The following is a 116,068-nucleotide window of genomic DNA, read 5'->3' on the forward strand; positions in this document are numbered from 1 at the left end:
TGACAGCCAGCAAGTTTAGCTTTTCATGATTCTCACTTCTAGATACACCTGTATCTTCCAGGGATTATGTCTAGGGAGGTGATCATGACCTGGTGCAAGTTGGTAATGTTTGCCTTCTATTTTTAGCTTTTCCTGTTGTTTCTCTATATGGCTTCAAATCACAGGTGGTCCACTCTGTATGTCACTTGGATGTGCCTCATCTCTGAAAAACGGGCTCCGCATACTTGTCAGGATAAAAGGATCATTGAAGGGTTGTTTAATCCTTAAATCATAATCATAATGTGTTCTACAAAATAATCTCATTCTGGAGCATTCTGGCCTGAGATACCGACTCTTTCTTTCATACAGCATCAAAGAGGGGACAAGGCATGCAGCAGCAGGATGCCACTTACTGCTTTGGAGGTAAGATACAAACCAAGTATCAAATCTTGATGATAAACAGGAAGCAGCGAGACAGCTCTGAATCAGTACACAGGCAAATTCTTACAGTTCTTTTGAGGGATTTAACTCCCCCATCAAATACAAAGGCTGATCTGATTCTTCTTTTAAACATTGGATGGCAAACTCCTTTGTGGCTAGACCTTCACCCTAGCATTCATGGTCCTGCAACAAGCAAGACCCAAGTACATTGCTTTGACTGGTTTCTTAGCAGAAAAAGGTCTTGTGCAGTAACAGCTCATGCCTGGCAGTCTGAGCACACCTCAGACCTTTGTCAGAGGGCAGAAGTTTAAAGGCAAAGGAAGAAAGCCTTGTATGGACAGACCCAAGGCAATTGCTTCAACTGAAGAAAAGGATGACAAGTCAATGCATTGCTGGACACCAGAAAAGCAGGAGAGAGACTTCCAAAATAGGTTTTATCCAGTACTCTTAGTCAGCCACATAACAACAACTACAAAAAATCTATAACTACCTTTTGTCAGTTCAGTTTTGTCATCATAAAAAATACTTGTTATACATTTCTGGTAGGTTGGACTGTTCTTTCCCTGCAACCTGTCATTAAATGCAAAATTACAAAGGAGTGCTAAATAAACAAAGTTCTTCTTCTGCTTTACATGAATTTGTGTACAATTAAAGGTTAAAACCTCATTTTTTGAAAAATCAAGTTTATCTTAAGATAGAAATAGTCCACAAACTGCAGAATGATGATTTGATGAATCATCTCAACCATGAGCAGTTGCATCCACCAAGTTTTCAGCAGCAAGACTGATCTGTGTTTGATGGTTGATTCCAGCAAGGAATGAACTACTAAATGCTGAGCATCCCTCTAAGGTCCCATTGATCTTTTTTTTACTGCATGCTGTCACACGAGATATATCCCTTGATTTCTGCATTATGCTACACTAATACTGTGGTCATGCCCTAAAATCAGTGCCACTGTCAAAACAGAAGACAGTGAATTTGGTTCATATATTGATGTGGAAAAAATGTGTATGGTGTAATTAGCCAATTCATTTCTATAAACCTGCATGGGTCAAATATTCACTAGTACAGATGCTGTCAATCAGCCAGTAAAATACACATAAAAGAGAAGGCGAGCTTTTAATTTGTCTAAATGTAAAGAGCTTTTTTTCCTGTGAAAATCTTCAATGGATGCCATACTTTCTTAAATAGAATAGGGTGCAAAGAGGAGGGAGACAGGCTCTCTGCAGTGGTATGCAGTGACAGCACCAGAGACAGTGGGCACACACTGCAACACAGGAGGTTCCCTTGTACGTCAGGAAGCGCTGTTTTCATGTGCAAGTGACCAGCACTGACACAGGTTGCTCGGAGAGGCAGTGGAGTCTCCATCCTTGGAGATATTCAGAAGTCCCATGGGCCTGGTCCTGCGCAACCGGCTCTAGGTGGCCCTGCTTGGGCAGGGGGCCAGGTGGACTGCAGAGGTCCCTGCCAACCTCAGCCCTTCTGTGTTCTGTGACACTTGCTTAGTTGTTTAGAATATTGGTCACTAAGAACCCATTGAAGATTAGACACATCGAGGTAGTGACTCCAAGTACCCACCAGATGGCAGGAAACAGCCGAGGCCAGGCCTTCGCAAGCTCTTAATGATAAATTGCAGGACTGCAGCGTTTACAAAGGACGTGGATGCTGTTTGCCAAACAGCTGGGGAATTCTGCCCTCTAAAAGTTACTGTAAAAACACTTAATATTACTTTGATCTTAAAATTATCATCTTGGTAAAAGGTAAAGGTTTGAGTGGGATGAACAAGGAAGAATCAAAAATAACTACTTGTTACCAATTATTAAATTGATCTTTTGGGTTGGTTTTCTTTCTTTTTTTTTTTAAACACTGCTAAGCATATCTCCATTTAAAAAAATACCTGATTGAACTTAAAAGTAATATTTAATAGAGCCATTGAAGGTAAAGGAGTAAGTAATTTCAAATCTGTGTTTGAAAACTAGAAATCTTTTCCATGTGCTAGGGAATTGGGAACTTGCTAAGGCTTCCCAGTGCCATAGTTATTTTCCAGACAAATCATTCTTGTTCTTACTCTTTCCTGAATCCTCAACATATCTGGATCTGCATGAGTTCCTTCAATATTACTGCACTATGTGTTCATCACCCTGTGCCTCACATATCTTTCCAAGAGATTAAGCATTTGTCCATTTGGAATGCTTCCGGGGGTCAATTCAGTCTGCGCCCTTAGTGCACTCTCCTGATGTGCTGTTCAACTGGGCTGCTTCTAAAATGTGGAAGCAGCTGCTTCCAGACAAATGGAGGTAAGGTTCAGTCAATTATACGATATTCTAGCAAGCACAGCAGTTATCAAGTACACAGAAAGCAGATTCAGTTTTCATTCTGGAGGTGATCTGGGCCCAAATGCTGTGAAAATATTGCCCAGAAGTAGCTGCTGCCCTCAGAAGATGCCTATAAACAGGCCCCTGACTTACGATATAATCCCCCTGTTCCTAGATAAAATCATAAATAATGCTCCCCAAGGAATGTTCTGACTACCAGAAAACAAGAACCTGCTCTGTCTTGATGGTTGAAATGATGCTGAAAAATCTTTGTGTGTGCCAAAAGTTTTGTAGAAGAACAGAGAATATTCCCTACTCCACCACCCAAAACTCACTGGTAATTTCCTTGGCGTAACCTTTCTTCCCTAGGTCTTGCTGCATGCTGAGGCCCCTACCCGATCACCACTGACCACCAAAGACTCTAAGTCTCCAAAGCCCTAATTGCACTGCTGCTTCAGCAGAGGCACCATCATATTTCCTCCCTGGGAAGAGAAGGGAATGTGATAGGGAGTTAGGTAACTGGTAAGGCTTCCCAGTGCCACGTTCCTGAGTAAAGCTGTTTTGTTGTTAATCTTCCTTCAAACAAGGCCAAGGTAAAAGGCAAATAAAGGTGTTTATGCACAACTCCTAAACCAGACAGTACGAATAAACAGGCAGCCACACTAAAAACTTGTGTACCCTAAGATAAAAGTGGAAAAGTTTTTTGTTTTTTTCTCCAGCTGATTTGCTATGACCTTTTTATCAACTGTGACCACCAGGATTCTGTTTTCTCTGTATTACGCTTGAAGTTGCATCTATTAGAAAGAAGTTGCCTCAGTCGACTGTGTAAGGTTTTAGAACCAATCTCTCCTTCAAATTCCTTAGATGGATGTGACAGATCAGTTTCAGAGTGAAAGGCTAAATTGATTTAATTTGGGAGACAGTTGTACCATTTTCCACACACTAAATGTGTAATGTTTTACATTGTCGTTATGTAAATGCATACATATGGTTTTTTGCTCAAGTTTCATGTTCTGTATCTGGCTGCTTGCCCCAAGCGGGAAGGTTCTCACTCTTCAGTGACTCTGTAATAGTTTCAGTGATGAAGAATCTCTTTAACCATCATTTGCATTTAATTTCACTCTGTACATGAACATAAATACTTGATACAAATGTCTAAATAACATGAACTGTAGCTGTTGGGCCCAACAATAATTAACCACTTTGGAATTACAAGACCTTGTTGATTAATGGCCAACAACTCTCATCCAAGGACTCTTTAGAAGAGCTCCTATTATTAGAATATTTGAGCATGATGCAGGATATGTGATCTGTTATCCCACAAGCAAAGAACTGAACTTCAACACCTCAGTGATTCCTCGGTTTTAAAAGTGGCTTAAAACCCTTGAAACAAGATGCTAGAAGGCATATCAAAAATGAGCAAAGATACATGTCTGTAGCTCTGTACAGCAGCCACATTTACAGTGCACCAGTGTTCTGTTACTTCCTATTGGCTATGAAGGATTCCCCTCTCAAGAGTGACTGATGAGGTTTTTCAGCATTACCTACACTTAAAGAGCTTAAGGTGGGATTCCAGATTCCCCTTAAACCTTAACTGTTATGATCCCAGCTTTTAGGTGCTTACCTTCTTCTTTTGATGTAGTTCAAAACATTTCCTCTTGCCTAAATCTCATTTCTAGGGAAGAGGATATTTTACTGCCAAGGCATTAAAGGACTTATTTTCATCAGCTGGTACAATGAGCTGCCCAAGAGTCTCTCCCTTTCTGACTCCACCCACCAGAGAAAGCAAAGGAGCAAGAAATTGGTGCTGCAGAAAACTGTAAATACTGCCCTGTGTGACAATCTGACACAGCAATGAAACAAGACCCTTTGTCATCAAAAGCCCAGACTGTGAGTTTGTCACTACTGGCAAGCCCTGTTGTCACAACATCTCTGTCATATGCATCCCAGAACAGAAAAATCTGAATGCTCACAGAATCTGTGGGTCAATTGTGGGTTATTTTTTTAAAACCAGAGGATTGAAAAACTAATAACTGAAAAATTTGGGCCTGAGGAAATGTTACATCATTACATTTTTAGTCCATTGCTCTCTGCTATCAGTGGTTCCGTTTCACCTTGAATATCCATAATAATCTCATAGTGAGTTCTAACTCACTATGGTTACGCCTGGGTAATGCTGCTGCTGGTCAGCCTAAAATTTACATGTGACCAGCAACATTATATGAAGTCTCTGAGATCTTGTAATTGTATCTTAAGATCTGATCTAGCTTTCAAAACCTGTGGCCAGAGAGACCAAAAAAAGAATTATAAAAAAAAAAGGGGGGGCTAGACACTCCTTGGTCCTGAAGGGTTTGTGGTAAAAATCGAATTAAAAAAAAAAATTAAATAGACTGTAACTCATGAAGGAAGAAGTGAAATATTATAGGGAAAGAAGCCTTGTTGTATTACATTTACTGTCAGTTTTCCAAGATAGTTTTTCTATTAGGAGTTAATAGATGGTTTAAAACCATGTTTTCATCTATACACTTGTCTATCTTCCTTTCTTCCTTCCTAATCATGCTGAAACTTGCTGTGTTTCCCTAAGCATTTACCCATATTGATTTCACCAAGGTCTGTGTTACGAAACATGCCAGTGTAATTAAAACCATAGCTACATAGTGAGTGCCAGCACCTTACATAACTGCATAATATTGTATGGGTCATTATTTGATAATCACTTTGGCAATCCACCTCAGCTTGCTTGCATTCTAGACTCACTCCATACAAACTTCTGGGACTTAAAGAGTGGAAATTGCAGTTAGATACATGGGAAAAATTCTTTACTGTGAGAGTGGTGAGGCACTGAACAGGTTGGCCAGAGAAGCTGTGGATGCCCCACCCCTGGAAGTGTTCAAGGCCAGGTTGGGTGGGGTTTAGCGCCACCTGTTCTAGTGGAAGCTGTCCCTGCCCATGGCAGGGCGCTTGGAACTAGATGATCTTTAAGGTCCATTCCAAACCCGGCCATTCTATGATTCTATGATTTTATGAAATTGGTTGAGGTTAAATGGGAAAATAGTTTAACAGGGAGAGGGAGAAACTTCTGGTTTTGTTGAGCTGTGACGTTTGCTGTCTTCAACATGGGAGACACTCTGGGTTCACAGTATGCATTATTTGTTCATTCAGTATGGAGCTGTGTTAACACGTCTGTCAGAACTCTCAGTCTGGTTGAGATGCTTAGTAGAACACAGAATCCTTAAAGATTACAAATCAGTTTGAAGAACTGTGTTTAAACTTGCTGCTGGTTCTTTGTTCAGCATTTGAGGAGAGCAAGTCCTATGGTGAGCAGCTGAGGGAGCTGAGGGTTTAGCGTGGAGGAGGCTCAGTAATGACCTTATCGCTCTCGGTAGCTACCTGAAAGGAGGTTGCAGCCGGGTGGGCCTCTTCTCTGGAGAGTTTCAGGTTGGAAGGATTAGGAAGAATTTCTTCACAGAATGGGCAATTAGACATTGGAATGGGCTGCCCACGGAGGTGGTGGAATCACCGTCCACGGAGGTGTTTAATGAAAGCCTGGACGTGCCACTCAGTGCCCTGGTCTAGTTGACAAGGTGATGTTCAGTCATAGGTTGGATTAAAGAGGTCATTTCCAACCTAAATGATTCTTTTGTTTTGTTTTGTTCGGTTTTTTTTTTTTTCAAGAGGAAGAACACGATATGTGATAGGGGAAAATATGAAAAGGGGGAGATAAAAGGGGAAAACTACCCCACAACATTTAGACAAGAAAATAAAACCGCAGAACTTTCACACCATTCGGAGCTCTAGAACCCGCTGCGTTCGCACGTCAGGGGCAGCCGACTCTGCCTCAGCCCTCGGCGATACCATCTCTTGGCGAGGGCGGGGAGGGAAGCCTGTTTCTCCCCGGGCGCGGCGCTCTCCCCGTCAGGCTTTCCCCCCCGCTCCTCCGCGATAAGTGGGAGAGGCAAAGCGCGTCTCCGGCGCACGCGCGGTGAACGCTCAGTGCCCGCCAGGATGGAGGAGGTGGCGGAGCGCGGCCGGGCCGGCGCTGGGGCGAGGGCGGCGGGTGGGAGCGCCGCCGGAGAGGAGGGAGCCAGTGCCAACGCCGCGTCCTCGCCACCGCCATGCTCCCCTCCAGAGGGCGGCGGGGCGAAGCCACTGAGCGCGGCGGAGTACGCGCGGCGCGTACACCAGTGGCTGTGGGACTCGTACTGCGGGTACCTGGGCTGGCAGGGCTGCCCACCCGCCCTCCTCGCCGCTGCCGCCGCCCGCCGCCGCCGCGCAGCCGCTCCCGCCCGCCGCCGCTGCCTACTACAGCCCCTTCTACCTCTTCGCTCCGCAGCCGGCACACACGGCCTCCGCCGGGACGGGGCCCCGCGCCCCCGCCGCTGCCACCCCAGCCTGGCCGGGAGCGGCGGGCGCGGTGTCCCCCCTGCCCAGGGCGGCCTCCGGCAGCGGCGCCGGCACCAGCGGCAGCGGCGCCTCCAGGGACACGGGGCGGACGGCGGGTGAGTGGGGGCCGGGGCTGGGCCGCTCGGCCTGGGGAGGAAGAGGAGCCTGATGAGAGACGCAGCTTCGGGAACCGGGATCTGGAGAGGGAAGCCGGGGGTGTGCGACGTTGGGAGTCGCTGCGCTTCCGTTGGCTGCGGCCCCGGGCATGTGGCTGTGCCTTGTGACACAGGGTGACAGCCCTAATACCGAGATCGTAAGTCCAGAACTTGGTCCATAAACAAGTTTGAGATACAGGGTGACAGCCCTGATACCGAGGTTGTAAATTCAGAACTCGGTCCATAAGCAGGTCTGGGGGGTTTGACTCGCGTATACAGTTTACAGCTTCAGTGCTCGTAAAGATGTTTTCATGGATACGAAGGAGTTGATTTTTTTTTTTTTTTCCAGTGGAACTTATTCTTGTCATCACAGGCTTGTAATGCATCTAGCTTTGTAAGTAGCCCGTTTGGATGATGACATCTAAACTAACTTTGCCTGGGTTCAGTGGGCTTTTGGTGCTCAAATAAAATCATTTAGTGAAATCGAAGCAGAGAAGTGAAAATATGCTGACATTGAACAAGCTTAGGCAGCAGGATCCGAGATAAACAGACGTCTGTTGCAGCTGTAAATATTGAAGGCAGTGCACAGCAGGCCTTCTGTTTATATTTGTTCAGGAGTAAAGCAAACTCACTCTGATCACATCAGAGGGAAAACTTGGAGCAGCAACAATTCCTCACAAGTTGAGGAACGCCTAGGTCACATTCCTTGAATGTTCGTACCACTGTGAGCAGTGGTAGGAAATTGTGGAGAAGAGCACTGCTGAAGGACTTTGGAAGAAAGCCAGATCTCGTTTCTCTCTGCAGGACAAAGTACGACATTGCTGATCTCTGACATTGTTTATAAGCTTAGTAGCAGTATGTGTGTGGAAGATGTTTTTCGTTCCTTTTTCCTTATTTTCAAGGGAAGGAAATCAAGCTTCTGAGCTTGCTTCTTTCTTATGTTTTTGAGCAGATGTTGCTTAAACGTGGTTAGAACACAAAATAGTATTTTCTGTAATTATGCCCTGATTCTATTATAGTTTGCTTATGAACTGATATTGCCAGTCATTAAAAGGAGGGTTGGACAAAGGCTAGGCTGAAATGATTCTTGGATTTTTATCTGTTTTTTCAGGAGCTAATTCCATATGTTAAAGGTAATTTAGGGCATAAATAGCATTTCATGCTGATGAACGTGGTTATTCTGAATATTGCAACACACCTGGCCTTCTTAAGGGACTAGGTATGTGATCCAGTGATACAATACAGTTATAAACAAAGACTGTTGTGCTGGTGCTTTGGCTTCAGGTTGCAGATGGCTATATCTGGAATAGCTAAAGTGATTATGGCTCCTTCTTCCCTGCTGTAGATTATTGCCCACACAGCAGGCTCGGCAGGGCAGGTCATGTATCTGTCCCTGTGCTAATGCAGTGTACAGCCCCTGTGCTTACGTAAGCTGAAATAAGTGACAGCTTATGTTAATGTTGCAGATTTTAAACTGGGATGTCAAAAAGTGGGATTGTAACTGCCTCTGCCACTTCAGTCTGCCTGCAGGTATGTGCCAGTGCACCAATACTAACAGCACCCTGGGCAGTGGCAGGCTCTGTGAACAGTCACCATGATTTAAGACACTTCCTCTCCTGGTTGCTCCCTGCCTTACTGCAGGAGACTACTGCTCATCCGTTAGGAACAGCAGGGCAAAAGGTGCATCCAAGCCTCATCTGCCCTGTGGCTGAGCAGTGCAAACCCTTGTTAAGCACTATGTGGATGCTAAATCCTGGACGTTGAGCTGGATGGATGTTGCATTTGGCTGTCCTTGCTGAACCAGTGGCAACCCTTGGCAAAAGAGTGGATTTCTGATGTGAGGAACATCTTGAATCACTGCAATGTAAATCTGCCAGAGTCTAAGGGTTGCCAAGATTTCTTAATGTGATGGAGTTGAACATAATTTGAATACTTATTTCCTAGCCCCATGGAGCTTCTTCTTTATGCAGTCATTTAATTTATTTATTCAATGGTGAATAAATCAGTCTCTGCCACCAACTTTAACAAATGTGCTGCTTTTAACAGAGCAAATGAAAGCTTTCACCTGGCACTGTGTATTCAAGCCAGGATTGGGAGACTGGCTATGTTCCCTCCTGCCTTAGTTGAAGAATCTCTAATGAGAATTTAACAGACAGCTTGGACAGGCTTTGACAATGCCAATGGAATCCATTTTAGTATTATACATGTAAGTCATGGTACTTGATACTATCGATGCAGAGCGATCAGTGCAGCAGGTATGAAATGAAGCTGTATAAACCCAGGTATGTTAAATAAGTGCTGGCTCTTACCTGATCCCTGCCTGATTCTCCTTACCTCATTTAAAAGTTCTGTGGGCTTTTGGCTTGGCACACACAGCTCACAGGGCCATGGCTGGCAGCATCAGTCTCAGCAGCTGAACTGGGGAGGCTTATTCTAAATGAAATTTAGATGAAATTATGTTTTTTGAGATTAGAGTGTGGTATGATTTTCCTTCCTCTTCTGTCCTTTCTGTGTGTGGGGATAAGTATTCTCAGAAACAGTAACAAGCCCAGTCACTGTTTCCCACAGGTTCCATCTGGTAGCAGAAGGGCATTTCTCAGTGAAGTTTTGACTTGAGTCGTTGCAGGTTTCATGTGAGAGTCATGTTCGTCCTTTGGGAAGTAGAGTAGCTGGGTCCAGATGAAATTATTTTGCAACTCTGTTTCTTGGAAAGTTTCCAAGAAACTCTTTAATGTTTTCTCTGCTTAAATAACCTGAGAAACAAAAGCTTGTGACTCCTTACTTTGTGCCCATTTGCACTTGACCAGTTAAATAGGAGAAACGTGTTAATGTTTTCTGCCTGGGGGTAGAGCAGTATGCTGTGTTTTATTATAAGTAGTCTGTAAAAATGTTTATGTCAAGTATGACTGATATTTTCATCCATTCCTGTTTGTGTCTGAGTGGAGACAAAATAGGCTGTTTTACTCTGAGAGCTGGTACTTGGTATACATGGAAGCCTTGGTGCTGATGGATAGAAAAATTTTGGTAGATCTAATTTTCATTTTAATCTGACCTCTCAGATTTACATAAATCTGGTCTCTATGAGGTTGTTCTAAACAAAAGAACACAAAAACTGATGCATCTTCAATGTACTTCAGTTCTTTAGTAGGGCATGATTTTGCCTGTGGTCCTAATTATGAGGGGACTCAGTTCCGAAAGAGTTAAAGTTCTTAAAGAAGGTTCTTCTAATTCAACTTAAACAATTCAGATTATATTTTATGCATACATTTTTATAAGTTTTCTTGAAGAACATGTGAGCCGAGATCAAGCTCTTGATTATGTTCTTGCAGAGAGGTTCATGTGGGTTGTTCTTTAGATGTTAGTGTTAACTTTGTGTTAGTGCAGTAAAATCTGGGTAATGTGAACTATTTCTGTTGCAGGTCGGGAGTTCCTTATCCCTTCACTGGCACACAGATTCATAGCAGAGATGGTGGATTTTTTTATTCTGTTCTTTATAAAGGCAACCATCATTTTAAGTATTATGCACCTCAGTGGAATAAAGTAAGTTGAACAATTTAAAGCTTTGTTACATACAGCTTTAAGTGTTTCATGCTTGTTGAGGTGTCAGGTTGTAGTTATGGTGTGTTTATGCATATGGTATCATTAAATAACTGACAGAAGTTGAGGAAAAAGCACCACTAGGCTAACTTCCTTGTAAATACATCCTGATTTTGGATCAGCTGATGGAAACACAGAATTTGTATGGATCCATAGCTCACAAACTCTCTACTGAAGAAAGATTAGACTTGGACATTAAAAAGTCCTTTATAATTTTCAAAGAAAAACACTGACAAATAAACTTGTTAAACAGCTTTTAAAAATGTAATAGTTCTGGCTGGGATGAAGTTAATTTTCTTCATAGTATCTTCTGTGGTGCTGTGTTTTAGATTTCTGACCTAAACAATGCTAACCACCCTCCACCAAAAAAAAATTCTGATCAAGCATATCAGATATGTATGTACTTGGAAAATACAGCCTGGTTGCTAGGAATGCTGCCACACTGCAGGCTTTACTGGGTGTAAATTTGGTTTCTTAAAAAGTGCATTGTGTGCATCAACTGTACACTAGACTGAAAGATTCGTCATTTCACGGTTTTGTATACAGATGTAGTAATTTACCTCAAAGATTTCCTTTTTTAGCTGCTTCTTTAACTGTAGATATCTTACTCCTTAACTCAGTTACTTGCTTTGGGTTGGTGTAATCAAATATTTCAGTCTGATTAAGAGATGAGATCTTGGTGTAGTTGATAATTCCACTACTGTACAAACACATTTCAGAACTCAGGCTTTCTGCTCAAGAACCATCCAAACGTTGCCTGACTGTAAAGCAATACTGTACAGGTAACATCTTCCAGTCACCTTCAGCTGTGGCTTGGAAGGGGTGTGGAAGAGGGTCAAATCCAAAACAATAAATATGCCAGTGTAAATGATCAGTGATCGGTGGGTTTTGTTCAGATAAGCAGCAACTGAAATGCCAAACGTTTGTTTCTGTTTAGTCGCCAAATCTGACCACCCGTAACGTGACAGCTTGTGTTTCTATTTTGGCCTTAGTAGGTGGAGAATGATACAAAATGAAGTACTGGAAAGATAGGGAACAACTATATTGCTGCTGTAGAGTGGTGAAAGAGTAATTTACAGCATTTTCAATATTAATAGTTTTGTGAGACAGTCAGTTGCTTACAGGGAACTTCAGAGAAACATTCTGGGGGCTTTTGCTCGAGACATGGTGTGCTTGTGGTTAGCTGAGTTGTCATGAAAAAACTATGTCCTTACAGGCTCAAGAAAGATACTTCAGGCCAAAGCTGTATTGAAGGGAAATCCAGGTTGTGCTACACCGTTTTCTTAACTCCTGGGTTGTTTTGGATTTTTTTCAGCCCTTAAGTCTGAATAAAGAGGAGGGCAAGTAGTACAAATATTAGATGAACTGTTTTGAATTGGGACTGCACGTTTTCATGTGAGCCTTATTTAGATGCATGAGTGAAAAATTCTTGCCTTAATGTGTTGCAAGTATATCCGTTCCACGTATCAGATAAGAATGTTAAATCTGTGGGGTTCATCTTATGAAAATATGCCATTAACTCCAAATGGATGCTTCACATAGCTCTGTTAGGCTAAAAACCATAAGGTTTCAATTGCTTTATGTTTAAATCTTCCTATTGCATACCAAGGTGCCTCCAGAAGAATATAGTGAGCAGTAAAGAATGAGAATGAGGAACCCTGATGAGAACCCTGATCAGGCAAAGGAGGATATAAAACTCCCTTGATTCCTTAGGGAGACTTGCAACTTCTCCCTTGCATTCATGAAGAATGTGCCCTTTTCTTTTTCCTTGAGTGTTTGTGTAAGAAAGATACTTGGAGACTTGGATGCCTTCCATTTATATCAAGTTAGATGGTTACATGCAGAATCTGTTTACCTCCCAAGGACTGTGAGAATTTTCAGAACAATTCTGCAGTTCACTACCCAGGGACACCATTGTGCAAAAGTGGTAATAAAGAACGATCTTTTCTTAATTAAAAAGACAAAACAAACTAGACAGCAACTCAGAATGAAACTGAGTGTTCTGAATTTTAATGGCTTGCTTAGTATCAGAGAGGGCAAGGAGCTTTTGTTCTTTTGTAATACCAGAACAGAGGGAGTGAATTCTGGTATTAAAGGGGTCATACTGGTATTGGGAGAAGGATGGTTTTAAAGTTCAGTTTTATTTTGTACAGGGACATCTCTAAATTTGCCATGCATTACATCGTAGAAGAAATAGATGAAGATACGTCCATGGAAGATTTGCAGAAAATGATGATAGTAGCTCTCATCTACAGGTTATTAGTCTGCTTTTATGAGGTAACTACTCATAAACATTAACTCTTATAATTAACAGTTGTGAGTTGTTGAAGAAATGGTTTTAAAAAATTATGTTACCATTGGCCAATAAAGTAAATCCTCTTTACAGTATTTTGGATTATGTTGAAGCTTATGACATTCACATAGTTCTGAGGATAACCAAGTTTGCTAGACCTGTCAACAACATGGTGGTGTGTGGAATTGAAATAACCTTTCTTTTACAGATAATCTGTATTTGGGGAGCAGGTGGAGCAACCCCAGGGAAATTCTTGCTTGGCCTGCGAGTTGTGACATGTGAAACATCTGTACTTATTGCACCCAGCCGTGTGTTAGTCATTCCGTCTTCTAATGTCAGTATGACAACGTAAGTGCTCCTGGCTCAGTCACGTTGCATTCAGGTTAACAGTACTGAAAGTGTGGGATTTGGAAGGAAGTTCACCACTGCTTTGTTGTTGACCTTTGCAATAATTAGACTGCAAGAGCTATTGTCAGATTCTGTGATCTAAGAATAAAATGGTAATTATTCAGTCCCATGGAGTATTTTTCAGGGTAGGTGGTTAAATCTCCTCTAGAGCTTGACTTTTGTGCTGTGCAAAACTTGGGTGCTAAACTTGGAAGTTTACGAATATAAGCAGAAAAATGAAAACAATGCACTGAATCTTCTATTCTGATTTCAGGTCCACAGTACGAGCTTTGATCAAGAATTTTTCTATTGCATCATTTTTTCCTGCGTTCATTACACTGCTGTTTTTCCAGCATAACAGAACAGCCTATGATATTGTAGCAGGAACTATTGTGGTCAGAAGAAACGGAGTCAGATGATACCAAAAAAAGAGATTTTCAGACTGGTTCTGAACACCCCCGCCAAACCCCAGTGAATAAAGACCTACCCCAGAACTGAAATTGAGGTGTCTGTTGGAATCTTTTGCCCTAATTAAATGGGAACTGATTCAGAAGCTAAAGAAAATGTATGATGCCAGCAACTACCTTTGAAGTATTGGAGTTTTCATACATGCCACAGAAGTTTGGGAGAGGGAACATGTATTAAATCCAGGAGTATTAGCCTCCGACTGATGAGACAAGACTGTCTGTTTTAACTGCAAGAAGGAGCTGTTCATTTGTCACTCTTTGGAAAGCAGATCCCTAGAAATACTCCACCTTAAAAGAAATACTGCTCCTACAGTTTTGGATGTTGGCAGGTAACTAGAAAATGAAGTTTTCCAGGCAGTTGCCTGTCAAAGGATAAGGGGGAAGAGACCTGCAGTATTAGACAGCAAGGCAAATGATGTTAATTAAATTGCCATGTATGCAGGAAGAGAGATCAGCACTGGTTATCAGTGTCTTTTATTATTGCTTCACAGATCATATTCCCTCACCTTTTAAGTATTTTCTCACAACATTGATGTGTAAAGCTTTTTTGCATGATTGTCTCAAGCATTGTCACTTACTTCACTTGTCCAAGCTAATGAAGAGGTGAAATAATAGCTGCTTTTTCCTCTGGGAAGGGTATGTTACACTGCAGTGTTAGTGATCTGGTGTGTGTAAATAATTCTGGAGCCATGAACAGTACAGACCATGCTAATGAAAGGTAACTTCTTTGCTTCTCTTTGGAGTGAAAACACTTGTCTAGTTCTTGCATATAATGCAGAGCAGAAGAGCTGCATGTGTTTCAGGAGCATGCAGAAAACATAAACTGAAATGTGTTATGGGTGTAAATCTGCAGAAGTACAAATACTGGTTATTTTCACTTTATCATTCTGGCTAATTGTTTGTATATTCAGAATAACTTAAATACTGAATAAAGAAACCTAATATTTTGCATGACTATACAGCTTAGATGATTCATTTATTGTTATTAGCATCCCAGGAAATGAATATAAGCAGTATTAATGTTTTACTGAACTTTGAGTCAGAGTTTGGAATTCTTTGATCCCAGTTTTTGTGTGCTCCTCTCTTAGGCATAATATGGCACGCAGTAGCTGAAGTTCTTGCCCTGCTTTCAGTTTTGGACAATGGCTTGGTTGACAGTAGAAATGTTTGAGAGTTTGGTTATTGCTCTTGTCTCCAGGTGTAGTAACTTACTCAGTAATGTGTTCATATGCTGCAATATTTTTGTTTGACAAGTCATGTTCTTCCATGTATAGCTGTACTGTGTATGCATTTCAGTTTTCATTCGGAATGATGATTCAGGACTAGATCCAATGCTTAATAGTGGAAGAATGACATTTTGCCATCCATTGTGTCTCCAGAATGAGGTCACTAACTGTTTAGATAACTACTTTTTCTTTACTTCAAAAATAAATATTTAAAAAGTTGTTGTGGCTAAACCACTGTTTTTAGAGTCTTTGCTCAATCATGTTTTTTGAATACTGCCAGGGGTGGTGATACTTACATTGGCAGCCTCTTCCAATGCTTGACAGCCCTTTCCATTAAAATTTTTTTTCCTAAGGTCCAGTCTAAACCTCCTGGGACCAACCTGAGGCCATTTCCTTGTCCTGCCACTTGTTACCGGGGGTGAGAGACCAACCCCCACCCAGCTACACCCTCCTTTCAGAAGGTAGTGGTGGAGAATAAGGTCACCCCTGAGCCTCCTTTTTTCCCGGCTAAACACCCCCAATTCCCTCAGCTGCTCCTCACAGGACTTGTGCTCCATTCTTTCAGACTTAAGCACTGATGGGCATGGCAATCAGCCTGATGAAAGCTAAACTTAAAAGTCCTTTCTAGGGTGAATTTTGCTTATTCACAATTGCAGTGTGAATACAACAAGAGCTTCTGTTCTCTTTACTGTAGCAGTGACCTAAAAACTAGGATTCAAAAGGGGATGGGGGAAGAAGAGAAAAGCGAAACTGTTGGCTAATACTTCATTACTACCAATTCAAGTATGAGGGAAGGTATCCTCCTACCCTGCAGAAAAATACCACCCCTTCCACAGGAGGGGAATTAAAAAATTACAAGCCAAGAACACACAGCCTGTCCATGGAAATGTGTATACACTTGTTGTGCTAGCTTTTAGTTTGTCTCTTAGGCAAGCTGCATCCCAGATGTGGCTTGTTTCTGCTTGAAGGACAAGTGCTTGGCAGGTGATTTATGGCTAAGGGGGAGAAAGTGGAAATCTATGGGATTTTTCACATGTAGACATCTGGAAACAGGTAACTGCATATAATCCTTTCATGGCTACAGTGGCATGATCTGCCTGCCTGAACAGCAGTGTGTGTGTGTGGTTTGAAAGTTGAGGTGCTGAGAGTTTTCTATTTCTAGAAACAGTGACTGGAGCTCTTCTACACCTGGAAAGAGCAGCTGGCCTTTGTCCTACTGTCATGTCTAGCTTGTGCTTGAAAGGTATTTCACCTCGTACCAGCAGCACCTGTAGGAGCTGGGATGCATGGCAGAAGTGCCAGCCAAGGCTCCAGCAGAGCCTCTGAAGACAGTTACAGCATTGTCAGCGATGCAGGTCTCTGCCCATCTAGGTGAGGGCAGAAATCGTGTCTGAGTCAGAGGTAAGACTGCTGTGACTTGGTACAAATGCAGCTGTGGGCCCCCAGATGAACAAGCATTTCCTCTGATTTTACTAGAATAATGTCTGTTCTCCAAGAAGCTCCCATAACTGCTACCGAAGTGGACCCCCCTCCCCCCCATTACTCATTTATAATCTTTCCAGTTAGAACAGTGGTGAATGTTTACAATATTAGGTTGGGGTTTTTTAATAGCACTATAAAAAATTAACTGCAGTCAGCTGAGACATTGATAAACTGCTCCAAGCTTCAGCCTACAATAAAACTCTCTTTCCAACAGGAGACCTCTAACTTATTTAAGATCCTCTAAAATCAATGCAAAAACACAGAGGTTGAAGAAAGCATGTGACATTGCTCAGATAGAGGGAACACCTCATACTGTTACAGCTAGGGATGCCTTTATGGAAAGTTAAAAGTGCCAGGTAATCTTTCGCAGTTTTTATTGATGGCATTTATCCCATGGTTTAACATGTTAATTATACTGTAATAAACATGGCTTTAATATTAAACTTTTCCTTATTATCCAAAGTCACCACAGTCCATTTCAGTAAATATAAAAATATATACTTAATACTTTGTACAATACTGGTTTTTGGTCCAAACAAAAATGGATCAGAAAAGCCAATAAATTTACTTTAAGAATTCCCAATTTTTAAGATTTTCTAAATGGATTTAGGCAACTTTGAATAATGGGATTTACATAAAATCTGAGACAATACTAAACAAAAATGGCTGTAACACACAAAATTAAAATTTCAATTTCACAGATTTGTTATGCCAAAAAAGTACATAGAGAAACAAAATTGTATTTACACGTTTCATAATAAAATAACAAGGCGAGACAGGTGATAAAGGGCTGTAAGAATGAAAATATAGAAATAGCATATAATTATTAAATGAAGAACTACAGATCTAACAAGTCCTTAGCATGGATCATCCTTTAATCAGTCTTCCTCTATCAGAAAATTTTAGTGCACAATACACCCAAACTCATTCACTTCACACATACACCAGCACAAACTCAGCATAAAAATCATTCGTTATCAACATTCTCTACTCTATACAGCATCCCTCGCTGATATAATTACAATTTCGAGGCGTCAGTAAACGCGGATGAGCGCACGTAGTGGTGCGGATGAAGAGGTATCGGACAAGCCATTCACTGTGCAGGCTCTACTCAGGGCTACAGCCAGACCATGCCAAGTCAGTGAAAGAAGTAACTTGAGACTTTTGCTTGAGAACAGCCTTGTTGCCAACTTTACTTGCTACCAAAAAAAAATGTAACAGGGAGAGGGAAGGGAAGGACAGGAAAGCTAAGTTTTATATTCCTTTAGGCAGATCTGACTTCCGACAAGCCAGTGTGAGGTACAATCCCAGTAACTGAACAATTCAGGGTAGTAGCTGAACATTTCAGGATAGTAGCTGAACAATTCAGACAGGGTAGAAGCTGAACAATTCAGGATAGTAGCTGCTTCCAATGTTTTTGATGCTTTACCAATCAGGCGTTTACTTTCTACGTCTAACTGCAGTCTTTATCCTCCGACCAGGAACTGAAGATCCAGAGGCAGAGAAAACATTTTTCCCATTAGTCCTATTAAAAGAAATTAGTAGTTCAGAGTTTAGGACAGTGTAGCTGAAAATTCAGTAGCAGCACTGAGTAGATAATCCAGAACAACTGTTTCATAGTCTTGTCTCACTAGTTACCAGCTGGCAACAAGCAGCAAATGACGAACAGGAGGAAGAGAGTTCCAGAAACCAATTAAATCTCTCTTATTCAGAAGGTAAGCAGCAGCATAATGGCTGGATACGGGTTCTACCTTTCAAGAACAAGACAATCTCACATGTGTTGATGTGTGACATTCCTGACAGCTAGGCTCCTTTACAGATACCGGTGCTTAGTTAGCCAGTCAGGCTAATACAAGGAAGGATGCCAAATTTAGTTTCAAACTCCAAGGTTCATCTGAACACCTCATGATTTAACAGCAGTAGAGGCTGAACACTGTCCACTGATATTACCCAAAGCTCAAGGGAAATTCTGATACGGTCTCTTACCCCACTGTAAATGCTGCAGGCTGGTTGAACGAAAATCCTGGAGTGCCAGAAGGCGGTGCAGGAGCTGCTGGTGCAGGAGGATTTGCACCAAAAGTGAATACTCCTGGGTTATTTGGAAAGTTGAAATTAGTAGTAGTACTTCCAAAATGGAATACAGAACCTGGGAAGATGGGGTGGAAGCAGAAGGAAGTAAGAAAGCTGAAATTTGAGTTCATCCTTTCCAGCAAAATCCTCATGTTCTTCCCCACTGTCTTTAAAGATTAAGTTTTTTACAGGTTGCTCAAGATGACAAAGTTGGGGGGGTGCACCAGAAGTGTCAGATTACTACAGGAACAGTTTATTGAATGAATCCATTCAGACAGATTGAGGAATTTTTAAAGTAATACTGCTGGCATACTGATAATTTGTTGTTTGCTAACTTCTGTGGCACCATTAAATTTATACCTGTGCATACTGAAGTTTATTAATCAAGTCTTAAACTGTAAATTTATATCCAGGTAAACTTTCCTGTGTTCATGCAGTTGATCTGGGGACTTCCTTTCCTTCAATATACTAATAGCACCTCATCTTAAAAAAACCCAATCATTCCAACCATCAGAGCAACTGATAAGTAACACAGACAATTCAGGGAGAACTTTACCTTTAAGCTGCTACCTGATTAATGGAAGATCGACTGAGTGATGTGTTGTGCACTAATCTGCTTGTACTAATCTACTGATTAGTACAAAAACGTCAGTTACTTTTAATGGAGGCTATTTTGTACAACTTCTGAGAGGAAAAAAGGAGGCTTTCCCCCTTCAGTATTTGATATGATATCAAATAGACATTCTGGCACTGTTTTTGTTTTTTAATTATTACTAGTACGGAAAAGGTCTTTCTTAAATTATAAGGTTCATTCTCTGCCCCTTTTCCATGGCATTTTATACTGCATTGGTAAAAAAATCTTCAAATACAGTCTTAATCCATAAATGCTTAAAAAGCCCCCCAAATAATTCTGACTGTAGTTTATACAATGAAGCCTGTTAGAAGATAACTAAGAATTTCTCAAATCAAAAAATAACAATTTTGCAGTGCATCTGCTATTTTGTTTTGCACAATCTTACCAGTGATTACTCCATGGTTTTCAACAATTCCTTTTAATCATTAGGTTTCTAAAGAAAATAAAGCTCAAAATTTAGTGGTAGAGTTGCAACCTCTATGTCTGCTAAGTCTTGTGGAGAAGGCTTACTGTGAAGCTGGATACCCCTGACACGTTGTGTCTCCACAGTCAGGACTAGGACATAAATCACAACCCTATACCTTTATTTTTATGGAGGGCAATTCCTATATTTAAATACATGTGCAATGCCAAAGTCATCTTTCTCCATGTAATTTATGGTGCACTTCATGAAAAAGAAAATAAACTACATAACCTTTGAGACCAAAAGGGAAGAGGATGGTCAGCACTCACCAGCACTGGGGGTACCAGAGCCAAAAGCTGGCTGTTGGGTTGCCTGCTGTCCGAACACAGAGGGCTGAGTGCTGCTCGTCACCGAGCCAAAGGCAGAAGGAGCAGGGTGAGAGCCAGCAGAAAACAACGTTGTCGACAGCGATCCAAAACTTGGAGCACTTGGCTGGCTGGAGCCTGGGCTTGGGCCAAATGCTGGTGGCTGACCGGCGCCAAAGGCTGGGCCAGCAGCCGGCGCTGGAGGCCCAGAGCCAAACAGAAACGAAGACGATGACCCTTGGGGGACAGAGAGGGATGTCAGTAGGGGCCCTTTCCCTCCCGCCCTCAAGAATGAATCCAGAAACAAAAGGTTCTCAAGCCTCAGGTCTGGTAGCTGAATACTCATCTTAATTTCAAACTACTTGTGTGAGTATATAAAACAGATACTATCTCAGCCACAACAGGAATTGCACCTTTTCTTTTAAGTAACATGAGAAACACCATGTTTTTGAGAGACAGACAAAATTAAATCTCAAACGCATTGGTTGCCTCTTCATGTTGTACAGATAGATTCCTACAAACAATATGTTTTAATCTGTATTTACTAAAAGCTGTTTCTACTACACACGTGGAATATTCATTCAAATTAGATTTTTGAGACATGCAAAATACAGCTCCTGATTTATTACAACTAGGAGAACATGTATCTTTTCTTGTCAGCAACTGCACCCCTCCCCTGTTCAAGTGTTTACCATTATCAACTTCAGGAGACCAAATCAACCTTGTAGTAATCTCAAAAACTTGGTTTAGCAGAGTAATTCTATACCTATCATCAACAGGCAACCAGCCCAATTGTTTAGCTGCATGGCTAGCAGAAACAATGAAACACAACTGAACAGTGACTCTGAACATACATGGCAGATCTGCTATGCAAAAGGGACATTTTAAACAGCATTATTGATGCTCATGCAACAAGAAATACCCTCTAATTGCACCATCACTTGGAATGGCTGACTTTCTTTCCAAGGTGAGATACATGGTAAAACTTAGGTTTCTGAATTTGTGAAGGTGTTTGAAATATGGTGTCACCTACTAACAAAATTACACCAGAAGTTACTGATTTGTAAGCGGGTTAAATTGATCGGTTTGGTTGTTGTAATTTAGGAATGTTTTCTCTGTTTCTGGTACACAAAAAAAGTGTGCAAATTAAACTTTTGTGACTGACAAAGTTAAGCCATCAGGATCAAACTAGATTGAGTCTTTCCCTTACAGGTTCAATCTTATTTCCAACATACTGCATGGCTCATAGGAATACAGATAATTTGGTGGATTTAGTCTTGTGTCATGCATTTGTTCATGCAATTCATGCAGCGGAGTAACAAACATAAAACGTGAAGAAACTCTGTATTTCTTATTGCTGTTTTCTCTAAATTCCTAGAAAATTAACATGCAGTGGCCATGATCCTTTAGTAGAAACCAGCCCTTAAGCAGCACTGACTGCATGTCAAGGTACTCTATTTATATATACTTGTGAGGGAAGGACTTGGCAAATCTTGACATTATTTCCGACAGTTCAGAGTTTTAGGTATAGGAGCAAAAAAGCAGGAAAGTTGTAATTCATTGACTTCTAGCTCTAAACACTGGACTGACAGTGATTGAAGAAAGAAATTATCATTCTCACAGTGAAAAGCTCCCATGCAAATTTGAATCCAGTAAAGGTTTGTCCTTTGCATAAAACAACTCTGGTGCCAGTTCATTCCTAAACTCTATTTCCCACACTGAAGAAAAATGAGCCCAAATTAACATTGCTGAATACAAAGACTCAGTATTTTTCTCTACTTCCATGCATTTAGCCTGCACATTTTCCAAAGTAAATTATTCATGAAACAGTACATCTCCTTAATCCACTACATAATGGCAAAAATGAGAAAATGAGAAGAGCATCTATTTAAAATGTACCTGTTGAACTTGAAGTAGTTGTTGCTCCAAAAGTAAATCCTGAATTTGCTGCATTGGTACTGCTCTCTCCTGAACCAAAGAGAAATGGAGTAAGAGTCGAGCCAGTGCTGGAAGATGTGGCTGCTGGTTTGTTTTCTTGAGAGAACCCAAATGACTGAGATGTTGCAGATTCTGCAGGATTGCCAAAAACAGAGCTGGTCACAGTGTTGCTGGGTTGTCCAAACACAAAGGGAGCGGGAACTGGCTGAGGGTTTGAGGAGGAGAGGGTGCTGCCAAACATGCTGCTGCTGTTGGCTGAAGTAGTGGGTGCAGCTGTGCTGGAGGAACTGGAGTTCAAGAAGCTGAAGGATGCTCCTTGATCTGAAAGGAAGGAAACAGTTACTACTAAGTCACACAAATGGAATTTAACAACCAAAAACTTTCCACGCAGCAACCATCCTCCTTTAATCCTACACTGCAAACTTTCAACAAATTAAAGGAATACAAAACTGTGCAGTATCTATGAAGTGATTTTTGTACATTTGTAGCAGTAGAAAAACTGCAGCAGATCTGCAAGTAGGTGGAAATAGGATGTTCCCTCTCTCCTTCCCTTTCACTATAAAAAACACTAGTATGAGGCCTCTATACTGCACCATATTATAGCTTTTATCACTGCTACTACTGAGACAGTACAATTCCTGTGCTTATACAAGCAGTGATACAGGTTCCTTAAGGTGTGGCAATTCTTTTTGTCTAAATGTAGCATTAAAACTCACTGAAATCTACAAAGAAATTGCCACATATTGTCTACACAACAACTAGAACTAAAGACAGGCTGCCAGTAGTATATAAATCCCATAGATTTTGTCCAGTACAGCCTCAGAGGTATTATTTGATAGAGATGAGCAGAGAAGTGAAGGCAAAAGATGTTCTGTTTACCGCAAGTACTGGTTTGTGCCCCAAATGCAAAAGGTGCCTTTGCCTGCTCACTTTCCTTTTCCGATGGTTTACCAAAACTAAAATTGAATACAGGTTTTGCTGTGCTCTCCTCTTTGGTATGCTCAGCTGTCCCAGATGAAAAGATAGGCTGTGCCTTTAACTCTTCATTGTCAGCTTTCTTTCCAAATGCTAACGGACCAGCAGAAGTGACAGAGTCCTGTTTCTCTTCTGCCCTTCCCAAAACAAACTGTGAAGCAGGTGCAGACTCCACACTGCCGAAAGAGAAGCTTCCCTTCATTGAAACAGTTTCATCCTTCTTCTCATCTGACTTCTTAAATGGCAAAGCAGGTGATGCTACGTCCTTTTCTGCCATAGTTCCAAAAGTGAAGCCACTGACTCCAGTTTTATTCTCATTAGTAGCTATGGAAGAAGTAGAAGTTGCAGCGAAACCAAAACCTCCCAAAACTGGTGGTTCCTCTTTCTTTTCCTGCTGCCCCAGACTCGTTGTTCCGAACTGAAATGTTGAAGGAGCCTGACTGCTTGTAGATGGAAGTCCAAAGGTAAAAATGTTACTTTTACTTTCTTTCTTACTGTCTTCTGATTTAGAGTCTGAGGAAGAAACTCCAAACTTGAAGTCCCCTGAACCAGTAGGAAACTTAAATCCTCCAGTCACAGTGTTGGACGATGCAGATTCGGATGCAATGCCGAATTTAAAGCTACTTTGTTCTCCAAATTTAAAACTTCCTGTGCTACCTAATGTTTGAGAAGATTCAGAGGACGATGATGGGAGACCGAATGTAAATGATGGCATTGCAGCATTTGTAGACACAGCAGCAGTACCAAAACCTGCAGAAATAAGCAGTAATGTCAAGTTTGCAATATATAACGTAATCCATGTGGGATTTACCTAAATGGCTGGGATTCTAGTCCTGTGCTCTTCCCAGAGTCAAAACCGTTCAAAAAAACTCCGCCCCCCCCCCCCCCCCCCCAAGTAAGGAAACTCCACACTTCCTCTCTACACGTATCTTTTAGTAACGGTGCTCTTCTGTGCGGCACCTGGCTTGGAAAAGCATGCTGCTGAGCTCCTCGAAAGACCATGGTTTTAGTCTAAACTCCAAATGAACAACACATAAGGCTTGAAACAACCAACTATGTCACTAACACAAGCTTTCCTCTAAAAAATTAATCTTTTTCCGGAGAATGGGTATGGAAACATATGCATGTGGTCTCATTTAAGCAATATTCCTAAACAACAAACAGACAATTTTGCCATACTCAAAGGAAAAAACATTGTATTTTAAGAAAGGAAAAAAATTGCAGAATGCACATCCTTGTTCTTCTCAGTAACTATTACCTTTGAGCTCTGCTTTGGTGCCTGGCTTCACATTTTCACAGGCTACACATTTTGTGGCTTCTGCTTCATTTTGGACCAAGCAGACCTCACATTCCCAACTTCCTTCAGGCTTCTTGAATTTGTCTAAATCCAGAAAACCTCCAGAAGAAGCAGAAAATGCAGAAACACTGCTACTGGTCACAGGCACTGAACTCCCTGAGAAAGAAGCAAGATAGTTAATCATCCTGCTTAAATCATACAGTGAACACCAACTTTTTAAGAAATGCTCACTAAATTGCAAAGCACACAAATGTACCAGTAAAAAACCATTAAGGTACAAGTTGATTTCAGTCAAACACAATATGAGAACGTAAACAACAGAAACACCTGGGTTCTTCTTTATAATCTATACATGACTTCAAGCACAAATTGAACCAGTGACATTTAAACAGCAACGGCAGTTCGTAAAATACAGCAACACAGCTGATTTCACATGTAAATTACAAGTACTGTATTGAATTAAAACTACTGAAAGAATTTTTGGTGACACCAGTTACCAGTAGTCAAAGTTAGCATCATTCAAGTTAACGATCACTGTCAAGTGATGCAAGGCTGACAGTTTACTAGAATGATTCATCAGCAAGCCTCAAGGACGGGACACATTCAAAACTATGTAGTAATGACAAAAGGAAAAAAAAGAGAGGGACTCAAAGCTTCCAAACCCACATCTCTGTGTTCACCACACAAGCTACACTGCCTTCAACAGCAGCAGAAACCTGCTGCTGAGGCCCGAAATAGAACACTTGCCCTCTGACTTTTCTCCCCTGTAAAGGAAGAGATGTCACTTGATGCTGCACCCCAAGAGCAAAATTCAGCTCTGCAAGTGTCAGGAGTGAATATCCCAAAGGCACAAAAGCATCACATAATTGCCACCCCACTGAGGGTGGCATTCAAGAGAGAGACACAAGATAATTTCTCAAATTCAAAGCAGTAACATTTCCTAAACAGGAATGGGTCTTCTTTTCCACAGCACATCCAGAGAATTTATATCCTCCCATTTTACTTGCTTCACTCATCCCCTCGACAAACATCATGTAACTTTGCAATTCTCTGCACCGTGGTGGTCATGGCAACCCCTCACCTCCAAAATTCTTCCTTGCAATGGCCAAAGTCTTGGACAAAAGTGCCAGCTGACCACTCTGAGGCTGGAAGTCCCCGAGAATAAGCTTCCTCTAAAATGCATTAATCTTATCTGAAGAAATTCCACTCTTACTGTACACAATGATGATAATAGCAGATTCTAGTCCATCTTACATCTATTTTCTTCCCCCCAAGATGTCAGGTGTTTTTGACATTAAATTGTATTTTTGACACTAAATTTTGTTAATAGTCAATAAAAGTTAACACTAAACTAATTATTTGTGCTTTAAAAAAATAAACTCTCTCAAAATCAGTTACAATGACATATAATGGGAAACAACCCATTAACAGAAATGAACCGAAGAAGACGCCCACCTCCCCAACATCTGTAAGAACTCTGACCTTCCCAAACAAGGTTATCCATGTTCTGAAAAGCTACCATAGGCATAGCTGAACATGTTTCTGTTTTAGCACAAGACAACTAGCTAAAGACTATACTGACTTGGAATCCGGCTTCATACCTCTGTGCAATTCCACACAAATGCTGACTGGAGACATTGTAAGCCATGTTGTGCAAATACTGCTTCTACTCATGCTTTGAAAGAGGAAAACAAAACCCTAGAAAATCCAGTAGTTTTTAGCTCCTTGCATGGAGTTCACATTTTGCCCCACTGAAAATGAGTCAATTGGTTTTAAGTTAATTAAGGCATCTATTTTAGTCATCTTTCCTCACTAGCTGTAAAGCAGGGTGTATTTGCTTCAGTTCCGCTCTGCAGTAACACATTTCACAATCAGTTCAACTCGTGTGACAGGCTGGAATCCGGGCTGAGGCCTCCAAAGTGCCTGCAACCAATCCTGCAGAGAGCCACTAATCCATCCTGTCTGGCATACAGCCATGCTGCTCAAAGTATCTTTTATATGCAACATATTTTATTCCCTAAAAAATGCACATAGACTAAGATTGAAACAACGGAGGAGAAAAGAACAAACCTGGTTTCTCAGACTCACAAGCTACACATTTGCTGTATTCTGCCGCGTTTTGTTCAAGGCACACTGAACAGTTCCAAGAGCCTTTCGGCTGTTTAAATTTGTCTCCAAACCCCAGAGTGACTGTTGTGGCAGTGCTGCTGGAGGTGGATGTCACTGTCACTGCGTTGTCCGTGACCACTGGCATTGTCAGAGCAGGCATCACTCCTGTTCCAGGCTTTGGTGTCTCACATGCTACACATTTTGTAGCTTCAGGTTTGTTCTGGACCAGACAGGTATCACAATCCCACGTGTTGGGTGCCGGTTTAAATTTGTCTTCAAAGCCCAGTGTCGCTGCTGTAGGGACTGTTGTCTTGGAGGAGACACACGGACTCACACTTATCGTCTGCTTTGTACTCTCAACAGTGGAAACTTTAGCAGCTTCACATGTTACACATTTGCCATCGGTGGTTTTGTTCTGCAGGCATGGGTCGTGTGTGTCAGACTGCCAAAACGAGGATGCTTGTTTAGAGGTGTCTTTACCTGCAGAAAAACTACTTATTGCAGGCCTCGTATAGACCACTGTGCTTGTAACAGGCTGTGCAGATGAACAGGAGGGCAATTTCCCAGACATAAAGCCTAGTTTAAGAAAAAGAAAAAGGAGAGGTCTTACTTACAGGGCTGTACCCTGGCTGCATGGAAGTTACTTAGAGCAGACAGCACAAATTTAAACCAAGTGTCAATGGTGGCAACTACAGATTCCAACATACTGCAAGAGGAAGTCCATGGAAATCTTACCTAAAGGGATGAAATTTCATATGCTGAGCTGGGACACAACAGAACACTTATTTAAAACCTGATTTAACTCTTCACTTTCAAGGAAGTTTTAAATACAAATCTCATTTGTACCTGCCACTACACTGGTAGATGCAAGTGTAAACAAACAGTACTGAAAGCAGATGATCTGTCACAGACTGGAAGTAATCCAATTTCATTTAAAGACACCATGCTCAATCGAATCAAATTTCTAAAGCTATTTCTGCCATAGTAGATGACTCACATTTACTTTAGTAGCTGTATAGCACTTGGTACTTGGAGCAGCCATCCACACAGTATTCCCCCACAAATACTGAGTAATAATTAAGCAATAAAAATTAAAACAACCAAACAATTTTTACCTATAATCTTTGTTCAAAATGCATCGGGCACCTTAAAGGCGCAAACTTTTCAGAAAACAAGAACCACCAATATGGAAACACTAACAAAAATGCTACAGCAACACGTATTAGATAGCAGCATAATTTAAGCGTAAAGATAAATAGTTAAAATAAAATAAAATAAATAAAATAAAAAATAAAGATTTCTTTTTTTTTACTGTTATGTTGTTGTTGCTTTGGGTTTGTATTTTTTTAATATTAGAAGTGGAATCTTCAAACAGAGTGGATTTAGAACCTGATTCTGTTAAACTGATAAAGAAAACTAATGCCACTTCACTCACAGGTCTTTCCTTGAACAAAACACACAGTGTATTTTCTCTCACTTAGCTCTTTCCAATATAAATAGGCACTGCCCTCTTAACAGATCTGTCATTTCATAATAAAAAGTCCTGCTGCAACTCAAGGCTTATGGGAAAGGTCAAGTTCAATAAAGTCCTTTTTCCTGAAACAAAAAACGTCATCTACACACACACTCGTTACTGAACAGTTGAAAACAACTGCAATGACTTAAAAACCAATTTTTTTTTAAAAGTGAGACAGCCCACTGCTACTTAAAACTTACTGAATCCATAGTAACTGTTATCATTTAAGGCCAAAAGATACGCAGCTTCTGACACACCTTTAGGAATGAAGTTGTCTTTACCATTCTTAATTTCTGGAGATGGTGAAGGTGGGAGAGGACCGTTTGTAAAACATTTTACAAACATTTCCTTTCCAATTACATACATCTTATTTATTTAAAACAAAACACTGATTCTTTGACTAATCCTTTTTATACTTAAGTTTGAATTACAACCTAACATGTAAAGGATAAGCAATGCATCTGGTTTGAAGATGCAGTTTTCCCTTCAGCAATGAAAGCCCCTTATAACAGAAGATGGCGTCAAGCCTAACAGATGTACCCTTAATGTAATGTTCTCCTATGTCTGTATTTATTGTTGACACTGCCTTAACTGTGACAAGTTATCTGTTTGGGTTTTTTTGTTGCTGTTGTGGTGGGTTTTTTAAAAATCGATGCAGCTATATGAAAGTGTAGTCTCTGCAAAATATTTTTTAAAAGAGTACATTATCTCACCAGGGCTTTTTAGAATGTCTAACACACTTCCTTGCTTTAAGAACTTAGCAGGTTTGCAGAACCCATCATATTCTTCTTCCTCTTCCTTCTTATTGCTGGTGCTGTTTACAGTGGCACTACCTTGAAAAATAAAACAAAAGCCACCTTTTACAAAGAAATGCACTTAGAATATATTCACGTTTGCTAGAAATAAGAATTTCCATGTTTCATTCTTATATAAGAATCTTCAAAATTCACCCTTATTTACAACAGTTTATAGTTACAATTTGATTAGAAGCAGACCTGTCACTGAAAACAGACTTTTCCTGGAATTTGTAACAAGCTTAGAAATGACAGATTAACTATTTAACAAACAAAAAAAAGAGAATTAGCACTTTATGTTTGAAATGCTAAAATTTCTGTTACCTGGACTAAGAATGGATGTCACTGGTGTATCAGTGGATCCAGAAAGCTCTGATGACTTTACGACAGGAACACTGAATGTAAACTTAATCTGCTATGAAAAGAGAGATTTTGTTTAGATTCCAAGAAATTTTAATCAAGTTTCGTATTCAAATAATAATCTGAAATCCAGTCTTCAAAATTTTGGTGGCTTCTGGGTGAAAAATTGCAAGTCAGAAATCTATGTATTTGTTTTCCCCCTTACCAGGGCCAATTCTGCTTTATTGTTCCACAGTATTCTACTAAAGCCTTGAGAAAACGTTAGGATTTATTTTACTTACAGACAATGGAGGTAGCACTTCCACCTCAGTAGATTTCACAATTGGAGATGAAAATACAAACGTAGGACTCCCAACATTACTTGCTGGCTGTACCTATATTTTCAAAAGAATTAAGGTTTGTATCTAAAAGAAAAGCATCCAGGTGAAACAATAGCAGCTACCTGAATTCACTAACAGACATTCTGCAGTGCAGTTGGGAAATCTGATGTTTGATATTTCTGATCCACAGCTAAGAGTTGTAAGAAAAAGCTTGCAAGTCAGCATGTAAGATGGACAGAAGCCGTATCAAAATATGTGTCCCCCCCACCTCCCAATCTGAACACAACCCTGTTTTATTCAACAGGTTATAAACTCAGGTTGGTTAGTTTCATGAGCACCACAGAAAAAAATCAACATTCAGCAAGGAGGATGCAAACTCATCCTGAAAAAGTATTCACAATACACAGCAAAGATTTACCTTGTTCACCACTGCTTTTGAAACAGTGCTGGGTGATGAGGAGACAGCACTAGTGGCAGGGAAACTGAAGTTGAACGTTGGCAGCGATGCACTACTGATGGGCAGCGGTACTTCAGGTAGTTCTTGCTCCATCTCCTAGGTGCAAATTTTAATTGTTAATTTAATTTTTTCTTTAAAGAAGTTGCAAATTCAAATTTTTCACTTTCTTTAGAAAAGCTGTAGATTTTAATTTTTCTCTTTCTTTAAGAAGTTGTAAATGTTAGTTTTTATCTTTCACAAGACCTACTACCTTCCTACCCTGTCCCACCCTTAGTTTCTTAACAAAATTAAATGCAACAGAGAGATCTATAGACAAAGCAAGTTTTCAAAAGGAATCCAAACCTCCCACGTAAGTCTGCCACATCATTTTTATTTACGGCAGGCCTGTTTCCATGCAATACTATATCCATCACCAGTCCAGTAAGAATACTGAAAGTAAGCTCAAAATTGTTACCTGAGCAGAAGAGAAAGGAGCTCAGATAAGATTTATTTCTGGGTTTTACCTCTTACTTAAAAGATCTAGAAAGACATTACCATTCCAGGATTCTATGATTCCCTATCTCTTTAATTAAGAGCACAACTTCATGGCATGTAAGAAAGTGTTCCCCTTGCAAAATTAGGTAAGACAGCTGACAAAGTTTCTCAAGACACTTGAACTTGGAAAAAAAAATATTTTAAGAAGGATGTGAGTTCCTTTGAGTCCTAAAACCCCCAAACCAAACCAAAGCACAGAAAGTGCTTTTTCAAAAATGAAAGCCTAATGAGTGACACAGAGGATCATACTCTGGTAAATCTAGTCAATATCATGTATCAGGATGCAAATTTAAAATTCAGAAATCAGTGTACCTTAAAAATTTCTGCTCTTACCCGTGTCTTCTAAACTCTTTGATTACTAAGATTAGATTTGGGATAGGATTTAAATGGGAATAGCCAATCTATTCACAATTTGGACAGCAGTACCAATATCTATTCAGGAGTGACTAAGCAGATATGCACATTGCTATTACAGACATTTAATGTACCCTACAGCTTCCATATTTCAGAGATCTGAAGAGCCTATCACACCTTGATACTGAGACCATTTCTATTACAGAAACATTCTCCAGCATTTACTACTTCTTTATTTTGCATCAGCCAGAAGACTGAGTTAACTTCTTTAGATTTAAGATCCAGTAGTAGGCAGCTTACATAACACTCAGTCAGGAAGACAATCCTTGGGATAGTAATGACTACCATTATATTAAATGGAGTTTTCCCATTAAAAACCCCTCTCACAATGAGTTTGAGTAAGTGCCAGTAATTCTGAATGATCATTAGCAAACATGCAAAACACCCACAAAACTGAAATGGCATTATTGTAAATTACTATGAGGCAATGAAGCTATTTATTTCAGTAATCACAGTAAGATCAATTAACCTGAAAGACCCTTACCAGTTGTTGTTTTTGTCCAGGTCTTGATGCACAGTATCGCTCTCTTTCCCTTCTCATCTTGCCACAGGCACTATCCATTCTTCCTCCTGAAGACAAACCGTTGGATGCAGGAATATCGGGTTTGGGGTAGCTCAAATTGCTGGCACGGAATAAAAATACGTAAGTTGAGGCAAGGGGTTTAAAAAAAGCAAAAAAAAGGAGAGAAAAAAATCCAACTTATCAACTAATTGTTTGAAGCTATTATAGCCACTATTAATCCTAGAACTGTCACCTGCTAATTGGAATCAGAAAAAAACATCCCACAAGTTCCTAAATACTGCTAAATAGCTTGTGTTCTAAACAGCCAAAGCTGAATAAGAGCAGCAGTGAGAATAACATACATAAAAACCAGTCACAACATCCATAAAGGAATGATGACTAAGCCAGAAGACCTGAAATAGAAGAACTGATTTAGATTGTTATTTTCTAATGTTTGCTTTTAATAGTCCAGACAGTGGAAATTTTGACTGCTAGTTCTCTGACTCTGTGATGAGCATGTATCTCTGAAGGGATATAAAAGAATAACTAAAAATATAGGGGCAGGGGGCGGGGATGTGTGTGTGCATGTGCGCACAGGAAATGCTGCCAACAGCTCTTACGGAACTGAGAGGCTTAAACTTGTGTGTCAAGAAAATATGACAGAAGCTTCATAAACAGCTCTGGCTTTCCTGAGGCCATTAGCAGAAGCAGCAGAGGTGTTTGGGTGTGCCAACATTCCAGAAGTCTTTTCAGACATGAATACAGATCCCTTTTGTAAGGCATACAAAGGCATTTCTCTGTTCATCACAAAAGCCCAGATCCAAACCAGAAAGACTCCCCAATCCAAGTGGGAAGGGGAAAGAAAAAGAAAAAACAAAAGAAAAACCTCAAAACAAGTAAACACACACACCCTCCCACACACACAGACAACCCCCACCCACCCCCCCCAACAACAAACCAAACCCAACCCATGCCACATCCCAAAATATAAGTGAACTAAGGAATAATAACAATAAAAAACAGTATGGCATTACGATGAAGTATCCCTGAAAAAAATTACTGTATCAAGCTAATCTTGCAGCCAAGCAGTCAGTCATTACAGAAGTACACTGGAAGACACCAGGTCAAGTTTCTAGAGGACTGAGGAAGAGATTTGGTCTAAACCTCTCAGATAGTTGCAAACATCTGCTTAGCACTGTAACCACTGAGAGGAAGCCAGATCCTTAAAGCCATATGCTCAAACTGTTCCCTAATCCAAAGTGACAATCAATTTGAATTCTGAAATAAAATCTCATGTCAAAACTAATCTTTATTCAGACAATTATATTATGTCTATGATAGCCCATATTCCTCTTTTCTGTTAACACCTGTCAGCTTCTAAGGGCAAAGACAGAACTGTCTTTAAGCAAGTCAGCCCAATCTACAATTCTGACACCGGTTTAAAAACTAAACAGCTTTTGTTAGGCTGAACAGAGATGTACCAAAGTACTGCAGGTTAGCTGCATGAAGAGACCTGGCCCTTTACAGTTTTGTATTCCTACTCCATAATATGACAATACACAGACACTGGCTTTACAAAAGAGTTAAAATACAAGGACCGTCTACTCTAATGTCCAAAGTAGAAGCACAGCTATAAAACTTGTGAAACACATGAAAAGCAGTATCAGTTTCCTGGATCTCCCTTTACATGGGAGAAAGAATTTGTACCAAAGAAAACTTAGAACAGTTTGAAAACCCACAATTAAAACCTAACATCTCTTTGCACCTCTGCCAAAACCAAAGAGGGTTCCTGTAAAGTCAAACTATTATATGGTAAAATAAAGGGTTGGCTTTGGGGTTTTTTGCAAGCCAAAGAATGCCCAGGGCAATATAAGAATTGTTTGGAAGATGAACACAGAGCCAACACATTAGCAGATTCCCTACTACTGTTCTTTGAAAGGTTCGAATCCTCAAAAAAAAAAGATATTTTCTGAGCATAGTGTCTTAATTCGAGCATTACCCAAAAGATTAATCCCCCAGAAGGGAGAGCCATCAATATTATCTGAAGTCATTCTATGCCAAGCAAGCAGCATAATGCAACACAATCTCCTCAAGAAGAAATACAATTATTAACTCTCCTGGAATTTTTTTGTTTCAGAGACAAGTTGGCATTTGTCTTCAGATGACTATGAAGGGTTTCTGTTTTTCATGCAAACTCACAGAGCAGACAAGTGCCTTTGTCATGTAAGGAGCATTAGAAAACAATCTTCCTCCAGCTTTTTGCTTAAATAAAAAAAAAACCAACTACAAATTGAATATACTTCTGAACTGTAAGACATTTCACATTATAAAGAATTTTTCAGAAAGGAATTCCTGTACAACAAAGCCTTCAGACCCCAAGCAATTATTTAATTACCTGAAACTAATAGCTACTCCCCTAATGAAGGCTAAGATGGACAAACAGTTAAACTCTCCCTTAATACAATTTTTTCACTTTTTCTATTCCCTTTTACTGAGAACTGTTACTCCCTTCCAAAAGAAGGCAAGCATGCAGACTGTACTGAGAAAGAAGAGGGCTTTCTTCTTTCAAGTGTTTTAAATTAATAGACTTGTCATACCTTTCAGATGATTTTACAGGCTGTTCTGCAGGAAAACTCTCCTCTATCATGTCCTGCAAAATGAATTTTATTTATTTCAAGATTTATCTGAACATATTTATAAACAAAAGACAAAGAGAAGCCAACCAAACACACACTTTGTGCTGTTTTCATTTTTTTTTATTTATACCACTAAATACACCTCATCTGCTTAAGCTTGTTCCCTAACTACTCTGACTATCCACTTAATCTCCAGCCCATTTATTTAATACCTAGTCATTTTTACATTCAGAATAATACTGGAACCATGGGTGATTTTTTTCTGAAAGAGATACCAGTGTTGTTTCAAGGGAAGTTTATCAGGGACTCCATCTACACTGAAGTGATCAGAATAGGTAATTAAAAAAGTGATCTGAATTGGTAATTGTTAGAAATCTCACTTGGAGCCAGCAGTTGACTTGAAACATTATATACACAACACCAGCATGTTCCATCAGCTTTCTGTACAGCAGCATATGCAAAGGAAATTTGTGTTTCTGTATTTTAATATTCATTCACTGCAAAAACCCTGGCCCAAAAGCACACCACCACATTCTGAAAATAAGCACCAGCCACTTAGTGTGCCAAAGATACAACTATATCCATAAAACCTCTAAGTATCTCTTTCACAATGGTTCCCACTCTCTAAATGCTTACCCCAAGTATACTACTGGCGCTCTTGCAAGAAACAATACCTTCGTAGATTGGTTAGACACATTCCAAGCTTGCAAAAAGCAGGCAAATTAGGACATGAAAGTTTACTTACTTGATGGTCTGTATCTGCCCTTTGGTGAATTTTTCTGGAACTAGTAGCTGATTTCAGAGATGGTTTAAAATATGTGATTTGACTCCCTGTCAGGGAGATTGGCTTTGGTGTCACAAGTTTCTGGACAGGTGGATGTTGAGAATCCATCTTTGAAAGGGAAGCAGCAATCAATTTATCCTCGCACCCACCCAAATTACCACAGCATTTACCAATGATAAAAGTTACAGAACTATAAACCTCCCACCAGTCTCAGCACCAGTGAAAACGATGTGGAAGTGTTGAAAACATTTAGCTTGCAGAAGGAAATCACCAGAAAAATCAGTTATAAAATCCAAAAAGCTACAGGAACAGTCAAAGCCTGACTGAATCCTGTGTCACAATTTGGCAGTTACCTCACAGACAAAATAAACTATATTGCTATAAGCAAAATAACTCATGTTACAATAATATGCTCCCATCCTTTTCTCTCCTCTGCCCTCATTGTGATTTTTTTTTTTTTACTGGCTTAATCCATTAATTTAATATTGAAAATGTTAAGCAGTGTTAAACCAGGTTCTGGGTTTCTTGTTTTTCTACATTTTCTTCCTTTGAAGTTACACTTAAATAAATTGTAAAATAATTTTAAATTATTCTCATTAATAGATGTTCCAATGTTTTAGATTTGCATTTGATGCTCTTAAAAGTACTGGTCTGACTTTTCTTGTCAAAGCTTTTTTACAGACAAGGGCTAGTTTTTAAGCAGAGAGCACCGTACATTCTACAAAACTGGCTTAACTGAATAGAGAAGGAAGACCCCAAAAGGCCCCATGATACATGAGATCATCTGTTGTGGTGGCCAGTGAACCTGTGTCACAAGACAGAGTTTTCAGTAAGTCCCTAGTACCACAAGAACCACTTTATATTAGGGGTGACCAAAAAGGCTTCTCCCAGGAAGCATTGCTCTGTTATGTTAATCTATCCCAGTTTGAATTCCCCGGTTGGCTGTCAGCCTCTACCCCTCATCACTCCCCCAGAGCTTCCCCATTGGTCCCCATTCCCTAGTCCTGCCTTTTCCCCACCCCCGGATAAAATCCCGGTTTGCCATTGTTCTCCCGCCTTTCCCTTTGTAACCTTCAACAGTGTAGAAGCAATAAATGCTCCTGTTGGAATACACGCAAAGACCCTTTCCATCTCTTTGTCACCGATTTTATACTGAAGCCAGCCGTGCGTTTGTGCATGCACACATGTGAGCCACAGAGCCGGGTGGAGACAGCAATAATCTGTAGCCTTGATGGTAAGAAGAATGAGACTTAGGATGTATCTATTATTTAAATTGGTATCAACAGACGGTTGTGCCCCAACACAGGTGCAGAACTGCATGACGTTCACATGGGCCCCCTTCTTCTAGAGCTTGTCCTGCTCCTTCTGGATGGCATCCCTCAGATGTGTTTAACTGCTCCACTCATTCTGGTGTCGCCTGCAAACTTGCTGACGGTGCACTCAGTCCCACTGTCTCAATGATGAAGATCTGGCATTTGGATTTGTTAAAATTCATCCCATTGATGACTACCCAATGCTTCAATCTATCTAGATCCCTCTGCAAGAACTCTTGTCCCTCAAGAGAGTCAACAGCACCTCCCTGTTCCATATCATCAGCAAACCTGCTAATGGGGCATTCAATTCGTGGCCCCAGATCACTGAACAGCGCTGGCCCTGGAACTGATCCTGAGGAACACCGCTGGTGACCGGTCACCAGCCAGATGTAGCCTCATTCACCGTAACCCTTTGCATCCGGCTGTTCAGCCAGTTCTTCAGTGTGTACCCACTCATCCCAGAGATGGACAACTTGTCCAGAAGGATACTGTGAGGGACAGTATCAAAAGCCTCACAAAAATCCAGAAAACTACATCTACCACCTTATTTTCACGTGCCAGGCAGATGACATTATTGTAAAAGGATATCAAACTAGTGAAACAGGTATGTACAACAAGGAAAAAAATAACCCAGTAACATGTTCAGTACACTAACTGTACACTAATACAATCCTCAAAATAAGAAAAATACCACAAAAAAAAAAGACCTGTAAAAGTTTTGCCTGAGTATTCAAGTGTCCTATCAATCATTTGTCTGCTTTAACAGGAAAACACACAACCCTCTTCTGGCCACATACAATTCCCTCCTCCCTTTTCATCAAGGGCTACCCTTTCTCCCAGCCAAATTTTATGAATTCTAGCATTATGAGTAGACAATTTCTCTATTTTTACCCAGTGACAGCTGTGTGCAACACTCACTTTCTGACTGATGTCAGGGTCTATGCTGCAAATCTGGTAGATCTTTTTTAATGCTTCATCACAGGTGTGGTTCTGCATTTTAACTGAGAATCCGTATCAGCTTTGTTTTCAATTACTGGGATAATGCTTAAGAGGTGGTAAAGAACTTATATGCTCTACTTTTCAACAGTCTTGTAATTTATCATATGGCCGAAGGCAGTACAGGAAATCTGAGATGCTTATAAACTCCCACGTAACTGCAGAATTAATTATGCTCCAAGTGATTAGCATAGAAACTTCTTGAGACATTCTGTCCACTTCCTCATTACAACAGCAGTTTGCATGGAAAAAAACCCACTTCTGTTCCTTTGGTTGCCTGAGCTAAATGTGACCTCTTGTGGTTTCACAATTTAATAAATGTAATATTCCAACATTGTTTAAACAAAAACAAGGAAATAATAATTTACCACAGCAACAATTCAGTGCTACCTCCAAACAGGAATTTAGGAGCACAAATTTACAGAAGTAACAAAATTTAATCGTTTTCCAATTTTCTCCTTGCTTTGAGTAGTAAAAAAAATGTAAGTATTTACTTTTTGCTTAAAATAAACATGGAAATCTGCACAAGATCTGAACAATCACTGAATCAATATTTTTCTATTTCTGGTTATTTCTGCAAGAAAAAGCTTTCTGAAACAAGAATGTTATCATGCAACTTAACCCCAGGTTGCAGGACAAGATAAAACCACTCTGTGTGTTCTAGAGAAGTTGTTCTTGACATATCAACACACCACCACAAAAAGATAATATAATTCTCCACCTGAGTAATCTTCACAGTCCTTCATCTAGTGTGGATAAAAAAGACATTTTTAGCGATTTCCACGCAGCCAAGGCAGCTATAACTCACATAAGGCTAATATTGACTTGAATTCATGTGCATGCTGTCATTGAGGTTTGTGACATTTCTTTTAAGAGCTGTAAAGCAGAGAAAGTTACCTATCACAGCTTAACATGTTACTGGTTCTTACCTGGTTTTGTCTGGATTGGAAGCTAGTCACATTCAGCACACTCCTGTCCACAGGCTAACAGGGGGAAAAGGCCGAAATATTAGAGGATGGTTTTTCTCCTATGAGAGGGTTCCATCCAACAAAAACACAGGGGGTTTGTGATCAACTTACAGAAGACAGTGGACTAGAAACAGAAGATGGAATCCTTTTAGCATCCTGTTGAAAAAACAGGTGCAATAAATTAAACCGGACATGACATTAAGTAACATCTTCATCCTATACTGGCACATTTACTGTGTTTTTCAAACACATGGAATAAAACGTTAAAAGGAGCGCCATTTACCGCCAAAGGGCTTGACATCTTCTCCAATGTCTGCAAGATGCGCCGCGCTGTGGAACTTGTCACACCATAGGATTGCACATTTGCTTGTTTAGCTTTCATCTGTCTTTTTATCGGTGGCTGAAAAATTAGCATTGCCAAAGTTATGATGCTGGATTATGAGTTTTACACGTGTATATTTTATGCCCTAGGGCTACACTGATGATACAGCCAATACTCTCGTAATGACAGAGAAAAACGCACTCACTGAACATTCAAGCCATGAAGAAGAAAGATATACTCCACTGACTTCACAGAAGTTTAAGTGGGGCCCTGCATATCTTGAACATGGGATAAAGTAACAAAAGAAATCCTTAAATGTAGAAGGTCAAAAAATGGATGATGTTAGGTTTGTAGGGTCTCTGAAGCAGTGATTAGGAAAACAGAACTGAAGCAAAGACTTGTGTAAAGTACTTTCAGTAGCAAAACAGATCTTGGAGTTTCATGATGGTGTAAGCGTGACATCTTAAAACCAGAGTATACAATCATCATCAGGAATTTCTAGTTCTACTTCTATTATTTCCTCCCTTCCCCCAAGATTACAGCTGACTGTAGGTCTTCTTACTCTGTTTAGAAAGATACAGATCTGATTTGAACTGCACCAGATCTAAACATAATACACTGGAAAAGTAAATGTTGTACCACGACTTAACATAATTAAAAAAAACTTCAGCATGACCTTTTTTTATAAAAAACTATGTTAAACCTCCCATGTAACCACACCGTGCTTCCCACATGGCTAAGTGAAGACAGGAAGCAGATCACACAACACATAGAACATGCAAGTGAGACTCGCTGTACACATTAACAAACAAGCTTGTCTCTCCTTTAAAAGTCTAGTATTTGCTTTCTCTTTTCAACATAATCCACAATTTTTGTAAAAAAATAAAAATAGCTGACCAAAGAGGACTTCTAGCTTACAGAAGTTTTAAATATTCTGAAGTTTGACTCAAACACCAAGTCAGGAAAACCCACAAGTTTCAAGGTTTCCCTGAATCAGGAAATTGTAAATTCCCTTGTTCCAGAGCAGAAACAGACTGCCAAAATAGGTCCAGCAAACTTATTTTCAGTTCCTTAAAGTTCCTTTTGACTTTTTTTAATAAAGGGCATTTTAATTTAAATAAATTAGAACCAAATCAGATTTTACTGACTTGCTTTTAGATTCAACTCTAGCTACTGAGAGTAATCAGGATTTTTAATTTGCTGGTTCATTTAAACCACAAAGAACACTTGGGAACAAGCACCTCTTCTCAAGAGCTATGTGAATGACAGTAAAATAGAGGGCACCTTATTGTTTATCTTGATATAGCATATAGGACCGCCTGCCTCCCACTCAGTAACAGAAGTGCAAAGGAGAAGCAAAGTTGCCTTCTGTATACTACTGTATTAAAAAATGCACAATATATTCATAGTTTGAGTGGAGGCACGCTCGTGTAAGATCTACAAGCAAGTATCAGGCAAGTAACTTTTGCTGCTATTAACACAGTTTTCAAAGTTATGCCGTCATTGGAATTATTTACATGTTATTTTACCATAATACAGTCAGAGGCAGACCACGGCAGAAAATGGAAATTTTTGGAAGACATAACACAGGAAACCCCTACTACAAGAAACTAAGATGCTACTGTCATTCTCGTGCTTTATGATAAGCATTTCTACATGAAGGGTTACACAAGAACTTAAACAAAAATTGTAAGCTGAGTGGGCAAGATAGGAACTGTTGCCACATTTTTCAAGTTAAGCTCCCTGCTCACAGCTTTTTTGGCCAAGCTCCCCCTTCTGTATTTCCATTATGTTCTCCCCGACGCTGCACTACTATTCTCATACCTGGTAAGCAGAAATCTGCACTTTTGTCTGCCTTGCTGCTGCAGCTGCACCACCATAAGAAGTCTTTCCAGGGTAAAACGGAGAATCCCCAAGCTGTCTTGTCTTAAAGACAGAAGTGTTTCCAAGTGACTACAGAAACGTATTATGGTAAGTGGTTAGTAAAATGGCTACACATTCAACTTGACTAAAATTAATACTGTGCAGTACTTACAGGAGAGGGAGATCCAAAAGCAGATAAATTGAATGCAGGTTTTTTAGAGCTAGATGCAGGATGCTGTGAGACGGAATGAGATCTTTCAGCCTCTGGGGTCCAGAGCAGTGGTGCTGAAGTATTTTTTGAAACTGTGATATCTGCCAAAAGGACAAATGCTGTATGTAAATGCCTTGTGCACATAGAGAAATATAGTGTTAAACATCACACAGACTTCCAGAGTTCTCTACCAAAACATCTTACAGAATGGAAAAGTCCCTTAACACTCATTTCTCTGACAGTCTAACCTTCAGAGCTCTTCAAACAGATTAATTTCACATACGGTATGAAACCCAAGTACCAACTCTGAACCTAAAATCTGTTCACAGAACTGCGAATACATGACCTTTCAGTCATCTTTCAGAAGTATTCACAAGCTAATAGCACATTTCCAATACAACACAATTTCTTTTTTTCTTCTTTCATGGTAAAATAAAGGAACTGCATAAACACTGGTGCATCTCTAATGATACAAAGTTTTTCCTATGACGGTAGAGGGTTGGAAACCAGCATAGGACAAAACTGACCAGGTCATAAACTTGAAAAATTACCCAAAAGCTGAATTTACAGAGTTAACCACCTATTTTCCATATGTTTTATGGAGACACACCAGAAAGTTCTAGCAAACTCAGGTTATATTGACACACCCTGGCAACACCTACGCTGAACTGTCAGCCTGTGGTCTCCAGAGAACTGGCTGAACATGCCTCCATCACCATTCATATGGGGGGCCTAGAAAAATCTGCAAACTTGCTGTTTGCTCTTTCTTGGTGAGACAAAAAACAAAGTAAGTATTGACCTCTACCAAGAACAGCAAAAAAGAAGCAGCCCAAACTTGTTCAATCAAAATAGTTGCTTCATTGACTCCTGGTAAAAAAAAAATATGAGAATATCTTGTGGTTTGATTTGTCAACCGTATTTATCCACATTTAACCAGCTGTGAGCGAGATATTCTGAGTCACTCCTCCTTCTAGGCAATCAACCTAGCTATCAAGCTACAGCAAGTCATCTTCATCTCCTATTATCCCCATTCAAGATTTACAGATAATCGAGCTAAAATTGTATTTATCAGCACTGACTCTTTAGAATATCAGGGACTCAAAAATGCATTCCAAGCATGGTTATATTTAAAAGGTGACAGGATTACATACTTCTAAAATACTAAAAATTAAATTGAATTCTAACATCCAGAGCTCACATTCTCCTACTAAGAATTCTCCTGCCTATTTACTTACTAAAGCAATGTGGAATATTGAAGAATACAAAGTACTTCATGTTATCAAGCAAATCAATTAGAGAACAAGTTACCTTTATCAGATGCTCTAGAGGAGAAGCCACTGGTTGTTGAGATGTTATCGTCATCATGCTGAGAGGTAGAATCTTTTATTTCCTTTACGAGGGACAGCCCAGGACTGCCGATGCCAAGTGAAGATGATGTGGAGGGCTGACAGTGTGGGACTGTGGAATCCAACACAGTGCAGTTCAAATGGCTCCGGTGAAGAGAGGGCCTTGTTAACACATCTGAGAAGTTCAGTGCAGACCTGCTTGTGGATGGTTCTAAACAAATACAGCGAAACAATCAGCTTCCCTGTAGACAAGCTCACAGAAGCCAAAACCTGTTTTCTATCAACAGCCACGCTTATTGCCAAGTTCTAAGCACAAAAATAGAGAAGCTGAATTTAACTTCCTCACCCAGATAGGGTTTCATCTGTCTGATTACAACAGCAACACTGCTTGCAATACTAAGCATTGATGTCACATTAAGAAGTACTTGATGGGATTTTACAATACCAAATTCTGACCCTGTGCTCAAGCGCTTAAACTGTGTCTTTCACTAAATCAAACATCTATAAATTCCTTCTCCTCCAGATAATGCTTGCAATAAGCTTTCCAAAATTTGAGGTTACCTGACAAGTTACAGACAACTCTGCAGTTTTTATCATCTTGTAAAAAAGACGATGTTAGTATGATTATGTAGCATGAAAACGTGTATTTGCAGAGATTCTGGGGGGGTTTATTTGTTCTGGTGTCATCATCCTCCCTTCCAAATTCTATCATATCAGGTCATGCTACAGGCAAATTACCTCCTATCTATTAGTTTTTGAGATTTTGGCACAAAGGACAAGTAAGCAACATGGCCTCAGTTGTAAGATGGGCATTTTTTCCTCATGAAAAGGGTCTGTAAACATTGCCAGTGTCCTGCAAATGGTGGCCTCACAGCTCCAACTCGCCACATGAACGGAACAGCTATTAATGGCCATCTTGCCTGATATCCGTATGTCTACAGTCCCTCCCGGGATTTCTGGGTGTGAACTTAACTTTGAGACACTACCATCCTGACATTTGCACTGAAGCTTAAACTAGCCACTTCAATCTTCATAAGCACAGCAGTACTAGCAATTAATTCTCCAAAGCACTGGTAGATTTTAGGACTGTCTTGTTCGAGATGAAAGAAAGCATTATGAGACCAAAGGCTGGCCAAGCAAAGAATACAGGCTCTAGCAAATTGGTGCCTCAGAGCCAAAGAAACAGGCTTTCTAAAATAAAAATACCAGTAATAATAAAAAATATTATTATTAACTACAGCTAGAAAGATTAGACTACAATATCCACGAACTGCAACACAAGCTACTGACGTTCTAGGGTGTCCCATCTGCTCCTGATTTCTTGGAGCTAGAAAGTTTGCCGTGCAGCTGTTCTCACTGAAAGGTCCTTTCACACAATTCTTTAGGAAAGCCAACACAGATTACTCATTCATGAAAACCTTCTCTATTCCTTTATACAAACTTATTCTCAAGCTACAGCTACACAGAGAGCAGTAAAGCTCTTTATTTACAATTAGATGACATTGGTGACAAAGGTATTTCCTCATTATTTTTCATTCTGCCAACAACAGAAGCAACTGACTGTCCACACAGATGGTTATGTACGTGTTCAGACAAAATTTCTCACCTAATTAAAAACTGAGGTCCCAAAACTGCTAATTTAAGAGAAACTCAAATGAGAGCATATACAAATTCACAAAGTACTACAGAAACAGTGAGAAGCATAGATATAAACCACAGATTAATTTTAATATGGTAAAAGGGTTATAAATTTCTTTGCCAAGGATCCAAATGGTTTTCAAAGACCCCAAGCAATGCCACACCTTAATGTTACAAAATATTTCAAAAAGAATAACATCATAAATAAAGTTCCCCAGATCTCCACTAAACTAACAAGGAAATGTAATAAATTGATTGAAGAAGCCCAAAGGAAAAGAAAAGAAAAATAATCAGGACACATGAGGGAATTTTCCTCTGGCATTCTAGCATCTGGTCTTTTGAGGACAACAAAACAAATTAATGTTTCTACTACCTCAGGCAATTAGATAAACTTTCATTCCAGATCCTTTAAAAAGAAAACATAACCCAACACACTCACAAATGAATGTTAGCAGTATTTTGCACTTGGCTAGTTGACTACCTGAAGTTAACTCATGACTTCCAGGGCCTGTAAGTCAACTTCCAGTATATTTTGAAATTATGTTTAAACTTTGAAGCTGAGCCAGTTCTAAAAACTGAGTTGCTGAGGTTTTTTACTTTGATTTTGCTTTGTGTGGGGCTGTTTTTGGTTGGGGTTTTTGATTGGTTGGTCGTTTTGGTTTGGGTGTTGTGGGGTTTTTTGTTGTTTGCTTTCTTTCTGTCCAAATGCTCCTTCTAGCCTCCCCTGGAAATGAAGATTCAAAACTAGAAATCTGTGAATAAATACAGATGGTCAGAATACTAAATGATATTTCACATACCTTCTAAATTAATTCTTGCTGATTCAGGCGTGATTCTCCCATCAATTACCAAGGCATCTTCATTTGCATAATCATGGTGATAATTTACTGGATTCTCTTCCTCGTTTGCCGATTCATTCGTATCTACACATTTATCTTCCCTTTTATTGAAATACTTCTGCAACCATCCCGGCACGATGTTTTTCACTGATTCGGTCACTCTGCTAATGAGCCCCAGCTTGAAAGAAAAATACAGGAACACAGTCAGCAGCATATTCTGGGATGCAACTTTGCACAGACCTCGAAGACAGACATTAGACAGCAATATTCAGATGAGTAAGATTAAAAGGTGGTGGATCCTTGACAAAGAATACCCATACTTCTGGAACATGAATGACAAAAGTGCGCACCTAACATTGATTTACTACTAACCCATCAGTTTCTGCACTTCCCAGTGACCTTGGCAAAACTTCCAGATTCTGAAACTACAGCTGAAGTTCACCAAAGGCTTGTCAAGTCACAAGCTGATCAAGAAATTCAATTTCTAAATAACTCCTGATGTACATACTGTTTTTTCAGGACTTTTCCTTTTAACACCTTCACTTGAAAAACCATCAAACCCAGAAACTCAGCAATTATCTACAGCAATAGTGATGAGCAGTAATAGCTACTAAAATCAGTGAACTTAAATATTTCTTTTCCTAATGCTGAACTGAAGGAACAATGTGTATCAAAAACCCCACTACTATGCTCTGAACAGCGAGGGTATCCTGAAAGGATCTCGGAAGAAACAGCTGGAGTTGAACAACAGACTCCTCACTAAAGGACTGTTAAATATATTCAATTTGATCAAATTTCATTTCGTGGTATGTTAAAGTTTTGTATTTCCAAACCTTAATATTCAGCAGTTACTGAATATATACCAGGCATTTCCATTTTGACATTTACCAATTATTTGTAATGCTTACATTCTGGTAAGAAATATTTATTTAACATTTTGTTTCAGGCAGTCACTTGCCCCCCATCACATCCTCAAAATTTCAACACGCCTTCCTGTCAATCTCAACCCTGCACAGCAGACTGCTTGCAACATGGAGCTGCCCCTCTTACACTGGCTGCAGCCACAGAACCAGCTGCTAACCCCTGCAAGCTGGAAGCAAGCGGCAAAGCTACCTCCACAATTTCAATGCTTTGGAAACTGAAAAGCAACAAGAGTTTAAAAAGATTTTTTTGAACTTCATTGCCAGTTCCTAACACATGCATCAAGGTACTTCGGTATTTTTCTGGGTTTAGGCAACAAAATTTTATAAAAATTATTATTCATGTGTAGAAAATTGAGAATATTCTTTGAACATGTAGTAGTTAGTCTAGTAAACAACTCTGAAACAAGAACCCTGTTGTATTCAACTGTCTTAAAAAAATCAGCACATATGAAAGAAAAAGCCCGTATCTGTCATTCACATCTTTCATACACAGTAACACAAACACCAACTTACAGGACACCCTTGAATCTGGAGTTAGAAGGGGGCCTGGCAAAGAGGAGAAAGGGAAGGTAGAAAACAAAAGTCTTTTCACAGAAAGAAAGTCATCTTAATTTACAATTTGACATTTTTCATAATGAACTGTAATTTAATCTTTTACTTGCACAAAGAATAACTAGCTAGGGACAGCTTAAACCAGACAGAATACAGCATAAAAACCACATCTATCACAATCACCACACTAAGATGCACACTAATATGCCATGCTTAGTGTTGCTGCTATTCTACATAAATACTAAGCCTCAGCATTCCAACAACAAAAACTGTGCAACACCAGAGCTCACAAGCAGTTCAGTGCCCGGCACCAGCAAAGGGCAGTCTGTTCCCAGCCCCTCATTTTCACCTTTACTTATGACACACTGTCCCCCTTTAGGGGAGTGAATATTTTGCTGCTATGACTAAAAGCATATCAGGAACTCAGAGGAGTCAAAAATTTGCCAAAATAAGCAAATGGTCAGGACACAAACTGCATTCAAGGCAATGCTCTTTCCAAAAAGCTAGGCATTACTACATTCACTATTGCTAGAGTCTCTCCATTAGAGAATAAGACATTACTGGCCATAAAACAGGTGCCAGTATGATTCTCTTGCTGAGGAAATCCTCCCAGGACTGAAAGCTGCCTGAGACTCAATATGAAAGAAGTCATAGGCATCCAGAAGACTAAACACCCAATCATTAGTAAACCAAATGAGTAACTGGAGAATGTAGCTAGACTAGTCATTAACCAAGATGACATTTTACCATCCATATCTGACACCAGACTGGTTTGACCCTTTCCTGCAAATGGCAGCCTTTCCATTCTCCACATAATCAGCATTCCAAGCTGGGTAGCACAGGGTAACTTCCCAAACCAATGCATGAGCTAGAACTCAGCACAGCCATACTGTACCAAGTACTAATGGCCTGTTCCATCTGGCTTAGGCACAGTGGTAGATAAGGAGCACAGTTTTATACTCCAGAATAATGCTGGCTTAGTGACAAAGAAAGAGAAAGCAAAATACATGTAAAGGCACCTACATTTTCCATCTGCAAAATATTAAAGGCACTGTAAAAGAACTATGCAAGCATTATGAATGAGCCATCATCACACAAGGATCCCGCTAGAAAAACAAACACCTTCCCCCTAAAAATACACCACACACCCCAGGTATGCCTATTCAAATACACACAGACAACAACAACAAAATAAAATTTCCTTCCATCATCTCTTACCTGCCCATCAGAGCTGAAAGCCAATCAGTAAAGCTCTATGGTTGGATTCCTGATCACGTCGAGTAGTTAAGGTACCACTGACCAACCACACATTTGAACATGCACATGCCTTGTTCTTGCCACAACATTTCAGCGAAATGTCACACCTTCCGCTGTCTTTGAAGCTGACATTTCAATCTTACCATAACTTGTAGTTTTCTTATTCTTCAACTTCAGCATATGCATTTGAACACCCTTTCCCTCTCTCTGCACATGCAAACAAGCCAACTCTGTCAGCAGCAGAGCACTCTCCCTCTACTACTTCTGTGTCACCAGCTCTGCATTTTGCTCATCCCATCTCCCCACACAGGAATCATTAATCCTTCTAGAAGGCTTACAAGGATACTGCACATCTCATCGATGCCAACAGATCTTCAGATTAAATACAAAAGACACAGCAGACAACTCTAGTAGGCTTATTCTCCAGAAAACTGCTCAGATCCCGATCTCCTCATGCCACAATTATGAACCAGTCCCTTCCAGAAGAGCTTCATTCACTACAGCTACTCTGAACACGCTACTGCACAAAAACTGTTCTAGTTCCCAGTCTCAGGTTGGGAGCAGAGGAAGTGGCACTGGCATGCAGTTTAATGTTCATAACTTCTCATTTCTACAGGCCACACAAGCACCAAACTTAATATCATGAAAGGGCAGAAGACGTAGTGGGGCAATCCCAACTGTGTGACTGCAGTGTTTTATTCAGTGAACATGTTTTACTCCTTAACTGACTGATTTCAGAGGTTTCAGCTGCTGTCAGTACCAACTGCTATCTTTGCACCTCAGATGCACTCATCCCAAAAAATACCAGCAGGAAAGCTGAGAAAAATGAAAACCCACTGGAAAGACCCAGTAGCTTATGAATAGGTATTTAAAACAGTTTTTCAAAATCTGTGCATCATCTCAAGTGTCTGCAGCCCTGCTAGGTCTATCTAAGTCTATGTATACAAACATCATAGCAACAGTAACTACAGTAACAGCTACTCCAAGGCACACTGGCTTAACATCATGGAATCACTGAACTATTAAGGCTGGAAAAGACCTCTTAGATCACTGTGTCCAACTGCTACCCAGGAGTCCAAACCCTCCTTGTTTGGGCACAAACACTCATTTCTAAGTTTCAAGCCCTGCTCCTTAGGTCTCAAGACTCACCTGAAGGGCCCAGAACACTATTTTGAAGGCCCAAAGTCTGATTTGGAAGGTCCAAAGCTTCACCTGTAGAATTCAAAGTCTTCTTTATAGAGTACAAAGGCACATCTTCAGGCCCAAACCCTGTTTCCAAAGCCTCCATCTCAGGAATCAAAGCCTCCTATTTAGGATTCAGCCTTCAATCTAATGGGCTCAAAGCCTTCCTCTATGACTCCCAAGACCCATTTATAGGGGGGGAAAGCCTTCATTTGTGGTATTGAAGCATCCTTGTAGGGCCCAAAACCCATGAAAACCCAACCTCAGAGTTCAAACTCTCTTTCTCACATCCAAAAGCCCATTTCCAGGGCCCAAAGTCCTGTCTTGAAGACTTAAATCCTTCCTTGGAGGGTCCGAAGCCTTTTCTCATGAGGTCATAGAATCATTAAGGTTGGAAAACACCTTTAAGATCATCAAGTCCAACTGCTAACCCAGCACTATCATCATGTTCACCATTAAACCATGTCCTCAAGTGCCAGCTCTGTTGCCCTTCTCTGGACACAGTCCAGTACCTGAGTGTCTTCCTTGTAGTTAGTGGCCCAAATCTGAACACAGAATTCCAGTCATGGCCTCACCAGTACAGGGGGACAATCACTACCCTGGTCCTGCTGGCCACACTATTGCTGATCCAGGCCAGTATGCCACTGGCCTTCTTGGCCACCTGGGCACAGATGGGCTCCTGTTCAGCCACTGTTGACCAGCACCACCAGGTCCTTTTCCACTGAGCAGCTTTCCAGCCACCCTTACACCCCAGCCAGCAGCTCTGCAGGGGATTGTTGCAACCCAAGTTCAGGGCTCTGCACTTCATCTTACTGAACCTCATGCAACTGGCCTCAGCCCATCTATCCAGCCTTTCTAGACCCTCTCTAGAGCTCTCCTGTCCTCCAGAAGATCAATGCTCCTGCCCAACTTGGTGTCATCTGCAAACTGGCTTAGGGTGCAATTGATACCCTTGTCCAGGTCATTGATGAAGACGTTAAATAGGACTGGCCCCAACACTGAGCACTGGCAAACACTATTTGACTGGTCACCGGCTGGATGCAACCCCATTCACCACCACTCTCTGGGCCTGGCCGTCCATCCAGTTTTTACGCAGCAAAGATCACACCCATTCACACCATGGGAAGCCAGTTTCCCCAGGAGAATGCCACGGGAAATGGTGCCAAAGGCTTTACTAAATTCTAGGCAGATGACATCCAACATCCAGAGCTCTTCCCTCATCCACCAGGTGGTGGGTAACTCTATCACAGAAGGAGATCAGATTGGTCAAGAAGGACCTGCCTTTCATAAACCCATACTGGCTGCAACACTAAGCAAAAGATATGTAGAGAGAAATATCAGTTAACAAACAGGTGTCGTAATTTACTACTTTAAAATACCATTTCTTCAAAGGATTTATATAAAGAAAGAAAAAACAGTAGTTTATGGTCACAGTTTGAATTCCAAACTTAAAAGCAGACTATTTCTTGGCCAAAAATATTTACAGAATAGGACAGTTGTTCCAGCTTGTAAGGGTCTTTCACACAGCACAGGGTGGGGACAGTGCTGGCAGGAATACTCAGCAGTGACACATTACTCGAAAGCACCCATTTTGTAATTGAGTTTGTTTCAGTCCAGAAGGTTTAAGTATGAAAAAAATCATATAAAAATTATTTAACCGTCATACACCTACAGAAATTTGTCAGAGATGCAAAATACGTAACTGGATAAAAGAGCTAATTTCTACTTCACTGTACACATACATCTGAAAAGCATCAAATTCTTGCCTCTCAGAGACTTTGCTTCCAATTTCAAAGTTAAAGTTATTAGAACATATGAATCAGTAAGTCCTCAAAAAGAAAACCTGCCCTTAATAGTGATGTTCAATGAGATAGAGCAGATCAATGTAACCACTTCCAAACACCAAAAAAGAATTTTCTTGCCCTCCATCCCCCACAGTCAGCTTATGCCAGCTCTGGCACATAGCAGGCTACTCTCCATACTAGCTGAATTCATTAATCTGGCAAAAAGTACGTGTTTCTCTGCTGGGCTAATGAGTTGAACTGGCTCAGTGCACCAGAACTGGCCTGAGAGAAAGCACGATCAGGCAGCCAGGACCAGAGGAACACGAAAGAAAATTCTCCCTTCTTTCAACCATCCTGTGTCCATACTGTCTTTAAAGACACTGTCCCTTTCTCCTCTTCAACTCACCCTTCCCTCGTGCTTCCACTAGCACATATAAGCAACCAAATGACAAACTGTATCAAGGCTCTATTAAATAGATCCAACCAAAAATCTGTCTATAGACTGATAGTGAGGACTACCCCTCAGGGGCATCAGGTTGCTGGTGCACCTTACCATATGCCTGCATTAATGCTCATGCAAAAGCAGGAATAGAAATGGAAACATTGCATGATTGCCTCTTGCAGCAGCAGACTTAGACTGGCTTAGACTAACTCTGCTTTTGCTATTTAGGGAGTGGCTTCAATTTGGATGTAGGACAGCAGAGTTTGATATTTCATATAGAAAAAAGACAATAACACTTATGACTTAATACGAACAATATGTTTCAGGAATGCTATTAATTATGTAACATTTGAAAAACAACACTTTTATTTAAGGCAAATGGACTAGTTCAGATTTATTTCTGAAAGTCATGAAGAAGGGACTGTATTACCTGATGCCAGTGTATTTCTTTCTTATTGCTTGAAGTGAGCCTTATTTTCCTTAGTCTAGTTAGCTTTAGAATAAAAGTTCCAGGGAAATTCAGGTATTTTCTGGCACTATTTGCACATCTGTACACATCACTATCACTTACAACTGAGAGCAAAACACCAGTATATGCTCTGAGAGATAAATCAGTGCCTAACCCACTAGGTTAAATCCTTGTGACACTGCATGGTTTTATCTCAAGTTTTGTCCACACCTTCAGTTGACACAGTGACAACATTACAAAAGGCACCATGAAGTACAAGGTAATTTTCTTTCTTTCTTTCAGGAAGCACTACATTAAGCACTAGTTAACCATCAGCAGCGATCAGCAATGTGTGCTGTAAATTACATTCAGTTTTACACTTTGAGATAGAAATCTATCAGCATCAAAACCAAAAAGTTTAAGATTCATGAGACTATTTTCCCTTAGAACTTTACAAGCATTTTTAAAGTTCTTTCTTTCCCAATTTAAGAAGGAACTCCAAGTAGTTAATATTTTTTAATTGAAAGACTGCCGCAACTTAGCTACCACAGTGTGTCTCCAGCTAAGTTTCATAAGCAGTATCTAGAATTATATTAATTGAAATGCTGCTCAGAATATCTTCCCTATAAGGAAACCCTATAGTCTAAACTTATTATTTTTACTTTTATTTCCAACATAACTACATGGACAAGAATTTCAAAACTACAATGATCGAGAAGTACATTTCTCATGGCACCAAATGGTCTTTACAAGTCCATTAGCACACGTTATCAGATTTAGTAATGTATAACACACATTTTATATTTAGGATTTAAATACACTACTTAGGCATAAAATTGTTTATCTTATTTACAGGTATTCTATATACAGTAAGACCCAATTCATTACAGTATTTCGACATCACCAAACATAACTGATAATGGGAAAGTCTTCCTCTTCCTGCATTTACAGCCAAAAAGTTTATGCATACAAGGGCTATCAATACATCATACCCCAAACTACAGATTTTCTACCTGCTACAGTGTACTAAGCTCCCAGCAAACAGTTAAACATTTTCAATGCCATTTTGCCTAAATGCACTCACAAAGCATGGTATCACAGGCTAATCTATGGCACATAGTGGTGAGGATAAGCTACATATTTAAAACACAAAAACGGGCAGCACAAATTCTGCAACAACTCCTGAAACAACAGTTAAATGCCATCTGAGGTCAACTCACAGCTTGCTGACGTCTATCCCCGTGTCCAGTGCCTCCTAGTGAGGACAAGGCTTGAAGGTTTGAAGCATATTCACAAAATTAAGTACTTATGCAACAAAATCTCACTCCTGACACTTTGGAAAACAGTCTTCAAACCAGAATACTGGAATTAAATTTTAAAATATAATGCAGTATTAGCAAAAACCAGTAAAATATTCACATGGTCCCTTTGAAATATCTTTTCTGTCCATGTTGATCTACAAACTAAGCTGACAATACCACATGCTAGTCATTTTGCAAAATGTACAGCCAATCCTGTTGCACATTCAGTATGTTATCTAACTCACAAATTTGAACCAGTAAATTAAAATCAAGTAACCAAATAATCACATTTAGTTACTCTGTGATAATTTGGTACTTCAGCAAAACTCAAAGCCTTCCTACTTCCTACAGACATTGTGCAGCATATAAAAGTTAAGCCTCACAATTCATCTAAACCAGCATAACCTGCAATTACTTCAAATTTGGACACATCTAACCCTGGTGCATACACTTCCTGACTAGATTTTAAAATGTAAGAATTGACGCCTAAGAGAAACCAAAATAATGACCCTTGGATACAGTTGCTTTAGCTGCAGCAGCAAGGGGTATTGTTACATAATTTGACATTTTAAGGTAATATTCTAAAACTATAAAGCTCAGGCAGCCTCAGCTCTGCTGCAGGGCAGTAATCTTCAGTTGTGAGGGGCAGCAGTGTCTTTCTGCCCATATTTTTTCATCACACTGCAACTGACAGAACCAAGAGCATCTCACAAACATATAACCAGTATCTTCAAACACTGTTCTCTCACCAGCAACATGAAAAATTGCCATTGCACATAGAGATTATTTTTTTAGTGACTGAAGGTAATGGCATCTACAAATCTGTATATATTCTACAACTCTGTAAAGTAAGTTTAATAAAGGCTGGCATTAGAACGCTGTTATAAATAAATTTAATATGTATCTGGTTGCATCACAGCAATTCCCAAACACAGCTACATTTAAATCACTTTAAACCTTGTTTTCATCTGTTTAGCTTAGGATGATTTTAATTACAAATACACCTGTATTACAGTCTCATCAATTTTGTATCTCGTTACTGTAAATATTTCAGTGCCTCTCTGTAATCCAGCCTCAAAGAAAATGACAACTAAACAGTTCAGCTCTTTGCTTCGTTTACTTCAGTCTAGGAGGTTGCCAGGCCTTGAGCTCTAATAAGGGAAGGAGTCTTGAGACATACCTACTTCAAAAACATTTGATTCAAAATACAGTCATAACTAAAAGCAAAGTCAGCCAGCTCCCCAAGACACTCTCACACAACTTTTTCCAAGAGCAGAACCACTGAGAAAATATTAAGCAGCCTTAGCAAGGAGAAAGAAAACTTTCTACTGGCACAGGGATTCGCAAACTATGTGTGCTATTCACAGCTGTAGGACTCAATACATGTTGGTGCACCTGTGTTAGCACACACATTTCATCCCAGCAAATGGGAATATAAAGATGAACTTATGTTTAATTGAAAAAACCACAGTAGTCTCAACTAAGCCACACTCACCCAAAGATCCTATACTTAAGTGCAACATGCATAGATTCATAGAATGTTTTGGGTTGGAAGGGACCTTTAGAGGTCATCTCGTCCAAACTTCCCTGCAATGAGCAGGGACACCATCAACTAGATCAGGTCGATCAGAACCCCATCCAACCTGACCTTGAATGTTTTCAGGAACAGAACTTCAACCACCTCTTCAGGCAACCTGTCCCAAAGTATCACCATCCTCTTTTTAAAAAATTCTTCCTTACATCCAACGTGAATCAACCCTCCTTCAGCTAAAGGAGTCTAAGTCCCCTTTATGTACTCAAAGGTGACCATAACATCTTCCTAGAACCTTCTCTTCTCCAGGATAAACAGCCCTAACTCTCTCACAGCCTGTCCTCACGGGACAGGTGCTCCTGCCCCCTGACAATTCTTGAGGCCCATCTCTGGCCTCAGTCCAACAGAGCTGGATGCAATACTCCAGGTGGGGCCTCACCAGAGAGGAGTGGAGAGGCAGAATCCCCTCCCTCGACCTGCTGGCCACACTGCTTTGGATGCAGCCCAGAATAGGTCTGGATTTCTGGAAGTGTGCATCGCCAACTCATATCCAGCCTCTCGTCCATCAGCAACCCCAAGTCCCTGGCAGAGCTGCTCTCAGTCTACTCATGCCCCAGCTTGCACTGATACTCGGGGTTGCACCAAGCCAAGTGCAGCACAATAAATACTAAATTGATTACACAAAACATTAAAAAGCAAAAAACCCAAGATTTTTTACAACTTAATAGCAGAAAAATCATGACCTACCACTAAGAAAGACAGAGGACATTTTAAAAAACTGGTCTGCAAAACAGCAACCATAGAAAAAAAGCCTCTTAGCTACTCTCTTTTTGAGGGCAAGCTCGCAATTTTCTCTGAAAAAACTGCAACACAGTGAGATGGAGGCATTATTTCCTCCCTCAAGAGACAGCACAACCCTGAAGACAGAATTAGAGGATGGACCAACAAAAGGATAACCAACCTAGAGTAACAGTGACATTTATGCTGAAACCATGCCTGTGTGTGCTCTGTGGTCCAGTTGCAGCAGCTCTGACAGAACCATACACACACAGAGGCTGCAGGGCAGCCCAGAGGTCACCTACTACGATCTCCTGCTCAGAGAATGGCCGAAATCAGCAAGTCATACACAGCTGAGTCCACCTGGGTTTTGAGACCTCTCTGGGCAGTTCCTCCAACACGCTGACTAGCCTCACAGTTAAAAGATTTTTCCTAATATGAAATCAGAATTTCCATTTTTACATCTTGAGTCCATTGTCTCTTTGTGTTGCTATTAATCTCCTGGAAGAGCCTTGCTATACCTTCTCTATAGTCTTATTAGGTATTTGCTGCTCTTAATCTGAACGCACCCATTTCTCTCAGCCATGGGCCTCTGCTCCCATCATCATTTTGGTTACTCTCAACCAGACTCACTCCAATATGTTTTTGTCTTTTTTTTTTTTTTTTAACTGGACAGGCCAAAACTGGACACAACACTCCAGATGTAGTGCTAGAAGTGCTGCATGTAGGGGAAAAAACAACTCCCTTAACACCCTTCCCACATACTTACTAACCTCTCAGTATGCAGCTGGCCTTCTTTACCTCAAGAGCGTGCTGCTGACTCACATTAGTTTGCTGTCCAGCAGGTAGGTGGGGTTGTTTTGTCCCAGATGAAGGACTTCACATTTGCCTTTATTAAAAGTCATGAGGTTCCTGACAGCCCATTTCTGTCAAGTTTCTTCCATGGCAGCCCTATTCTTCATTATACAACAGGGCTGAAGTTCCCCAAGCTTTGGTATTATCTGGGAAATTGGTGAGGATTCATGCCATTCCTTCATCCCAGGTAGTTGATAAAGACATGTAACAGCATCAGCCTCAATATCAACCTCTGAGAGCTCTTGTTAGCAATTGGCTGCCACTGGATCTCTGTACTGCTGGTCACAAACCTTTAAGGTCAATCGTCCTGCTAATTTTCCAGTCACTTTATGGTCCACCTTACAAGTCCATATTTCGCCAAGTGGACAACAGGGATCACATGGGAGACCATGCTGCAGGCACTGCTAAAGTCCAGGTAAACAACATCCACCGTTTGCCCCATGAACACTGAGCCAGTCATCCCAGTGTGTTACAATTTCATCACATGATGCTATGGCAGCCCACCACCTGCACCAATCTGGAATACCTTTGCTCAAACATTTTTGCGTGTGCAAAAGAGATTCTGAACTCTGTCCTGCCGCAGTTGTTAGAATCAGCAGCAGCTCAGTTTGTCCATGGCAGGGGAGCAAGAACTGGTTCTAATTACTGACTGGAGGAATAAATAACTCAGAGGAAGTGATGTACTGCCAGCAACCGAAGACAATTTGCAATGCCCCAGCTAACACAGTCAATTATTTCATCTGCTTTTTTCTTCTCCTAAGATACCACTCACTAATATTGTTTTTCTCCAACACTCCACAGCCTCCAAGACTGTCGACAACACTGTGAAACAAACCCCAGAATATTAATGAAATGCTATAGCAGTCATCATCTACAATTTGTACCAGTGTACAGTACTGTTAGCCTAAATGAGAGGAAACTGTCAATATCTCAGTTTTACAAGTTCTTCCCAATTAGGATACATTTTTGTTTACAGCAGCAGTAGAAAGCCAAGTACCAAATTTAAACATCTGTTTTGCTAATACAGTATCATATTGCTGGGACACAGACAAAACTTCTGATGTTGACTGTTAGTCCATTGTCCTGGGTTGCCTTTTAAAAAAAATCTTTAAATACACATTAAACATTTCTTCAAATCTATTTGTTTTAGCTCAATGTACTAGCTTACTACTAAACCAAATCAAGCAGAGTTGCATACAAGTACAACGACCTAAGTGTGCTTCAAGGTGCAAATCTGTTGACAGGAATCAAAACAGTAAAACTGTATTTGTGTAAGTCCATATGGACACTCTTAATAAAGATTTTTTACTTAGTATTTTCCTGCTTAAGGTTTATGAAACATTACCTAGGTTACACTACTCAATATGCTACTCTAGAAACTCTTTAGTACCAAAGTATAAAAATCTCCTCACAAAATAAACCTGGTGGTTTGTAAGATCCCTTCTGCCCACTGCCTGCAGACACCACCAAGCAAGGCCTACCTTCAAGACACCAGCAGGTAACAGTGTAATACTTTAGATACTGCTGCATACAGTTTTAAGTTCCCGATCCTGTAGCTAGGCCCTCTGGGAAAAACCTTATAAGATATCTCAAGGGACTTGATGCAACTCACAAATCCAGAGAGACTTTCAGGAACAGGATCAATGAAAGTGGCTTTCAGTGGCCTTGTGGTCCCCTTTGCCAGGTAACGTCCTAACTACATCAGCACAAGATCAACTACAACACATGCAGAAACTTAAACTAGTTTCATCAAGGAAAACATCTTTGGATTTGGACATCTACATTATAATCAAAGTGCTCTGACTCTTTCCTTTGAATGGTTAATTATCAAGTTAAAAAATTACCAAGAAAAGTTATTTTGTTCTCTTCTCCCTCAAGTCACACTTAAAATCTCTGAAATCTGTTACGCGGATGAGAATGGCACTGCTCCAAACTAAACCAGCATGTGCACACACATGCACATGAAAGCGCAAAATTAAACACAAAATTAACAATAGGAACATACAGATGCTCTTCAAGAAGCAGTTTAATAAGCCAACAATGTAAACATCCCTCCCATTTATACATCTGCACCAGTAATTCCCGTCATGTATCCAAAGCCAGCATTTAGAAACACTGGGGCCACATCTGGAAGACAAAACCCAGATGCTGGACACAACAGCTCCCTCACCTGGTATGTGCTTAGCTCTCAAAGAAACCGTAATTTTAACCCAAGTGCCTAAGCTTCTCAAAAAGTGCATGAGGAGGCTGGATATTTTAGCATGGGATGACCAAGTAAACAGGTAGCATGCTGAGCACGGTGTAACCTAAGTCAATGCATTCAGTGTGGAGCAGTTAACATTCTGCCCCGACAAAAGCACAGTCAATGGGAAGAACTCCACAATTCTACTCTAAGAACACCCAACACAGAGATACAAAAATGCTCTTTTTGTTCTGCAATGTGACTCCCACACCTCAAATCTTCATGGTGGGTGAGTTGGGTGAGTCAACACCATCCTTACTCCATGGTGCTGCTACTTTTTGTTTCTTGGTTTTAATAATACAGCTGCTGACAGTGCACTTCTTATAAGGCAGGGTGGTAGCCCAGAAAGGAAAATACTGTGGTTTAGTTCCTTCCCTAGTGGGGGAAATCTACCCATATCTTCACCTTCCAAGAGAAAATACAAGCTACAAGTCACATCCTCCAAGCAGCATCTGTTCACCTTTCCTATTTGAGACTGATTTTAAAAAAGGCTCCACACTTAAAAAAAACACACACGCAAACATAATGAAATATGGCTCTATCAGGCACTTGGGGAGAAAAGGGCAGGAAATTCTGCGCTTTGCATGTTTATTCCAAGAATATATATGACAAATAACTTCTGAAATCATGGATCAGAGGCTGTATGTCTCCACTCTCGGAAGGTAACATCTTCTTACACATCCTCTTCCTGGCTCAGTGAATCACACATTCTTTTTCTGGATAATAACACAGTTTCAGTCAGAACAACTGAAGACAACACACAACTTGGCAACTGGGATATTTGCCCAGAAAGTGGAAGATGTAGGTTGATGCCTCTAGGCAAAAAAGAAATCTGAAGCAGGGTCTACCACATTCTGAACAAACACTTTAGCTAATCATCTTTGAAAAGCAGCACCATCTCCTCTTCCAATTGTCTTATAAAGCCGTCACTGAACATAATAGAAGACTGACTCTGCAGGACGTTGGGCACAATCGGAGAATTCCCACCTGACCAAGCTCCCTGTGAGACTATGGCAAAATAACAACATCAAGAAAGCATAACAACATCAGAAAAACACAACAGACTTACTATTGTAAGCCTGGCATCATGCTACTCATCTCTCATACAAGGGGAAAAGAATCAGATATCCTAATAACTTTAAAGGTATTGGCTATATGGCATTCAGTGCTTAGGCACCTTCAGAGCTTGATGGTAAGAGACTGAGTTTTCAGGACTGCAGTCTTGACCCCAAGCACATAGAACAGTTCCAATACAGTATTTCTGAGCTTACTCATTGATAATAGTTTGGGGAGCAGGAGACCAGAATCAGTGATATAACCTCATGTCCAGACTGCACTGAGCACTTCCATGTCTTCCCAAATTCATTACTGAGAGACAATTAACTCCAAACAACAGAATACTTCTGTAGAGTGGGTGTTATATTGACACTTGTCAATTAATTCCAGTTCAAGTTAGCTGTCTACCCAGAGCTCATCTTTTTATGTAATGCAGGTTAGTGAGCTGCATAGGGTTAAAAAGCTATCCCTTATTAACAAATGCACGTATATGACACCTACTGGTTTGCCCATCTACCATTTCTTCCCCCATATATTACTTCTTAATTTAATCTACGTAGTTGATTTGCAGCATCCATGCTCTGGGCTGAATCCCACAGATATCCCCCCAAGCACGTTTGCTTTGGCACACTGTTAAATAAACGCACTAGAAAACACACAGAGATAACAGACAATAAAACAATCAGAAAACCATCTAACCTAATTATTTTAAATTCATCTGTAAGTTTTATCAGCTATCTGCAGAGTATCACCACATGCGGGATATTGCAATTCCAACATTACTCTGTTGTTCATGTAAGAGCTTTCAACATTTGCTCTGCAAGTGCAGAGATTCTTTGGATGAAGCGTCACCCTGCCAGCTTTACAAGGACAACACTGCTGATCAGTGTGCTATACAAAGGACGAAGTATAGTACTTCCCAAATAATAAAAACTAATTGAGCAACAATTTGTGTGTAACACACCCTCAATTTTGCATATAATATTTAATCCCCTGACTTATATTACCGATTTAATAACGTAAACGCTTTGGTTTTACAGTCAATTTCAGGTTCATAAATACACGTGAAAGGCACTTCCAGAGCACTGTCTCCAGACATCTTGAAATTCCTTGACAAACAGCAGTTGGGAAGAATCTTCACTTCTACTCCCTGCAGCCACTCTAAATGGCATGGGATCTTTGTATTGCAATTTAAAAACTGATTTTTTCTGTTATCCATCTATTCTGTCCTACAATACAAAGGAAAACAAATGCCTTATGAATTACGTTCCACTTGCACTGCATCAGCACGTTTAGGTACAGGCAAGACACTGAAGAAATCGCCAAATGAAGACCTAAGGGTTCTGCAGGCAGCATTCTACAAAAAAAAAAAAAAAAACAACCCACCAACAATGGAAGATGCCTAACTACCCAGCACCCTCACAGACTCATTTGCAACCTGGAATTTGCAAAGAAAGGCAAATATCGGAAGCGATGCACTTAAATCTGACGAGTAACTCCAACTCGGTAACCCAGTTAAGATCAATGTAACCACGATTAAAGCGGGCAGCCCAGAGACAAAACGAGCATCTCGCGGAGTGGGAGCCAGCCCGCCACAGCCGCGAGGGGAGGGAATGCGCACCTACCCATTCCCAGCCGCCGCCTTCTCCTCCTCCTCCCGCCTTTGCTCCTGCCTAGCGGGGGACAGGCGGGAGACAAAGGGGAGGCGAGGATCCCCCCGCAGCCCGGCGGTGCCGGAGCGGGGTGAGCGCCCGGAAATCCCACAATCCCCGCGGCCCCGGCGGGAAACCCTTCCCTCCTCCCTCCTCGCGCGCCGCTCCACCGGGAAATCCCGGCCCGAAGCCGCGCACGTGGGACTGCGTGGAGAGCGGGGGGGGTGGAGGGTGGCGGAGGGAAGAGGCGGCTCCGCCGGGTCGGGCCTCCGGGGCGCCTCCTCCCGCCGCTGAGGGTAGAGCCGGGGGAGAGGAAGGGGTTCACGCGGTTGACCCGCGACCTCACCTGCTGCTTGCCCCTCGCGTAGGGCGGCTTCGCGGCTCCCAGGTGGTGCCGTCGGGTCCGGATCTTACCGCGCCGCCGCCGCCGCTGCCACCCGAGGCCATGATGTGATCCGGCCCGCCGCCGCCGGCGGCCTCCTCCCCCTCCTCCTGGTGCGGCCGCTGTGCTCCGCCGCGGCCCGGCAAGCGCTGTCACTGTCACCGTCCCCGCGGGGACGCGCCCGGCCCGGCCCGGCCCGGCCTCTCTCCCCCCGCGCCGCTTCCCGCCCGCCACGCGCCGCGCGCGGCCTCTTGGTGCGCGCCGCGGGGGGCTCCCCCGCGCCTCCGCCCCGCCCCTGCCGCGCGCGCGCGCGCTCGGCGCGTCTCTCCCCGTCACAGCGTCTCTCCCTTCCCCGCGTTCCTCCGCGATCCCTCCGCCCCGCGCTCCTCGCTCGCGCTCTCCCGCCCGGCGGCGGGGCCCCGCGCACTGTCCGCCCCGCGGCCGAGCCGCCCGCCGCCGCCGCACCCCCCCGCCCCGCCGACCAACCACACGCCGGCCGCCCCGGGCCGCACGCGCGTCACAGCCCGCGCGGGCGCGTCACACAAGCGGCGCCGGGCGAATGGCCCCGGCAGCCCCTGCGCGCGCACCGCCCCGCTCCAAGGGAAGCGGGAGGGGCTGGGCCGGGCCGGGCGGGCTGCGCGGGAAAAGCGCTCGCTGGGATCTGCCCGCGACCCGCCAAAGGGACGTGGAGGGGAAACATCCGGCCACCCCGCACGCAGCTCGAGGGACGCCTTGAGGGCTAAGAGGCAGAGGCTTATGTGGCCGGGCTTCCGTCGCGGGTGACTGCACCGCCTTCTCTCCTCTTTCCGCGGCGTTTCACGGCCTGGGTCAGGTTGAAAGGGACCACAGTGTCATCTGGTCCAACCTTCCCGCTGAAGCAGTGTCGCCCCAGAGTACATGGCATGTGCTTGTGGATTGTATCCACAGTTCCTGTATTTCTCAAGTGAGGGAGACTCCACAACCTCTCTGGGCAGCCTGTTCCACTCGCACAGTAAAGATTTATTTTCCCTCGTATTTAGGAGCAATTTCCTGTGCATCAGTTTCTGCCCGTTGCCTCTTGACCTGCTGCTTGGCACCACCGAGCAGAGCCTGGCTCCGTCCTTCTGACACTCTGCCCCAGGGACACAACTTGCCTACGCTGAACCTCCCCTAGGGGACAGCGCGGGTGGGGGGGGCCGGCAATGTTCCCGTGTCCCTGATGAGGAGCAGCGTGGAGAACGCGGCAGGAAAAACGGCACCGGGAAGTCGGTGGTGTTTCCCCAGGATGCCACTAGCAACTGGGTTTGTGTAAGCCAAGAGAAACAGCAAGGTGCAGGTTTTTCATCGCTCAGTGTTGGCATATGGAAAAGAGGTAGGGGGGAATAGCTTCAACACAGCTTTTGCCTCCTCAAATCATGAGGAAGAGTTAAACAAAGTTAAAATGCATAAAAATATGGTTTTTTATTCTACTGAAAGTAAAGTTGAGGAAAATCTATGGTTTCACATTTTATTTTTAGCATCAACTTGCTCCGGGAACGACAGAGCAGAGCAGTGCAGAAAATCACAAGCACCTTCCCTATGTACAAGTCAATAAAAATGTTACTCCGAACAGAGCCTTGATGCACCATGCATCCCTTCCACCAAAAATAAAAGCATTCATCCCAGCACACACCTGAATTAAGAGTGTGTGGAACTGGGAGAGGTGCGGGGGGCAAATTACAGGGGAGTCAAAAAACAAGGGTGATTCTTAAAGTATGCAGAAATGTGAACAGGCAGCAGCTGCAGAGGAGGAACAGCTTTTAGAAGAAATGCTACTGGGGAATTTTGTGCTGCTCTATCTCTGCTTCATACTGGCTTTTTTTGAACCTCATTGGTGTCTTCCTAGCTCTCCTACGTAACTCCTCAATTCCTTTGTCCCATTTTCATTATCTACATTAGATAACCATTACCCAATTCCCAGCAGAGTGGAATTACTTTCCAGGTATTTCTCCTCATAAACTACACTCTTACTCTCCTGCCCCACAATTGTAAATACAATTTTACATGCAGTGGGATGATTTGCAGTGATAGATGATCCCTATCCTGGAACATGTATGTTTGAATTCACCTGCAAGAACCACCTCATCTTGTGTAAATGGCTGGTAGGCTACAGCTGCTGACTAGTTTTAGGATGATGGTCTGCTTCTACACTGTGCACATCAAGATCTACGTCAATGTAATTATCAAAACACAAAACCCAGTATTTCAGCCTGGATTTGTAACTCATTTTGTCCAGGAATCAATTAGCATGCTAGCTTTCAACTTAGGGGAGGGAAAAGGAGGGTAGCATAATGTGTTTCCATTATTGGAAGAGCTAGATTTACACAGGGATGTAAACTGTGCCCGTTGGTAACAGACACTCATTAGTAAAAATGCTGGCTTCTAAAATGGTACCTGTGTGGGGAACTGACTAAAATCACTCCTGTGCTGGTCATGTAGGAGCTGGACAATTTTAAAAAAGCTTCCCTCTTTATGCATGCTAAGAATATTAAGGTAAGCTGTAAACGAAATTTTTTCTTCCACGTACGTGTCAAATGCAGCTACACTACACTTGCTCTGTAAATTCAAGTGCTGCTTTATTTACTTATTTTACTTATTTAGAACAATTTCCATATGGTGGACATGCCTTTAATGAAACTCATGACTCAGAAATACTTGTTGATGTAGTCAAACAACATCTATTGACATGAGTCACTGAAGTTAAATAAATGTCATTAAAAATGAGACGAAACAAAAGGCAAATATATATATATCTCCAGCAGAATGATAGTGATCATCACCATTTGATCAATCTTCCCTGTGAGTTATATCTGCAAGTTACTTTGAGGTAGCGCTAGAAAGAAGCTGTTGGTCCAAGAGCATCCCTGCAAAAAGAAACATTCATGGCTTAAGTACCATTCAACCTTTTTGAACCCTTTTCAGTCTTCACCATTTTTTAGCCTGTTTCTTTCTCCCTGTTCACTGACCGCAGGATCATTAGCCCCTCAAACCATGGTACTAAAGCTTTTCTGTTCAGAGAAGTGGAAAACAAAAACATTACTCTTCTTCAAGAAATTAGTGGGTTTTAGGTAAAGGCACTATCTATCACAGCTAGGTACAATGAAGAGTTTCTAAAACCAACACTAGATAGTCTTCAAAAAAACCCCTTCATCAGACTTTAAAAAACCCCACAACATTTCAGCTGGGTAAAACAGACAAAACACAACCAGACAAAGAGAAATAGCATGGTGTTGAAAACATTGCTCCCAATACTTTTTTTTCATGTTTCTACTGCAATCAGCTCTCTGTAGAACTGAGAGCAGGCATCTGTATGACGTACATGTTCAGGTCTTTGTGTAAGCTCGCTAATGCAGGTGGTAGTTGGACCAGCGCTGGAAGTTTCCTCAGTTAAAAGTCTCAGCAATGAATGCCAGCAGTTCTGATGCACTCACTTTTTCCCAAATTTGTGCTTACATCAAAGTTTTTTCAGTGTGTCTTTACAGTAAAGAATGTGCACTGCACACAGTATCTTGATCCCATATATGCACTCCTAACTGGAAAGCAGGATGGACTAGAAAGGCTCAGGAGACAGAAAACAAAGTCAGAGCGCTATTTAAAACCGTATCACATGGGCTGCAATCAGCAGACTCCCTTCTTCACCTCACTTTTTTTCTATGCTGACTGGAAGAAAATATATTCCCCAACATTTCTCAGGTTTGCAGAACTAATGGCCCAACCAACCTCTTTAACTGCATTACATAAACAGTATTTTCACTATACAGGTACTTTACAGGCCAGAACAGAAGGTGCATGCATGTCTGAAAACAGTGTCTAATGCAGAGTGTGGAGACCTTGCTAACACGTAAAATCTGCATAAATATGACAACTACAGACTCTGAGGTTTATGTGCTGGGTAATACAGTGCTGATCTAAGTGAAATCACACAGCTACATGGGCTCCTCATTACATAGTTCACACATGGATCAACCTCCCAAAAAGCAAAAATCAGCAGATACTCCATAGTATTTTTATCAAGCCAATAACACACCCTTAGCATCTAATAACACAGTAAAAGGTTTCCACAAATTACTTGCTGCAGCTTAAGTATGGTGTTAGGTAATGCTATGCAAAGCAGGATATGCACTTCAAAGCAGGAAGCTTCCAGGTCTGTGCCTGGGTTATAATCTTGCATCTTGTGATGATGGTGCTTGCTAGATACAAAATCCTTTGCCTAGCAACTGATTTGTACTACCAAGCTCAGGCATCACAGCTGTGCACCACAACTGAAGTGAAATCAAATCCAGCATGGTTTTGAAAGTTTAGCACCCCCACATCCAAACTCAAGCATCCTGCATCTACTATCTTGAGTTTCCTCCCTTCTGCAATCCCCTGAAACAATTCTATACAGGCACACAACGAATTCCCTTTCCCATCCAGATTCTCTTTGCTTCATTTAGTCCATTTTCTGTCACATTCCCATTAATAATCTCCCTTCTATCACCTTCTGAAGACTGACCAGTTCCCACCAAGGAAACATTCACCTACAAAATCTCAGTTTTCAGCCACTTTGCAACTAGTTCTCTCCAAAGCAGAGAAACAGTTGCTAAGACTATGATAGAAATTCCGTGCCTAAATGAGGGGGTTTTGTTTTCTCTCCTTCTACATATGCAGTGCACAAAATCCAGGAAAATGAAGTTCCTATAGCACACCAAAAGACCTTTCTAGTTCAGAGCATCTGTATTTCATGGACAGGACTCCACAAAAAAAAAAAAATCCTAGCTGAAATTAAACTGTGAAAAGAGGAGATTCTGGTGAGCAGGCAGAAGGGACCTGCTCTGCCAAGTCATCACTCTGCAATGCAGGTATTAGTTTCACATTTAAGAACAGCATATAGGTTATGACCACCACTTTAATGTAATTAAGTCATTAAAGGAAAAAAAAAAGAACTTACTCCTATCTGCCAGCCTAGCAATTATGGTTTAGACTGCCCCCAAAACACACATGGCAGTACCAAAGTGCCTCAAGTAGCTTTAGTAGCTTTCACATGTATTAGCTATATGATAATTTCTACCTTTTTCTCTTCAAAAAGTATTCTTTTGTTTCCAGCCTGAATTTATTTTATTGTGTACAGTAAATAGTAACAGGAGCTTAAGCTGTCTCTATGACTGGAAAATATTTTATACACTTTCAGATAAGAACAGTTTAGAGGAAAGCCACTCAGAAGTTGCTATCAAAGCGTAGCTTTCTTCATTGCCATCTCCCCTAACCACTTTTGACTTGAATACTGGAAACTGTCATCCTACTAAAATGTTATAAACCTCATCACTATGAAACATCTGAGCATGGAGACTGAACAAATAACAGATGTTTAGGATAGGGTGCAAGTTAGTTGAAGAGTATACCAGGACACTTTAATTCCAGATAGGTTTTTCTTCCTCCTTTATATCACAGGGTTTTGTCCAAGGATTTTTATGTATAAGAACATGTATTATATTACAACACTTTCTTTGCTGTAAAGCATCAGTTGAGAAGACTAATAAGAAGGGCAAAAATAAAACTATCAGTAGGTATCATCCTTAGTCTTTGGAATGTTTGCAGCTATGGCAGCTCAAAGTTTGCCCTTCTGTATGTTAAAACTGTACAGATAAAGCATGTTAGGAGCTTGTAAAAGATTGCCTAGGTATCTTGGAAGTGTGTGAGAGCTAGTTCTTGCTAGTGCTGATGCCCATACCAAAGACAGGTGAAATACCCCTACTGCCTCCTGCTAAATTCCACAAGCCAGAAGAGAAGGTGTTTCGCATCTGTAAGTAAAATCCCTTGCTGGCCAGTTTGCAGAAACAAAATTTTATTTACACAGGCAAGTCTATCTTTAGACCCCACTGAACTCTTTACATTTCTAGAATATTTACATGATTTCAAGATGCTCCAAGTGATGAATAAAACAAAACAAAGAAAGATTACAGAAACTGCCAAAAGCATAGCAAAAAAACCCCAACCTATCATTGTGCTTTAAAACTTATGATCTAGAGTAATGTAGAAGAAATGTAATTTTAGCACCTTGGTCTTAACGGTCATGCTATATAAGACACTTAAATAGCAGAGGGGATGTCAGAAGTGACCGTATCCAGAGGTTGCCAGTGACAATTCATGAGGGCATCATAGAGTTCTTCACTTGTCTCCATAAATTGTCTGTTCATTTCATCAACATCCAAGTACAGCTGCGGATCTGAAAATAAAAGCCTGGTAAGTACAAGTGTCAGAACTCAGGAGGTTTGCACATAAAAACCTGAAGTAAATGCCTAACAAAGTGTACTTCAGGTAAATGTAATGACTTAACAGACTTAATAATACATCTAGTAAGATGTTTATTTGCCAATTTTAACAAAGCTAACAAGTCCAGTTTCTTTTGGAATTAGTGTATTCAAATGCTAGGACTATACTGGTATTTCCACATGAAGCAGAGACTTAGGGATAATTAAAATTTCTGAACACTATTACAAGATACCTCTACTAATGAGTTTAACATGTAACAATCTTAGCAGAATCAATACAAAGATACAGTAAATTCTCCAGTAGATCATTTTGGAAGAATGAAGGCAAAGGAAAGAAGCCTACTGCAAAGTGTTGTTGATAATGTGCCATTCTACTTGACATGGTGTATACTATTAGCTTTAAAATCCTACCTCATCTTAGCTATAACCCATTCTTTATCCAGTAGTCACTGGCTTGTACTGTTAAAGGGCAGAAGCACAGCTAAATTCAAGCTGCAGTGATAGAATTATCATTACCTTCAGTTATTAGGTCATCATTGATTTCAGTCATAGCTGAAGCTTCCTAAAAAAAAAAAAAAAAAAAGCGTTTAATCACAGTCAGTTTCAGAAAGCATCACAAATCCAAAGTAATTTTATGCTCCCAAAACATCCCCTCCTCCCACAACTATAAAATAAGCAGGAGCAGGTGATGTTTTGTTGGGGAAGTGTTTTTTGTGGGATGTTTGTTGCTTTTTAATGGTTTCGTTTTAGGGGTTTTCTTTTTGTTTGGTTTGTTAGTTTGTTTAGGTAGGGTTTTTTTGTTGTTTGGGGTTTTTTGGGGTGTGGCTTTTTTTTTGTTTTGGTGGGTTTTTTTGTTGTTTGGTTGGGGTTTTTTTAAGAAAACCATAGTATAGTTCTGCTTGGAAGGCACTTCTGGAAGTTGTAATTGATCAACTTGCTGACCTAGATATGATCATCTTACAACAATTCTTTATTTTGCTTAAAGCAAAGCACATCAGAAGAACAGGATGAGAGAAAGACTAAAAAATTTTGCTGTCAGAACTGTTATTTGATATACATGAACAAATATTACTGTATACATATCTAATTCTACAGATGCACTAAAGCACTTAAATCCAAAATGCTGAATATAACCTTCACACTTATCCGACTGCATGATTTCACCTTTAGGACTTCTCTGCTCTGATTTACACAACCCACACAACTTGCTATTTGGTTTTTTTTTTTTACATTAACTGTTTTATTTTTACCTCAAAAACAGCTGGAGCCATAACAGCATCTCCTAAAGAGCAGTCTCCGACAGCTTGCATGCTATCATAGGGAGTATAGGAGCTGTAGTTGTAGTCAGCATAAGGATCATAATTCCACTGTGAATAGTAGTTCTGATAATCTTGATAATAATCATTATAGTTGTATGACTGGTACCGCTGGAATTCTGCTTTCAGTCTGAAACATGAGAAGTTATACACAGTTAAGAGTTTGAGAACAAAAAACTGTAAACCCCATGTTGAAGTTAAACAATTTTACACTTCCAAATATACAAGGAAGCTTTTCTCAATAGTTGCCTAAGTTTTAAATCACAGCACAATACCATGTTTATACAGAAGCAAATGCTCTCACCTTCACCAATGCCAGGAGTAATTATTTCTGTGAACGAACTCAAGAGAAATGTATCTATATTCAGTTTGAGTACTTTTGGTATCTGTATAAGCAAGCTGCTGATAAAAATGATTTATCAAGATCAGAGACCTTTACCAAGCACAGGTGTTTTAAAAGATGCTTTAAACATTTAATTAGCCCTTCCATCTTTTTTAATGTTTTGTTAATATTAAATCTTGTTATTTTCAGAAACAAGGGGTAAAGGCTGATTATCTGTTTCAGAGGAGCATCTGACACTGCCTGTCAATTTACCATGTCTACCTTCACTTTCTCAATTTTTGGTCCATGAACAGTTGCCAAAGCATAGCTGTCAGGTGAAGTCACTATCCAGAACAAAGCCAAAGCAGCAGAAAAATTACAAAACTCATTAGTTCTTAAGACCAAAGGGCCAGGTGATTAGTTTTCACTGCTTTCCCTCTCCTGAGCAGATTTCTCCCAGGGACAACTTCAAGGTGGCTAATGACAAGTATCACTGAACAAGAATAACCTATACTAAAACAGAGATATACTACATGAAAAAGATTGGGATAAATCAGCTGCACATTCCAAGAAATCTCCTATGCTTAGGAATTTCCTCACTGATTACATACATACAAGCAGACCTCCTGTGTTTGTAGTGTCCAAGGTCTCTATCTCTGCTTTGCTACAGAAAATTCAGATTGGGGCTTTTTGCCAAGAACACAAACTGAAAGAGCTCAGAAATTGTTTCCAGTGTAAGTGACTTAATGACAAACTACTCTGATGGCTGGATATTTGGATCCTGTGAGAGCACAGTACTCAGCCATTCAGAAACAGGTACAGATTAGTGGTGTGTATTTCAATGCCCACATTATATTTTTGCTTCATTATTGTGAAGCTACACATACATTCTAATAAATAAGTATTTTATTGTCTTACTACTGTAGTAAACAAATTATTTCATAATGTCTCAGTCTTCTGCTTCCAACTTCTCTCCTATATCCATCTCTGTAGAAAGAAAAATCTAAAAATACTGCTGACATTCTTCTGGATGGCAGAAGTGAGGAAAACTTTCTTTGAAACCTCATTTTCAAAGCAAGTTAGTCAAAGCAAAGCTGGACAGTGCTCTCTTGGGTAAGAGCATTCCTGTTCCAAAGCAGTGTGGCAACATTGGCAAAATTATCCAGGAAAGAGAGGCAGGAGCTGTTATTTTTAGCCTTTTAACAGAACACACAAGCTAACCTCATGAATATATACTGAAATTGTTTTATAAAAAGTTCTATTTTTGTCTGTATTCTGGATCAAAGTTTATCAAATTTGGTATCAAGTCTCTAACTAGATTGTCTTCAATAACTGACTGAGAGAACTGAGCTGGCAGAAAAAAACCCCTCTCAAACCCAATCAATTTTAAATTTCCTGCTGCCTCAATCACTTGAGAAGCAAAGAGTAGTATTCTAAACAAACCGTTCAAGCAACATCTCCTTTGGATTCTTCCCCTCCAGACTCTTGTGTTTTTCCACTAAAGATACCCTTCTTCTGCCAGCCTACTTTAAAACCAACACTGTGCTACCTTGTCTAAGCCAAGGGGAAAGGCCTAGAAGAAAAGCTTTCTAGCATAAAAACAAACACTTGTTGTCCCTTCTACCTTCTTCAGGCTCAAACATGAAATACTTAAAAATGCATTCAGCTTCACTACTGTGAGCATTAAGGCTGGTCACAACAGCAGCTAAGCCTAACTTATACAGTCTGGCTAGACTTAAGAGTTGTATTTCCTCAGCAATCTTTAAAGAGGTTGATGAATCCAGGCAGTCAAAACATATGCTTCCTTGATTTTGGTTTTGCATAGTGTACAGCCATTACAGCAAGGGCCACAGTCTTTACAAAGGCAGAGCTAAAAGAACCCAATTATTTAGAATTACCAATGTGATAATTTAGAATGTATCAATGCACAACTCATTTGTTACCTTTTAGAAATTCCTATGCTCAGCCGGATTCGTTTTCCCCCCAGACCTGGTGCATTCTGGCAGTCTTGCAGTGCCCTCATCTGATCACCTTGCTCACCAAATCTGACAAAGGCATACCCTCTACAATTTTCAAAAGGGAGAAAACAAATTCTAGTATTCATAACAGTTATAAAGCTAATGAATTCAACTTCTGTCTTCACAAAAACAGAAAATAGTAGCTACTATAGCTTCTACTACCTAAGCAACCCCTCTGGCATGTGCACATGCACAGAAGATGCTTTCACAAAATTAAAGACTTGGGCCAGAAGCAAAGAGCTTTGTTCATAGCATTAAAACACAACTTGCTGAAAGCCAGCAAAACAATACATGTTAACTGCTATCTGTGTAAGTAACCAGATTCCATATTTCTGCACTTACAGCAGTTAATGTATCAGTATTAACCCATTCCTACTGCTCTACAGCTCTAGCATTCTTTTTAAATTTGCTGTCTCAGATTTCCTTTTTTTTTTTTTTTTTAAAGTTTCTGGAATTAATCCATTACAGACAGTGTTTTCTGAACAGCAAACTCACTCATCCCTGCTTCACTCACTGCCTGGCCAGTGCAACTTCTACTAAGCTTTATTTACTAATATTAGAAGTTCCATCTCCCAACCCCATAAGATTTGCTAGGCCTTACACTTTTCTTCCACATGTAAAAAGGGAATTATTTTGTCCTCAGTACTGCAGATGACTAAGAGGATACACTGCTGTAGGTAAGCACAGCAGCACAGATGTCCACACAGAGTTCTCCCTTCTCCCACCATCTAACTGCTTTCATGCAGATATGCATTCAGCTAAATTGAAGCTTAACACATTAACTTAAATCACATTAACTGCTAGAACTAACCATAAAGTTCTAGAACCACAAGGATCTATGCTGTTAAAAAATGCCAGAGACTAATCTCTCTTCCTGCCTCTGAAGAGAATTCAAAACTAGTTCAAATGCTAGTTCCTATGTATTACTCAGAGCAACAAACATACTGTCAGCATAAACACATTTTCACAGGCATTACCTGGAATATCCCAGCAGGTCTGTTGCTATTTTGCAGTCAATACATGAGGGGTACCTCTTTAGGAAATAGTCATAGAGCTGAAAATCATCTACTTCTGGAGTCAGCTCCCCAACAAATATCGAATAATCCGGTCTATAAAAAGGTAAGAGAACCATCGTTAAGTTCAAGAATAACACAGTTCATTTCAGTATTAAAGTACCTAACACACAAGCAAATAGTTATTACTGGACAAACAAGGAGACTAAATATGAAGAGAGCATTAACTGCAAAACTCTGCTGAGCAGCGTACAGAACCACAGTGCCACCACTCCAGCAAGTTCTCAATTTCTGAGTCCATTCTACCACTTTTGCAAGCATTTGAACAAAGACCCAAATTTATTAAAGAATCTTTTTAAAAGTTGGTTTTAAAAGGTCTCATTTGTTGTCTGAAGGGCAGGGCACTCAAAAATACCAAGAAAAAATATTAAGTTACAGCCATAATTCAAAAGAGCTAAGACTATTTTGACACCACATCTCAAGCAATTATGAGACAGAAACTAGGAAAAAATCTTCATTGTTCAAATGGCAATAAAATTCCATAAGTAATACTTAGTGTATAGGCACCAGTTGTGCCATTCCAGGATTTTTAAAATAATTGATGGCACTCACTAGTCATTAGCAATTTGAACAGGTAAGGGGTCAGAGCTTCTCCTTTCTAAAGGTCTTTACCTGGTTGTATTAGTACTACTAGGGACAAACTCTATTCTTCCTGGTTTTATTTTGTTCTTTTTCTTCCGTTTCTTCTGTGGTGTTCTCCACCAGCTGTAGGCCTGGAGACATTCTCTTTTTTTTGCCATCAAGTCCTGTAGGGAGAAAAAAAAAAATCGCCTTTATAGTATTTAGCCTCATTTACATTCCTCCCTCCCACTCCCCATCACCACAGGTGATTTCCCCATATTCACCTTGCCCTTGAAAGAAGCCTGGGGTCCCATTTCTCCCTCCGCCTCCCATGAGGGAAAGCAGCCTCTGGGGAAAACGCCTGGCAAAAATAACAGAGCCAAAGGATTGTATGAACAGCCATATTCCCCTGACTTGTCAAGCTGGCTAAAGGATTGACAGCTTCCTCTGGGAATTAGGGAAAAACCAGATAGCCCTTTGATGCTGGCCAATCCTAAATGTTAATTAGCTTCAGGACTGGACTGTGTTCCACTTGAGCTCCAGGATGCAAAAAGCCCTGCCGCAGCACAATCTGAGTGATGAAGAGGCAGGAAAACTGTCACTCTTGCCTAGAGGGGATGTCCACTGTCCCTATCTCCCCTCTCCTAGGAATTCTTCTTCTGTGAGATACCTCTCCTCAATACCCAGCAGTGAGTCACTCTCCCAGGCCAGGAACAATGACAAGAGGCCGATTAATGGAACGTAAGGAGAAAGCAGACCAGAAACAGGCACTAGCTTGGCTGAGGGAAAACTCGAACCCAGACGCAAGGCCAGGAAGAAAGAGGCATAAAAAGTGCCTCTTGGGAGCAAAAAAAAAAAAAAAAAAAAAAAAAAAAAAAAAAAAAAAAGAAAAAAACCTAAAAACCCCCTAAAACCCCAAAAACCACAGTTCAAAAAGGAAGTGAGTGGGGCAACTACACAAAAGAGATGGGGAAACAGCCATATTAACACAGGTTGCCTCCTTCACTTAAGATTCTGAAGAACAAGGTCTTCCAAAAATAAGAATGATGTTCCACAGCATTTACTTACGCAGGCTTTAATGTTCTTCCTCTATAAGATCTCCACATGTACCTTATACAGAATGTTATGCGCAAGGTCCTTCAGAAGAACTCACGCTCAAATAATGCAAACTGCAAAGCTTAATGTAATAACCCCCAACCTGCTTGAGTTGACACAATTAAGTGTCCTGAGGACAGCCAGCAATTGCATTGCCGGAACAATCATAGGACTAAAAGAACACCGAACTCAGAGCAAGCTAGCTATTTCAGCTTCACATTTATTAGGAATTCGGAGTATGGTTCTGGAATCCATTTAGGCACTGCAAGCCTGTATTTCTGACTAAATCATCTTACCTGGCTTGCCATGGTTCAAACTGTCTTCTCTCTTTCTCAAACAGTATGACTGCACAGGTTCAGTTTATTGCACTCCTTCAGCTGAAAAAAATGTGGGGGAGAAAAAGAAGATGAAGGATTTTATCCTCAAGATTAATCACTTCCAAATATGTTCACCCCACCATATGCTCTAATGTTATTAATTCAGAGCTTTAGAAATTAAGTTCTGACTTGTCACTGCTAAAACAATGGAAATAAAAAGGATATATGGCCAATGGGATTATGATTAGATGTCATCTTCACTGTCCTAAACTGTAACAGAGAACGAAGTCTTCCCACCATTCAAAGCACTAGAAAATTTTAGAGATCTTTTAAGTCTCCTATACTTTACCCTTAATTCTGAAATACCTACATATAATAATCCAGTAATTCAGAAGATTCTAAAATAGTTAAAAACAAGGCAAAAGATACATGCTTCAGTATGTTTTGTACAATCCCCCTGGCTTCTTCCCCTTTTAGCCAAATTTAAATTTACTTGTACCACAAACTATGCAGCTGAAAACAAGCAGTGGTACTTCCTATGTGCTAAAAAATAGGAGAAATAAAAGCAGAATGAAGGCACAATACAAGCAAACATGATCTTTCTCTGCACCTTTTCTCCTCCCTCTCTTGCCTTTTCCACATATATGTTTCACTCATTACCATCAAGTTAGCAACAGCAAATAACCTTTTACTGCCATCACTAAACCAGTGGACACACTTTCCTAAAGAGGTACATATCTTTGTTGATTCTGATATCCTTTCTTTAGGCTTTTTCCCCTAGTCATCCAACAAATATAAATCAGTGCAAAAACCAGTTTGATATGCAAAATATTCTGCATTTACTTTCACACACAAGTGTTCCTTCACCACTACTGATTTTTTTATATCTGGTGTTACTCCTTCTATGCAGATACTTGATTGCTGAAGTTCTAATTCCCATTTCTATGCAAGAATTTATGTAATGTTTTACATCTTGGCTGATCAAATCCACAGCCACATAATGCAATAAACACAGAGCATCTACACCACCTTAAAGGCTTGGCTGCAGAACAGAGCAGTTCAGAGCACTACTTCTGAAATGGATTACACTAACTTGACACAGGATAGCCATAAACCATAATTACAGCATCCATGCATGGTGCTATTCAGAGTAACTATGGACTTCATCCCCACAGCCATTCTGAAGCCAAGAAAAGAGCCAAGTACAAACAAGCCCTTAAAATACAGGCATATACTTGTAAGGTTAGCATATGCTAAACTGAGAATGAGCTTACTGAAAAAAATTGTATTCATTATAAAAATTATCAGCAGCAACTTTTTCCTGTTAAAAGTTGTCAATAATAACGCAAACATCCATGTAACAACATTCCTCTAACATTCGTTTTTAACAAAAGGAACCATAAACTCTTCCATGCTTTCAACACTGCAATACTGATTTTTGAATTCACAGTAACTTCTTTCAAACTTACCACTTCTCCCTCGTGCAGACCCAAGGGAAGATGGCACTCTCGTTGCAATAGGCTGTCAGGAGGCAAGTGATGCAACTGCTTCTCGGTCAGTTATCACCGACTTTTATGCAAAACTGGTTTCGTATGCCTCCCTGTCCGATCTTGACCTTTTCACTACAAAATAAAAACATTTTAAAAACAATTAAAACAGCATGTATTAAGATAATACATTTTTTTACATTTGCGTTAACTGTATCTACAGTCACAGCTAGCTTTCATTTAAAGCAATGAGGCAGCTTCAACCTCCAGAATTCAAACACATCCTTAATTGGATTACACACACATCATAGCACCTTTTAATTTTATTCCACGTTTTTTGCATTATTTCGTTTACACGGGCAAAAAGGTGGGCAAAGCTGTTCACGGCCTGAATCGGCCGTGCAAACACCGCTCACCCAGGCAGCGAGCAATCCCCCTTCCCCTTCAGCACTAATTTCGCTCACACGAGGCGCTGGGTCAGGGCACCGGGATGAGGGAGTCGCCCAGAGCTCTTGGGGCCGGCGCGGTGACCCTGGCCGAGCCCAGGCCCGAGCCGTGACGCATTTCTTTAACCGAGCCACTCGGCACGACGGACGAGCCCGACCACAAGTGCGCCCCGCCCGGCCGCGGCCCTCCGCAAGCAGCCACACTGGCGCCGGGGCCGCGCTTCCCGCTTATTGTACTACGCGAGAAAAAAATTAAGTAATAAAAAAATATAAAAGGACCCAACGAAATAGCAATAAAAGTCGGCGGGGCCCGGGGCTGGTTCCCTGGGGCCTCGGCCCAAGCGCCGCCGGGGCCTCCCCGCCCCGCGTGCCCTGAGGGAGGCGGGGGCCCCGCGGGAAGGGAACGGCCCGAACACCCCAGCCTATCCCACCCCACCCCGCTCCCAATATATCGGTTCGCGCCCCTTTCCCCCGCTGGCAGGCCCCGATCCCGGCCACCGCTTCCCCCCCTCCCTCGCGATCCCGGCACTAACGCCTCTCGTCCGCCCCGCCGCCATCGCCGCCATCACCGCCAGCGCCGCTTCCGCCCCACGAGGCCCCCCCTGCGCGGGCTGCCCCGCGCGCAGCCTGAGCCCTCGCCGCTCCCTCCGGCGCTTCCCGCTCCGCGGCGGCTCCCACAGGATTCTCCTCACCCGCAGGGAACGGGCGCTGCCGGGCGCCACACGCGGGGCCAGCGCGGAGCGGCGCAGGCAGCGCGGCGGACGGGCGGAAGAGCCGGCAGGAGCCCCGGGGCGGCGCCGTGCGGTGGTAGATGGAGCTGGTGGCGGGGTGCTACGAACAGGTGCTGCTGGGGTTCGCCACGCGGCCCGGCCAGGTAACGGGAATGGGGGGAGTAGGGAGGAGGGAGCGGAGAAGCATAGAATCACAGAACGGTTTGGGTTGGAAGGGAGCTTAGAGGCCATATAGTTCCAACCCCCTTCCATGGGCAGGGACACCTTCCACGAGACCAGCGTGTTCAGAGCCCCATCCAGCCCGGCCTTGAACACCTCCATGGAAGCGTGTGAGGGAAATGCCCAGCGCGCCCCGGCACTCACCGTCTCGCCCGCCCGTAGCCGCGGTTCCGGGCGCCGCCGGGGCTCTTAAAGCGCGTTGCGGGGGCGGGGCGGCCTCTCCCGCAGCTTCTGCCGCCTGGCTCGGCCCCCTCGCTGTCCCGAAGGGCTCCCGGGAGCTGCGGAGCCTCTGGGCAGCCACGAGGGCGTGTGGGGCTGCGGTGCGAGGTCGCTCCTCCCGACGCGGCGCTGAGGATGGAGAGCTGCGCGGGGGATGGATAGAACGTGGTCGGGGGGCTGGGGCCAGGTGGAAGGCGTGTCTCCTGCCGTGATGGAGAACGAGAGAATCCTCCTCTCTTGCCCTTGGGATTTATCTCTCTGCAGACACTTTTTCACAGACAGCTTCGTCTAAGCACAGCACTGATTACAAGGGGAGGTTTGCACGCTTAAATCCTTTTGACTAATCTCCTAACAACACATTAACTTAATAAGATCCCATTATGCTTATATCTAGATATAATTCCTCCGCCTGTACTCAGCACTGAGGAGGCCACACCTCGAGTGCTGTGTTCAGTTCTGGGCCCCTCAATTCAAAAAAGACATTGAGATGCTGGAGCAGGTCCAGAGAAAGGCAATGCAACTGCTGAAGGGTCTGGAACGGAAGTCCTGTGAGGAGTGACTGAGGGAGCTGGGGGTGTTTAGTCTGGAGAAAAGGAGGCTTAGGGTGGACCTTACCACTCTCTACAGCTGCCTGAAAAGAGGGTGAAGCCAGGTGAGGGTTGGCCTCTTCTCCCAGTCAGCAAGCAACAGGGCAAGATGACATGGTCTCACGCTGTGCCAGGGGAGGTTTAGGTTGGACATTAGGAAGAATTTCTTCACAGAAAGGATGATTACACATTGAAATGGGCTGCCCAGGGAGGTGGTGAAGTCACTGTGCCTGGAGGTGTTTAAGGAAAGACTTGATGTGGCACTCAGTGCCATGGTCTGGTTGACAAGGTGGTGTTCAGTTGTAGGTTGGACATGATGATCTCAGAGGTCTTTTCCAACCTAATTGATTCTGTGATTCTGATTTTTACACATACTTTTTCAGGTTTTGCTTTTAAAAAATAAAATTACAGGACAATGAAGTGGAAGCTTACTATGGTAAGCTTGAGAAAGACCTGTTTGTTTTGCGTTTCATTTACAGTCCTGGACAGTCGTCCCTGATTTTACACATCATGCCCACTCTGCCTCACTGTCAGCAGTAGCAGTGAATAACAGATATGTGGTCACTGGGAGCAGAGATGAGACAATCCAAATCTATGACATGAAAAAGAAGATAGAACATGGGGCGCTGCTACAGCACAATGGTAAGGGAGCTTTTCTTTGTAAAAAACATTAATGACAAAAAATTGTAGCTGAAAAACCGGTCCTTGCCGGAAGAAGAAAACTGATTTTTTTTTTTTTTCTAATAAGACTGTAATAGTGGTGCTGTTGCAGCCAGGATGGTGTGATGATACAAACAAGGTACGCTTTTGAGCATAAAAGTAAAAGAAATTATTTTGGTATTAGCCAAAAAATATTGCTGCTGATTTCAATTATTTATAGTTTTATCTGGTTAAGAAGTTATGACCCACAAATGGCTTTTGTGCCATTTTTCTTCTATCAGGACAGTTTATCAAGACCATGCCTACTCCCAGCTACTTTCTTTCCCATTGTCCTTGTCCTGTCACAAGTGTACATGAGCCACACAAAAGAGAGAGTTTGCATGTGAGAGCAGGCTGCTGCTGCCAGATGAGTTAACCTGGTACATTTCCCCCTGTATGTGCTGCCTGAATTACAACTGCAAAGTACATGTTAAAGTCACAAAATAGTTTGGGTTGGAAAGCACCTTTTAAAGGTCATCTTGTCCAACCCCACTGAGTGAGCAGGGACATCTTCAATCAGATCAGGTTACACAAAGCCCCATCCAATCTGGCCCTGAATGTTTCCAAGGACAGAGTATCAACCACCTTTCTGGGCAACTGTTTCAGTGTATCACTGCTGTCCTTGTAAAAACACTTCTTCCTTACATCTAATCTTAACTGACCCTCTTTAATCTAATGTGGATGATAAAAAGCAGGAGCAGAGGAATTTTCCAGCTGTCTTTGCATTTTGGGAAGGTTTTCTTTCTCATACTGCTAGCTGAGAAACAGCTGGTGATGGTTTTGTAAACTAACTCTCTATTATTACCGCAGTCCTAGGGTATATCACTGTGTCCCGCAGCCGTAGGGAGGAGGAGGAGAGAAGATCCAGCAGGCAGGAATCATGCAGCAAGATTGATTTATTTAATTATTTTACAAACTCTTTTATAGACTTTTTTCTTCATAGTCTAATTGGACAAAGGATCAGCCACCCCTTGGGGGTGATTGGCTAAAATCCTAAAACATCCATTGTCAAAATATTTTTCTACTATACTATAGGCAAGACTTCTCAAGGCTGCAGGTGTTTCGTTGTTTACATAACTCTGCTACCTCTTCTGTGAGAGAGAAAAGTCTCTCACGGACTTAGAAAATAGCAAGAAAATCCTTGCTAGCAGCATTTTTGTATCTACACTCTATCTTGCCCCTGCATGATTTTGTTACGGTTCACTAGAGAAAATATTTTGAATGGGTGTTAGAGAACCTCAGCCAATCCCCCTAGTGGGTGGCTGGTCAAGCGACCAATCATATCATGCTCTCTTACGTACAAAGATATATAACCTAGCTTGTATTTAATAAAATAATTCTATTTTCTCCTTGGACTTATATCATGATTCTGGCAGTTTCTTGGTGCAACAGCGACAATCTAAAACCGTTACCCCTTGTCCTATCACAACAGACCCTGCTAAAAAGCTTGTCCCTATCTTTCTTACAATCGCCCTTCAAGTACTGGAAGGCCACACTAAGGTCTTCCTGTGGCCTTCTCCCAGCTGAACAATCCCAATTCTTTCAGCCTTTCCTCATAGGAGAGGTGTTCCATCTCTCTGCTCATCTTTATGGCCCTTCTTTGTTCATGCTTCAACAGGTCCACGTCATTCTTATGTTGGGGACCTGTTGGAGCTGGATGCAGTGTTCCAGGTGGGCTCTCACCAGAGCAGAGTAGAGGGGCAGATTCCCCTCCCTTGCCCTGCTGCCCACGCTGCCTTTGATGCAGCCCAGGACACATTTGGCTTTCTAGGCTGGAAGTGCACATTGCTGGGTCATGTCCAGCCTCTCATCCATCAGCAAGCCTAAGTCCCTCTTGGCAGAGCTGCCCTCAATCTGTCCATCCCCCAGCCTGTGCTGATACCAGTTTGCACTGTGCTTTGTGGAACTTCAAGGTTCCCATGGCCCACTACTTGAACTTGTCCAAGTCCCTTTGGATGGCATCCCGTCCCTCACCACTTACAGAGGTTGGCGTCATCTGCAAACTTGCTAAGGGTGCACCCTTTTTCTATATCATTGGTACAGTCATCAGTTAATGGCTGTCCAAATAAATCTGTTTGTAGCTTAGCATTGATTAACCAAAAAGATCCAGGAGTTAGACTGAGCATGGTAGCTGCATTTAACTGACATATGATAAATCTGGTGATTATGGGAAAGTAGCATGTGCAGTAAATTCAGCTGTGTGTCAGGAGCAGGGCTTTGATGTGGGAGCTTTCCTATCACTGATAAGAGCTCTCTGTCTTCTCTGCCACAGTGTTTGAGTACTGCTGTGTCAGAAAACAGACCAGATGGAGTTCAGACGTGTGGGTAAAGGGTGGCTGATAGAGCACATCAGACTATTGAATACAGCAAGAAAGTTTGAGGGTTTTTTTAAGAAATACTTAGGAAATAGTTTAGATTTTCCCAAGGTTAGGGTAGTAGCTGGCATGCCATGATGGAAGAAGTTTTTCTGTTAAGTTGTACATTCTCTGTTAATTTGTGCGATAACTGTTCGGTGTGTACAACATTGTTAATTGTATTTCTAGGCACAATAACTTGTTTGGAGTTCTATGGTACTGCACATCTACTGAGTGGGGCGGAAGATGGACTCATTTGTATCTGGAACACAAAGAGATGGGAATGCCTGAAATCCATTAAGGCACATAAGTGAGTTGCTTAAATCTTGATATTCATGTACGTTTTCATGTCTGTTTTCCTTGTAAATAATAGATGTGACTAATGTTTTGTTTTTATCAGAGGACATGTGGCATCTCTTTCTATTCATCCTTCTGGGAAATTAGCTTTGTCAGTCGGAACAGATAAAACATTAAGGTGAGTGAACAGATAAAACATTAAGGTGAGTCAAAACTGATGAAGGAATGCTGAGAATCATAATTCAGTAACTGTTAATTAGTGTTATAAGCAACAATTCTGTGTTGGGACTAGGCCATGCAACACTGATAAAATATATTTGTTATCAAATGGTTCAAAGATCCATTGGTTGTCTTTTGAAGTTCTAAGTGCCAGCAATATTTTAAAGTCTCTTAAGAGCAGTTTCTGCTGTTCATACCTTCTTCTTGTGAACTCTGACTCTTCACAAATTGCTTGTAAATGTATAAATATGTTTGCATTTTGGAACACAATTTGCTTAAACTTTTGAAAAATGCCAGGTTTTGTTTAGTGTGATTTTTCACTTGGAGGGTTTCCATGTTGCTGTAGATACATGTTTTAGACATATGAAATTCTTTTTCAACAGCACAAATTGCTATTTGGCTCCTTTGGGCTCAGTATTGCAAATGGTGGTTTAGAAAATAAATAACACAAGTTCAACATTATAGCGTGCAAGCAATATATATGAACTCATCATTTTCTCTTACATTAAGAAAGCAGAATAATGCATAGAGAGGCTTAAAAGCTTCCTTTGGGTGCCTCATGTCAGCAGATTGTACTTCAGTTTTGCTGTGCTGTTTTTAACCAGAATGCACATTACCTGTTGTTGTCTTTCAGAACTTGGAATCTTGTTGAAGGACGATCAGCCTTTATCAAAAACCTGAAGCAAAGTGAGTTTATCAATTTAAATCCACTAATTAAGTGGAATTTGATAGTTTTATTTTTCGTGTAAAGAAAAGTTGACTTAATTAATCGAGTCTGTTAATTGCAAACTTATATAATGTCTTTTTTACACATGCAGGCAAGCATCTGTAAGCTTATGTCCTTAATAATAATCACTTAGCAAAAGGAAAACATAGAACCACTAAAGTAAATACTTTTCCCCCTTGAAATTTGAGATCAGGACATTTAAATAAATGTGTTTTAGTTTGTTTTTCTTGACACGATTCTGATAATCAGAAATAAACATTTAAGAGTATAGCTGTTTATTCTAGTTTATTTGATTTTTCACTGAATATTTTCTTAAATCTAGGTAGAAAACAGTGTCTAGCAGCTTCTAAAGATTCTTACTTTTAGATTCTCTGTATCAATGTATATAGATGCACACATAATTAAATGGTCCCCTGATGGAGAGAAGTATGTGACTGTGATAACAAACAAAGTGGATATCTACAGACTTGACACAGCTTCAATCACTGGCACCATTACAACAGAGAAGAGGATTTCTTCACTTAGATTTATTACAGTAAGTACAAAAATGAGAGGTATTGGGAAATTAACTGGTTTGAAACACATGAAATTAATCACATTTGCATTTCTTTTTTCCCATTCCAAGGATTCTATCCTTGCCATAGCTGGAGATGATGAAATGATTAGGTTCTACAGCTGTGACTCTCAAAAATGCCTGTGTGAATTCAAAGCTCATGAAAACAGGTATTCTATATTTGTTTACTATTTAAATATTTATGGCAATGCTGAGTCCTCTCTGAAGTTCAATGGCTTGTAATGTTCAGCATATTTTGCTTTTGTTTTAGTATAGGAAGTGAATTTATTTATGTGCTAAATTCCAAACAGACTTGTTTGCTTTTAGTATGAGCACAAGTACTGTGCTGTCCATGCATGTTACAAAAACAACAGGGTACAGAATTAAGACTATTACTGTTCTAAATCTGTGTGTGTGTGTTTGTGTGTGTGTGTGTCTAACCAGTCTTTATTGACTCTGACTCTTTAGAATGCTTCAAAAAAACCAGTTTTCCGTTCAAACAATAGGAGTGTAATCACGTATTCTCTGTTTTTGAATACCAAATATTTGTCCGAATGTTGCTTTGAATTCATCAAAACACAAAAGCATTAGCAGTAATGTCATTGATGTGTCTAATAGTATATGCTTTAAAGTATTGAAGAGTTCTGAGCAAATGTTTCAGTGTATTACTGCTGTCCTTGTAAAGAACAAATGTTTCCAATATAAAACATTGTAGCAAATATTTCTAATATAAGTGACAGCACTCAAAGCTGATTACTGTTCCAAGGTCCTGCCTGTCACATCGGGGTTTTCTGTTCAAACTCATTTTTTAGACTGTTGCCTATTCATCTTTAATTTCTCTCAGCTTACTGTTCTGAAGTGTAATATAAAAATGAATTACTTTTTACAGAATAAAAGATATTTATAGTTTTGAAAGAGAAGGACAGCATGTTATTGTTACTGCATCCAGTGACGGTTACATTAAAATGTGGAATCTGGATCTTGATAAGGTTGGTGTATTAAACTGCTTTCCTGCATTTAAGAAAAGTATCAGAGAACCAAAATTTGCAGACAGTTCTGTTGTAAGAGTTAATTATAAATGACTGAGGAAATTTTACTTGAAATGTGGATGTCTTGATCTTCTTCCATGTTACATTCAGTAGAGATGTATGTATAAGCACATATATTTATGCACTTGCATATTTTTTTATCTTTGTACTTTTCTTTTTTTAAACAAACTATAAAGTATGATGATATTATGAGATCTCATCTCCACTTTATGTGAAGTCATGCTTCCCATCAGACCTAGCCAGGCTTATGACTATCTAATCAGTTATGTATGTTATGACTATCTAATTAGTTCAGGACTGCTGTGAGTTTTTGTAATGTTGATGACTGTTGCTACTCTTAAAAACACAAAGTCTGTGGTTTGGGTGGGGGAAGATGGTTGTTCATGTAAGGGGAAGAACTTATCCTTTGGAAAAATTCAAATACATTAATGTACTGGGTACTTGTATTTCCTGTATTTTCAAACAGTTCTGAGTAACACAGTTCAACAAGGAATCATGTCTTATCTTTAAAGTTTCTTTTGTTTAATGTTTCCTCTTAAAATCAGAAATAGATTTTTATAATTTATTGCCTAGTTACAAAGGATCTACTATATTTTATGGTAAGCATCTTGGATAGTTCAAATAATTATTTCTCAACTTATATACTCTTCATATCTGAATTTGCATGTTTTTAATGTCATCCACTCTGATTATTTTTATACTTGTAAGTGCAGGAGTGATCTCCCTCTTTTCCCTACACCTTACATTTCTGTTCTCCTTGTACAGAATTGACAGAGTGATCGGGGAACTCTTTACCTTTCTGTGTAACATTGTATTTATTTTGACAAATATGTGATTTCCTTTCCTTGCAGGCAAAGTTTTGTATCACTGTGTGGGCTGCTCTGTGCAGCTCTGAGGGGTGGAATATTCTAATACAGTGGTTTCCAGTGGGTTGATGCTGTTAACATTGCACATGTGTTTGTGACACTTTTTCCCATGATATCTGTAATAGAATATTTGTATTCCAAGAGCTGAGTGATACAGTTGCCTATCAATGAAGTGAAGGTGGGCAGTAAGATGCTTTCTGACTTCAAATACAGTAAATTTAAACAGAAATAAAATAAGGTTTAAATAATACTCTTTTATGTTTTCTTCAGATTAAAGATGGGCCATCTTTACTGTGTGAAGTCAATACCAAAGCTAGGCTGACATGTCTTGCAGTATGGCTTGACCGAGCTTCAGAAATGAAAGAAAATTCTGATAAAACTGCAACATCATCTCAAGGTAACAAAAGTGTTCATGTTTTGTATTGTTAACGTGACTGTGAAGTGGAATACACCAAGTGGGAGGTTTCTACTATATCCATTGGAAAACGTTCTGGTATTTTGAAGAAATGGGGATATGACACTGGCAAGTGATACAGGTACACTTACCGATCTGATAGTGTCTCAAGCCCGTGTGTTTGTGGGACAGAAGAGAACATAAGCCTCTTTTCACTTTTATTAAAGTTTTCTTTCTGTTTACTGGAGTAACATACTGAGGAAGCCACTGCAAAGCTTTTGAGACAGATAAGAAAATAAACAGTTGATAGAACTGCATGTCTTGTCTTCCTATAAACGAAATTAGGTCTGAGGCTATTGTAGCTGAGCAAACTTACAAAGTCTAGCTCAGATCTGTTTGGGTTTTCTGCTGTTGTTTTTCCTGCATTGTAATCTGTTTACATACTTGATCTTTATAGATCTTAATTTCACAGGCAAAACTAGCATAAATGGCACTTTCCACTGTAAAATAAAAAGCTATTTATAACCTTATTTTAAATGAGCTACAAATAAGTCTCTGTGTCATTTAGACTACAAAGACCAGACATAAAGTTCAATGTGAATAATTCCTTGCTTTTTTTCAGAAACAGAAGATGAAAAATCATCAACAGCCAGGAGAAACAAAGATTTTTGGACTAGTGGACGGGTTAAAGCAGCAAAAAGAAAGAGAAAAATTATTCCAGGGAAACAAAAGTTGGAAGCTCCAGTGCAAAAGAAGAAAAAGAAACAGAATAGCTCAGCATGAAGGCAGCTACTTTCTCTCCTGTATAAAAAGTAAATGCTGGTGTTGCCCTAGTTTTTATAAGAATGTAAACCCTAACAGGACATATACCTCTGACCTGATGTGTTGTTTAAAAGCAACTAGTGTTTTTACCCTAATAAATTGACTGATCATTCTGGGAACTTTCTGTAAGTGAACAAAGCAAAAATAAATTCATAATAGGTAATGTTTATATTTTTATACTTACAATACCATACACTTTTTAACTGGCTCTGAAAAAGACAGCTAAAATAATAAAAACAGCTGCATCTCAGTTACATTTTTGTCTCACTTAAATGCATATTAAAAACGTACATTTTCTCAGTGTTGAAAATGTCACTGTTCATTTGACTCAAGGTATGATCTGTCTTTGTTCTGCATTTCTTTTCCTACTGTAAGAAAGAACATGTTAAAATTACTTAAAATGATCACATTCCATTCATACACTCAGGGAAAACTGTAATTTCTAGTTCTTGATGTGGACTTATAGATGGACTTTAAAAGCACAGTGTTTGGCTTTTTTACTGTGTTCATACTCAAATATATTTAAGTTTTTTAAAAGTCTTTGCACCACTGTTCACATGACTGAAACATTTTGTTCGGAATATGATACATAATTTTAGGTGAAAGAGTTTATATCGATAAGGTTTTACCTTTTCTTCCCCCTTTCCATTGTATTTTTTCCAAGTCCTTGATCTGAGCCATGTTGTTAAAAAAGAATTATATAACATTTGAAATGTTTGCCACGCTGATAAATGTCACCTATCTGTTTGTTTGCACTTAAACAAAAAGTGAATTCCTGACCTTCTCAGTCAGTGGGAACAGGAGTTTATCCTAAGCCTTATTACAAATATGCAGTGGGAAAAACAAAGTTGAGCTGGTGAGAACAAGGTCAAAGAGCTGTACTAAATGTTTCCTTTCTTTATTTTAAGGTGTAAGGCATGTTAATGTTGTTTTCTGCACTACTGGAGTAGTCATTACTATTTCTGTTTTCAAAGAGTAGTTGGAATTCTGTTTTATTCTGATTCACTTCATCTGTTCCTCCTTATTTGTGTAGCAAGAGAAAAAGTAGAGAAAACCAGAAAAAAGATTGAGCCAAATCTGAAGACAGGCATGCAGGCTGGTTTAGAGATATAAAATAGGACATAACTCCAGCTGTATGCTCTGACATGGAAACAAAGTGAGCATCCTCAGTGCTTATACAGAATGGTTCATGTGGCAGTAGCAGTATTCTCTTGGATGTCCATATTTACCTTATGTAACTGTTTTCCTACTTTAGATAAATGATCAGAGCCCCTTGTTTGGATATTCCATATAGTTGATTTATGCAAGCTCAGTTTAATTCAACATTAAAGGGATTAAGTTTGAGCTTACACAGCTTCTAATTTTAATGATACCCTAAATGCTTGTGTTGACAAATACATGCAAATAATATACAACTTCAAATGGTTTGTTGACTTGACAGAAAGGTGCCAAAACAGATTTTTAATTCATAAGGCTTCTACAGTAAATATAAGACTTTAAAAGTATAAGCCTAAATAAGGGAATTGTGTACAGTGTTTTCATTTGTAAAGTGTTATGTCTATTTGATAGTGCTTATGTCCTTGACAAAATGTCTGCCACTACTAAACCAGTTTTTATCATTTGAATTTTTAAATACATGAGCTCATGGACACAGTCATCACAACTGCAGAAGCAGGCTTGCAGAAGCACCAGGAAAAATCCACTCAGCACATAATTTTAAGAATTAAAAAGCAAAAGTTCCACATAAATTGGGTTCTAAAGTTTGGACTTAGAAGTAAATATTAGACATTTGTAAAAATCCAAACTCCCTGTGTAGTAACAAAGAATTATGCATCTCATGAGACTCAGAACGATTTATGACCTGGAGACAGAGAAGAACAGTCCTTAGGGGAAAACCCATATTTTTTATACCTTGAGTGAATATTCTACTACTAATGAGTACTTGGCAGTTTGTTTTTTTCGTTGTATCTTTGTGTACATCTTCCTTTTCAGCACATTTTCCATTCTGGTTTTCAGGGAACTGTTTAGAATGGTAGAGGGAAGGCAGCAGTGCAGAGAGAGGAGATGTCAGCAGTGAGAAAGCTGTCCCTGTCAGAAGGGATGGGTGTACATGACACTGGGAGAGTAGATGGAGCCATAGCTGCAAGAAACAACAGCTCAGTGAGCAGCATCTCAGCTGAGCCCCAGGTGAGTTCAATAGCTCCAGTAGCTGTGGATTTCTTGCAGTTTTCCTGTTTCCCCTCTTGGGGAATTCCTGTGCTGGATCACAAAGCAGAGCCCAGGGAAGCTTGAACTTCACAGCTATTACACAGCTCGAATGGAAAAGGAAACCCCATCCAGTATAGCTTAGATATGTGTTGGTTGTGGCACTTTGCACGGAGGGAGGAGATTCCTATTTAAAGCACTTAGGCCAACAAAGGAATTAAACTGCTCCCCACTTTCTGACCATTAGGCTAATTCATAAAGATGGGAAACTTTGAAATGCAGCTACGGGAAATTGTGTTTTGCAGAAAGTACAGGCCTCTCATGTTTTATGCCTTCTATTATGAAGAGGAATTTAAGCCCCTCAGTTCAGGGATCTGGCTACAGGAGTACTTTTCCTTTTTATATGGTGAAACATCCATGGGAGATAAGTGCATGGACAACTGGAGTAAAATCATGGAGGATCATTTACATTAACGAAGTCCATTTCGGAGCTCGGAAAAGAGAAAGTTTAGCTTTTTAGGTAGTTAGAAACATCTCTACATTTTTCCAGATTAAAAAAAAAAAAACGGCAAACATTTTCTTTACAAGATGCTTTCCCATCTCCCACTGTTGCATAACTTCTACAGCAGAAGACTCCTTTTTCTGTTGCATTAGCCTGTAATTCGGAGGTCCTGGAAATCCTCTACATCTTCCATACAAGAGCTATACTGAAATTACTGATCAAAGCTAGAAGCAGCCTGCAGGCTGCCCAGAGTTGTAGCTCATGCTACACCAAAACCCAACCCCAAATTCTCAGCTGTACCACGTAACCTCACTTTTGGATCAGGACTAGGATGGATTGGGTGCACACTACTGCAGTTCTGCGGGAGCTTTGCCCCTCACTGAACATGAGCACAAAACTTGGTCTGTACTGAGTCATTTGTAGGCACCAGGGCTCGCTCGAGCATCCTCGACCCCCGCCTCCCGCCGTGCCGGGGGATTCCCGGGAGCTCTGCAAGTAGGTGGGAAGGCACCAGCACCTCCTCCTCCTCCGCAATCCCGGGCTGCGGGGCGCACCCTGCCCTGCCTCTTGGGTGGGTTTTCGGTTGGGTTTTGTGCTTGGCTTTCTGCTCCCTTTTCTCAGAACAGCCGGAAAAGGGAAGCGTTGGGCGGTGCGTGTCTCTCTCGCCTCCCCTTCCGCCGCCTGCTCCGCCCCGGGTGCTGCGGAGCGGGGCCGCCGCGCAGGTGAGACCCCGCAGTGTCCCTGTGCCCCCGGGGCTGCCTTCCTAACAAAGCCGGTTTCATCTCCTGGGCTCGCTTCAGAGCTTAGCCTTTAGGCAGGCCTTGCTCGTGGAAAAGCTCGCCACGGCAAAATGCTTTGCTTTGTTTTTTTCCTCCCCTGAAAAAGGTTAAGAGGTGCTGATCCTCACCCCAATTTTCTCTTCCAGTTTTCGGCATGGCAGTGGACTGGCTCGGCTTTGGCTACGCCGCCCTGGTGGCATCAGGAGGGATCATTGGCTACGCAAAAGCAGGTAGGGCGCCGAAAGGTGCTTCTATCCCTCCCCCTTTCCTCCCACCTGCTTCTCCCTCTCCCCAGTAATTTGGTGGGAGCTGGGCAGCTTTTTACGAAAGCCTCCTATCTCGAAGTTGACCCAGATGTAAATGTTATCGGTTTGTGCCATGTGCTGGTAACTTGCTGCTGTTGGGGTGTGGTGGATTTTGAGTTGAGCTGGTGCTTTGGGCTGATAAGGCTATAATCTGCTTTCTGGTGGATGCTGATATCTGCACTGTGCTCTTTAGATGAACTGTCATAAGTTTGCTTCAGAAAGGCTTTTTCCCTGCTGTTAAAAATACAAGCATTCTGTAAGTGTTCTGTATCTACAAATGACATAAATCACCCTTTTTCCCCCTTAAGAGATTTATTCCCATTTTAATCTTCGATGATAACAGTATACTGCAAGCTGCAGAGGGCTTGCAGAACTATCTTTTCTCCAAGTAGAGCTAAACAGTGCAAATCAGTCCTTAAACTTGTTCCTCTTCTGGGCTCTGCATCATAAGCTTACCCTCTGACCTACTGCTTTCATTTCCTGGCCTTTTTCTGAGTTAGCCCTCCTCCAGACAGAACTGTGGATTCATTCCTGCTGCAACACTCTCTCTTCCAGCTTTGAAAATCCCTAAGCCGTCTTAGTTTTTATGATAGGAAGAGGCACTGCTGAAGTCAGTAAGATTCTTACCAGTGCATTTGACTACATAGATGCTAGTGCCTATTCCAGTTTGTTTTCCATTGGCTTGATTTATCCTTTGGGTTGTGAGTGGAGTTTAGGACAGAAGGGACAATACTGAGGACTTAAGTAACTAATTGCATCTGTATTTTTCCGAGGCCATTATGAAAGGATAGGTGTCTTTCAAGCCTCTGGAACCTGATTGGGTGGATGTGGTTATGCTCAGGCGAGGGAATCCAGGTCACAGGATTTTTGAATGGGGAACCATTTGAATGAGAAACTCATATGGTGACTGCTAGAGAGAAAAAAAAAACATACAAAGGAGCTATTGTATCCTTACTAATTACTTGGAGAAACCAAAAGAAAATGGAACTTTCATGCCTAGAGCTAAGTTGGTGATCTGTTCTTTTACAACCAGGTCTATTTACCCACACAGACAGGGGGCAGTAGTAGGTGCATTTGGAAGAATATGAGAACATGGCAATCAAAGAGTGAGTGAGTGAATGATTTATTGATTGATTGATAAATTTTTCTGTCTTCATTTAGCAAGTTCTCTGGGTCCCTGTGTTTTGAGACATAGGAATTTCTTGAGCTGGAGGTAATGTGTTCTAGGAAGTGTATGTGTCATAGCTCCTTAAACAGTGCCTTGAGGTAAAATTCAAGGGATATATGATAGATGTTTCTTGCTTCACAGGCTTGTGGAAAGCATTGTAGCTCCCGCAAATTTGGTAACCCATACTCTGTGTAAAGCAGCCGCCTACTAGAGAGTGCATCTTTTCCTTGCACATGTACAAGTATATCAGGTGCTTTCTATCATTTTTGTCCCTTCTTTTTATACCAGAAGCAGGATATAAAGCAATACTACAGCAACCTTGTTGATGACTAAAGAATGATTACTTTCTGGAAGCAATATGCAGTCCTCCTGTAACATTGAGAGGAGATCTTTATCAGATTAGCTTTTCAATCTCAAGTCTTTGAAAGGTGACCTCAGAATGGAATATGTAAAGAACCAGCTTCAGTACCATTAGCCTTATAGAAGGCTTTCACCACTCACAGTGATCATGCCACTTCATTACTTGGTATATTCTATAAATCACCAATTTAGAGGTGGTATTCTTTATTTTCTGGTAGTTTGAGATTATCATTTATACTGAGGACTTGATTCAAAGTTTAGATGGGTCCAGGGAACCTTCTTCCAAAGTCTGTAGTTACCTTTGGATCAAATCTCAGCTGTACTTAGGAGATATGACCTCTTGTTCAACTCTGCCCTGTTCCTTGGCAACTCTTTGAATGCCTTCCTGCCCAATTCCACCCACATGTCCTTTTTTTCTGATCTTAAATCCTTACAATTTAATCCATCTACTTTACTGCCCCTCAAGAAATTTTCATAAGACTGTTTTGAAACAGCATGCTTCAGTTTGTGCAAGGAAAACACCAATTATTTTGTATTTCTCACTATTCTTTCAATCATAAGTGTATTAATGTCTTTGCTGTTAGAGAACTAAATACTAATGCAGTATGTATCTTATGCAAGAGTAATTGAATTGTTTCTTGGTGCTGATCAGCATGGCCTCAATATCTTACAAAAACCCTTCTCTAATCTTCTTTATAACAATGAATGATGAATGCCCATCTTTTTTTTTTTATTATTGTTGGTGTTTTACGAAACGAAGCTGCTCACCAAGTCAATTTTAAAGTTTCTAATAAATGCATTATCTTCTACTTATTCAGGTAGTGTTCCATCACTAGCTGCTGGTCTTTTCTTTGGGAGTTTGGCTGGACTGGGTGCTTATCAGGTCTCACAGAATCCAAATAACGTTTGGGTTTCTCTGAGTAAGTAATTTAAAATTTTTTTTAGAAAAGATTATATTTAGCCTATATATTTTGAATGAGTACCTAAAAGTCTTTGCAGAAGAGTTAAACAGGGATAGTGTTACAAATCTAATTTCAGTTCTGTCTAAACTTTGCTGAACTGGTGGCTGCCAGCACGCATCTGTCTCATACTGATGTGTATGAAGGATCATAGTGCAAGGGAAGTGCTAATAAGTGGATTTCTGACCCCTGTGTGCCCTCTTTTTGGCTGGATCCTCCTACCTTGAGCATCCTGCAGGAGGCTGGAAAATTTTGGGAAGTGAGATTCCCCTTCAGACTGACCATACCCCTAGCAGACTATTTTATTATCAAAGAAAATGGCAGAGACTGTGACTGGCTTATTTTTATATATGACAAATATGTGGAATTACAAAGGTGTTGATGCCTGGGGAGGTTTGAGAGAGAAGCAAGCTTCAGTAATGCTGTTTCTTCCTTCTCAGAATTGGAGCTTCCCTTCCCCCTGATTTGAGAAGGTAACTGTGGAGAGTTACTGCTTGGTCAGTATTTAAAGAGCCACCACTGACTATAGCATTTTTTACTGAAGCAGTGACATAGCATCTTTGACATGTGAAAATCAGAAGTGAAAGGGGAAGGCCCAGCATTTCCTCCACTTCAGCTTTGTTTACAGGCAGTCCACTTCCACACCTACTGGACAGGCCAAAAGCTGTGTGTGGTCAAGCCTTAATAACTGGAATACTCTGCAAATACAGCAAGCCTAAGAAGTGTGAGGTCAAATGTTTTCCCAAATAGGAGAGACAGATACATTTCTGTAACTCAGTCGCGTATGGAGTCTTTTCGTCCTTCTCATGCTTTAAAGTTTTTGGAAAAGATGTGTTCTAGTGCTGTTTGAAACAAAATTCCATTGCGTCTTAGACTACAGTCCCAGTCTCCTACATATCTCCTTACGTGGGATTAGAAGACATCAATTACAATATTTAGGCTGGTGTTAAGGAGGAAGGATGCCATGGTTAGGACTGAAGATGAACTGGATCCTGCAGGACCAGTCATCACATAGAAGCAACAGTAGAGGATAAAAGAGTTGTTGGAACAACATGTTGTGTGTAGCTGTTACCACTGGGTAGCAGATGCATATTAAGGCTAAGGATTTCATCAGTGTATGTTTTCCTTACTTTTTTTTTGGCATTCAGTCTTTATTTGAGATACCATGTTCCAGGGACTGTCCTTTCTATTTTACTGAGTGAAACTACCTGGCTCCTATCTGTATGTCAAGTGGTCAGGGACAGTAGCTTTAACTCTGATGGTTGGCACACTTCGTTTTGAAGTCTTTTGAAAACATAAATTAGCTCATTCTTAGAACATTGTTACAAGTTAGACATGAAAATGCTCCCTCCCTTTTTTGAGAAGTGGGGGAATTATGTGGACAACTTTCATGATTTCCCTGTGTGGGGAAGGACTGAGTTCCAGAGCAGTGTATCATAAATTATTTCCAGTCTCAAAAAGAGCACATTTGGAAAAAAAAATTTGAGGAGTATGTGCAGAAGCATGTGGAGTACACTGTCTGCTAGAGCTTGATGTAGAATACTTACTCTTTACAAACTAAGGCATTTTAAAATGTACACAATTTTATTGACTCTCTTAGTCTGTCAAGTGAAGTAACCCTGTTTCTCTTTTTACTTGATGCTGTTGCTTCTCTCTGTTCTGTTACTTTTGAATTCTGTTGTGTTTCTCCCATACACACATCTCTGCTGACTGAACTGTGCAATCTCTCCTTTAAGTTACCTCTGGAGCACTGACTGCCGTCATGGGAACAAGATTTTACAACTCCAGAAAATTCATGCCTGCAGGGCTAATTGCTGGTGTCAGGTACAATACAGTATACTTTTTTTTAAATTCATGTGTGTGATTTCTTACTTGCTTAATTAAGCTGAGACAGAGTGAACCATATTTTGTGTATCATTTTTCTTCCAGTGCACCCCTTACGTGAAATATTTGAAAATGAATTGACAAATTGTTGTTATTATTGTTTAATTATATTATTTTTCCCCTTATACAGTTTGCTAATGGTTGGAAGATTAGCACTGAAGATGCTGGAAAAGCCCCAGGATAAGTAACTGTTAATTTTACATCTTAATATTTGGAAAACGAAACCTGATAATGAAGTTGCATGAATGAAGAAGTGAGAAGATGGAAAAATTTTCTGTATCAAGACTTTTTTTTTCTCATTTTTATGTAAGGGGAACAGACAGTTTATATACAAGGTGCCATTTGTTCCAATGATCAGATAGAGCTGTATGTGTATAGAGAGAAATGGGTCCTGGCTCTGATTTTTCCAGACATGTTTCAATGTATTTTAACGCTTCCATGTTTGTATATTCCAAAATATACTGCTGACATGTATGAAGCAGAGAGAACCTGTAATTAAGAAAATATCTACAAAGAGGCACCAGGAGTAAGTGGCTAAATACAATAGTGTATCTCAGACCTTTTATACTGAGTATTACAGCGTGCTTTACCCGTTGCATTCTGAATTGATATACCATGTCTTTATAATGTCAAACAGATCTTGCCTTTTTATTGTTAAATGATGCTAAAATGATGCTTTTCTATAAGTAAAATCTGTTACAAACCTTTATTCGGCATGGGTTTTTTGTATAATTTCTGTGTTTGGAGACAGGGGTACTTTTTTTCACCTTGTTTTCTCAGTGGAGGTCTTTGGAGTGGACTGTTAGTATCCAAGGGCTGTCTTTCAATGATATTTAAAAATCACTTTATACATGGAGGGACAGAAGATTAAATTAGGGGCCTTCATTAACACTGCATTAAAAAAGTTGGTTGAAAGGGACTTACCCCGTGGATTAATTAAGCGATTAATTAAGCTAATTGAACAGTTGAATGTGATCTAGACTGTATAACTGGAATAAAATACCCTAACACTATGTAATTCTGATCTTACAGGCTTATTTGACAATAGAATGTATCAGCATCTTATTTTTATCTCTTAGGAGAGTGGCTGTGCCTCTTCAAATCTGTCATTATTAGGAAACCCTGGAGTCAGGAGGGTTCCTTGTTCTGCTGGGATGCCTGAGGACTGAAGTGTGGAAGAGGCATCAGTGCCATCTGGTGCTTTTGTTGTCACTCCAACCTTGACTGCTTCTCCTGCACTGGCTCTTGCAGCTCTATTGGTGCAGGCACAGCTAACGTGGGCTTAGCACTGTGATGGAAGGGAGAGGCAAGAAATGTGTGAAAGAAAATCCTTTATCAGCTTATTCTTTAGTGATACATTATTATTGATAAATTAGGATTCTTACAGTGTGTACCTTTATTTTAAAGTGATATTTTATGTATTGACTATTTAAGATTTTACTTTGGGACCTTTATAGCACTGATGATATCAGAACCTTGTCAACTGCTTAACATGATCATGGCAAAGCAGGTTTAAATTAACTTCCATCTTACACACTTTCCATTTTGTAGTGTTTACAGGAATTTGTAAAAATTGCCTCAAACTGCATAAAGCAAATACCAAACTACATAATTGCTCCATTTTGTTGGTCACTTCAATACCTGTATTTCCTTTTCTGAAAATGGCATTTAGTAGTATTGAGTCAAAGTGACTTTTCTACTGTTGTGGATCAATGGCCACCCATATGGTAGTAGACTGGAGGCTGCTGTAGTAGAAAGTAGTAATTACAAGCAGATCTATAGATGTTGGGCCAGTCATGCTGTCTGTTACCAATTCTTTTAGCAAAAGTTATCAAATTAATTCCAGGTTTTTGAATATATTGCATATTGTAACCTATCTTGTTTCCAGGGACTTAATCTGTAAATAGCCTCATCTGTACAGGATGAATGTGCAGGGAGCAACACTAAAAACATGTTAAAGCACATCTGAAATTCTAGTCTCAGTTAAATCATAGTCTCTTTTGGCCATACTTGAAGCAAAATCTAACAGAAGTTTTGTAATTACCTTTTTATATTTTTAAATCACCCTGTGTCATTGAATAGAAAATCCCATCACTGATACAGAATTTTCTAGAGCCGTTCAAGAATTAAAGACATGAACATCCTTCCTCCAGATTGTTCCTGCTTTTAGTTTGATTGTTAGCTAATTCTAAAAGATTTCTTTCTGGGGGTTTTTTCCACTGTGAGTGGTCTCTATGTAAACTGAGATAATTACTTTTGCATTAAATCCACTGTGGCTATGCCATGACTTGAGTGGAACTTCATGTTATGAGTCAGCTTGTACATGGATTTTGGAAAGAGTGATTTATTTATTTTTGGGAAATGAACTGCTAAAATAACTCGTAAAGTAAGGCTGTTCTGTTCAAAGCACACTCTGAAAATAAAAATATTAGTTTAATATTTCTTACAGTTTCAGCTGTCAGCACAAGCTGAAATGAATACTGATTTTTTTAAAAAGGTCCAGGAACAGGAAACTAGTTTTACTATACACATATTGAGTCACCAGGATTCAACAACTCAGAGTTTAATCATGCATCCAGAACATTACAGAATTGAGAGAAGAAAAGAATTGGAGTTGTCAAATCCTCGTTTCATAGAGTGAAGGCCCAGGTCCTCCATTCCACATCTACTTGCCTGAAAGAAGCTGGGTGGCAAGAGGAGATGTCAGGTATTTTACCTCTCTGTTGAGTGGCTTGCTCAGGACCAGAGGAGGGAATTTCCTATTCACTTTGGTAGGTAGATGATCTCTTGAAAGTAGGAGTTTGCCCTAAATTTTTTAAGGGGGGCGTTTAAGCCTATTTTTGTAATAGCAGTTGCTGACCTTAAGTCCTGGAAAGTGAGAGATGTTGGGCTCCCTTCAGTTCCTGCTATGGATGGGTTCAAGTTCCCTGAGGCTCCTTGCCTCAGGCCGTGGGATATCCTGCAGGGAGAATTTTGCCAGGGGAAGACACACCACAGCTGAGAAGAGATTGCAAAGTTCCTGGGATCTGTGGGAAAAGGATCAACTATTTTTAAAGTCTTCTTTAAAAGCTAAATAGTAACTGGCAAAAATGCAGAAACATTCTGAAGCTGTGCAATGGAACCCAGATTCCTCTCTGCCCAGCGTGGAAAATCCATGGGACCACCTAGATCTTACCTATGTGTTTACTTCAGGCTAACTCTAGGATCTCCAATTATGGATCTTACCTGTGGTGCCTCAATTGCTGATACTAAGGCAGCATCACGTACATACAGGTTTGGAATGTTATAGAACACCTAATTAGTGAAAATGTGAGCAAATATTTTGGGGGAGAGTAAAAATATTGGACAGTTGAGTGCATCCATGATGGCTTAGTCTTTACAGGTACAACACTCAGACCTCTAGTACAGCAATAATATACTTAGGCTCAATTGCACCATTGTGTTGAGGTTACTCACACATTGATAGATGTCAAACTCTAAGCTGTTCTTCCAATTAATGTGACATTTGCAGGTAGCAAAAATCTCTTTGATTTACTGCAAATGTGTGGTATAGAATAAGAATTCTGGTAATGTTACACTAGCAGTACAGGCAACTGTCTTTCACAAACCAGCAAAGGAGAATGAGAGGAGGATGAAAGATGTTCCAAGTGGAATGGTTTAAAAGGGAAGTAGTCATGTGCTGTCCTACTTTATCCCTTGTTCTAAGAATATGGTACAAGGCTGTTTTAATGCAAAGCGAGTCCCCTAACTCTTGTTCTGCTGCAGGCTTTGAAAGTGCAATTTGCCATGTCCCAGTTCTGTCAGTCATTGTGCTGGGAGCTGTTGGCACTCTTGTCATCACCAGCTGAGGGTCAGTCTGTGCTGAAACTAATATGGCCTGAAGTATTACACAATTATCCTTTTGTGGTGTTAAAATTGCTGGCTTCTTGGCATTACAGTCATGCTTTCTGACTGCACAGCTTAATCACCTGGAAAAATGGGAGGGGAAAAAAATGCCAGGAGAACCTCCAGGCAGTTATGACAGGAGGAGGAAAGTCTTTGTTTCTCCAGAATCCCTACAAGTAAAAATGGAAAAATGTTGTGTCAGTAATAACACAGAGGCATCTGCCCTCATCTTCCCTCCTGCTTCCTTGAAATTCCATGATGGAACAGATCAAAGTGCTGATGCTTTTATGCAATATTCCCAGCTCAGTCCAGTGCACAAGTGACTTTGGGTGTTCCCTTTAGTCTTTTTGTGCTTCTCTTCTGAACTGTGAAATGGAGATAATGTTTTCTGTATCCCTTCCCTGTCTGTCTTTTACATTGCTATCTTACACAGTGTATGGCTTAAAATGTTCCCTGCCCCAGGAGCAAGAATTGGTAGCTGGAATTGATACTGTTTTATTGCTGGTAGTTCATACATTGTTTTGAAACTCCTTGAGAAAAACCCTAATGAGAAAAAAATATGGTACAACAAAAGTCTATTCCCCTTATTTCATGAGATGTTAGCATTTGCTAATATATTGCTAATGTATTTTGAGATCCTGTCCTGCAAGCACAGTAACTAAGTGGGATTGAGCTTTAGTACTAATACGTAGAATCCCAGAATATTCTCAACTGGGGGGGACCCATAGGATCATTGGGTACAACTCCTGACGCCACGCAGAACAACCTAGAAATGGAACTATGTATCTAAGATCACTGTACAAGTGCTTATTGAACAGCAACAAGTTTGGGACCATCACTGCTTCCCTCAGATCTTGTTCCACTGCTTGGCCACCCCCTCCGTGAAGAACAATCCCTCACTCCTCCCCTCTTCTCCCCTCCCCTGCCCTCCCCTTCCCTCCCTTCCCTCCTTTTTTCATCTATTTTTTTAATCTCTTATCTTTTTATCTCCTTTCCTTTTCATTTTTTCTTTTTTCCTTATTTCTCTTTTTTTTTGTTCTCTTTTAGCTTTTCCCTTTTTTTCTTTCCCCCCTTGTTTCCTTTCTTTTCCTTTTTATTTTTTTCCTTCTTCTTTTTTTACCCTTTTTTCCCTTCTTCTTTTTTTTACCCTTTTTTTCCCCCTTTCTGTAATTTTTCCCTTTTCTCCTTGGTGTTTGTTTCGGTTTTTCTTTTTCCTGGTTTTCTCTTTCCATTTTTTCCCCTTGTTTGTTTGTTAGTCGGTGGCTGCCTGTGCTGGGAATGCAGGGGCTTTGGAAGGCTTTCCAGCGCGCCGAGCCGGGAGAGGGCGGCAGCGCGGCTCCGATGCGGCCGCTGTCAGCCGGGGGAGAAGGACACCCCACCCCACCCCGAGACTTGGAGACAAGGATAAACAACAATCAACTTGTTTCCAGGTTAGGGTTTGCCCACTTGTCGCTATCTGACCTGGAACTCCAAATGCTGGAACACAAATGCTTGGCTCTCTCAGCTGAATAGGTCTTTAGCTTCTTTATTACCTTTGCGCTGGCCTGAGGAATGAAAGGAAATGATCCTGGGGCAAAAGGCTTTTCTCACCAAGCATGCTATGCAATCCAATGGTCGTGCTGCTAAGGAGCTAATAATAATCGCGCGAAAAATGAAAATAACCCTTTTGCCACTCTTCTTACACCCCCTGAAGGAAAGCTTTTCTGTATTGGAAGATCATCCCAGTCTTTCTCACCTATTTACAGCAAAAAAGAAAATCTGCAAGTTCTCAGCCTGACTCACAAGCAGAGGGGATTTAGCAGGACAGGCCTCCTCTAAACGCTTTTAGAAAAAACATAAACATTATCGTTTTGTAAGATGTTGGAATAATTATATATATAATGAGGGAGAGGGCATTGGCTAAGTTTCTTTGGATACATGCTCTTTCAGCAATGTTATAACCATAGAAAATGATTGGGATCACATTATGTGCTGTTACCTGAAGGCATCCCACCAGTAGGAGAATTAATGGATGCGCTGAAATTCCTTCTGACCTCTCTGTTCCTCAATAAACCTGCACGCAACTTCTCTGGGGATGGGCCAAGTATTGCCCCATTAGTATGCAGCACCACAGTCAGCAGGGCGGAAAAATACACACCAGGAGGAGAGAAAATAGATGAAAAGCAGTAGGAACAAAGTAAACGCTTTTAAATTCTGGACAGAAATTTCCCTTCACTGAGATTCCTGCAGGTCTGTGGTGTCACGACAAGACATAAAATATTCTGAGGTGAGAGGAGGGTTGGTCCTCTTACTCAGATTCTGCTTCTGTTAAAAAATGAAGCCTGGACTGGGAGGCAGGGAAAATTTATTATGATGGGGGTAGTAGCCCAAAAATCATGACAATGGACACAGAATGGCAATCCTAAAATCTTCTGAAAGTATTCTAATCCGTAAAGCTGTTGTGAAAATGATCATTCTGGTTCTCTGTGTGGTTACATATCCCTGGTGTTTAGCAGTGTGCTAGATGCTTCACTCTGCATTGTTTGTCCTATATCCAGCAATATCTTCAGTTCCCAGACGCTACCTCACCTGGCAACCCTGCAGCATTTACATCAGTTTAGGGCCTGTCGCCAGATTTTCTCCTTCATGTGCCACTACTGTCTCATCCCTGCCAAAAAATAAGGACACTGTGTTTAACCTACGCCTATAAATATCATCTATATGAATTTATTTTTATATAAATCCATTTATTTACGTAAAGGACAGTAGGTTGTTTAGCAGTCAGTTTCTCAGGCAGCACAGAGAGTCCCTGATCAACACAGACCCAACTTCAGCTACATCCTCCTCATGGCCAGGTGTGCAATTAACACACACATTCATGCTTCTGCACAGCAACAGACAGTACCATGATTGCACAGGAGTTTTATTTCCACCTTTTTAAAGCATTTTGTTTGTTTATCTATGGTTTTGGTATTTATCAGTGGTAAGTACCACATAACAGTGATAAAAACCAAAAGACAAATAACATTTTCTTCTGTATATCCTCTTCCCATGCTGTCAAGCAAGCAAATATTTCCAATATTAAAAGGCATTGTGACTTTCTGAGACAGAGGTGGCAGCAGCCTGCAATTATTCCTGTTCCTCTTAGCTGTCAACCATTACACTACGCTTCTTTAGGGAATGTTGTGTTGCATGGAGGGAGAAAAGATCCACAGATTTTGTTACGACATATTTGATTTATAGAATATATCCCACGGGGTGCCCTCCAGGATCAGGACTTTCCTCTAGAGTATTCCCTTTCACCAAGGGTATCAACTGTATGGTGTCACCTACAGACACTCTGCTTGCTTTAGTCAGGGCTCTCCGTAACAATGCACCAAAAGACGTGCTAAAAGATGATGGTAAATGCATTCAAATGCTCCCTGATCAACTACAAACAGGGTGTGGCGCATATGCTAAAAACGCAGCAGCAGGAAAGAGTTAACTGTTAAAAAAAACCATGTTAAGTGAGACCTAATTACTGCTAATCTCAATTTTTTTCTCTTTTTTTTTTTTTTTTTTTTTTTTTTTTTTTTTTTGCGCCGGGAGCAGTAAGTGTACACAGGAGAAGAGGAGGTTTGGGGAAGGAAGGGTAAGAGGGGTCAGCCTACTGTTAATTGCATCTTGTTTAGCTGGGTCACTGCAGTTGATCTCATTCAAATCTGTGTTGGGCTGACCCTGGCTGGATGTCAGATGCCCACTGAAGCCACTCTTATCGCTCCCTTCTCAGCTGCACAGGGGAGAGAAAATGAGACGAAAGGGTTTAAGGATAGATCACTCACCAATTACCGTCATGAGCAGAACAGATTCAACACAGGGAAAATTAATTTGATTTATTACCAATCAAATCAGAGTAGAACAGTGAGAAGTGAAATTAAATCCTAAAAACACCTTTCAACTTCACTCCTGATTTTCTCCACCTCCTCCCCGCAGTGGCCCTGGCTGATGTGGAATGGGGTTTGAGGTCAGTTCATCACACATTGCCTCTGCTGCTCCCTCCTCCTCAGGAAGAGGACTCCTCACACTCATTCCCTGCTCCAGCCTGGGGTCTCTCCCACAGGAGATGGACCTCTATGAACTTCTGCAAGGTGAGTCCTTCCCAGGGACTGCAGTTCTTCATGAACCCTAATTTCTTCCCCCGTTCCTGCTACCCCTCCCTTAACTTATTGTTGTCCTTGTTTATGTAGATGGGCCTCTTTCCCAAAGAAGCAGCAACCTGATAGCTTGCAGAAAACTCTCATGCTCTCCAAACAGTTATGTTTTCCTTATGTAGTTTCTTACATCGGTAGTTTGGTGACTTTGGCTGCCCAGTCACATAACTAGGACTGCACATTTGTGTAAGGTTGTGCCCATCTGGAGTCCTGCCAAGTAAAAAAGCCAGGTGAAGGACCCCCCCTCTCATGGAAATGTGGGAGGGGCCATGTCAGCTTGCAGTCAAAAGCCTCGGTGTGAAGAAGGGCACCAAGTGATGGAGAGGAGGAGCTGCAGAGGCAAAGCTCAGTCCCCAAATGCAAGTCTCATGGGCCACCCATTGATTCCTGCACACTGGGACTGAAAACCCTCAATTGTGGGCAATTGCTACTCCAGAGAAAACGTCAGCCCTAAAACCTTCCCAGGGCAGCAGTAGATGGGGGCTGGCTGGATGGGTACCCCTGGCCACCTTTATCATGCAGCTTCCTGGGGTGTACCACCAGCCCTGCTGTCACCCCAGCCACCTCAGCCACCCCTGCTCAAGACAATGGATTTTTTCGGTCCCTGCTCAGAGCAAACGCTGTGGGTTTAGCCCCCCACAGGGAGGTGGTAGAGCTGACAGCAGCCTGTTCTTTCCAGGGTAATTGACTAAAATTAAATAAATGAATACAGATCAATTAGCATTACCATCTTCCTGAAGCCGGCTGTTGTGTGACCTGTCCATGGCTGGGATGTTCTCCACTTCCCTTGGGAAAATAGTGCCTGGGAATGCATTTCCCCTGCCAGTGACCTGAACTGATGTGCTTATTAGGTGAGAGGAAGGGGATTACTTCGAGGAGGCCAGTGCTTAGGTGAAATCACTCTGGTAGGCTACCTAAAGAACTCTAAAACATCCATTCCTGGTGCACAGTGAACTTCCTGCAGTGCTTCTGGCAGCTAACAGGTTGTTAAATGCTCCTGGGTGTTACCCCTCATTACTTTTGCTATCAGTGTGAATGTGCATCACTTGTGCAGTTCAAAGAGTTGTCCATCACTTGTGCAGTTCAAGGCAGCCACCCCGGTGAGGCAGGGCAGAGCTGTGCACAGGTAGGAAGGGGCTGCTGGCTCGCCCCAGGCTGGGGCTGGCTGTGTCACACTCTCCAGGCTGGTGAATGTGGCTGCTATGGGACACTTGCCCCGCGAGGGAACAGCAAGTGGACCTCAGTGACCGCAAGCGTGTGGCACCTGTTTGTGGTGCAGATGGGCTTCCTGCCCTGACTGTGGGCCGGACACTGCCAGCTCCACTTGTTGGTTTGAATTGTTTTGCCCGTCTTCCCCTCAGGGAGCAAAAATTCAATTTCATAAAAATGGAAGGAAGGGGGAGATAAGGGAGCAAGGGATAAAACCCACCCTGGCTGGTCAGTTCTCTGTAGAGACCTGCCCTGAAAAAGGAACCAGCAAAACCCAGCCAACCAAAATTGTGAAATTCTAAGTCCACACTGAGTTGCTTTTTCAGTGTTTGCTGGGGTGCTTGGGGGAAGGGGAACAAAGAGAGATCCTGGAGCTGCCACTGTCTGGCTCTAGAGGAAAATACTCATCTAAGCATATTCAATGTAGTTTGTTTGTATTTTCCCTAGTGTCACTGTATTATATATACAAGGATATACACTCTATTTTAAGGAAACATATCTCTGAGGAGGATTAAAAAAGCATTTACCTAACAAATCATGTTTGTTTCTTAAGTAAGTCTCTGATCTAAGGCAAGGAACCATACATATTTAAACTTGGAAGCTGTTTATCTATGTATGATTAACACTGATTTCTAATGTATACGGTGTCACTTCTCCAGCTTGCTGCAATCTGCTTCATAACTTATAGGGGAAATTTCAATGCTGTCTACTGAGCTGTGACAGAGACATAGGAAATTTCAGAGGACAAATGAAGGATGCTCTTGAAAACCAAGGCTGTTAATTGGTACTCTGCTCTGTACTGATCTCGCTCTTCTGCTTCTGAATTTGACTGAGATTCTGTAACCCCAGCTCAGGCAGGTTGCCATTAAAGAGTTTTTTCTGCATTAAACCAGCAGTATTAAACCCTCAGAGGTTCTCATACCCACCTTCTGAAATACCAGATGCCCATCCAACAGACTTGCTTTCATTCCATTCCCTGCCATAAAAACTCATGAATTTGCCCATCCAGCTGATCTATTAAAAGTTAGCCAGCATTCCCTGAAAAAACCCCACCCATATGGCTTGCAAAGCATCACTTAGTCTTTTTGCACTGTTATGCTTCATTCTGCAGAATTGCTGATGGTGTTGTAGCTTCAAGTTTCTCCACATTAATTGCAATGATATTTTTCAGTCTTTTCCTGCCAACCAAGCTGCTGGCTTTTTATCACATGTGTTCCAGAAAGAAGCAGTGGATTCCTGTCAGCTGGCTCCCGTCTGTTTTGCCATGGAGGGAAGGGTGAGGTGCACAACACGGGACTTCTGCAGCTGAGGAGAGAAAAGGTATGAGATACAAGTGTTACATAAAAGAAAGTGGTAATTAGGAGCTTAAAACACCAACCAAACCCAGGGGCCTCTTTTTATATCGTATTGGACTTGAATGGAATAGAAATTGTTTCTATCCCTGGATTCACTGCTGAGCTGAGACTGACTCTAGACTTCCACCTTCCTGTGCCTCAGTGTCCCCATACAGGAACCAGAGATAAAAATGCCAGGCTCCTTTATAAAGTGCTTTGGAACCTGCTGATGAAAAGCATCATTTGTCGTCATGTGCCCTATGGGCACATAAAAATAATTTCTGTGGGATGAAAAGGCACTAATATATATGTAACAAGTAGGTGAAAAGGCAGTAAGTAAAGAACCACAGAGCTCCCACTATCTTGGCTGAAAAGAGGCATCACATGCAGCCTGTTGGAGCACAGCCTGCACACAAGATGGGTTATGGATACAGGGATGTGCAGAGGGGTCTTTCAACAGGGACAGAGAAGCCTGCTGAAATCTGCAGATAAAAGAAGATCCATGTTGAGGGCTGTCAAGTTTTTCCCTAGGAGATTCTGGGTACAAAGATGCCCACATGTGTGACAAAATGCCTCCTCAGCAGCCCCCCAGTTTCTGGAAGGCCGTGGGCATGTGCTGTATAGATAGTTTTGCGTGCTGGGCACCAACAAATTTCAAACCTGTGGTGATGCTGTGCCCACACATGCGAGAGGCAGTGCTTACTGAGCATCCAGTGGATGCCTGGTCAGCTCTTTCCCTTCAGGGAAGCCCAAAATTTCCAGATATAGTTCCCATGCAGAAACACCATCTGGTCTGCCAGACAACCAAGAAGATGATCCTGGATGAAAGTAAAGACCTAAAAATCAAATGCTGGCTTGGCATAGTGTCTGTGCAAAGGCAACAGGGAGATATCCAGGCACCTTATCTGTGGCTCCACTTCTCCTGCACTTACTTGGTTGTTGGTACCTTCTGGGCTTACTTCTCCCCAAGGAAGGTTTTGTTATGTGTGTATGAGTTGCCCACTTGAAAAAAACATGCTGTTTTGGGCTTCACAGTCAAGGGAAGAGCTGCATGGCTAAACCTCTGCTGGAGTTTGGGAGACTTCTATTCTTCACGAGCTTTTCCTCAGATGGGCAGGCAGAAAGCGTTATAGGCAGGGCCATGGCTGTGTGGGCTCACAGTTGCCCCTAGGCAGGTGACCCAGATCTCACACAGCCCTTTGGCACCACTGCCAGGCCATTGCCACCAGCACCCAACCCGCTCATGGAAGGCATGAACCCTGGTCCGCTCTTTGCCTCTCAGGAGCCCCTGTCATGGCAAAGAGTTGGGTTTTGATTTCAGGGGGAGGGAAGGAAGGAGAGCAATTACCAAGTGTGAGGTTATCTCCAGTTCCTTGGCATGTAAGTGCTGCAGGGAGCTCCTTGCAGATCAAAAGAAGAGGGATACATCAGGGAGGGGAGCTTACCAAGTACTCTGCAGTCCAACTCACTGACAGCAAACATTATACTCACCTCTTTCCTGGGGGAGTTGCAGGGAGTCCAGCTTTGTTTGGAAGGGAGGTTTGACAGGACTCATGTGATGGATACTGTGAAAAGTTTCCAGGGAGCAATTAAAAAGGGGTAAGGGCAGGCAGATTCTTTTAGCATTTTTCCATTACTATTTGGGTAACTGGAAGAGCTACTTGTGAAATTCTGAAGCAACAGTAAATTCCTGGAGAGAGACAAGATGCTCCAAACATTTTGTTCCTGACCAAACTGTTCTAAGTTTTGCTCCCTACAAACAAAAAGTGAGAAAATGCCAAACCAGTCATCCAAGTAAATGTACAGTTCAGTGCTTGTTTTATGCCACCTCTTTAGGGCACCTCTTCTAAACAGAGGGTTTTTTCAAGTCCTTTTCTTTCCCTGTGTAACTTGACATTTCTTTAGAACATCTTCATATTCCTTTTGTAAGGCAACAAATTCTGCTTCTCTGTTCTATTTTGTCTCTCCCCTTCCCTTGCGTCTTCTGTGAAAAGTACAGAAATTTCTTCCACATAATAAACAGACATTCCCGCACCAGTAATTTTTGTTTTGTCTCAGGCAATCCATCAATCTTGTGTGATTAAAAGGTAATGCCTGTATGTGGCTTGTATCTCTTTCTACTAAGAAGATTTTTTTATACCAATATATTGGGCAGGGCAAAGTTCTTCCAGTCATGAACACGAAATGAATGTAAAAACAATTATCCATTTGAACCAGACTTTCAGAAGTCAGTTGAAGGAACACTAAACAGTTATAGGCAAGAAACTGGCAAGATCACTGTTTTGCCATGCAAGCTGAAATTCGATTAATTTGGCAGCTGTTTGACTAGAAATTAGAAGAGAGTTTTGAGAGTCATGAGAGAAAATCAGGAAATTTTTTGCTTTTAAAACTCTTTAAAACTCAGCAGTACTTCTCCTCCCCTGGAGGTTTATGAGCATGCAGCAACTTCTGTATTTAATAAAGCAAGCAAGCTAGCACAGCAGAAAGACTGAAAATCTTCCAGGGGAGGTGGGGCTCAATCTTCATGTGATAACAGACCAGAAAATGTGGTTTCTGGAAATATAGTCCTCAGCATCTTGGTTTGTATAGTCCAAATCTGCAATCATGTATCTTGCTTTATCCAGAGCTGAGGTCTAATTTAGAAGCACTCCACAGTGTCAAGCACTGAACATGGCCTGACTGACATCTCTGGAAATCTCCTTGCCCTCCCTTGAGAGGGATCTCTCTGGAGGTCAGGCTGCCTGGCCAGAATGAATCTTAGTTCCCTCCAGCAGTAGGAAGGTAGCCAATGCATATGAACGATGTGGAAGAGAAGGTCCCATGGTATGAATCATCTGCTTTCCCTGGTGGAAACAGGATGGTTCTAATCAACGTGTTACAAAAAAAACAGAGAAACCTCTTTCCTGAAAATGATCAACATATGCCATTTGTGTGACAAGTCTAACTCAAGAGCAGTAAATTGGGAGTCAGTCAGTATTGTTAAGGATGCCTTGGAAGTTTCTTGGCGTTAATGAAGGTTTCACTGGAAATTAAAGACTTTAAAACTGCTTTTTTATCAGATGTGGGAATGCAAAATTAATGCAGGTGCAGTAACCATGACCCAGTGGAGAGGCTGTAGGCTGAAACTCAGAAGATCTGGTTTCTGTTTTGGGATGTGCTGATTGTGACATGGAAAAATACTTTTTGCTAGATTTAGGAAAGTTTAACACTTTTGGCAGTCACAAATCCAGTTTTATCCTTCTGTGCTCCCAACCTTTCTGTGCAGTTAGTTTTCCAATTGTTGAGTCTCCAGGGTCAAAGCTTTTTACCCTCCAGTCTGGAAGCTACTAACAGTCTGCAAGAGATCACCAGGTGATTTGTGGGAAGTGCCATAATTTAAAAACAAAATTAATTATTGCCAAAGGCATCATGAACAGTCGGAATGGGGAAAACACAAATACTGAACATGCCTAATTGTACTTGGCTGCAAAGAAAAGCTGCTGTGATAAGTCTGTTCTGTGCAGACACTTTGATTTGTTTCCTAAAAGATGTAAGTTACTCTGGATAGGACCATTGCTTTCAATGCATGGCTCTGTCACCATGGTGCCCAAACTGGTGTTTCTCAGCCTGTTCTGCATTTGGAGTCAAAGTTCATCTCACCTCCCCCAACAGCAAATCTGAAAGTGACAGTATATTCCGTTTTATGCATGAACTCTGTAGTTAAGGCATTAGTTCAAGATGTAGAAGAATCAAATTCAAACTCACCACCTTCCCTGAGGGAATGTGAAAACCCATCTCTGACCTTTAGGAAGGTTGTTCTTGCATTCAGGCTCCCAGCAGTTCTCAGCCTCTCCCTCCCACTTCCTATGGAGTATTTCCATCCTTCCTAAGACAGCTGTGACCTTGCAGCTCACAAGAGAAGGCCCTTGCTTGTGAAGAGGTGGGGACAGCTCAGGTTCAGTGTTTGCTCAAATTAAAAGCTCAGCATTTTAGTAACATGTTTGCTAACAAGGCTCTAAAGAAAAACAGAGCACTGAAATGGGGAGCCAAGGCATGAAGTGAGCTGGGACAAACACTTATTGAAGTCATAAACAAGCATTTTTCACTTGGAGCCTCTATTGCAAGTGAAGAAAGTATATTTCCTGCATTTCAGTTTCTTCATTTTAGCTTGGTCAACCACTTGTTCATTAGAACTGAGAAATTAATGACAGCTTAAAAGATCTGTAAATTTCCTTCTCCTACCCACCAGTCTATGAATCAACTGAGACATCAGGATTAGGATCTACTCATTCCAGGCTGTTCAAGCACTAGTTAGCAGTTATTTAATGAGCGTCGGTTTTCTTTGTATAATAATACAGTCAATTTTAAATACAAAACGTGTTTTGACATCTTCTTCTTTCACATCCAAATCATTTCATATGACTTTATTTGATAATGGAAAGCAATGCTGCCTTTTGGTATGTTATTATAGCCCAATTTCTACCCAAAGGCAATTCAGCATAGCTACTAAGAAAAAAACCTGAATTACCTAGTAAGTACAAAATATAATTTGCCCTTTTCTAATATAATAAAAGGTAAATATTAAACACTTAAAAGGTAAAAGCATAAGCATTTGAATAAAAATGTCTGTTGTTTCAGTATTTGAACATATATATATCACATTCTGAGTTAGCAAAACAAGAAAGTATGAAATACGGCAAAAGTCTTCAGTCGCTATGGAAGAAATCTCAGTGGTTACCAACTACTAAGCATCAACTGCTCTTTGGAAAAATGATTAAATACAAATTCAAAACAGGAATAAAATCTGATAACATTAGCCAAGGTCACTTGCTTTCTCCTTTAAGTGACAGTTAAAATAGATTGTTTAAATCCCACACATATGAATCACTCCACCCAAGCTCATTTTTCACAACAGGAGGTAGCGAGTTTTTGTGCCTCTGCGGTTGAAAGGGAGGAGGAAGGAGGCAGGCTGCTAACCCTGTCACTGCTGGCTGCTGTTTCGCTTCACCTCCGCTCACTCCCGGCCCTCCCTTGCAAACAGCTTCCAGCAAATGCACTTCTCTCACCTTGCTCTCTATTGCCTTTCCCAGGAGCAAGGCACCTGTGTTTTCTGCCTGGCCTTTCACCTTCCAAACATACATCTCTCTGCCCTTGTCCCACTTATGTTCCCCACAGACGTCTGGTGATGGAGAGGTACCTCTGAAACGATCAGATAGATCTGCCCAGAAATGCTTGAAGGAGCCTGAGATTTCCATGGAGTGGCAAGTCGCAACAGGTCAGACTTCTAGGACATGCAGGAAACTCAGACCTACCTTTTCTCCTCTGAAGGGAGAAAAGCAGAGAGATGGGCATCCTGGGAAGTCAGAAGATGAAAAGCAAAGCAGCCTTGATGCATTGGTTCTCCCCAGGAAAAGAGAGGCTGTTTACTATGCTGCTTCTTACCTGGGACTTATCCACTTCTTCCCTCCTTTCTGCCTGACTCAGAGTCACTCCATCATTGCACATCCTGCCCACATTTTGTACTAAACCAGCCCAGCCCAAATGCAGCATAACTCCCCTGGATACCTGTTGGGAGAGTTTCAAAATCCCACCAAACCTCTCACTGCAATTATACCTCCTTCCAGGAATAGGACGTGGGCTCTGGGGCATTTCCAAGAGCAGCCACGTCCTTCTGCCGGTATGTTGCTGTGCATGCAGGTTACCAAATTCCCTGATGCCAGCTGTTGCCTCTGAATTATTCCAAGATTGTTTGCCATTGCTTTTTTGTTCTGCTGTTTTGGTTTGGTTTTGTGTTGGCTTTGGTTTTTTTTCAAAATAAGCATGCTGAGTGTAGCATGCTGGCAGCCATCAATATTCAGATCAAAGATCACTGTGTGATGCACTGCCCAGGGGATAAAGAGAAACAGGAGATGACATTGGGTGCTGTTAAAACTTATCTACTGCTTAGCTCCATTGCAAGTCTGAAGGCAGAGAACTGGCTCAAGGCAGGTTTGTCTGCCTTGACTGAAAGGCGTAACTGCCTGATTGTAAAGCCTTGTGACTGTGCATATTTTGGGAGTTTAATGCAGAGAAGAGCAGGATTTGCACCCACGTGAAACTGCTTTGAATCCAGGCTTAGGGCATTTTCTGTGAGAAAAGAGTTGATATTTCCTCTTCCTTAATTGTCATGAAAATGAGTCACAACTTAATGCTGGACCATTTTCTATGCCAGATGAGAACAGCACAGTGATTCTTTGTTCAGATACCTGAAATGATAAAAACAATGCAAGGACGAGAACATCAAATTTCAGTGCTCAAATCAGAGATTCTCCTTCCCTCAGTTGGTATCTGAAATGTCTGCATTTTTTCAAGTGTGAAATTAATGAAAGAAAACGTGAACATCTCTCCTTTTGAGATGCGCATGATTTCATGGCAAGTGCTTCATGCATATTTTTGACTTGCCTTTGAGCCTTGCCCAATCACAAAGTTCACTACACTGGAAACTATTTCTCTGTGCAATCAAATCTGGTTAAGCCTGAAGTCTGAGGGTAAATGTTCTATCTGGATTTGTAAAATGATTTGCAAATGTGATTAAAACCAGCCTAGCTTTTCATGGTGAATTATGAAAATGATGCATCTGACAGAGATATTAACCTGAGCACTGCCAGTGATTGCATTGCTGTATTCAGCACCCTCCTTTCTCTTTTGTTAGAACAACAGGAGCACAGTCATACATTTGACAGTGTCCCACATAGGGCATATGTGGGACACAGCCCAATGTGTACTGCATTAGATTCGTGATTCCATACTGTCCTTAATAAAGCTGCCCTACTTTCCTTGTTGCTATGCTTTTCTAATATTAGAAGTGCTGAGTGCTATCACGTAGCCTTATTAATATTAAAAAAAATATTCTCCTATTACTGGGTGATCCTCATTCATCCACTTTTGGTCATTTGTCCTACACTGAAAGGTGGTGCGTCCTTAAGCACTAGAAAGGCGTGTACACAGCTGGAACACTATCCTTTGCATTATAGGTGAGGCATGGGTCAACTGGAAGTTCCCTGCCATAGCCTTCTCTTGGATGAGAAATTATGAAGTCCTTTCATGAGGGTTTATTTAATAAACCACAGTTGCTGCACCAGTTTCTAAAATGCTAAGTATCCATTTTATTCCTAATGATTAATGCCTGAAGCCTGATGATGATATATATAGTTATCTGAGGTATTAAAATACTTTTGAAGAAACATTCTTCTCTTAAATAAAGTTCCTTTGAAGGATGTCTTTTAATTTCAAGAAGAAGATTAAGCCTTGCTTAAATATTAACAGGGAATTCTGGTGTGGAAATTTTATCTGTTTATTTTGAGTTGGGAGTCAGTCTCTAGCAGTTATGATTTCAAAGACCACCTCAAAAGTATAACCTCATTAAAATTGGTGCCTGGTTGCCTGCCTCAGTTTGCAGATTTCATGAGAGTCACTCTTTCCTATTCATTTTGATGGTGATGATTCAGGCCTGGGTATCAGAAATCATTTTACTGTGTTTGTTTGGGCATACCAGGGCAGGACCTGTTCTGAATAATTGCTGACACAGGGCAAGGCAGAAAGAGGAAGGGGAAGCAATTAAGCCTGATTTCAAGAAGGAAGTCTCCAGCTTCGAAAAAGCCAAGAAATACCTTTGGCTCTTAGGAGGGAGAGAATTTTAAAAAAATCTGATGGTTTCTTTGTTATCAGGAAACCGGTGCTCCAAGTTTCTGATCCCCTGAAACACTTAACAGCATACTCTCCTCACCCCGTTGTGGATGGGGACCTGAGGGACCCTAGGAATGGACAGGCTTTCCTCCTCTGACCAGCAGACATTGCTGCATTCCTGAGGATAGCAACACTCAACTTCTTCACTGCAGACATTGCAAAGGTTCAGTATTTGCCTGGATTGAAGAAAGAACCTCCAGAAACAACCAAAAATAATGGATTTACTATTGCAGATAAAGGCGAAATCGTAAGGAGCCAGAAGCCTAGAAACTGGACTGGACTGAATTTACCCTCTGTGTAATTAAACAAGACATGATTGACTATTATTGATTTAATGAAACAAGGTCACAGAGCAGGTAATGCAGGCCAGACTTCAACACAATCACATCAGTACAGCTGGCAAATCTAAGGCCTGAGATTTAACAGGGTTACAGTCTTAAAGAGCATGATTTTAAGGGAGCAATAGCTGTAATGTCTGAAAGCAAACTGCACTAACCTTGCTTGTGCTACAGTGCTAGCATGAACCTAGCTAATGGTTTTTCTCTATTTTTTTTCCCCAACGCATAAAAAAGAAAGACTCATTAACTTGCATCTATTTTTTTCAGATTAAAAATAATCACAGTACCAATCCACAGCTCCAATTGTTTGTGCCATAAATTCAAAATTGAAATGGAAGCAAAGGAGGAAGGCTGACTATGGTCATAGGATCATACTTTAGGCTGGCAGGGAGCTCAGTAGATAATGCAGTAAATACCACTGCCTCAGAACATTTCCCTTCCTAGCAGGGAAAGAGAAGGCTGGCATTTTATTGTGTCCAGGAAGCTAACAAATCCAGACCTTTGGACAGGTTATAGGAAAAGTGCAAGTTTCTGTACTGAATATCATTAAAATACATATATGTAAAGACCAGCAGCAGGACACAAGCCTGCATGAGATGAGAGCACCCTCCAGAGACAATTAGCTGGGTTCATCTATTTCCAAGAAAGAGATGCACCTGGGATTCAGTATCTTTCTAGTGTGCACAGGATATGGGCTTGTTGCAACAGGTAGACAGACATTCCTTCCTTCTCTGCCTGAATCACTGAGCCTTTGTTAAACAGCAGCAGCTTTTCCACTGTGAAATGGAACTGATTTGCAGTATCGCGGAAGGCTGTCAAAGTCTGCAGTATTTAGCATATCCGACAATTTAAAATTATTTATGCAATAGACATATTTTTCTTTAAAACCTGTTCCATACCTATCTCCATTAAGGTTTCTTGCAAGTCACATTGAAATCCCCACTGCTTTTTGAGAGAGGACATTTGAGGAGGGAGGTGACTGATTCCAGCATGGAACAGTCTTGAGTTACACTCCTTGACCACTTTTCTTAGAGTGCAAGAGCTCTTTATCCTGGTGTGTAGGAAATTGAGCAAGGCAGGCTGTAAAATGGCATGGCTGAGCACAGATCTGCTCCTCAAACAGGAGTACAAAAGAAATGCACAGGCAGTGGAAGCAGTGACAGGTGACCTGGCAGAAGAGTACAGGGATATGGTTTGAATGAGTAGGGATGGAGTCAGGAAAACCAAGGCAAAGCTAGAACAGGAGTTGGCAAGGGATGTGAAGAATAACAAGACGCAATTCTATAAGTACTTAGGTCAGAAAATAAAGGCTGAAGAGAGGGTACCTCTCCCTTAGAAGCAAGAGGGGTGAACTGGTAGAAAGTGATATGGAGAAGGCTGAGGTACTCCATGAATTCTTTACCTCAGCCTTCACTGGCAGTCACACTTCCCTCTTCTCTCAAGTCCCTGATCCTCTGGGTGGGTGTGGGGGAAGTGAAGTCCCTTCCACTATAAGCAAAGAGCAGATTCAGGATCACTTGATGAAGCTGAATAATCACAAGTTTATGGTATTGGATGAAATGCATCCCAGGGTCCTGAGGGAACTGACTGCTGTCACTCTCCATCATATCTGAAAGGTCACAGCAGTCAGAAGAAGTTCCTGGTAACTGGAAAAGGGAAACATCACTCCCATTTTTAAAAAAGTGAGAAAGGAAGAGCTAGTAAACGACAGAGTGGTAACCCTCACCCCTGTGCATTGGAAGACCAAGGAGTGGATTCTCCTAGAAGATAGATTAAGGCATATGGTGTGGGTCCAGAGGAGGCCATAAAGATGATGAGAGCACCTCTCCTGTGAAGACAGACTGAGAGAGCTGGGGTTGTTCAGCCTGGAGAAGAGAAGGCTTCAGTGAGACCTCTTTGCAGCCTTCTGTTGCGCTATGGGGGTTTATAAAAGGGAGGGAGAGGGACTTTTTGTATGGGAAGACAGTGACAGCACAAGGGACAATGGTTTTAAATTTAAAGAGAGCAGGTTTAGATTAGATATCAGGAAGACATTCTTTACTATTAGGATGGTGAAGCATTGGAAGAGGTTGCCCAGAGAAGCTGTGGCTGCCCCATTCCTGGAAGTGTTTGAGGCTGGGCTAGATAGGGGTTTGAGCAACCTGATCTAGTGGAAGGTGTCCCTGCCCATGGCAGGGGGGTTGGAATTAGATGACCTTTAAGGTGCCTTCCAACCCAAACCGTTTTATAATTCTATGAATTTACAATAAAAGGGGGCTTTCTGAGAAACTGAACCCTTTCAAATCCCACCCTGCATGGCCAGGCTTAGAAGTCTAGAAATCACAACACATGCTCACTTTCATCCACTCCTGCATGACTTAAAAAGTGATGATTCTCTGCTATTTTCATTCCAAAGTAACATCTTGGATGCCCTGCAAGCAACGTGCAATGCAATATTGCTAAAATAATAACCACTTCAGCTGCATATTACAGCTATTTGCACAGCACTTAACAAGTGTGATATGACACAAACTACTGCTTAGGCTCAAACCCGTTTTTCAGAATTAAGAATTTCTATATGACTCATTCCCACTGTTGTTTTTTTTCTCCCAGTGAAGTACTAATATGACAATCCCTTTCTCCATGGGTTTACTTACATAGTTCAAAAACCACAGATTTGCTAAGGCGGCTTACGAAGCTTTAGCTACTGCTGCCCAGTCCATGGAATTTGTCCAGGGTCTCTGGAGGCCTGGAAGAAGCCCAGGCAGGGCAGTAAACAGCCAAGGCACAGAAAGTTAAATTTCTTGTGGGCAGGAATCTTGCCTCCTCTGCAGACCCAGTACCTGGTGCTGTGCTCTAGGTCTGTCTCAGGAGTGGCTGGTTTGCTGAAGGCACGTCAGGGATTTCATAAGCAGGTGCATGCAACACATCTGATGATGCAGTGCTTGCATGTTTGCTGCCTGCTGCATATGCCCATGTTCCTGTCAGGAGGGAATGCCTGACGTGAGCTTTAAGCACATATTACACCATCATGGGTCGTGGTTGCACCCATGTAGCTGTGTGGCTATTCCCTGCTTTCATTAGGTGATCCCCGGTGTGAAAAATGAGGTTCACTCTCCTGTTAGAATTTAAAGAGTTTAATATAAAGACAGTAAGAGACACATAAAATAAAGCAAAGGGATAACGGCCGGGTGCCTTGGCGCTCTGCCAAGAGCACCCCCGATGCCCGAGGTGAGTCCTTTTTATACCATTTTTACTGCCTGTTCTCTATTCATATTAAAACTTTTCCTGGGGCTGTTCTGCATGGCCACTCCTTGGTTCCGCCTTTTTAGAGCATGCGTAGTCTTCTGCCTTGTGGTTTTATTTCTTTTGATTCTTGGGGTTGGGCCCGCTAGGTAAGAGTCGATGTAGGGTGGATCTCTTAATTCTCCAGACAGTCAGGGCTGATTGCAGCTTTGGCCTCTTTGCCCCCCGGGCAGAGCGGTGATAAGGGCTCTCGGACCCTCCTGGCCGCCCGTTCTCCAGCGGAGCAGCCTTTGGGCCCTTTTGTTCCCCGGACAAAGTGTTGATTAGCAGCTCCTTGGGCCTCATCCTCTGCTCGCTTGGAGGTTATCTTACTTGCTCACACTTGCTAACATTCTTGCTAAAACGAGAGAAAACTACCTCCACACAGCAAAAAGCATTTCTAACATTATATAATATCTACCTTTATACTTTGCGAGAAGCCAATATTATAATATATGTTTATAACACAGGTACATCTCTACTAACAGGTTCTCCACTTGCTTTCTCATGTTATTGAGCTGTGATCAACAGGAGCTTAGGAAAGCCAGCCAGACCAGAATTGTAAGTGTATGCCATCTGAGTGTCCTACTTTGGGTGCCTAGTTGTCCTAGTTGTCCCAAAAAGACCCAACAGAGAACAACAGAGAACAT

The 116,068-nt window shown here is 41.2% G+C and overlaps 5 protein-coding genes across 12 annotated transcripts; 3 read left to right on the top strand and 2 right to left on the bottom strand.

Moving 5' to 3' along the window:
* The first annotated feature begins 6,722 nt into the window (after positions 1-6,722).
* Positions 6,723-15,474, top strand: FAM8A1 (family with sequence similarity 8 member A1). The gene is given in 6 exon segments (XM_039550187.1): positions 6,723-6,994; positions 6,996-7,234; positions 10,693-10,813; positions 13,024-13,147; positions 13,372-13,511; positions 13,825-15,474. Coding segments are annotated over 6 exon segments (1,023 nt in total). The 5' UTR covers positions 6,723-6,740; the 3' UTR covers positions 13,970-15,474.
* A 1,608-nt stretch (positions 15,475-17,082) lies between these two features.
* On the bottom strand, positions 17,083-60,875 carry NUP153 (nucleoporin 153). Its single transcript, XM_039550186.1, is given in 23 exon segments — positions 17,083-18,250; positions 18,712-18,871; positions 20,162-20,434; positions 22,097-22,456; positions 23,015-23,860; positions 24,369-24,563; positions 26,478-27,092; positions 28,746-28,865; positions 29,151-29,241; positions 29,468-29,560; positions 29,925-30,059; positions 31,396-31,534; positions 34,011-34,063; positions 34,795-34,941; positions 38,072-38,125; positions 38,222-38,266; positions 38,394-38,510; positions 40,257-40,385; positions 40,468-40,607; positions 41,815-42,063; positions 44,291-44,507; positions 60,678-60,746; positions 60,749-60,875. Coding segments are annotated over 23 exon segments (4,362 nt in total). The 5' UTR covers positions 60,779-60,875; the 3' UTR covers positions 17,083-18,165.
* A 2,411-nt stretch (positions 60,876-63,286) lies between these two features.
* On the bottom strand, positions 63,287-76,844 carry LOC104691409 (tRNA selenocysteine 1-associated protein 1). 7 transcript variants are annotated; one of them, XR_002046247.3, is made up of 9 exons: positions 73,664-73,745; positions 72,557-72,633; positions 72,324-72,457; positions 71,616-71,747; positions 70,564-70,683; positions 68,233-68,428; positions 67,499-67,544; positions 64,051-66,936; positions 63,287-63,595 (listed from the first exon to the last, which is right to left on the bottom strand). XR_002046247.3 is itself a non-coding variant. In XM_039548799.1 (9 exons), exons 3-9 carry the CDS (start codon positions 73,673-73,675, stop codon positions 66,800-66,802), a joined length of 777 nt encoding a protein of 258 aa, XP_039404733.1. In that variant the 5' UTR covers positions 73,676-73,744; positions 75,154-75,306; positions 76,712-76,844; the 3' UTR covers positions 63,287-66,799. The 7 variants fall into 7 exon arrangements, 6 of the variants coding, with proteins under 6 accessions (XP_039404733.1, XP_039404732.1, XP_019143428.1 ...); XM_039548799.1 differs by lacking the exon at positions 72,557-72,633 and adding exons at positions 75,154-75,306; positions 76,712-76,844 and having other exon boundaries at positions 63,287-66,936; positions 73,664-73,744; XM_039548798.1 differs by lacking the exon at positions 72,557-72,633 and adding exons at positions 75,154-75,306; positions 76,151-76,213 and having other exon boundaries at positions 63,287-66,936; positions 73,664-73,744.
* PAK1IP1 (PAK1 interacting protein 1) lies at positions 76,141-85,680 on the top strand. 2 transcript variants are annotated; one of them, XM_039548796.1, is made up of 10 exons: positions 76,141-76,491; positions 77,853-78,015; positions 80,616-80,736; positions 80,827-80,901; positions 81,577-81,629; positions 82,059-82,204; positions 82,295-82,392; positions 83,112-83,211; positions 84,408-84,534; positions 85,154-85,680. In XM_039548796.1, exons 1-10 carry the CDS (start codon positions 76,429-76,431, stop codon positions 85,312-85,314), a joined length of 1,107 nt encoding a protein of 368 aa, XP_039404730.1. In that variant the 5' UTR covers positions 76,141-76,428; the 3' UTR covers positions 85,315-85,680. The 2 variants fall into 2 exon arrangements, with proteins under 2 accessions (XP_039404730.1, XP_039404731.1); XM_039548797.1 differs by having other exon boundaries at positions 85,160-85,680.
* Positions 85,681-88,675: 2,995 nt separating this feature from the next.
* Positions 88,676-94,224, top strand: LOC104691407 (transmembrane protein 14C-like). Its single transcript, XM_010402874.3, has 5 exons — positions 88,676-88,782; positions 88,986-89,069; positions 91,491-91,592; positions 93,368-93,455; positions 93,646-94,224. Exons 2-5 carry the CDS (start codon positions 88,994-88,996, stop codon positions 93,701-93,703), a joined length of 324 nt encoding a protein of 107 aa, XP_010401176.1. The 5' UTR covers positions 88,676-88,782; positions 88,986-88,993; the 3' UTR covers positions 93,704-94,224.
* Positions 94,225-116,068: the final 21,844 nt, after the last annotated feature.

The sequence above is a fragment of the Corvus cornix genome, chromosome 2 (assembly GCF_000738735.6).
Source record: "Corvus cornix cornix isolate S_Up_H32 chromosome 2, ASM73873v5, whole genome shotgun sequence".
Classification (NCBI taxonomy): Eukaryota; Metazoa; Chordata; class Aves; order Passeriformes; family Corvidae; genus Corvus; species Corvus cornix.

What these genes read in the sequence shown, in the direction of transcription:
- LOC104691409 (XM_019287883.2), bottom strand. Translation starts at nt 72,586, where the DNA reads ATGGGACCCCAGGCTTCTTTCAAGGGCAAG. An exon ending in AGTAGTACTAATACAACCAG is followed by an intron (nt 71,748 to 72,323) that starts GTAAAGACCTTT and finishes ACCTTTTTATAG; the next exon opens with ACCGGATTATTCGATATTTG. An exon ending in TGGCTCCAGCTGTTTTTGAG is followed by an intron (nt 67,545 to 68,232) that starts GTAAAAATAAAA and finishes TTTTTTTTTTAG; the next exon opens with GAAGCTTCAGCTATGACTGA.
- PAK1IP1 (XM_039548796.1), top strand. Translation starts at nt 76,429, where the DNA reads ATGGAGCTGGTGGCGGGGTGCTACGAACAGGTGCTGCTGGGGTTCGCC. An exon ending in GGCGCTGCTACAGCACAATG is followed by an intron (nt 78,016 to 80,615) that starts GTAAGGGAGCTT and finishes TTGTATTTCTAG; the next exon opens with GCACAATAACTTGTTTGGAG. An exon ending in CTTCACTTAGATTTATTACA is followed by an intron (nt 82,205 to 82,294) that starts GTAAGTACAAAA and finishes TCCCATTCCAAG; the next exon opens with GATTCTATCCTTGCCATAGC.
- LOC104691407 (XM_010402874.3), top strand. Translation starts at nt 88,994, where the DNA reads ATGGCAGTGGACTGGCTCGGCTTTGGCTACGCCGCCCTGGTGGCATCA. An exon ending in TAACGTTTGGGTTTCTCTGA is followed by an intron (nt 91,593 to 93,367) that starts GTAAGTAATTTA and finishes CTCTCCTTTAAG; the next exon opens with TTACCTCTGGAGCACTGACT. An exon ending in GGGCTAATTGCTGGTGTCAG is followed by an intron (nt 93,456 to 93,645) that starts GTACAATACAGT and finishes CCCCTTATACAG; the next exon opens with TTTGCTAATGGTTGGAAGAT.